The following is a 144,179-nucleotide window of genomic DNA, read 5'->3' on the forward strand; positions in this document are numbered from 1 at the left end:
CTGAGTTTGGATTCAAGCAACCATAACCTCCCAATTTATGTTGAATTTTACGTGCGGATGGGAAGAGACCCACATATGAGGGAATGGTAAAATATAGAATAGTTGTTGATCCACATCCTTATGACTTACACTTTTTTCTGTTCTTGTTACAAATTACAATGACTTCTGCTTTTTCCTTTTTCTTTTTCCAGTTACAATGACTAATGCTTTTTTTTTTTTTCAGTTGCAATGAATTATGCTTTTGAGAACAATGGTAAACGAACAAAACATATCAAGTTTATTGCAAACTCTAATCAGCCTGCATAGCTTCTTAATAATACTAGAAAATAACGTACAATCATACGTTAAGCATGACAGATAATGGCAGCAGTACCAGTTGCTTGTTGAAAGAAAATCAATGAAGAAATGATCAAAGAGAAATTACCTGTAGCTTCAGTTTGGGACAGCCAGACAGTAAATCCGGCATAAAGATGGCGCCATTTACCAGCCCTTCTAGCAGCTCCCTGCTGCCCTCCTAATGTTGCAACTACTGCTCGAACATGACTGCAATACCAACAAAGCTCATTGTTTTCAACCCCCCCTCCAACCAAATCCCCCCCCCCTAAAAAAAAAAAAGGAAAATTAAATTCTATTGACATATAGTACCTACTTAAACTTTGTAATATAGCACTTTCTGCTTCTGCTACAGAGTCAGAACCTTCAGCAAGCAGCCCTAAAATTGATTAAACTTGTTAATAATAGGTGATAGTTTTTGTACAATATCAACTTATTTCAAGTCTTGTTTCATTCCAATCAAACAAATACAGGGCAACTAATAGCAATTAGATCATTTTTTTCGAATAGAGTGCTGGGTAAAGTAAACATCCACAAGTAGATCATAGGACGTGATTAACGGATAAATGAGGTAAATACAAATATTATTGAAGGCAGGTATTAATAACAGTGAGGAAGACAAAATCATATGTAAATATGAAGACAGCATAGAGATCTGATGCAGAAAACACAGGTTGGATAGGAACAGAAGCAATTTTCCAACTTATTCATAAAAAACTTAGAGGATAATGAAAACAACACCAAAAAATCAAAATTCACTTTTAACGTTGTTTTGTTATAACCCTATGTCAGACAGTCAATTTATAATTCATAAGAATTCATAAGTACAGGAAAGAACTCAATCATATAGTAGAAAATTAAAAGGATTATTCCTGTTTTAGTGAAAAGAAAATCAAAGGTTGTAGACACATTTGGTTTGCACCAGAGGGGTCTAATACAGAATAATGAAAACTTTTGTTTCAGTTACAAGGGAGACCAAAGGGGAGGGGAGATTCAAACTAAGACATTGCATGGGGAGGGGGGTTTAAATGCTCTCAACCACCAGAGGTACAAGTGCCCACCACAATAATGTAAACTCATTGTTGCATAAATTGTTTACACATTTGTACTACGTTAATGCTTGGTTAGCCATCACCCTCATCATTCACAACAGAATTGTTTTCTACTACAGTTATGAACTTATATTGCACATAACCTAAAATTTTGGTGATTCATTTAGTGCACACCCCGGGAAGAAAGATGACAAGGATGGTACTGACATTGGTCACAGAGTCACAGCTAGTTCAGGTTTCAATAATGTGCACGTCATGACTCATGAGCTTGTAGATCAAAGGAAGAAAGGATAGTGAGTTGAGGTTTGACAAATGAACCAAAAAAATACTCACATGAATCAATGCTCTGCTTGGCAAATGTTTCCAGCAACTCCTTCGTACTCAGTGGTGTATATCTAAAACCAAATGAACCAAAGAAAACTACTGAATATAGGAAGACTCAGAAAATCAAACCAAGGAAAATTTATAGATATTTGAATATGGGGACAGAGCCTACAGTCATGCAATTGAATCTTGCTTCCCACTATAAACAGCTACCCTCACTAGCAGCTAGTTAAATAGTTATTCAGATGTAACTACAAAATGGTAACAGAATCATTATAACTACATGTGAAATTTGGGGAAGCTTGAAATTAACAATTAGATGTATCCCAATCTTTTCTTCAAAATAGTTTTGAACAAAAAGCCATACCCAAGACCAACTGCAAGTTCTTGAGCCACTTTCTGGTTGATTTCAGTTGAATCCCCAACAATGTAAATTGATGCTCCTTTCAGAAGTTGCATAGATCCCAGTGTCAGAGACTCCCAGGACTCCATAATATCAGGCCATTTCAATTCTGGATCCTGCTTTTTCAAGTTTATAACTAGCTCATCATCATCTATATACCTGCGCAAAACAAGAATTACCCATCTAAACAAGTGATCTACATTGTTATATAATTTCATGTGCTTTAAGTTTCACAAACCATATTGTTTCAGCAGGCTTTATTTTATCAAACAGATGATTAGTTTCCATATGTGTGATAAGAGACCCAGAGTGCTGTACTTTTATTGTCAATGAGGTGCCATTTGCATCCACAAAAATATCTCTACTGCTTTGGATATTTTGACCCCCAAGCTGTAATCTCAATTCCACCTCAGAAGAACCATCAAGAAACTGTAATGAGGTAAAATAAAATCCAACTGGTGTAAGAACAACAAAAAAACATAAGTCACTCAAGGAAAAGGGATCATTAATCTATGTAAGAATTTTGCTTGAGTTCTTATTAGAGTCTATCAACATATGTTCAAATAGAAGTTGCAAAGGAACTCATATTCTTGTGAGTAATTTGCAAAGGGAACTCATTTTCAGCAATTGTAATTCAACCATCTCCAGACTCAGCACTGAAGCAAAAACCTAGGATGAAAAATTATAATTTTTTAATCAAAAATTCAAAAACAGCAGAAAACTCCTCTTTTTTTTCCTTCTTTGAAAAAAAAAAGTTGTCACAGAAGCAAGGGAGAGGGTACCTCGTAGTTCTTGCTGGGGACGGGGATGGTGGAGAGACTCTGGGAGGAGACTTTGGGACTATAAGAGGTCTTTAGGTGGCGGCCATTTCCGAACAAAAGGCGAGGACTTGGGAAATAAAGGTCGGTGAGTGAGAATGAGATACAACTCCATTTGGGTTTGCAGAGTTTCTGGAGGGAAGAGAGCTGTGAGGTGTTGATTGGATTTTGCGAGAAACTGAAACCAGAGCAAGTGATGGTAGAAATTGTTGTATCCACCATTTCGGTTTTGGTTAAAGGAAAACAGAGAACTTGGATAAGAAAGTGGTGCTGTGAGTGAAGGTTGAGATATGCCTGCTATGCAAGAAAATGGGGTTTTTTATTTTATTTTATTTATTTTTCATAAGAGAGAAATTTTGCAACAAAACTATATCGGTCTTCAGACAAAAATAAATAAATTTATAATAAAACTCATGGCAACGTCTACGGTAATTTTTTTTTTTTTTTTAAAGGGTTCGTGGATTTCTTTTTTTTCTTTTTTCTTTTTTCTTTTTTTTTTTCCTTTTTTTCCCAATCGTTGGAAGGGGGAGGAGGGATATCAGTTAAATTGGTTCTCTACAAATTTTTGCCAATATCAAGTGTGGAATTTTAATGATAACATGACTCTCTTTCCTTGCTCGTCAAACTATTTTTGTGCCTGAACTTCAAACCCCAAAAAATCTCTTCTACTGAACTTAGTCCTTTGCAAGTGGTGAAGCTGTTGAAATTGGTGTTGCAGCTTAGACCATCTCCAATCATGTTGAGGCTAAACTCAAATTTTCATTCTTTAAAATACAACTATTCATGTACTTTTAGGACTCAAATTAATTTTTTCCTCCAACCTTATTTAAATTGTTTAAAAATTGTTAACCATTTTTTTTTTCTGTTGTTAATTTTTCTTTAAAAAATCCAAAATTCAAAACATAATATAATTTCAGTTTTTAAGTACAACAAAAGAAAAAAAATGCACATCAACTTAAATTTTTTTCCAACAAAACAGAGCCACTTTAATTTGCAACTTTAATATTTAAAAAAAAAAAATTGAAAGAATCAACAAGTACAAATGGTGAGCTGCCACTTGTCATGCGGAAGCAAAGGGAGAGCAGCAACTTTCTACCACACGAGGCCCACTCCATTTTCCCTCTTCAAGTGGGCTGTGCAGCATGGGTTAGGGTCCACAAAAAATTTTCAGTCCAGTCAAAACCAGAATAGAATTTCGCCCAAAATTCCACCCATCTCAAATTTCCACCCCTTAAAATATATAGTTTGGAGATAGATTTTGGGTTCAAAACTCAAAATTTGAGTTTCCACCCCTTGAGTTAGAGATGACCTTAAGGTGAAGTTTTCTATCTCCTCCATTGGTTGGCAAATGTTTCCCAAGGTATAAAGCACTGGATATCATTGCTTGGGGAATTATTGTCTATCGCTTTGCGATAATTCTAAATTATTACCAAATCGATAGACAATAATCTCTAAATCAAGAGACAAGCATTGCCAAACTGATATTGAGTAATTGCCAAAGCGATAGACAATATTGCAAATTGATAAAAACTTATAATCACCCATTATTCGTTATTCACTAAATATTGTTTCGTGAATGCAGGTTCATAGTAGAGATTGTTCATTAATTGAAATTATAATATGGTTGTTGAGACCCATTGTCGCGAGAAGTCCAAGAATGTTTAAAGCTCAGTATAACATATAATGTTGGTCTTGCGTTAATCCAAGCTGTATTTTGGGAATTTATCCATAAAATAAATATAGAAATAGTGTACATGTCATACCAAGAAAATAATACATTATCCTATGCTAAACCACCCGACAAGCGTAAGCGAGCTCAAACCACATACATGCACGGGGCTTGTTAAGCGGATTGTTGTGTGGATGGTTACAAGGATCGATGAGGCCCATCAAAAGATTCAAGAAATTGAGATTTTGGGCTGCTTGGGAGTGTCAAAACCCAAGCCCATTTCTATTGAGTTGTGGGTAAATAGAGAACCCATCTTCCTCAGCGTTTATGACCCAATCTCCAATTTTCTATCTTACAGAACCAAAAAACCACGGTCAGACTTATTCCCGTTCTTACTTCTGCAATTACTACCCATTATGTGCATCTAATTATTATCAATAAAAAAGGTAAAATAAATAAAGTTAATTCCATTATGTTGTTTGGTGCAAAACTGAACAAGACTGAACTCAAAGCCTAGTCAGTTCAAGCCAACCCAATCCAATGCTTTAAAGATCATCCCAACGAGTCCAAGCCAGCCCACCAAACAGGACCTATAATCTTTATTTGTCATTTAGCTCTTCATAGCATTAGTTTCTAATCAACAATGTTGTGCAAAAGAAATAAGGCTGACAAGTGAAAAGAAAAGGATAGTTCAAAATATCTCAAGTGCCCTGTTAGCATTTGGGCTGCCTTAGTTTTATCATATATAGGTAGCTTTTGTACACCATTTAGCTATATGAGAGAAATAATTCATGCCTGAGGCAGTGCAGTTTTTAAGTTAATTATAGTTCAACGTGATTAAACTTGCTTGCAGGCCCAAATAGTATCCTCATAGGCCCATGCTTGTAGGCCCAAGAGAAGAGTCAGCTAGGAAGCTCTATAAATGGGAGAAGGCAGACAGTCAAAAGTTCACAACAAAGGCAGAAGAACACTTTACTATTTCTTATTCTCTCTAAAAACAGGCTCTTAATTCGCTTCCACTAATAGAAAGAATTAAATAGCGAGATTTAATTCATAAATAAAAATTAGATTTGTTCTATTTATCATGTATATCGTGAGTGTAACATGATAACAGATAAACTAACTGAATTGGATTCATATATTGAGTTGGGCTTGTCAACTTTTCATGACCCTCCTGACAGTATTAGGTCATTTCTTAGTGAAGATTTACTTGAAATCTGTAGGTTTCGAATCATTATTTAGTTTCTTTTTTAGGCATTAATCCTGTTTCTTCACTCAAAAAAAAAAAAAAGGAGATTTAAATACGCGTATGAATAACAATAATTTTTCTTTCGTTAGGTTTCGGATGAAATCATACTTATATGGTGTCAAACAATTGTATGGTCCAAGTTAAATTACATAGGATTCTTCATAGTTTCCAATTTCAATAGTCAATGGTGGCCCCTTGTGGTCTCATCTTCTCAGCTACCAGCTACCAGCGACCAGCGACCAGCGACCAGCGACCATGCATGCATGCATGCACAGATTAAATTTTAAACAGCATACGTCACATCGTGGCATTGAAAAGCAAGCAATTATGAATGAATGATTCAATACAGGCTTTGGGCTAAAGATAAAATAAACTCTGAGTCAGTGTCAGAAACAAAGAAATATAAGGGGAAGAGAGAAAGAAACATCACAGGTAACGTTTTCTGACAGTCGGCTTCACTCATAACCCCTGGCTTTTAAGAATATTACAATCTCCACATCCCTCTCTCTCTCTCTCTCTCTCTCTCTCTCTCTTGTCAACTTCATTGACCTCCCAACAAAATTTCCAACTCCCACTTTTGCTTTGCATTTTGAACAAATATATTTAATTATAAATTTAATCTACAACCGTGTATATAATAATGATAATAATAATCTCCTCGTACTAATTGGCCTGCCACTCACTCACAATTGTTGCATTATTTTTTGACTGCTGATCATATTCCTGACATTATATCATACTCTTTTTTGGTGTTTAAACTGTGGACTACGATCGTTGGGCTTCCTTTTGTAATTCTTTCTCTTTCTTCCTTCAAAAAAAAAAAAAAAAAATTATGTCTGAGAGAGAGAGAGAGACTTTGTACGTTTGTATGGTAACAAACATGTAATCTTAAGAAAGAACCTTCTATAGCTAGCAAACATGTAAACATAATGAGTGAGCCAATCTAAAGAGAGAATGACACATTTTAGGAAAAATGTCGGCATTCTGATTTCAAACGCCTTATAAATAATTACTTATCAAAATCATTATTCACACCTTATGTTTCTCTTAAAAGGTTATTTCAACAACAAAAAATTAACCAAATTAGAAATGTTTAGTAATGAAATTGTGCACACAAACAAATTTTGAATGACTCAATGATTGAGCCGTCGTCTCTCTAAATACTTTCTTGAAGGGTATTGACCATTTTGATCCTTCGGTACATGCAAGAAAGCATAGTTTTGGAACTCAGAGATCATTCACATTTCACTTATTTCTCAATCAACACACTTAAACATTTGATCACTAGGAAAATAGGTTTAAATTTCAGCGGATAGGAAACATCAAAGGTTAACCAAACCCTACACCTTTTACTTTGCTCTTTTTCTTCTCGTGTTGTTTCAAACATTAAAATAAAAAAATAAAAGAAAAATGGTAGAGGGAGTTGCTGGGGCAGCCTGGAGGCCCAAAGCAAGTAAGCCCATATAGTTAGTGCCCATTTTAAATTATGCTGTAGGATATTTTCATCACCTTAGTTTTGCTTTGCTTGTGAAATGCGGTCTAAAATAAACATCAGAGTAAGACAGTGGGTCCCTGTGACCCAATATTTTGTTTACAAACCTTATGATGTATTCTGTTTTTTCTGGACACTTCTCGCCTCCCCTCTCCTTCTCTCCAACACCACGACAGGACGAAGTTGGAGATCATCTTGAAATAAAGAAGATCGTGGTAACAAAAAGTCCTCACCCGAAAGAGCTAACAAAAAGTTGAGAATTTTAGGGTTTTTACGAGTATATATTTACCTATAAAAATTTTTAGCTAGAGCGCGCTAGGCTGGTTAAACTGGATCAGACTTTGAGTCTATTGTTTGGTGCTATACTTAACTTTGGACTGGACTGGACTAGACCTCAAAATATTTTTTTAATTCTTTTTTTTTTTTTTGCACTTATTAAAAAAATGCACATAATTAAAATTGAGAAAGCCCTATCACATACTACTTCTAAAATAGCTAAAAACATATCCAAATTTAACAAAGCAATTAAATACCTATTTGATTTTGCCCATCAAAATACAACAAGTCCAAAATATAACAAAGTAAATACTCAAAACTACATCTCAACCACGAGATCTATGATCTCTAAGCAATGTCGTCACATACTCGTACCCATCATCACCCTCATCTAATGTCTTCAACACATGCACTTTTGCCGATTCAATAAATAAATTAAGTAAAGAGATTCTATATGAAACAGAAAATTCCATCTTTTTTAACTCATCTCCAACAAATTTATGATCATCATCTGCATTCTGCTTTTTTAGGCTCTCAACCAACCTTTGCATTTTGGCGTCGGAGTTCTCCATCATACTCTCAAATGCATTGGCAATTCTTCCCAAACCATCAACCATTTTATTTCCTTGATGATGATGATTTGGATTGAGCATGAGTTTGATCATTATTATGGCTCCCATCCAACTGTACAACAGGAATGTTACTCTCAGATGCTTGATCATTAAGGGGTTGTCACCTCAATGCAACAAGCAGATCCTCTTCCAAGTAGTGATCAAAGTCCCAATCAAACCTTACAATTAGGTCAAGTTGAACTAACTCCCTAATTTGAGTAGCAATTACAGAGTTTTGCCCTGCTTCTAACAAACCTGCAAATGCCCCAATAGGAATACAAGTTAAATGAGCATAGAGTTAAATCATCACTTCATTGACCAACCTTCATTTAGAAAGCCTGATAACCGCTCAGGTAAATGCATAAAAGTCTATTTATGCAGCAATGAAACATGCACATATTAGTGATTTTTACAGCAATAAATCAAAAGAATGATAGCAATTTGAAAGGTCCACCAACAATGAGTAATTTTTGCAGCAATGAAACACATGCACATATTATTCTAATTGATCTATTTTTGCACAGGACCAAATTCCCTTTTCAGGTATTGAATATATGCATAATTTATCATTATTTAAAACTCTAGACAGTTTTTTTTGTTTAATATGGGTTATATGATTAGCTTGAAAACTTCAAAGTAAACAAACAAATTCATATGAAGCCCCTCAAATAGTTAAATTCATTATAAATCTGAGTCTGATTTCTATCAACAAAGAAAAATAGAGACATATGCGGAGTTTAGCAGAAGAGCTTTGAACAATGAGAACATGGCACCACTTCATAGATATAGTAGTTTTTTTTTTTTTTTTGTTGCATCACAAAATAAAATAGAAATTCCCAAACAATGAAATTCCCAAAACTGAAAAACCAATTACTCAATATATAAAACAGCCATAGAGTTTTCAAACCAAAAATAACAAACTTGCCTAAATAGCAGTAGCATAATTTTTTATTTCAACTACATATAGTATTATTGTAATAGAAATTTGCATAAACAAAGTATGCAAACGCTACTAACACACACCCCAAAACCCCAAATCAAAGACCCTAGAAAACCCAAATCAAAACCCAAAAAGATAATGCAGAATATTAGCATAATGAACAAAAAAAAATACTCATTTGAGTTTGAATTTTGAAGGCAAAACTTCTACACAAGCTGGTTTTTGTCAGCCCACCAAACATTAGACGAATAGAAGAGATGTAGAGAGGAAAGACATAGAGAGATGAAATCACAAGGAGGCGGAGGTTACGAAGAGAAAAGACGTAGAGAGACGAAGAGATGAGACGTGAGAAGGCGGAGGCTTCGAAACCTGTGGCTCCGCTTGGGTTTACAAAACCCTCATACAATGGTTCTTATCTGGAGCAAAAAAAAAGTCTCAACCAGTCCGATATGTATTTAAATTCACTAAACAACGGTTAGGACTATAGTCTATTTTAATTAGAAAAGTCCAGTCTAATTTGGCCAACCAAATAGGGCCTGAGTGTATTGTCTAGAAAAAATGAACGAAAATAATGAAACTAGGTTATGAGTACATGAAATTAGTTATGGAGCTAGTCAGGTACTAGGGGGTTTGCATTGCAGAATATAGATTTTAAAATACAGGATGTAGATATCGAGTAGGACAGGGGTATATTTGTATTCACATAATAGTTTTCTTTTTACTCGATGTTTTAAAGAAAAAGAAGGAAATGAGAAGCATAGATTTCAGGCTAAAGCAAATAAGGGGTTCTTTTTCAATAATTTTTTTCTTTTTGGGTCTTTCATTCTTTTGGCAAAGCAATGTACATTGTACTATGTCAGCAATATCAGTCAAAGCTCTTTACAACATTCAATGAAATTGTCAAAATACAAGGTTCAATTTTATAGAAATTTTCTCCAAGGATTATAAAGAGTTTATAAATCAAATTAAATCTTTTGGTAGCTCTTGCTCTAATGACATCTTTGATATGGATGATGAAAAATGTCCCAAATTCAAATACACTTTCTCCGGTATGGATATATATATATATATCAAATACCAGAGGGTATGTATTGATTGAAAGAAAGAGAAGTTTTGATTCAGAAATGAGGAGATATATTTAAATAAGCGATATTAAAAAATAAAGAAATCGAACCTGTAATCTCAAGTGCTGCAGTAAACTTTCTTTACCACTCAAGTTACAACTAGTTTTGATTGAGAGAGATGTTTATTTCTTCTTCTAATTACTGGTAAATTAATTAAGAGGGACAGGAAGAAGAAGAGCGAGAGGTTTTTATGGGAGAAAAATAGGGTAAGTAGCCCGCCTTGAAAGCCGGGCAGACAAAGACGGGACTGCCTTCAATGCGCAGGAGGAGAGGGCAGGTATGGTCGCCATCACTTCACCCCTTCTCTCTCCTGCCCGACGTGCCCGTCAGATGTGAAAGGACAACAAAGCTGCAGCTGCTGCTTCTGCTTCTGCTTCTGCCAACCCCTCTGCTGCTAAAACGACAGTGCGTTCAGCGAGGGGTCAATCATAAAGCAATAGATTGCAAAATGATTTTGCCTCGGCCTCCGCACCCCGCTTGACTCTCATTGGCTCTGACACTGCCTGTGTGTCTTTGCTGTATCCCTAGCCCCATCTTGCCACCACGGACCACCCATGACACGTCACGTCGTTGGGCACGTGCGAAGGATTTTAAAAGCATAATGCTTGAGTTTATTTTTATGCTTTTTGTTGTCCGTCCAAAATAAAATAGAATAAATAAAAAATAAATAAATATTCTGCTGTCCAAAAAAGAATTACACCATCTTATTCGCCCGCGCGGGAATTTCGGCTTGCAATGCGTTGTAAACGTATAAATAATGGTTTTGTGTGCTTCTCAGTCTTCTGTTAGTTGCTTCTCATTTCTTTGTTTTTCTCGATTGACTCTCTTTATTCTGCTAAATTCGTAGCGTCCATGCATGTGACAGTCCTTCTCTTTTCATAGATTTGTTTTTTGTTTTTGTTTTTGTGTTTATATATTTCTTTCTTTTTTTCACACAAGAATAAATAAATTAATAATATATATTCAAAAATAGGCAATAATTCACATGCTTCTGTTTTTACTTACGCATACATAAAGAAGTTAATAGAAGTTGAAATCTGGCATTCACAATTCAGCCACAAATTCAAGATAGGGTACATTAACAGTATCTAGAAAAATATGATTTTCCTCCGATCACAACCACAAAAGGGGCAATACAAATATATTGTATAAAGCTAGCTACGCTTGGTTAAGCCAGATATTACCAATAGAAAACTTAAAACTAAAAGCTCTTTGAAAGAGAGACTCCAAATGCGCACAATAAACACACATTCTGTTGATGAAACTTAAATTGACTAAGAACCAAGGATGTATCCAATATTTTAAGTGGATTGGGTTGGATTTACCTTCTAAACTAACTTGATGGCATGAGCTAATTTTATTGATAAAGAAAATGTTACACGCAGTTAGAGGGGACATAATGAGTCGTACCTCCTTAAAGTGCATCTTGCACATACGATAAAAACTAGTTAAAAAAAGAAAATAATAAATAAATATGCAATGCATCATACAAAATAAATTTTATTTAAGTTGCCTCCTTTAAGGCTTCAAAGAGTTAAAATTACTAATTATTAATTTATTATCGATATTATCAGCTAATTCTTTTTCAATGTGAAGTATCATACAATCAACAAGAAACTCATTCTCTATCTTGTTTTGAAGGCCATTTTTGATAAGTCTCATATATGAAAATGCGTGTTCTATTGTTGCTACTTGATGATGCATTATTCTTTTTTCTTTTTTTTTTAAATGCAAAATATTCTTTGTTCCCTTAGAATTTCAATGATGATCCGATATTGTATAAAGAATAACCTAAGAATGATATATAGAACATGTAAGCAACTAGGTGTGAAACAATCTCTAGTAAGATAAAACAATAATGGATATATATATACATATACAGGGAGCTTCGATTGAGGGATTTCTCAAATAAATTTATTTGAGGGACACCTTTGTAGGGCCCACTCCGTATTGTATTTCACTAATCCAAACCATCTATTTTATAGATACTCATTCAAAGATCATCTCCACAAAAAATCATTTGAATTTGATATCATTTGACAACTCAATTGAATTATTGAAATTTTAGTACTTTATTGAAGCACCGTATTCATTGATTTTGTAGAATACAATTGGATATCGAAACGGTTTCCGATTTGTCTAATTTTTTGTAAGGATGATCTATGAATATAGACTTAAAACATAGATGGTTTGAATCGTTAAAAAAAAGGGACCCCTTTTGGGGTTTTTGAGAGATTTCTCAATAGAAGGGAACTGATACATACATATATATTAACTTATTCCTAATTTTTTTTAATAAAAAATTTCATATAATTTTAACAAATTCCTAGTAACTTAGTGAAGAAAATTACCAAAACAAACAAAAAGAGAGGAACTTCGCTTACTGATTTGCTGAATCGGTGTGCCTCTCTCGCAGCAGTCCACTTTGGTGGCTGCTTTGTTCCTCACTTCTTTTTTATATAGGTTTTTGTCTCTCACGTAGTTATGTTCTGCTTTTTTTTCTTTCCCAATCACGTAGGTGTTCTTTTATGTTGTAGGTATTGGGTCAGCTGGGTTATGTTTATCTGACTAAGTAGCTTTTTTTTTTTTTTTTTGTAAAGATTACATCACATCTAAAAAAAACGAATAACTATTCGCTAAAAACAAGAGTGAACTAATATCTACAATAGATTCTCTAAATTTTTTTAGACAAAATTTAGAGAGAAACAAAAAAACACGACTCACCCGTACACCTATCCACTTCATAAAATAGAGAGACTTTTTAAAAACTCCTAAATCTGAAAGAGATCCCTGATTAAAATATTTGATTTTGAGAACTTGGTGCAGCAGCGAGTTAATTAGGTAGTGTAATTTATCTCAATTCGTTGACACAACGTTGTTTCTGACAAAATTAAGCTACCAGTAGTTCTAGAGTCAAGTAGTGATCAAGAGTTCTCAAGATAAAGAGAGTCGAAAACCAAGCATATGTTGAAATTTTCTAGTCAAAAGCAAGCAAACTGGAAGCAGCCTCATAACTCCTCGTAGTTAACCAAACTTAGCTTGAATTTCAATGTCACAACAAGCCTACAAAATTCAAAAACATACTAATTAAGAGCAACCAAAATAATAACACATCCACAAGCCTCCATTGTCAGACTCGAGCTAGAGTAACCCAAAATTGCTCAAAATTGCCAAAACAAGTCAAACTCAAGCCAATGTGATACAATATGCAAATTCCAAGTCCTTACATGCAAAAACAATTATTTAAGCATCCTTATTTTATATCCTTAGTGGAAATCTCTTCTTGTCTAGCCATCATTATCTGAGGCAAGCTGCTGTAAGAAATCTATTACTTTGTGCTGCCAAGCTATTAGAAGAGACGTCGAAAATATCCTCTTTAAAACTCTTGTGCTTCAATCTCCCATGCCACAAGGTGTTAGCGAGATTCTAGCTTAATTAGGATATTTATTTCCTAGTTTATTAGAATTATATTTCTTTCATTTTTGTACAGATATTGTGTAATTAAATTTTTATCTTGTTTCCTAGTTTGACCCTACTAGGGTTACATCCTTGTACTATAAAAACCTTCTTTTGAAGAATGAAATACAACCTGAAAAATATTCTATCCATATTATTTGACTTGGCATCATAGCCAACTTTTCGGGTGACCTGTGTGTTGTGCCCACCCGTGTTCTATCCCTATATTTTTTTTTCTACCTGTGCCGTGTGTGCCCTCTTGGGTTTATGTGTTGTGTTGTGTTGTGGTGTTCGTGCCATTCTTATCTTCGTGCATCTACTGTATTTGTGCCTTTGCTGTGTTCTGTTGTGTACTCTGCTGTGTTCATGCCTGTCTTCTTGCATCTGCCGTATTTGTGCCTCTTATGTGTTCCATTGTATACTCTGCTGTAATCTGTTGAGTTTCTACTGCAAGCATGAGTGATCATTCCATTGTTGGTGCTGTTGCTACTACCTCTGCAAATTTGTGTGTTTCTGATTCTATTCCAGGTACTGACTCTAATACTTGGATAATTGACACTAGTGCTTATGATCATATGATTTATGATGCTAAATTTTTTGAGGAGTTGTCTAGTAACACCCATGACCCATACATAACTAGTGTTAATGGCTTGCCCTCTCCAATTACTGGTGAGGGCACAATCTCTCTCACTCCTACTTTGTTATTGTCTCGTGCGTTACTAGTTTCCAGTATCCATTGTAACTTGTTATATGTTGGTCGATTACTTGATACATTTAATTCTTCTGCTACTTTCTATCCTACGCATTGCTCTTTTCAGGATCTCAAGACTCATGAGACGATTGGGCATAGTAAACGGATATGGGGGTTATATTATTTGACATTGCCTTCTGCACTAGTTCATGATCGTGTCGTTAATACTGTTCAAAGTTGCAGTGTCAAAGACAAACAACAAATTCGGTTATGGCATTGTCGCTTGGGACACCCGTCATTTGGCTACCTTAAGCGTCTGTTTCCATTTTTATTCTGCTCTTGTGATGAGTCTAGTTTTAAGTGTGAGATATGTATTTTGGCCAAGAGTCATTGCACTGTGTTTCCTTTGAGTGATAGTAAAGTTGCAAAGCCTTTTGATTTAGTGCATTCTGATGTATGTGGTCCAGCTCGAGTTACTTTGAACGAATTTCGTTGGTTCATCACATTTATTGATGATTGTACCCGACTCACTTGGGTTTTCTTGCTGAAAAATAAACATGATGTTGCTTCCATCCTTCCAGAGTTATGTACTATGGTGTCTACTCAATTTCATGCTCAGGTCAAAGTATTCTGAACTGATAACGGAGGCGAATATGTGAATAACACTTTGGCATCTTGCTTCCGTGCTCAAGGTATTATTCACCAAACGACAGCCCCATTAACTCCTCAGCAGAATGGTTTGTCTAAACGCAAGAATCGTCAGTTACTTGAAGTTGCTCGCTCCCTTATATTGGACATGTTTGTTCCCCATCATCTTTGGGGGTATGTTGTTTTATCTGCTGCCTATTTGATTAATCGTACTCCTAGCCGGATCCTTGATTTCAAGACTCCACATGATGTGTTTGGTGACCATGTTTCTCCTGTCTCAGTCTCCAAGTTGCCCCCTAAAGTTTTTGGGTGTGTTGCCTATGTTCATGTCTACTCTCATCAATGGAGTAAACTTGATCCTTGTGCTCTGTGATGTGCCTTTATTGGTTACTCTTCTACTCAGAAAGGTTATAAGTGCTATCATCCACCTACCCAGAAGGTGCATGTTACTTTGGACGTGACTTTCCATGAAGAAGTGCCCTATTATGTCTCTCCCTCCTCTCCAATTCAGGGGGAAAGAAGGAGTGAATTGGAGAGTCTTGGATTGGAGAATGATGTGTTTGAAGATACTGCTCTCAGGAAGGAAACGACCTGTCGTACTGAAGCAAGTGACCGGTGGCATATATCTGAAGATGAAACTTGTGGTCCTTGTGAAGAAACGACTAATCGCCCTTTGGAACTCGACCAGTCGCCCATATATGAAGATGAAGCAGGAGCTTTTGATGTCGAAACTACCATTCATACTGAAGCAAGTCACCAGTCGCCAGTATCTGAAAATAATGACAGTGATTCTTGTATTGATGAGTTCGATGCAATACCCCCCTCTGCCCTACCAGTGCCCCAATCTACTGGTGATAGTGAATCAAGTGAGGTAATTTCTAATAATCTATATGTGTCAACTTATCAGTTACCCCTACGAACCACTCGTGGAAAACTTAAAATACAATATTCTCCTTATATACATGCCAAGTCTAAATATCTCATTAGCCATTATGTGTCAACTCATCATTTGTCTAAGTCATATGCATCATATTTGTGTCAATTATCTAGTGTATGTGTGCCAACTAAGCTGCAGGATGCTTTATCTAACCCCAAATGGATGGATGCCATGAATGTTGAAATGGATGCCTTGAACAAGAATAAAACATGGGATTTAGTTCCTTTGCTACGAGAAAAAAAGCTGTTAGATGCAGATGAGTGTTTACTTTGAAGCATAAAGCTGATTGTCCCATTAACCGTTACAAGGCTAGATTGGTAGCAAAGGGTTATACTCAGACCTGTGGAGTGGATTATTTGGAGACCTTTGCTCCAGTGGCAAAGCTCAATACTGTGCGTGTACTATTATCCCTGGCTGCTAACCATGACTGGCCCTTATTACAATTCGATGTCAAAAATGCGTTTCTACATGGTAACCTCAAGAAGGAGATTTACATGGATCTCCCACCTAGTATTCCTGTAACCTCTAAGGAGGGTGTTGTGTGTAAGCTACGGAAGTCTTTATATGAATTGAAGCAGTCTCCAAGAGCGTGGTTTGGGAGATTTGTAGTGTCTATGAAGAAATTTGGGTATGTGCAGAGTAACTCAGACCATACTTTGTTTTTAAAGCGTCACAAAGGTAAATTGACAGCTTTAATTATTTATGTTGATGATATGATTGTGGCTGGACATGATCAAGCAGAAATGCAAAATCTTCAGAAGTATATGGCTTCTGAGTTTGAGATGAAGTCATTGGATGATTTGAAGTACTTTCTTGGGATTGAAGTTGCCAGATCTAAACATGGTATCTTCTGTCTCAAAGAAAGTATATTTTGGATTTACTTGCAGAGATTGGAATGTTTGATTGTAAACCAATTGATACCCATAGTGAACATAATCATAAATTGGGGTTGTATCCTGATCAAGTCCCTACAGATAAAGAGCGTTATCAACGACTTGTGGGAAAATTGATTTATTTATCTCATACACGTCCTGATATTGCATATGTAGTGAGTGTAGCGAGTCAGTTTATGCATTCTCCTAGTGAAGATCATATGGGTGCTGTGATGCGCATCTTGAGGTATATATCTGAAAGTAACTCCTGGAAAGGGGTTAATGTTTTGCAAGTATGGTCATACAGATGTGGAAGGGTATACGGATGCTGATTGGGTTGGTTCAATCACTGATAGACGTTCTTCGTTTAGATATTTCACATTTGTTGGTGGTAATCTTGTTACTTTGAGGAGTAAAAAGCAAAAAGTAGTGTCTAGGTCTAGTGCCGAGGTCAAGTACGTTGGGATGGCTCAAGGTGTGTGCAAGTTACTATGGTTGAGAAGATTGTTGAGAGATCTTGGGTTTGGACATCAGAAATCCATGGATTTGTATTGTGATAATAAAGCTGCAATTGCAATTGCAATTGCACATAACCCTGTGCAACATGATCGTACAAAGCACGTGGAGGTTGATCGACATTTTGTTAAAGAGAAGGTGGATGCTGGAATGATTTCTTTTCTGTTTATATCATCCAAGTATCAATTGTTAGATCTTCTTACGAAAGCTGTGTCTACTACGGTCTTTCTCAACTCGCTTGACAAGTTGGGCATGCGTGACATCTTTGCTCCAACTTGAGGGGGAGTGTTAGCGAGATCCTAGCTTAATTAGGATATTTATTTCCTAGTTTATTAGGATTATATTTCTTTCCTTTTTGTACAGATATTGTGTAATTAGGTTTTTATCTTGTTTCATAGTTTGACCTTACTAGGGTTACATCCTTGTACTATAAATACCTTCTTTTGAAGAATGAAATACAACCTGAAAAATATTCTACTCATATTGTTTGATTCAAGGTTCATACCAAGCCTCATTATTAACTATTACTATTGCTATCCATAAACATCAAGATGTATTGTTGGCGTGAGTCAAAACTCAGTTAGAGCAGGAAATTTTTTTCTTATTTAATAGGGAATCCTATTTTCCTATTTTAGGATGTATTTATTTTATTCCTTGTATGATAAGTCCAACTTGTACATTTTTATATTCACTTCCACATAGAAGAATACATAACAAATAATTCAATCCCATATTTCCTTTTAATTTGGTATGAGGGCGGGTTTCGACCAGGGATGGATCTAGGATTTTAAAATGGATTGGGCTAAATTTACCTTACAAAGAAACTTGACGGCATGGGTGAATTTTATTGATAACAAAAAAAATAATACACCTAGTTAGGGAGGACGTAATGAGCAATATACCCCTCAAAATGTATCTAATACACACGATAGAAGCTAGTAAAAAAAAAAAACATGCAATGCAAATACAAAAGAAAACTATTTAAGTTGCACCATTCGAGTCTTTAAAGAACTAAAATCATTAATGATTCATTCAGTATCGATATTATTAGCTAATTTTTTTATTATTTTTTTGGTTGTGTGTAAAATACTACATCACATTTTTAAAAAAATTGAAAAAAAATCCATTTGGGCTATAGCCCATATAACCCCCAACATAGATTTCGACTTGTCTCTAGAAAATAAAAAGGAAAAACACAAAAACTCACAAACCCTAGCCGCTGTGATTATCACTCGGCCAAACCAAATCCTAATTTTTTGCCGCCATCTATTCCAGTTGGTAGCGATCCCAAAATAAAACAAAACACAACCCTTCACAGATATACCTAGATCATCATGCCAGGAGGTTCCACTAATAAAATCCTTTTGGTGAGATACATGAGTCCTAGTTGTATGAACTCCACTGTAAGGCCACACTCATCAAGCAAGATGGGCGTGATCTGCAATTGAGGTTGAGTACAGGAGTGTGGCTCAAGGAGTGTGTGAGCTTCTCTGGTTAAGAAGTTTACTCACTGAACTTGGGTTTCCACCGCAGTAGGGATGGCAAAAATCCCCACATGGGCGGGTCCCCATCGAGTCCCCGACCCTAATGGGGAGAGATTTCGGGGCCAAACGGGTATCGGGTACGGGGATCCCCGAATTTGAAAAATCCCCTACGCGTATGGGTAGGGGATGATATTGGTGTCCCCATCCCCTAATCTGACTCGAAAATATATATGTTTTTTTACATATATAATTATAACATTTATGTTTAACCATAAGTTAACCTCCCTCTCCTAATTCTTCCTAATCTTTTTTGGAATTTCATATTGATGTGATTTTGAATAGTTGAGTTGAACTTTATAGTTAATTTGGATGTATTGAATGATAATTTAATATGAAATTTAATATTAAAATGTATGATAAATGTTTTTTATGCAAACAAATTCGGGAATTCTAGGCAGGTATGGGGAATAGTCCCCCGAAGGGAACGGGGATGGGGATTCCCCGAAACCTATTAAACGGGGATGGGTTCGGGGACGGGGGCGGGGATGGAGAGCGGGGACGGGAATGGTATTGTCATACTTGGCCCCTACCCGACCCGTTGCCATCCCTACACCACAGGAAATTATAGATATCTATTGTGATAATCATGCAGCTCGAGAAATTACAAACAATCCGATTCAACATGACAGAACTAAACACGTTGAAGTAGATCGACACTTTATCAAAGAAAAACTTATTGAGAAGTTAATTGATATCCCATTATCTTAGCTAATTGGCCTAATTTTGGTTTACAAAACACATGTTGTGTCTTATTAAAATACTAACGCATAGGTATATTAATAGCACTCCTCATTTTGATTGATTATTATGACTACCATAAAATAAAATAGTATACACAAGTGCCATAACCACTCCAAAATTATATGTGGGATCATACCTTTGCAAAATATGAGCCCATTAACATGTATTTAGTGATTTTTTTCCTTTTACTTTTTTTAGGAGAAATTCGAAGTTGAAATCATCCCCCTTCTAAATAAAAGAGGAAAAGTAAAAACCCATATGTGTTACTTGGTGACCACTTTCAGAGAAGCTTCCGTTTGGGGATAAAAATGACATCAAAATTACAAATTGCAACCATTCTTTTTGAAAGTAACGATGGCAGTCTGAACTTTATCCATGATAAAACTTAAAGTTCAATGACAAAAGTAATCATCATGCGAATGATTCTTGCCACCAAACAAGGTAGGAATTTGGCATTATCTCATTCTCACACAAACACACGATGATATTAATTAGGAAAAAGAAGAACCCTAATGTCATCTCTCATCTGAGATAAAAATGACAACCAAGAAAAAAACTTTGCCTGAAATTCTCCTTTTCCATTTTCCTTCCTTTGTGTTTGTATTTTTTTTGGTACTTTTGATGTCTTGGTTTCACGAACTTTTATATAGTTTATATTCTGAAATTCTTTATTTTCCCTTTGTCCGTAAAGTGTAAAGCATGTGACAGTGGTGGTGCATAAGAATGAAAAGAGAACCCAACACCTTTGGTAAAAATATGAAAGAAAATATATTTCATATATAAATGTAAAGTGCTCCATTACAATTACCAAGGATCACTTCATACTTTAAGATAGTTAAAGGTCACTCTCTCTCTCTCTCTCTCACTCTCTTCTCTCTCTTCTCTCTCTCTCTCTCTCATCAGTGCAAAAAACATACAAAATCAATTAGCTAGATGTCCTTGATATATTTACGTGGGAATATAATATGTTTGATTGGGATCTCACAGATTGATAGGAAGGACATGCTTTTTTTCCACCCCTTCTCCTTTTGTTGCTTTCTGTCTTTCTTGTCTCCTTGTCTTTCTTTAGCTCTCCTTTTACTTTTCTTTTTCTTTTGTTTCTTTTTCCTTTCTTTTTCCTCTGATTTCCTCAGCGGGTACCTGATTCTCATCTCCATCGCAGCCCCCATTCATTCAGAGACATAATATAATGAATTAAAAATGATTAAAAACTGAACAGGGTCAATTAATTTATTTCCCCTATTCAATTTCAAAGTGGCCTGCCCAAAGTGAACTCCAAATTGGGCTTCCTGGGGCTTCTTGTCCCTGCAGAAATGTTTGTTGTTGAGGAGCTTACATCTGATATTCTCTCATAACTCAAGCCTTTTGGATCCATCATGTCTTCCTTCTGAAACAAAAGATATACGCATATCTATTATATGATATGCCTATAAATACACTTAAAACAAAACACCATGCAGAAGAAGCCTAACAAGTGTGTGTGCATTGTGGGTGAGAGTGGGAATCAAAGGACATTTGACTCACTGAGGGAATATTTATCAAGGAAAAAAAGAAACTTTGAAATAGTACACTAGAAAGCCTGCACAACTGTGCATTATTCTCTCCATAGCTACCTAGCTAACGTCTCCAATTGTGTGTATATATATATATATATATATATTATGCAATGCATGGTCAACCTATGGGCTTGGTGAGTCAAATGAGTTAGGTTTTGGGTCTAGGGGTAGTAATGAGATGAGAGGGATTGTTAATTTTATATATTCAGAAAGAGGCTTTCTTCTTTTTTTTCCCTTTTGCCCTAGTGAAAAAGAGATTTATACATATATATATATATATATATGCGCCAATCTACAAAGAATAACAAACAAGCTTTTACATATCACAATAACTCTTTTTCATCTGGGACATGTGAGAATGACAGAATTAACCCTTCAAGTTTTTAAGGGAACCAGCTTTTGAAAAGCCTTTCCCTTTTCTCCCTCTCTCTCTACTCTTTGTAATGTGCACGACTTTATGGAGAAAGATGGAAACAAAATAACCTTTGTTTTCTTCAGTTATTCCCATGATATATATATATATATATGTATATATGTATATGTATGTATGTTTTGGAAATAACTGAATTTAAATAGTAATTAATGAATAAATTGGTACCTCCTGATCATCAAGAGATGGTATATTTGCAGGCGTAGAAGAATCCTTTGTGTTTGCATGCAACCAAGCTTCTCTGCTACAAACAAACAGATTGAGAGAATATTTTCTATCAGTGGAAGCCATGCATGCAGATGAAAAAGCAAACTGGGAAAAGATTCAAAGAAAGCAATCTTTACGACTCTCTTGTTTATAGAGAACTAGCTAGCTTAGCTACTCTCTCTCTCTCTCTCTCTCTCTCTCTCTCTCTCTCAGCTCGCACTTTAGTCTTTAAATTTTGTGCTGATTGAAATAAAGCAGAATTCCCATGTGAGAGGCATTTGTTAAACACAAGAAAGAATGAGCATATAGCCAGCAATTCACAGACTACAAGGAAGTTCCAAAGATTTATTTCTACTAATTAAAGTGTCCATCATTTCATAATGGGTTTTTGGTTTATCTTTGAGACTAAGTTTTCCAACTGTGTAGGCCCCATGCAATAGGAGCCCCACAAAATCCAAAGGAAAGAGATATCTCCATCTTTGAGGTGGATTTTGTCAAAAATTTCTTTTTTACTTGCTTTTCACCACCTGCCCACTTGATGAAACAGCTTATAATTACCCCATCATCATCATTTCTAGATTTATTCTTTTTGTGATTTCTCGCATGCAAAAGTAAAAAAAAAATATGAGGGCCTCATGGGCCATGCATGTACATGTAATGTCTTCAAAATCACACTTCTCCCAACCTAGACAAGCTCAAATTTACCACAAGAACATTCCAATTCTCAATCAATACCATATAATATGTATGATTAGCTACAAAAGAACAAAGCTTAGACAAGACAACAAAAAGAAGTCAAATTATTGCATGATGAACTGGCATTTTTCTTAAAGTTTTCATCCTCCTCTCCCCTTCCTTTTGTCTCTTTTGTATTATTCGAAGAGACTAATTAAGATTAGTTAAGCAGCAGGTTAATTAGTGTTTACCTTGAAGAGTTGCTCCAGAGGCCATAGTATTCTTTATTATCTTGAACCTGAGGAGTGGATCTTGATCCCTGCTGCTGAGCTGGTGAGAGCTGATCACAAGACCTTCTTGGGTTCTGAAGGTCAAGCATTATGTCTTCAGTGGTGTCCCCAGATGAAGCATTTTCGTACACATCAGATTGTCCTGTCCAATAAAATAAACTAAAATTTTATTAATTAACAAATTAACCCCTAACCATAATGCTTTGTTGCACATTTTTCATTTCTAACTAGGATTTCAAATAAATCAGAAAATTAAAAAAACTGTAAAAAAAAAAAAAAAAAGTGGAGGGCATTATTATATTAACCTGAAGAGGGCGCTGCTTTATCGGTGGTTTTCACCGTCCGATACATCTGCACACATTAACATTTTGATGCATATATTAGAATGGATAATAGAGCATTAGCATTACACTAATAATTTGACCAGTTAAACAGAGAGAGAGAGAGAGAGAGAGAGAGAGAGAGTGTGAAGATTACAAAAAATTTGCAGTTTGTTTTTGTTATAGACATGTCTGAAAACATAGTGCAAGTACATACAGAGAGACATTTATATTGTATTATTCTTGTATTCAATGCGTGCATGTTTGCATAGGGATGTGAGCATGGATGCATCATGCCATGCATATATATTGCATACATAACCATGGGTGGGGTTATAGATAATGAAGGTAACCATGGTTAGAATTGAACCCATGATCTGATGAAGATATCATTGAGAAATGATGATGTTTGTGTACTTGTTTAATATTATATATAGATAGATGGAGTGTTTAAAGCTTGTCTGGGATCGGCTTGGCTATAGCTACGACGACTTATTTTGAATTCCTTGGGCTTTGTCTTACTCGATTTCTGAAATCGATGCATCTCACTGCTCTCTCTCTCTCTCTCTATAGCTAGATAGTAGGGGGAGAGAGAGAGCATTGATTTTTTCTTTAACTTGGGGTGGTTCATTCCTCCAAGCAAAAAGCTGTTCATTATGAGCTTGCAGAAGCAGAAGCAGAACCATCAGATCTATCTATCTATCGATCGCAAGTAGAAAAACAAGCTACTTGCTAAGGATTTCTGAGTCGCATCTGCAGCAAAACAACACCATTGGAGTTTGGAACATATAAATATTTATATATATAATAAAAACCTACATAGCTCCTTCCTCGTGTACAAATATTAACTAATGCAGGCTGTAAAAATTGTAAATTTCGTACTTCATTTTTACTTAAGCTCCGTCAGTAAATATTAGTGCCTCAACTTCAACACCCAAATTAATTAAGATGAGAAGAAAAGATGGGGAAATTGCAGGAAAGCCAAACAAACATGCATGCTAGGCTAGCTGATTCTCAGAGAGAAGAGAATGGCAAAAACATAGCTACAAGAAGAACACACATCTAATAACTTAAAGAAAAATACTATTAGCTCACCTGTAAATGAGATTTGACATGTGCCAAGGTGAGATCTTTGACATCCATAAGCTCAAGAACTGACTTTGGTGTAGCCCCTAATGTATATAAAACCCACAACATTATTATTAATTAAACAGAAAAAATAGGAAAAGGCATTAACAGGAGAATAGATGAGAACAAGTCAACTTATTTTCCATTTTCTTGGTTTTTTTTTCCTGTATGTTGTTGAAGACAACCAATAAAGAAAGGATAATTGAACAAGAAAACGAAAACAAGTGAGAGGAGTGAGAGAGTAGAGCTTGTTCTTACTTTCATGGCCACCCAAAAGCTCAACGGCGTGAACAAAGCGAGCGTGAAGAGTGGTAGTCCAGCGCATCCGAGGGGCTCTCATGCTGCGCTTTGCCGGAAAGCGGGACAAGAACCTGGATCGGAGAAGACCCCCTTGAGCCTGAAATAGTGGGCTTGAAGAGCTTGTAATTGTGGAGGTGGAAGTACAGGAATTACTGTCCAAAGGCTTTTGGGAAGAAAATGGGAACAAATTAGGGGGAGGAGGGTTTTGGTACACTGGAATTCCCCTAATGGGCCTCAAGAACCCAAGATGATCTGATTGTGACTGTGATTGCAATTGTAATTGTTGGTCATGAACATTTAATAGTGGGTGATGATTTACTTGGGGGACTGAGAACTGGTTTTGCTCAAAACCCTGGAAAACATTACCATTTTGGTTGAGGTGGTGGATTATATGGTTAGAGCTAATATTGGACTGATGATGCTGGTGGTGGTGATGATGGAGACCATGAGCATAAACCCTTGGATTTGAGACCTCGAGCTCGAAACCGGTATCGGGTTTTGCCATTGAGGAGGAGAAGGAGGTTCTGGAGTCCAAGGCTCTCCTCCAGAACCCCAAATCCACCTCCTCTTGCTCTTCTCTACTACTTCTCCTCCAACTACTTGATGATGTGGGTTTGCTGTTTGGAGGGCTAATTTGAAGAGATAAGTCTGGCTGTGCAGGGAACAGCTCCATGATCTTCCTCTCTGCTTGCTCTTTCCTTATATATATTCCCCTCTACCTTGTTTATATTGTAAGAACTTTTCTTCTTCCCTTGTGCTTGTGCTTGTGGTGGAGGAGCTTCCCAAGTGTGTTTTATTTGTATCTGAGCTTCCTTGGTGATCTGAAGAAGGGATGAAGGTTATGGATTTTAAGGCGTTGGAGATTAATTTCTGGGTATTTTGTGCAGATGGATTTTGATCAATTTGTGGGAGTAGTTGCAGAGAGATTTGAGATTGAGATGAGAGAGAGAAACAAAGAGGAGAGAAGAAATGACAAGGTATGAAGTGAATGGTTGTTTCTTTTGTGTGAAGTATATGTGAGAAAATGACACTTGAGAGAGAGAGAGAGAGAGAGAGAGAGAGAGAGAGAGAGAGAGAGAGAGCAGAGAAGGTGTGTTTTTTCTTTTGTGGACGTGGGGGGTAGGGTACTAGGGTGAGAAAGTAAGATAAAGAGAAGAGATAGAAAAATAGTAAATAAAGTTGGGGACATTTTTTCTTTCTAATCACTTGATTCCTTCTAATTACACCCTCTCTTTTTTTTTTCTTTTTCTTTTTGAACAGCAGGTATGAATATTTAATTTGCAAAATTAATTTTTACACGGATTTGTGGTATTTTATATAATTATATACAAAAAGTACAATTATATGCCTTTTCTTTAGAGGAAAAAGGAAAAAAAAGGAAACCCAAAAATTTGAGTGTAAATGAACTTTAACGTGTGCATATGCCCCTCACCAACTCATCCGTCGTAACCTTTTCTAACCCACACACGCAACACACAGGAGAGTCTTTCAACACAACCCTTTGGTTTTGTGCTCCTTTTTACAAACCCTAAATTAAACACTTCGGTCAAAGAACATTTTCTTTTCTTGATTGAATTGAACACACGCACACACACATGATTGAACACTAATTTCCACATCCATCCTAGGGTTTAGTTAATCGTCTCCAATTCCACCCCACTCATGATGTAACTTTAATTTCCACTAACGGTATGTTCTTCTTTTAGAGTTAAACTCAACATTCCTATTTAATTTTTTCTTTTAATTAAATCAAATCCGGAGATTAAAAAAATTTTAATTCAAAGGTACATGGTTTTGTGGCAGTTTGTTGTAAGGACGGTCCTTCCTTATATGTGAGGGGCAGTGGGGCAAGTCAAATTTACCGCTCCATCTTTAGAAGGTAGAGAGAGAAATGGGAAGGGGTAGTTATGTCTTTTCCAATCATCCAAAGTACTCTCTTGCACCCTGGTCACCAACCACGTGTACCACAGACAATGTTAGGGCCGGGATTAAAAAGGAACAATGGTCAATTTCTAGACAGATCAAAATTTACCCACACCTTGTGTTTATTTGCCCGGTGACATTCTGTGTGACACCATAACAGCAGGGCATGTCTGGCGTACAAAGTTTACCAATGTGCCAACAATTCTCTTTTTCTTTTTTCTTTTTTTGGAAAACGAAAAAGAAAAATAGAGACAAAATTTTAGGACTTGGATTTCAATTTGAGAGCTGATCAATCTCAGAAGAAATATTACTATCAATTGAATGAAAGTCCTGATTTAAAATGTTAAATAAATTTATAGTGCTACTACATGTGTGGTCGTCAGACCTGTCACTTGAATAGCTTGTTGTGATATTATGTTAGAATGTGAACGCTAAATTCAAAATCAATTGAAAATGAGTGAGAAGGTTCAAAAGAATTTAAGCATTCAAGTAATGTGGGATACTCTCAACATCATCCAATTTTTTAGGGGGCAAAATTTAGCTTTGATTGATTATATTACTAGGAGGTGCAATATTGACAAAGTATGAAAAATGGTTTTTCGGAATAATCATTTTCTCAAGATAATTTTTGGCGGCTTTTATTCCTTATACATCAAATAAGAAAACTTGATTTTATGGGATTTTAGTATGAAGTATATATTGACTTAATGAGCCATCATTTTTAGCCTAAATCGTATTTTGCATTAAAACCGAATTTTCATATTTTGATTTGGTGGGAATTTGATTTTCTAGTATTTTTATTTGAATCCAAATAGGGAGTACTTCTTTATTTACATTGTAAATTTAAGTAAATGCAGTAATATAAAAATAAATAAAAGTAAAAGGACAAAGACATTTACTTAAATGTTGAAAATGGAAATAAGGTAATTTGTACACCAGTTAAGCAAATGGACAATTTGAAGTACCTACAATTATTTTTCCGACGAAGGGAGATGCAATGCACCTCCTTGCACCTTAATAGGTCCGCCACTGCATGACAACCTCTCAAGTGACAAAGTCCCACATCGAAATAATAACCCAAAATACCTCTCACTTTTGATCTATGAATAGGGCACTCACCTCAATACACCATGTAATAGTAAACAAAGTTAGGGGAAGGATAATTCATAAAAATAAGTAAATTTGTTTTAAGTTCTATTTCATAAACAATTCTTTGGACTAATTTCATTTAGGTAAAAAATATTTTCAATATTAATAATCACTTGAATTATTGTTTTTCATTTAGTTTTAATTAGGTCAAAGTTAAAAAGTTAAAATATGGTTGACTTCTGATCTAAAATTAATAAAACATGTACGATTATTGATTAGACTTAGAAAAGAAACTATGATAATTGCATTTCAAAAAATTTTTAAAAAAAAGTAATTTACATAAATTAAATTTCCTATATATTGTTTATCCTATTTTCTCCTCCTCTCCTCTAATTATATATATATATATATATTTTAAAAATCAAGAAAGTAGGAAGTACACGCCCATATTTATTGTTTTTTTTAGGACCTTTCCTAGTAAAAAGGCGATAGTATACTAAACTCACACACAGTTGTTAAAAGGTTTATTTGGACCCAAATTACAATATTAGAAAGAAGAAAAAAATAAAAAATAAAAAATAGCACAATGACTAGAACTCTATTCTTGGACAAAAAGTGGCTAGTTGTTGCACAAAAGGTTGAAAGCTTATTAACAAAGACACATAATTCAGTTGCTTGTAAGAAACAAAGGTATAATATTTTATTTTATTTTTTTCCTCTTTTCTTTTTTCCCCTTTTGATGAAAAAAGTAGAATCAATTATCTTGGGCATATTGAAAGATGATGCAAAGCTTTTAATACCTTTAACCACTGCCTATAAACATCGGTATGTGTTACCTTTTCTTATATGCAACTTTGGTTTTGGTTAAGTCACCCATCCATGGCTCTGGCTCTGCTTCTGGGTACACAAATTAGGGTCCCCACCCTTTTCATTAAAACCCTCTTTTCTTTTTCTTTTTTCTTTTTTTTTTCCTTATCTTTTCATTCGGCAAGTACCTCTTCTTTCACTAACACTGTCAAACTCTCAACCAACCAACACCTTCACGAGCCAATGACCCATAAAGCCCAATAAGGACTTGGGGTCCATAGAGTATTAATTATAAATTTATAATACTGAGAAAAAGAAAAAGAAAAAAAAAAGAAAAAGAAAAGTACGGTATTCAATTGTTTTTATTTTATTTTTTATAGTAGGAGATAAATTGAAACCATTTTGGTGTTATTAAAACACGAAATATTCAAAAATTTGTAGCTCAAATGATTACTATTACACCCACCTAACATTCTGTGTTTAAATTCTCATCCTCTAATATCGCTTGTATTTAAAAAACCAAAACAAAATAAAATGATTTTGGTTCTTATACTATAGTTGGGCTGAAGTAAATCATCCCAACCCGTTGCTTGTTGGGTTGGCTTGCAAGGGCTAGGTTTTCCAATCCCCAAGCCCTAGGGCTGGTGTTTGGTTGACACCTTGCCTATAATTTTGTGTGCCCTAGAAAGTTGAGTTCATGTATGAACTCAAGGTTGTTCATGAGAGAGACCACAAAACCCTACCTTGAGATCAACAACAACAAAGAATTTTTAAATTTGAAATAGTTTAGGAATTAATCTTTCGAATTTCTCAACTTTCCAAGTCAAATGTGTCCAAGCTAGAAGTGGTAGCATGCACTGGCAATATTGCATAGAAGAAGAATTTGTTTTTCCTAGGGTTCCTGACAGACAGTATTTATTAAACACATAATAAATTGTTAATTGGTATATTAATTAATTTATAATCCAAAATTACGAACATTTTTGCGGCGACCAACACGGAACAGCCTAGAAGACTGACAATTTGTTCTCTTCTCTGTCGGAAATCGATGAACCTTCATGATTATATCATTAATTAAGACGCATGGGGGGATTATTGATTGTTATTAGTTTAATTAATCAATTAATTAATTAAGCATTTGGATTTTGGATCGATCAATGTCAACCATTCCTCGGAAATTGAGATTAGGGTTTTGAAACGTACATGTTTTTATGGAATTTATATATTTATTAGGTAGATTTGTGTTGTGTGGAAGCATCTATATCAATACCGAGAATTTTCACACACCCTTTTACTAGTCTTTGTTTCAGCTTTCCCAGACTTTTGGCCATATCAAAGATGTCAAGGACGAATCTTACATTAATACCTTCTCATTACAACCAATTATTTTATCTTTACTTCTTTAATTATTACTTTATAGATATATAGTTAATCATGGACACTGTTCTCTTTCCTCAATATTGTAGTAATTTAAAAAAAATTTAAAATTTTCATTACCTTTTAATGAGGAGATCAGTCAAACAACCTCGAGCACACGTGAAGCTCTGCAATGCAAATATCACGTGCAATGTTTTTTTAAAGAAGTGTAAGTGAACAAAAGAAGAGTGAGAACATATAATTTTTAATAAAGGGAGTGTAAGTAGACAAAAGATGAGTGAGAAAATCATCTCCCTTTTTTAATTAGTTGATGATGATCTCAGTTTTGAACTCCTTTTCTTTTCCTTCTCTATCTGTGGATTATTGTGAGATCAACTTCATATTTTTGTGGCTCACGTAGTTAGAAATATTTTGCACATAAGATTTTGTGTTTGATTCTCTTTCTCTTATTATATCATCCAGAGCATGTTTCCTTATTAGAAATGAGGGAAGTCATGAATCAAGATATATATATATATATATATATATATATATATAAAGCAAGAGGTAGAGAATGGTGAAATATTCAAAATACCAGAAAATGTCATTCGTTAATCCAAACATTAAGAATTAAAATTATTAATTAAATAAGGATAATATGTAAATTCACATTTTTTTTCATATTAAAAAAATTAGTTAATGAATCCTATTTTTATGGAACAGAACTACCCATAATTATTTTTAATTCTAAAATAAATTAAAATTTTTATTTATAAATAAAATAAATAAATAAAAAAGCCTCTCGCAGGCGTAGAAGCATGTGTGGAGAGGCTAGTCTAGGAATATGGGAATTCCTAAGGAATCATAATTGGACCAATTACTCCCCTAGTTGATAATTTAATTCATGGTTTTGAGAGTATTAGATTACGGATTTTAACACGGAATTCATGTAAATTTTAATTATGATGTGTTAATAAATGCATGAAAAATCAAGAATAAAAAAATATCAATAGTAGAGGACATGCTATTCTATCAAAAAAATATATCCACATAAATTCTATTAGAATTCGAAATAGTGCACAAAACACCCCAAAAAATGACTTCTTCTCAACGAGGAGGATGTTAGTATAAGTATAGTAAATTAGTTATTTAGGACCATGCTACATGGAAGGAATGCTGCCTTGATAGTTGCAATCTCTCTCTTCAGTGAGTTAATTGACATTAAGCCTTAATTGTAAAGGAACTTGATGGTATGTGCATGCAAGACTTTCTCCACACAAGAGTAAACTCTTTGCATACAAAAATAAACTTGGAGGCATTGGGGTTTGGCTTGTAATCATTGATTCTCCTTTTCTTTCTGAGTCTTAATATTCATGGTCAAAAGCTAGCACAAAAACTATTAGACCCTTCCTTTTCAAACGAAAAAAAGAAACGTTAGACTATAGTTAATTACGTGAATCTAGCTACTAAAAGCTTCACATATATATAAAAGCCTAAAAGGAAGATCGATGTCTTAAGACCAGTAAAGCTAAAGACCAAATAGTTAACTTTTTTTTGGGTATTATAGGCCATTCTTCACTTCTATTCATAAGTGCTTTTGTTAGAAGCGCTTTTATTAGAAGAATGTTGTAGTTTTTGTTAAAAATTCTTGGAGTGCTTTCTAAAGAAATACTTAGCTCCATAAAATTTTTTTATGAACTGTAAGCACTTCAAAATTGTTCTAACAAATGCAATCGAAAGCAGATTTAGTTGTCATAAAGTGCTTTTAACCTTTTAAAATACCCCCAAACAACCAGTAGCACGAAAAATAATATTTTGAGTACTTATTTATAGGGTTAGTCCTTGGACTAGGTCCCAAATTCAAGAATGCAATCCGAATGCGCTTGCATAAAACAGTAAAAGTCGATGTCTACAGAGGCCTAACAAAAAAATGACGATCCAAAATCTCTTATGTTAGGTCAGATCTTTCAAAGGCCTAACAACATGGCATATGTTGATGTAGATGTAACTCAATGGAGACTAATGCAGCGGAACCAACAAATTTTCGTGATTTTGTAGATTGTGCTATCAATTCTATCATTTATCACGACTTTTCAATAATATCATATCTATAATCTTTGACAATTTTTAATCCCTAACACAACAAAATATTAGTCCTCCTTCATTAATTAGTACACATTTTTTAAGTCATAATATTTGTCAGTTCCCAATATACTAATTAAAATTTTTTCATATTTTTATCACAATTCTCATAATTTCTATCCCCTTTTTGTATATTGATAATTTGTCGGTGCTTCTGAATGTTTTGATAATAAAAATCACTAATATGTAAGACCTTGGCTCCAACCAAATAAAAGCTCCCCAAAATATATGAAAAGTTGGATTTAAGAAAGGGGAAATTATATATATGAAAAGCAAAAGGACATCCTGGATCCACAAATTTGACTTGGGGAGAATTGAGAGATCACGTGTTAACAATAATTGTGCCCAGAATGTGAATTGATTGTGATGTATGTGACTTTCCAATCAAATGATTGATTTAATTATGGACAATTAGCTCACTCCAATACATTGCTTTCTCGCAAGTCTCAACCACATGTTTTTTCTTTTCTTGTTGGGGTAAAATTTTCAACTATATGTTTTTTGTATTTTCTAGTCCGGGTAAATCTTATCATTGTTTAACTAATGTGCATTATAGTTACCATGAGGAGAGAAATATTTTTACTCACTATTTTAATTCAAAATATATATTTATTATCCTTTTCAATACTTGACACGTGTTTATAAATATAAATTAACCCAATATTGCATGATGACAATATTTCTGGTATTTGTTTGTACCAGGGTTTGGGCCTCATTTATACCACATGTAATAATATAAAGGTGAGCATGTCTTTGTGTGATTGCTATGGGTATCGTGGAGGTTTGGGTTCTCATATTCTTGCGTGTGATTGTTGTTTTAAGGCCTCACCCATTTTTGGCACAATAATTAATCTTGAAAAGTACATAAAATAAATAATTTTTTTTGACAAAGAAAGATGAATTATTAGAATGTGAGCGTTTACTTCAAAATAAATTGACAATGAGTGAAGATATCTAAGATTATTTAAACTATTAATGCAAGACTTTTTCACTTTCAATATAGGATAACAGTCTCAACACATCGCCTTACACGTGTAGTCACTCAAAATTAACACCACAACATTGGCTCAATGTTGGGCCCAAAACATAAATAGTTTGCTATGATACAATGTTATAACGTGAGCATTTAATCTAAAATCAATTAACAATCATCAAAGAAGTCCAAGATTGTCAACGATCCTGTTCTTAGTGACCAAATGTCAACAACAGATTCTTCTCCTTGTTTTTACCTAAATTAGACTCACTGTATGAGTACTAATATGTACTCTGTACAAATTGAAATATACAAGGAAACACGTTTTCTACAAAGATCAATTGAACTAATAATGCAAAGATTCCATTTTTGACGTGAAAGCACTCTCAACATAACAAAAATTGCATATTGCATTAGGTTTCAATATAAGTAAATGTTTACTGCACCATTACAAGTAAAAAAAGCATAATCAATCAATTGCATTGCAGAGGAGCCTTTTGACGAATGCATGGCCTTTTGAGTGGTGCATATATGCACACGCGAGACTAATTCTCATTCTCTCACATGTGGGGTCATTGAACCATAACATGTGGACAACATTTAGATGATTATTGAGCATAAAATATGAATAGTTTGCTATGATACAATGATCATGTGAGAATTTAACATAAAACTAATTGGTAATCACCAAAGAAGTTCAAGATCAATTAAACCAGGTATATTTACTCAAATGGTCTCCAAACTTATATTCTAGTTGCATTTTGGTCTTTGAAATAAAAAGCTTTTAATCTCTCCCTCTGTTCAGCTTTTAATATTTTCCTCTCTTTCTCTTTGTGTGTGCGGGATGGGTTGTGATATGGAACAAACGATACATATATATACAGTTAGTTTTAGTGGGACAAACATGATCAGTGAGTCAGATTTCTATGCACTTTAAGTATTTTATGGAGAGGTTGATTTGATGGAGGTTTCTGTGGTGTTGAAACCAGTCAAATCTCTATAAGATTGCTAATTTAGGCATAAGGGTAATTAATGAGTGTACTTTTAAAAAAATTTGAGGACCATTTGAATAAATAACCCATTAAACTAATAACGCAAGGATTCCATTTTTGACGTGAAAGCACTGTGGCTAACATGAACATATTGCATTAGGTTTCAAAATAAGTAAGCATATAGTTAATCAATTGCATTGCCAATGTGCCTATTGATGACGAATGCATGGTCTTTTGAGTGGTGCATAGATATATCTGCACACGCAAGTTGTTCTTCCTTTATCAATATAGCTGTTATGTAGTGTCAAAGCAAATATTTGTTGAAATAAGCTGAGTTATTTTTTATATTAAATTATTATCCATAGGCTTTTAGGTAGTACTTGATTGGGACATAAAGTTTGTTTGTACCAAACATGAGAAAGCCATCTTGCACCATCACATGATTCACCTTCATTACCCTCACAAATAACCTTCTGTCTTCATTGTTCCATCGATCTCAAAATCTCAAGCTCGTTTGTCCTTGTTAATCCAAGTGCTTTTCAGAAAGCATTTGGGAGTGCTCCCTGAAGCATGTTTTTCAGAAAGTGCTTTTACGACTCATAAACATTTTAAATTTTTTGTCAAATGATGTCAAAAATATTTCAGATGCACTCTCAAACATACCGTTGTTTTTGCGTAAATTTTAGTTTTCTTTTTAAAATTTTCAAGTTATATGTTATTACCTGAATATGTGAAATATTTTCTTCAACTTGATGATCTTTTCAACACTATTAAAGCATCAGCATATGTTTTCCACTTTTTTAAAAAGATGACACAAGCGATTTTATTGACAAATGGACTAAAACAAATACGTTTATATCAAGCTTTTGGACAGCATGATTGCAACAGTAGTACATATTTATTTCAGTAGAAGCGAATCTGGTGAAGGAGATGGTCTTTACTGCATATGATTGAATATTTGTAGCTCTCAGCATCTCTCTTCAGGATTATGTCTCTATCTCTTTTCCGCTAATACAGGTTTGAATTTGGTGGCCACAATATATATATATATATATATATATTTTGTGTGTGTTTGAGTCCTTTCTTTAATTCCACCAATTACAGGAAAAAACATGTCAATTCAAGCCCAAAAAAAAAAGAAAAAAAAAAAGAAAAAGATTCTCTTCTTTCAAGTTATATCTAGGCAATCTGATAGAGAAATCTCCATCAACAAAAGATGTCTCTCAGCATTGTTTCGACAAAGTAGCAACATTCTTGACCATATTATGGGATTAAAATCTAAAGTGTATATAGTGGAAGACTTGGATAATATTCCATTTATTTTATGGACCAAATTGAAAAAGGATAGGCTGGCAGGTGGTTTTGCGTAATTTGAAGCAAATATTCTTAAGAAAATAAGCACATATCTATCTACAAGAATGAATATCTCCATTCAAGCCCACATAATTGGAAGACTTAAAGTAGCAATTGCCTGTTTTCCTGCATGTGTCCCAGCTACCTAGCTACCTAGCTATAGCCTATAGCTAGCCTATAGGGTTAATATGGGAAATATCATCCTGTTTTTTTATAGTCGACCTAATGCAAAATAACAAAAAGAGGAAACATTCTGAATCTTTTCCAACGACTTAGAGCAAAGGGAAAATTAGATAAGTGCCCTACATATCTAGACAGACTGTTGAGTGAAAGGCATATCTAAGATTTTGAAAAGAACCCATTCACCTATTTTTGCTTTAATTGTTCTACATGTTCTATATTTTCTTGTTTCACTTTCCACCATTCCACACACATATTCTCTTCAAATAAAGTTGAAAATGATTTATAGGGGAGAAATGGTCCCACAAAACTTTTGAGCATCCAATAATCAAACTTGAATATGGTGCCTTTGTCAAGGTGGTCAATGTACATATTCCAAAACAATGGAGGTTTCCCACCTAATAGGAGCACTCATCGATTAATGTATTTGGTATATATCAACTCAACCGAATTTATTTTGTTCTTAGGAGCCTTCCTTCCTATTATTAAAAAAAAAAAAAAAAAAACAAAGCCCACATGAAAAATGGGGTCCAGTCCAGTAAAAAACGGCCTTGACTTGTAGATTAAAGGTCTCAAGTTTGAACTCCCATGACATCTTGGCTGTTTGTCTGTGAGAAACCCCCTTTCTATAATTTAGACTATCGCTTATACTAAAAAAAAAAAATTCATTTTAGCTATAAGTATCCTTCTCTACATTTTGTCTTGCACATTAATAAAATTTTAATTACCTTTTATTCTTGTAATGAGGAGCTCAGTCAGACGTGTTAATCTAGATAGTTATATAACCAAATACACATATCTGCAATGGCAGATCTAAGAATTTTCTTTCTTAGAGGCAAGAAAACATTACTAGTAATGAGAAGAGAATAATGAGAAGAGTGAATCCAGCAAACAAAAAGAATAACATAAATAGAGGGTTAGAGGTTGCCCCTCCTGCCTTGCCTCAGTCTTCTTTGAGTTTGCCTCCATCGAACAAAAAATTTCATGGAAACTTGGCACATTTGATAGGTAACAACATTATTGAGTGAAGGCAGCCTTCACTCAACCCTTAACGGATATGCCAGTGCATACTTGGATCAGCCATTTGAATCGAAGTAGCTATAAAAGCTCTTCTCCCTTGATATATATATATATATATATATATATATATATATATATTGGACGTGGTGAATCTTAATGAGTTGGTGTGTATTGGTCTCGAAGGGAGCCATTTATTTATATGCATCCCTCAAGATGTCTTGCCTATCAAGAAACATCTAGAGGTACCATAATGCAATAGGATATCGAATCCCAATTCATATAGAAGTAGGAACCCTAGCTCTTGTATATGACTTGAAACACTTGTACTAGGCAGCTAGTTGGATGGTGTATGAGCTGGATCCTTATCGAAACCTAGATAACTTCTAAGATGATTAGAAGACCATTTTAGTTGGTTGAGTTCAATTCTAAGTCTTACATTCTCCGATTTGTTCACATAATCATCAAGGTTTTGACATTGATCTCTTTATGGCCATGCACTACTACAAAAATTGCAATAGACGATGGGAATCCACCTTCGTATAGAGGTTTTTAATCCGCCGTGAAATTGACTGCCATCTTTTGATGCATAAAACCACGACGGTAAATTACCGACATTGTTACAACATACTACGTCATCTCTAAACAAAAACCGACGTCAACTTAATATAAAAATAGCAAAAAGGCCAACTTCGACAAGCTTAGATGACGCTTTTAGAAACCTTGCGCCATCTAAAGCAAATAACATGTCACAACTTACCCATGTACCGATGTAACACAGAGTAACCACGACCCTAAATATTAGCTTCCCGTTGTAAGGAATATCTTCCACGACGGTACATTAAAATAAATCGCCGGGGTTAATAAATATTCCACGACGCTAAACCGATGTGCAAAAAAGTAGTAACGTCTGTAAATGTGGAAAGAAAGTAGTTATTACCATATGACAATGCTATTGTTTCACAACCGACGTCTAATTAGTATAAAAATAGCAAAAAAGGCAACTTGGATAAGCTTTGACAACACTTTTTGGAACGTCGTGTCGTTTGAATGAGATAACATGTCATAATTTATTCCTCCCACCGTAACATAGAGTAACCACGACACTAAATATTACGTAATAGTCATTCAAAACGACATGCACAGTGATTATTTAAAATAAATTGCCATGGTTAATCAGATTCCACGACACTTATGGTCCTAACTGATGTGTAAATGTTGTAGTAACGATTTTAAATATAGAAAGAACGTACTTATTACTATCTACTACGACCCTAGTATTTACCTGGGCGTTGTTGTTACTTAACTTACCATGACGTGGTATGAATATAGACATGGTTCCTATGGTACACGGTGTTTGTAACACCAATATCATCATGTGTATTTTGAGAGACGACTGTAAGTGTCATTTTACCAACGTTCAGAAGAACTCTCACGACATATACTTAAATTGAGAAGCCTTTTGTGGTTCTTTTAGACCACGGTAAATATTTATGGGAGGTCACAGTGATTTGTTAAATATGTTGGTTTGTGCCATTTACCGCGTGTTATTAATTTTGAAATGTTGCTTCTATGAACAACGCCGACATGAATTTTGAGTAGTAACGACTTAACGTGACCGTCGATGTTGGTTATTATTATTTTTTTCAGGATGGCCTAATTGTTATGTAATATCAATTTTAATTAACCGACGTATTTTTTTAATTTCAAATGCCGGTTTTTATTTATGTACAGTCTTTTACATCGTCCATTCCATGTCGTTTGTTAAAAGACGATGTTGGGTATGATTTGACGTCAGTTTTTGCAATTTATTAATTGAACCGTCGTATTTTACATCTTGAACCCAGTATTTTTAATACTGGAATTGTCGTGCCCAAAACCTTCATAATGAAAAAGTGATAAAAATAATGCCAAACATTACAATTTATTACAAAATTAATATCATACAGAGCCATTAATTAACGTCATATAATTAACAGCATAACTAATGTCATACATTACAACCATCAATCAATCCATATATTTTCACATCCATCTCTAATATTTTCACACCCAAACTCACCCACAAGGTTATCCAAACTCACCGGTCAGTTCTTGAGTTCTTGAAAGCTCTTCTCACATCCATCGCTCCACTAAAATTTAGCATTCTTCTAAGCCTGCTGAGTAAGTGGTTTTGCAATTTTAGAAAACCCTTTAACGAAACAACTGTAGTAACTAGCCAGTCCTAAGAAACTTCTTACCTCCCCCACGCTAGTGGGGGTTGACCAATTAACCATAGCTTTGACCTTACCAGGGTGTACAACGATCCCTTGGCCATAAATTATATCCCCCAAGAGTGCCACCTGACTAAGCCAGAGTTCACACTTCTTAAACTTCGCAAATAGTTTCTCATTTCTTAAAATTTCAAAAACATCTCTTACATGCTTCTCGTGTTCCTCTTGAGTCTTGGAGTAAACCAAAATGTCATCAATGAACACAATGACGAACTTATCCAAGTATTCCTTAAACGCTTGATTCATGAGGTCCATAAAAGCTATTGGCGCATTCGTCAAACCAAACGGCATCACTAAAAATTCATAATGTCTGTACTGCGTGCAAAACGCAGTTTTAGGAACATCCTCCATTCTAATTTTCAACTGATGGTAACCCAATCTAAGATCAATCTTTGAGAAAACACTAGCTCCTTGTAGCTGATCGAATAGATCTTCTATCATCGGAAGTGGATATGTGTTCTTTATAGTGATTCGGTTGAGTTCTCAGTAGTTGATACACAACCTCATTGTCTCATCCTTCTTCTTAACAAATAACACTAGTGCTCCCTATAGTGAGATACTTGGTCAGATAAATCTCTTATCCAAAAAGTCTTGTAACTGTTATTTTAATACTTTAAGCTCCATTGGTGCCAATCGATAAGGGTTTTTCGATATAAGAGCCGTGCTTGGTAAAAGTTCAGTTGCGAACTCAATTGTCATTTGGGAACACATCTGCATAGTCCTTGACTACCTGAATATCCTGCATCTGACTCTTTTCCTTATTGGCCTCAAACACGCTGGCTAAGAAGCCCACACACCCTTTCTGCAACAACTTCTTTTGCATGCAATGATGATATCACCCTTGGTAGTGATTGCACTCTAGCACCAACAAAACAAAACTCAACTTTATTGGGTGGTTGGAAAGCAACCTCCTTCTCAAAACACTTCACTATGGCGCGGTGAGTGGACAACCAATCTATTCCTAGAATAACATCAATATCATACTATCCATGATCACCAAATCCGCTCCAAGTTCCCTATTTTCTATAGTTATTGCACACCCCTTTAGCACCTCCTTGCAATTCAACACCTCCCCGGAAGGGATGGCCACAGAAAAATTTGTTTCTAACTTAATAGGTATACCACTAATTTTTCTAGCAAATCTAGAGGATACAAAAGAATGTGTAGCTCCGAAATCAAATAAGGTAAAAACAAGTTTTCTAGATATTAGGATTGTAACTACCACCACAGCTGCTGCATCGTCCGCCTCGTTCATAATTAGGGCATAAACTCTTCCTCATACCCTTCGGTCCTTCTGTGTTTCCCCTTGATCTTCTTTAGCATTTGGGTAGTTTTGTATGAAATTTCCAGTCTTTCCATACTTGAAGCATGCCCCAGTCTTCTTATGGAAGGTTCCCCCATGGTTTTTACCACACGTGTCACAGATTGGGACGTCTCTCTTCTCTGTGCCATAAAATTTTGGCTTCTTGCCTCATTTATTCTGATTATCACACCCCTTCCTGTTATCCTTGTTTCATGGTCTCTTCAGTGCAAAGTTTGTCCCTTGACCTTCATTTCAGCAACTGCGATAGGCTTCTCTGTCTTGTCTAGAATTTATGCCCTTATCAGGATAGAGCCATAAGTTGGGAGCTCTAGAATTTCAATAGCTCTTCTTATTTCAGCCCTTAAGCCTCTCTCAAACCTCCTAGCCTTACATTATTCAGTGTCCACCAAGTAAGGCACAAATCTCATCAACTCTTCAAATTTTTGCTCGTACTCTAATATCGTCATTGACCCCTGAGTGAGTTGGATAAACTTATATTTCTTGTCCGTTCTCAAGGGTGCATGGAAATATTTGTAGTAGAATATCTCCTTGAATCGATCCCACCTCATGGGATTTTTGGCGATGTCATATGCACGACGAGCCGATTCCCACTAGTGCCTTGCCCCTTTCTTAAGCATAAAGGTTACACAAGTCACCTTTTGTGCAACCGGGCAGTCAATGTAGGTAAAAATACTCTTCAACTCGCTGATCCATTCCTCACCCTCGAAAACCAGGGGCAAATTCTTCCTAAACTGTTCCACCACTCTGTTCGACCCTCCAATCCCTCTATGCATGGTATTCCCCAATGAAGTCTTCATGCGGAAAAAGTCCTGAATGTTATTCGGGACTCCTTCCTGGCTGTTTTCTCCACGACTGCCCCTACTACTTCCAGCCATAACTATGTCCTTTTAGATACAAAGGAGACGTCTTAATTTAAGTAATGGGGAAACATAGGAGCAAAGAAACATCATTTTCCAGTACTAACTTAATACAATCCAACACACAAAATACCAGTGGCCAATTCAAAACTTAGATTCGTACACGTCAATCAAACTATAAGTGACTATCTAGTCGTCCCTCTCACTTCACGCTGTCATAAAGATACTGTTCTCCTTAACGGGGAACAGATCAAGTACTATTATCTGTCCACTAGTGGGGGTATCGAAAGTCTCAACAAGTGATTTAGCAAGAGGCGAAGGTTTCATAGCCTTCAATAGGAGATTCTTGTGTCGAAGTTGCTGATTAATGTTTCGCCATATCCTAAAAACGCGTAACCCGAGCTTCACAGCATACCTAAGACTCTCCCTTGTAGCCGCACACTCCATCTTAGTCCTCCATAAAGACGACGCCGTCGTTGCAACTCAAACTTTTCTCTTTGCAACTCATCTTCCTTCTGTTTCTTAATTACCTCCCTAATTAACTAGAATTCCATTCGTGATTGGTTGACACGAATGGTACCTATTAAACGCCGGATGCTTCCCATGTTCCTATGCTTTCAGAGTTATACTATAAGATGCAAACAATTTAAACATAGGGTTTAAGAGCAATCAAACAAAGTACAAGGAATTCAAGATAGCGAACAAGTACACACCTATGACTTGGCAGTGAACTGGTCCCATCTACTTTCACAAATCCTACAGTCTAAAGAGCTAATAGTCCCTTAGAACATTGCTCTGATACCAACTGTAACACCCCCTTACGTACTCCGAAAGGTGCTACTTATTCTGCCTAATAATAAATAGATATGTCAATTGAATTATAATTGAAACCAACTGTCATTAATTCCTTAAAGAAACTCAAGGGTCACCAAACGAAATCTTAGCTCAAAATGAAATAAGTAAATCTAGTGGAAGAAAAGCAAATTTTCAAAGAAGGTTATGTGTCAACCACTTATTTTTGTTTTTTATCAACTAAGTCTAGAGAACGGAAACCCTATGGGACCATGACCAAGGACTACTGCCGCTAAGCCTTCTATTACTCCTCAATAACTTCGGTACCTGGAACCACAATAAACTACTAGTGAGATAAACTCAGTAAGTAGCTAGAACATTCTTCGAACAAGCTCAAACAATTACAAATATACAAGATATATATACTGAGAGCTTCCATTGAGGGATCTCTCAAATTAGCTTATTTAAGGGACACTTTTGTAGGGCCCACTTGACATTGTATTTCACTAATCCAAACTATCTACGTTTTAGATAATCATTCAAAGATCATCTCTACAAAAAATCTCTTGAATCCGATATTGTTTGACCATCAATTGTGTTATTGAAATTTTAGTACTTTTTTGAAGTACTGTATTCATTGATTTTGTAGGACACAATTGGACATCGAAACGATTTCCGATTTATCTAATTTTTTACAAGGATGATCTATGAATGTTGATTTAAAAAATAGATGATTTGGATCGTTGAAAAAAAATATTTGTATGGGACACTAAAGGTTGTCCCTCAAATAAAATTATTTGAGAGATCCCTCAATAGAAGAGGATTGTATATATATATATATATATATATATATATTTATAAATATACAAATACATAGCCTTATAATCATATGCTTGTATGCCTAGCATGAGAATGAATGCATGGTCTTAATTATCAAAATTGAACTAGAATGATCCTTTAGTACTAAAGGCCCATCAAAAACTTATATTGACAGAAAAAGGGGCATTGTCGTCACTTGTCAGCAACACCCACAATGTGAGCCTTATAACATACTTGTCACCTGTCGATGACACCCACAATGTGAGCCTTATAACAGACAACATGTCACCTGTCGGTAACAACCACATTGTGAACCTTATAACTTATTGAGTGTCACCTATCGGTGACACCCACATTGTGAGCCTTAAACTTGTTGTGTACCTCCACGCACGAGGCCTCATGGTTGAATGGTGTATTAAGACTTGTATATGACTTAATCATACCTACTTATCATGGTGTATACACACTTACAACAAACTTAGGTAGCAACCATGTTACTTGCAAACATACAAACCTCGCAATCAAATGATATAATCACATATACAGTTACTTATTTACAGACGTATAGGCACACATTCATATATATATATATATATATACACACACAAGGCTCCATACTCTCTCTCCCTTTTATACAAGGCTCCGGCCACCCGGTTTACACCTTACATATGTATATATATATCTCCAACTACTCTGGGGGCAGGTCACTCTCCTGGAAGGCTCTAAACAAGGCTACTTCTAGCCTATCAAGCGCCATGACTCTACCGAATATGTCAAGAAATGTGATTGTTGCCAGCGATACAAGCCGATCCCTAACCTGCCTACCGAAGTCTACTATTTGCAAAACAGCCCATGGCCATTCATGCAATAGGCCATTGACCTAGTGGGTCCCTTGCCACCGGCACCCGCCAAGAAAGACATGATGATTGTCGCCACTGACTACTTCACTACATGGATCGAGGCCGAAGCTCTATCCTCTACCAAAGAAGCTAATGTGGAGCGATTTATCTGGAGAAACATCATCTATCGATTTGGCTGCCCACAGTCGTTGGTTATCGACAATAGCTCACAATTCATTGACAAGCAGATCACTGCCTTCTTTGCAAAATATAAGATCAAGCAACACCTGCCCACCCCGAGGTATCCACAAGGAAATAGACAGACTGAGACATCCAACAAAGTCATATTGGACTGCTTGAAGAAAAGGCTAGAAGGCGTCAAAGGAAAATAGGTGGATGAGCTCCTTAGAATACTATGGGCTTATCACACACCACTAAACAAAGATCGACTGGCGAAACCCCATTCTCCCTCGCCTATGGGACAGAAGCGATCATCACTCCTCATATCACTGTCCCCTCCATAAGCCTTGAGGTGGGCAATGTTGATTAGAACTCCGAGCAGATGAGGCTCAACCTTGACTTACTTAAGGGCGAGCGTGAGAAGACTATTATCTGGGTCGCCTCCTATCAGCAGCAGTTGAAGTCTTACTACGACAGAATAGCCAAGATCAGACAGTTTCAACCAGGCGATCTCGTGCTAAGAAAGGCTTTCATCACTGCACTGAGACAAGGGTCAAAAAAGATGAATCCTAACTGAGAGGGCCCTTATGTGATCAGCCGGTTCGGGGGCAGAGGAAGCTACACACTGGACATCATAAATGGGAAGGAAATTCCACGACAATGAAATGCTTACCATTTCTGAAAATATTATCCGTGGCGCTTCCTCCCGTCTGCTCAATCCCAAGTGGATGACTGAGCCCTGCACATTTATGAAGAAGAGAAGCAACTGCTAGAAGTTACAGGTGTTTGTGCCCAGTTATTTCCATTTTCGAATAAAGCACTGTAATCTTATGAATATCAATATATGTTCAGTTTCTCATTCTAGAATGTCTCATCTGCCCACAAAAAACAAACAAAAAAGTTGCCCATGAGAAGCGTCCTAATGAAGACGTAGGGCGACGACCAGAAGCGTCCTTCAAGAGACGCAGCCCGCAAAGAAAAGTCTTAAGGGAGATATAGGGTGCGCCAGGAATTTCCCAAAATGAGGTCTCCATGCTTTCTGAAGAAGTATCCAGGTTCCTATCCGTTTCCTAAAGGAGGTAAGATAGTCACACAGTTGCCCATAAAGAGCGTCCTAAAGGAGACGCAGGGCAACGATCAGAAGAGTCTTATGGGAGAAGTAGCCCTCAAAGAAGCGTCCTCAGGGAGACGCAGGGTGGGCTAGAAATTTCCTAAGGGAGGTCTCCATGCTTCCTGAGGGAGGTATCCAGGTTCCTATCCATTTCCTAAAGGGGCAGGATAGTCATGCAGTTGCCCATAGGCAGCGTCTTTCGGAAGACGCGGGGCAGCAACCAAAGCGTCCTACGGGATGTGCAGAACATGCCCGGAGTCCCTTACGGGGGACCTTGGAACTTGTCAACTTCATAAGGGAAAACATCCTACGGGATATGCAGAACACGCCGGAGTCCCTCAAGCGGGAACCTGGCACTTATAAATCTACAAAGGGAAATGTGCAATCAAAATACAAGTTGGTTACTCAAGCAGTTCACAAGTCAATATGAAATTTAGAATTGAGAAAAAGATAACTGAAATTTTCATAGCAAGCTGACCAACTATCCAAGTTCAACAAAAGTAAGATGGTCGAATAAGACCAATTATTCTAAACAAGAAAGCAAACTACAAAAGCTGAAAACAAATAAAGAAGTCTTCATCTACTCCGAGATACCAGCAGGGGGCCCTTGATCTGCAGCCTCTTCGACATCCACCTGATCATCCATGCCTTCAATAGCTCCACCTGCCTACTTCACGACATCTGCCATCATCTCATCAACTGCGTCCTCCTCTGCTCCATCATCTCTAGCTGCCTGCTCTTCAGTTCCTCCTTGCATAGGGAATAAGTCAGGGCAGAGCGCTCGATGTCTACATCTTCGATTGCATAAAAGGGAGCATCATCCACATAGTGCAGGTAACCCAACTTGTACACATCTTTGGTGGCTTTAGACTCGAATTTTTCAGCAGACTTGTGGAAGACACGAAATCTAGCTAGGAGCTTGTCATAATTAAGGGAGATGTTAGCATTCTTGCACTCAAGACGGAAGAAGACATCTTTTCAACTAGCCAAGTCAGCAGCAGAAGAGCTGAGCTTGAAATCCTTCTCCGCAAGGGAGCTTTTCAGCTCCAATATCATCGCCCTCAAATCAGACCTTTTCTTCATAACGGGTCTGCTCGGTAGAAAGCTTGCTAGCCAGTTTAGCATTCTTCTTCTCCAGCTCGCTGAGCTGAGCAGAAGAGAGGGCAACAACAGACGAGTTCCAGATAGTCTCAGCAGCAAAAAACTACTCTTTTTTGAAGCAGATGAAATGTTGCTTCCCTTTATTTTTTCAAGGGAAGACTTGTGAAGGTATCAAGATCGCCAGCTTGACAGATATGGTCAACCAGGTTGAAGCAGGTAAATGGGCTTGACATGAAGTTCATCTTTATCAGATCAGACATGTTTGCATCCCCTGCAGGATTGGACTTGTACACCTTGGGATCAGCCACTGACATTGCAGAAGAACCCTTCACCCGGGTAGATGACTCTCTCACTTTCTTAGCCACTGTCATCCTCACCTCCGAAGGAATCAACGATGCTGAATTGACTCCACCCTTGCATAGGGAATAAGTCAGGGCAGAGCGCTCGATGTCTACATCTTCGATTGCATAAAAGGGAGCATCATCCACATAGTGCAGGTAACCCAACTTGTACACATCTTTGGTGGCTTTAGACTCGGATTTTTCAGCAGACTTGTGGAAGACACGAAATCTAGCTAGGAGCTTGTCATAATTAAGGGAGATGTTAGCATTCTTGCACTCAAGACGGAAGAAGACATCTTTTCAACTAGCCAAGTCAGCAGCAGAAGAGCTGAGCTTGAAATCCTTCTCCGCAAGGGAGCTTTTCAGCTCCAATATCATCGCCCTCAAATCAGACCTCTTCTTCATAACGGGTCTGCTCGGTAGAAAGCTTGCTAGCCAGTTTAGCATTCTTCTTCTCCAGCTCGCTGAGCTGAGCAGAAGAGAGGGCAACAACAGACGAGTTCCGGATAGTCTCAGCAGCAAAAAACTACTCTTTTTTGAAGCAGATGAAATGTTGCTTCCCTTTATTTTTCCAAGGGAAGACTTGTGAAGGTATCAAGATCGCCAGCTTGACAGATATGGTCAACCAGGTTGAAGCAGGTAAATGGGCTTGACATGAAGTTCATCTTTATCAGATCAGACATGTTTGCATCCCCTGCAAGATTGGACTTGTACACCTTGGGATCAGCCGCTGACATTGCAGAAGAACCCTTCACCCGGGTAGATGACTCTCTCACTTTCTTAGCCACTGTCATCCTCACCTCCGAAGGAATCAACGATGCTGAATTGACTCCACGCTTGACTACTTGTGACTTAACAGCTGGATCACAATGGTTGGGCAAATGAGCAGACCTCCCAGTGTAATCTCCATCCCTTGACAGCTGCAGACGACTCTTTACTTCGGAAAGGAATACCAACATTTCTTTGCCTCTTAGCAGGTGAACTAGTTCGCGAGAAGGCCACTTCCCAGAGTAGATCACGGCTTCCAAGCTTGTCAGCAGAAGGCTTGAGTGGGACGTTCCGAGTGTTTCGCATACCGCCAACCTTCTTGTTGTCTACGCTGACAGAGGTGCTTAACCCTAGCAGATGAAGGGGGAGCAGCTCATACTTTTGTATTCTCAGCAGAAGGGAGCCTTGGTTTCTTCCTTAACGGAGATACATCTTTCGCCCGCGAAGCCACAACTCCATTACTTGAAGACTTGACATCGACCTTCCTCTTTGAGGAGAGATTCAGCAGAACACTCATCTTGTTCTTCAGGCATATCATCAAAGTCTAAAAAGTTCTGCTTCCCTCTCTCAACATCCTAAGCAGGGGGCAGACCATCAACCTCATCCCGATACTCGCTCAGCTGACGTGGCCTGCAACGCATGAGGCCCAGCATGCTCTAGCCCGGACCTGCGACGATAGGTAGCAGCTGGTCCACCTGTGCGCATCTACTCCACCACAGCTGCTGCCCACTGCCAACTGTCACCTGTCACGATGACAACTAGTTGAGCTTCCCCCAGCTGGCCCTTGACGCAAAAAAGAAGAAAAGACGAAGAAAACGAAACATATGTGCTCGACTTACCTTGGAATGTACGATGACTTCTCTCTTCGACAAGCAGTACAAATTCTCCAAGATCTCTCTCAAGCTGGAAAGTAAAGAAGTTAAGTTTGCGATGTGAAGAGAAGCCATGCATTTACACAGTTTGGGCATCTTAGGTCAAGAAGGAATTACAAGCCCATTCCTACTGGAACCCAACTCCAAGAAAAGGCAAAAGCCCATTCCAACTGGGTGTTCAGAAAATTAGCAAGTCAAAAACCTCCTTCGAGTAGGAGCCCCAATCCAAGAAAGAAGCCCGATTACAGCTGGACAGCCCAACAAGCAATCCACATCTCCTATATGCCACCACGTGCCATGCAGAAGCTGGGGGGCATTTCTGAGAACCAAATTAAATCAAAACCATAGGTCAAATATTTCCTTCTATTTGGGGATTATTTGACCTAATTGAGAGTTAATTTAATCGGGAGTTACCCAATTAAATTGGGAGTTACCTAATTAAATTAGGATTGATTTGACTCCTACCATAATTAGGGATTTGATTTAAATCAAATCCCTAATTAATCCAAGCTCGCCAAATCGGGGAGGAATAATTCCTTTCCATCTATGGAATTATTCCTCTGAAACCCTAGCCTCTGAGGCCCCTATAAATAGATGGCTACACACAAGGGTTGAGGTGCGTCTAAATTCCTATTGAAACTCTGCAGAAATTATCCCTCACAAATCCTAGTCACCATACTCTCTCTCCCTTTTATACAAGGCTCCAGCCACCACTCATGGCTCCAGCCACTCGGTTTACACCTTATATATATATATATATATATATCTCCGTACCCTATTTAGCTATTGTTTTCTCTACGAATCAATTGAACTAACTTAGGCATCGGAGGTCCTTTAGCCCATACCCCCCAGGTGTGGTCCTCTTATTTCGATCTATTTTGCAGGGAGAAAGAGGTAGCGAAGAAGAAAGGAGAATCTTTCAATCGAATATTCTCGTGGAAAGAAATCGCTCCCACAGAATCAACGTCACAGGACCAACTTAGAAAATTGTATACTTGTCCAAATTCGAACATCTTTAAATTTATAGAAAGCTGGGGATGTCTAGTTTCTTAATATCAAAAGTTCAGAAGAAGAAACAATTGTTAACTTCTCAAACCCTCCTCTCTAAGCTTCAGTCGTCAGTCTGCCTCCAGAAAATCCTTTTTCCCTTTTCCGAACTCCCTTTCCTTTTTGGATGTTTTTTCTCTGTAACCAACTTAGGTAAATCCTATAATGTTCATTTGTAAATGTGTCACCTAATAGGCCAGCCCTAAGCCTAGCACTAAAACCCTAGTTGGCCTCTTAAAACGTATCGGAGGGCCAATCTACTCACACTAACCTTCTTGGCCTTTCGTAAATCAAAGTATCTTGGGCCTAAAAACTTAGAATAAGGTTAAGTTAACCATTATACTCAGCCTTATTCACCAATGTATCATAATATAACATAAATTATAAGGAGGAAATTGAATTAAACATGTCGGGCTTACAGCAGAATTCCCCATATTTCCTGAACAATCTGTTCACTACTTTCTGCACTAGGTGGTTCAATAAGCCTGAGCCAAGTTTGAGTGCACCAACAAAACCTGTGGTTTACCTGTGCAATCGAGTCAACCAGAGGCACAAAAACAAAAAGAGAGAGAGAGAGAGGAAAAAAAAAAAAAGTACCGTGCACATCAAATATCATGATTTATAAATCCCAATTTTCATTATGAAACACACATAACTTCCTCCTCAATCAATTAAACTTAAATGGAAGAAATATCTTTTTGAATTTGTGCTTGCAAAACATCATGCAAGTTGTTTTGTACCCCAGCTAATTTCAATACCGCACACTTGCCTGGATTTTCATATAGGTAAATTTCTAGCAACGACAGAACACGAAGCTTAAACAGCATGAGGTGGTGATGTGCAGTGTCAGCCCCAGCTACATTCTTTTTCGCTTTGCATATCTGGGCTGGATCAGCATTCATTTGGAACACTATCATCATCCCATCCTCCATCAGAATCATCAGAAGCTTCAGGAATTTCTTTGATAACTTCCTCAACTGCATCAATAGCCTCAGAGTCATCCGACTGTTCATCACTCTCACCTGTTTCACATGTCTCAGCATCAATGGCCTCATCTTCTTCAATGTTAATAAAATCATCGTCATTGTCGTCGTCAATAATGTTGTCCCTATCAGCCTCTTATGTCTAGTAGGGGTGGCATTTTAAACCGAAAAACCGCAAAAACCAACCGATATTTTACCGCAATAAAACCGCAATCGCGGCAAACCGAACCGCAATCGCGGTATTAAGAACCGAACCGCATTTACGGTTGCGGTTGCGGTATTTGATTTTCAAAATTTGCGGTTACCGCAAACCGCAAAGTATAGCCGCACGGCTATACTCTATGAATAATTAAGTAAAATTGTAAACCCTTCTCTTCTCTTGAATTGGTGGAAAGGGAACCAAACAAGATATCCTATTCTTTCACAAGTTGCCAAGGATATCTTTGCAATTCCAAGTTCTACGGTTGCTAGTGAAAATGCTTTTAGCCTAGGCAAGAGGATTGTGGATCCTTTTAGAAGCTCTTTGCATCCTAAAATGGTAGAGGCATTAGTGTGTACTAGTGATTGGCTTAGAGCGGACGAATTTTCCTTTTACAAGGAACCAACAGATGATGAGGTTGAATTCTACAAGGAAATGGAAGATATGACAACTTGTAAGTAATTAGTTTATTTATGCTAATGTTATTTATGCTTCTTCTTATAATAAAATGTACTAAACTATGTTGTTTTATTTGTAGATAGCATTGGTGCTCAAACAACACAAAGGGGTTCTTCAAATCCACTCACCACCAACACTTGAGTTTGTAACATTGGTGTATTGCATTTTTCCTTTTAGTTTGTAACTTTAATTAACTGTTAATTGGATTTTTCTTTTTGGTTGTAACTTTAATTCATTTTGCTTTTGGTTTGTAAATTTAAAGGATTTGGAATTGGAATGCTTGAGAAGTTTAACTTTAATTGGAATGTTTGGAATTGTAACTTTAATTTTCTTAGGTTGTAAATGCTTGAGAATTGGAATCGATTGTGAATTTATATATGCTTGAGAAATTGAGGTTGTGTATTTATTTATTTGGGTTGTAAATTTATATTTTTGTGAATGCTTGAGAATTTGCGGTTTTAAACCGCAAATTCGCGGTAACCGACCGCATTTTTGCGGTTTACCGCAATGCGGTAAACCGCAAAACGCGGTCGGTTTGCGGTTTCAAAAATCACCAAACCGCAAATAGTCGGTTGGTTTGCGGTTTGAGTAAAAATTCGCGGTTACCGAACCGCAACCACCCCTAATGTCTAGCATGTTTCAAGTTCTTCTTAATGACCATCAACATCCGCAACAGACCATCAGCCGTGATATCATCGCAGAAGTATTTAAAAACCTACCACAAATGCCAGATAAAGTCATGTAAATTTTAGCTTGAAATAGCTTTGCTTGGAAAAGTGACACTTTTGATAAGTGCCCACATCTATGTATAGACAGACACAGGAGAAATCTAAAATAGATACATTGGCAGTTCATCGAAGTATCTTTATCTAATAATGTTGCTCCAGCATGAAATCTACTAATCTAGCATCAGCTGAGTGAACTAAAAAGCCCAACTAATTAAAGTACAGAATTAGAAGGAAAAACAACAGTCAAGTATCAGTGGCAGTGCATGATTATTAATCAGAGAAGAATTGCCAACCTAGATATTAAAAAATTTCACAACATTGTAACATCAAATCAATGACAATGATCATAGAAGTGGGCTTGCATTTCAGGCATAGCTGTTTGGGCCAAAATTCTGTACGCCAGCCTATTTTTGTCGAGAGGCCTATGAACCGAACATTTAGGCTTTCGTCTACAAGAATCAAAAGGAAAGAACCAAAACACTAGAGAAGCCAGACCTTTTTCAACAAATTACAAAAATAGCCATGATCTGAAATAAATAAAATACCACTATTGACAATGAAAAAAAACTGATACACACAGTTTTGATAAAAGCCCAGCTTCTGAGAAAATCTCACAACTTGGTCTCTATCCCAAAAAGGCAAAAACAACAGATCTTTTTCTCAAGAAAACTCCCACGTGACTTCCTGATTATTGAAAAGTCAAAATTTTCAACTATCACAGAGGAGTTGATAGGAAGTTAATGAAGGCATGTCTTACAGGAGGACTTCTCCATTTTTGCAGCCAAAGGAAGAAGATCAAAATTCCTTTATATATATATGTAGAGAGAGAGAGAGAGAGAGAGAGAGAGAGAGAGAGAGAGACTCTACAACAAAGCAGGTGACCTTTCCAAGAGATAAGTAGGGAGCAAGGGAGTTGTTCAATAGGAAAAGCAAACTGACCAGCATGGTAGATTGTGTTCTTTCTCTTTGCAAGGAACAAACAAAGAACAAAGAGAGTTGGTCTTTCTTTCAGAAAAGCAAGGAAAAGACCTCCATGAAAGTTGATTGTTGATGGCTCTTCTCTGCCAAAATAAATAGCTTCCTTACTTTATGATATTGAAAAGAGAAAAGATCTTTTAAAGATTTGCCTCTCATTTTTAAAGATTAAAAAACCCTCCACTCCAGCATTTCCTATAAATATGAGAGGAGGTGAACAGATCAAAGGATATCCAAAAAATCAACAAGACAAAAACTCTCGAAGTCATAACTGACAAACTCAAAATGATCAATTGATCTCAAAAGCCTTCAAACACTGAAGTGACCAAAGCTCATCGAGCCACAAGAAACAAATCAGTTAGAATTCAAATCTCTGTTTTCGGTTCAGTTCAGAGAAACAGTTTTACAAAGTGAGATTTCTCTCGTTACAAATTTGGTTCAGCACAAAGCCAAGTCAAGTAGAGTCAGGGTTTTTCACAAATATGAAAACCTCAACAAATTTACAGAAAGCCTTGGTCAAGCAAAACAAGCACCATAGCGCAGCTCCAGCTCAGTGACCATCAAGCTAGCCACTTCTATCCCCTCCAGACTGGAAAGGCCTCAGTTCTGCCCGTTCAACAAGCCTTCCATGGCTCGAAATAAATTGAAGCTCTGCCAAACTCAAACGTTGTTATCGATTTCCAGCTGAAACTCATCAGTTGAAGGTGTTGACGATCCAATCCATCACAGACACAGCCAATCCAACCCATTTCAGAAACAACTACTCAGGCAGAAGTCGAAGTCCAACGCTCTGTTGTCTTTTCTGGAGTTGGCTTTTCCTCTTTTTGAGTCTTGTAATAGGCAGTTTTGCCTAAACAGTTCATTTTCTTTTCATATATTCTGGCAAGAACTACCAATTTTGTAATGTGAAAAATTGTGAAGTCCTTACCATTCTGAGGCAAGAAAAGAATTTACTTGGGAGATATTCCTCACCCAAATTCACAATTGCTTGTTTAAAAGTCAGTAACTTGGGGTGCAAGTTATCTATTTTTTAAAAGTCTGCTACGGTCTTGAACTACTAGTAGTGGCACGCTCACGCACAAAAGAAAGTTGACTTGTTGACCACCAATGATTGTCAAGCCAATGGGGAACTTTACCCTACCATCATAGGATTAAAATCAAAACGAGTGAACAATAGCATAAATGTAAAATCATTTAAAAGCCACAAGCCCAAAATCACACCAGCTCAATAGAAGTTCGCATAGGAGCTGACGACTGTGGCAGCAATGAAAGCAATGTATCCACAAGAACATCCATTGTTACTGCAGGTGCATCATCACCATCTAAACCATCTTCTCCAGGAGAATCAAGGAGATCAGGGAAAGGTTTCTTACAGCATATAATAAGCTCAGAGACTGCGTGTAAGTATTCCCTTGGTCAAAGGAGCATTTGCAAAAGCAACTGGATGAGCATCTTAATGCATGCAAGTTGCAACCTATTTGCATCACCACTAAGCCCACAATTCCTTTCCTGCCATCGAAGAATTTAAGAATTTGTATGTCATGTCAAAGAGCATACAAAAGCAGATATAACAACCAAGCAACCGAAAGACTGAACTAAAAGTAATTAATAGGCTTTCATCTGAAACTTCAGTTCAAAGTAGTTCAACAGAACATGTCTTAGAAGGCTAGAAGACACAATTTACAAGACCACAGAACAAGGGATCAGTAAGTTGTCTTACATCAGAATCAAACCTACCCTAAAATGAATGAAATTGTTTTGCCTTTATTAGGAAAATAAACCATTGGAAACACCCTCCCCTGATTCTAAACCTCACTCATTTCAAAGTTTTTTGTTAAATTGTGGTCTGATTCACTTCATCCAATCTAAAATTTGAAACAGACCTTGAAATTCAAAATGGATTGGGATGCTCATAAACCTGAAAAAGACCACAGAAAGTACCTCTCTTGAAAGTGAAGTTTCCATTGCTTGCAATTTTTTCAGTGTCTTATTCCTCCGTTTCCAAATGCCGAAAGAGAGAAATTGAAGGAATATTGCACAAAGTGCTAAGAAACCGGATAAAGTACGAGCCAACATCATTTGGCTCAAGGAAATTTGGCAAAGCACGAGGCCCCTCTCCTTTCTGAGCATTTGCCAACAATAACTGGAGCTACTCAATACAAATCCTGCAAAGAGCACTCAAGGCGGCTGCTTTCGGACACCTAAATTTCTCTTGTAAGTCAAAGGATGTCAGTTCAGTGCGAAGAGATGCAGTGAACAATCCCTGAACTGCTAGAAACTTCAAAATTTATTTTTGAACCCGAAACTTTGCTCCTATATCCAGCTTCAAAATTTTCAACATACCGGGGAGGGATTCCACAATCCATGTTATTAAAAAAAATAATAATAAATATCAGAATTTCCCATGGTTCCATGTGAATCCTTGTCTTCAACAGAACCTATTCTAAATTGTCATCTGTTTGTTTGGCTCTAATCTGAAGGTTCCTCAGAAGCATGACTTTCATCCACAAACATGTTCAGCATGCAACCAGATTCAGTTCTGAAATCTGCCATTAAATCCTTGACTGTTTTTGTTAGTATAATGCAATCAAATTTATCATTGCTGTGCTTCTGTAAAGCCACAATGACAGAGACCCTTCTCACATCATTGTTCCCAACCCAATCAGATAAATTTTTAAGAAAATGTTGCACCACTTTATAGAGCCAAGAATCCTTCGTAGAAAGTACATCAATCATGCACTGAACAAGTTTGGCAGACAGACTAATCGGAATAAAAGATGCATGCAGGCAAGGAAGGAGAAGAAGCAGAACATCAAAGGCCAAGTGTTTGCGGTCATGAGATGATGGGAGAAGGGATCCCTCAATAATCACCTCGCAGAAGCACTGGAAGTTCTTTGCAATCTCTTCGACAGAAAAGCTAGAATTCCAATTCTTTTTATGCTTCGTTAAGGAATTTGAAACAGACATTGCATCTTCAGCCTGCAAAACTCTATCAGGTAAAAGAATGTTTACCAGAACAGGCCACACATTGTGTACACGAGGCTGACAAAAAGTTAATTCCTGCCATTTAAAAAAAAACAATGATCAGGACTTGTTTTTGTTAAAAGTTATAATTTCCCCAATAGTGATATCTACACCATGCACGTGTATGGATCACAGCAACAAAACCCACACCACCTTCAAGCAATTAGGAAGAGAAGCCAGATGGTCAGCAGAAAAATTTTTGTCGGGACTGAATGGATCTGGCAAAAGTTTCCCAAATCTTGCACTGTCAGCAGAAACTTTTTCTCTGATTTTCAGAGCCAGAAGCAATGCATCAGGATTTCCAACTTCAATAGCTCCTTCAAAACACTCATGAAGTCCATGGTTCAGCAAGACTTCTGAGTGCAACTGCAAAAATAGAATACGCAAAACTAAAAGTATTAGGACATGATGATGACTTAATGACCTATCTATTTAAAATCCAATCTAATCTGTTAAAAAAATTAAACGGAAGGAGCCAAAACTAAGCAATGGAAACAGAACCAAGAACGCCATATCTCTGCACATAAAAAGACACATTCCAGAAGGATAAAAGCTTCAATCCCTCAACATGGTGGCATGATACAAGTGCAACAATTTTTCACAGGCAATTTTGCATACAGAGATTTATTTCTCTCTGGCTATATATTTTTTTTTGGGTGAGATAGGGGCCAAAAAGGCCAGAACAAAAAGAACTAAACAGCCACTACTCTAGGCTCTCTCTGACTATATTTGAATAAAGAATGGTTTCATTTTTCTGGGAAGCCTTCTAGTTCTTATCATTTACAAGAGTTGAACTTTATTAAGCTACAAGCATAAAAGTCCAGTTAGAGAGGACAAAGAACAGAGATTCACAATCAAGCTGTACAACGTAGACTTCATAACATAGAACACACCAGTTGAAACCAGTGCTGCAGATGCTGTCTAAATTCTACATTATTAACCAATCCTCGTACCAAAGCATGATTTATAGTCAAGTACCAAATTTTGGGTACAAAATTGTCTTGAGAAGGTGTTGTACAAAGGAAGGCCATATTTAGAAGTACATAATCACAAGAAATACAATTTATTTTACAGTTAATATTATCAGTGGTGAATATTTTAATAAAACAACGTAGGTGCTGTTATAAATAATGCAACTAACATATGAAGTCTGCAATTGTGAGTGAAAGCAAATGAGGACGACCTTCAACACCAATAATGATAAGAAATAAAAAAGACACAATTTTAATTGCTTCTTCTCTCTTCTAAAATAATTGGATATCAAGAAACAGTAGATTAGTCTACGAACATGTGCCATAAACAACATGGCACTCAGTGATTAAGTGCCCAAGTCCAAGAGGAAATAATCAAGATAATCACATTTAACGAGCATTATTCGGAAAACAATAATTCATTTTTAATTATGTATTGTATGAATAAATTGTACAATTATATATGGCTGTTCTTTTATGATTTTTGATGTATCATGATTAAGTAAAAATTTATTTTATAAATAATATATAAATGATGAGTTTTAATAAAAATAAGACCTTCCGCCTTTATATATATAGATAAAAAAAAATTGAGCGTAATTAAAAGTCCGTTGAATACGACCTTAATAAACCTGAATACGACGTTATAGAGTAATGTTGAATCATACAACACGATTAACTAAATGAGTAGGGTCCCGTAGTTGCATTCGCCATTCAAATCTCACTATCTACTGCATATGGTTCAACCCAATTACATCTAGTAATAAATCTTCATTGTCTTTCGGAAGAGCCATTTGAACAAATCAAATTTGTTGCTTCTCTAGATTTTGTTTCACTTTTAGGACAATATTTTTTAAAGGACCGTGAAGAAAAAACTAAAAACCCCAAGTTCTATTTAATTATGATGAATTTTTTATTTTTTATATTTGTATAATTATTACAAGCTTTAAACAGTTTATAAAATATGGAATAAATCATATATTACAATGATCGTTTAAAAAAAAATAAGGTTTATCATGCAAGATTTTTCTAAAGCACCTAAGAAAATGTACTTAATTATTTTTACGCCATCGCAGAATAGAAACAATACTAGTCTCTCCAATCACGAGTCTTTTGCCTCCACACACATCTCGAGTTACAACTAATTGTTCAAAACTAAAGAGAATTGGAAATCTGTCATGTCCATAAACAGTGATTAGAGAGGTGAATGAACACAATCATTTTCTTTTTAAAGTCTATTTAAAACAACAGAACTGACCAAAAAAAGAATAACGAAGAAAAGTCTTTTCTGTTTGGTTGATGAGAAAAGTAATGGTTCAGGCAACTAATAAATCTTCATTGTCTTTCGAAAAAACCATTGAACAAATCAAATTTGTCTGCTTCACTAGCAAATACCAATTATTTTTTTTTGGCTTTCATCCGGCAAATAACTTCTTTTGTTTTGCCTTCATCTAGCAAATAACATGTTGAATGTGATGGTATAAGGCTTCAAGTTCCAAGTACTTGGCTAGACCTGCTGTAGCCAACACAAATAGAAGTGAAAGATGTCGCGTTTATATACAACTCTACAACAGGAGCCAAGAATAATAAATTTGCCGAATACTTTGTTGTCTTTTTTCTTTGTAGGATGTCATTACGAAAAAAAGAAAATTAATGGGTTCCTTATGGTTACATGTCCATGGTTTCGAGTCAGGATTTCTTGTGTGTAGAGACCTCTCACAAAATATCTATATAAAAATTTTGAACTCATAATACATGCAAAAATTAACCAGGAGGATGAAAATATTATATATATATATGTATCACATAATTGTTGGACCTCCTACAACTTGCTTAATTTATTTCTCTTCTCTCCTGAGAACTTATTTCTCGATTGTTGTGGGAAGTTTGAATGAAATTCAATGACTTTTGTCCTACATTGGTATAAAGAAGAAAAAGTGAGGTCTTTATAAATGTGGTAGCCCCACACAAGGTAATTGGAAGTTGGGCCAAGTGGAAGACAATTGGGCTTCAAATTCAACTTGGGCATTGAATATGTAATATTTAATATTTAATTATCAAAAAGATTAATTATTTAGTTTCGAATTAATAATTTTTTTTAAATTAATTCAGATTAGTTTAATTAATTTCACTGGGGGGACCCTATTTTGTTTTCATTTTTATTTTTAATAATAAATAGTATAACATATTGCCGTTTAGTAATCGTGTTATACACATACATACGTATTTTTCAACAATACTTCCATTTTTCGTACACAAGGAAAACATACAATACACGTGTGTGCGGATTTTTCATGTTTAATACACGTGTTTTTACAAAATTGTCAACAATACACACAATTTTACATATTATTGAATAAAAATAATATATATCGAAATATTATATAGTGGCCGAACTTTATGATCATTCATATGCTTGGTAGTAAGGTAAGTTAGCCTAAGGAAAAAGAAGAAATCGATTCATACCCACTCTTGAATATGATAAATTTCAAGAGTATAGTCGGCCGGCTATACTTTATTTTTTGACCTTTTTGTTTTTACGAAACAGTAGTCATGCTAATTTTCTTTTAATAAATAGTATAGCAGCACGGCTATACTGGATTTTTTGAAAGTTTCTTTGAAAAATAGTACAGCCGCACGGCTATACTATTAAAATACTTTGGAAGTTGGGCCACGCTAAGTAATTGGAAGTTGGCCCACACAAGGCATTTAGAAGTTGGACCAAAGGGAAGCCGATTGAGCTTCAAATTCAACTTGGGCATTGAATATATAATATTTAATATTTAATCATAAAAAAGAAAGATAGCCTTGGACCTTGGAGCACTTGAGCATTTAAGATTTAAATTCATTATTTAGTTTTGAATTAATAAATTTTTTTCTTTTTTAATTAATTCAGATAGTTTAATTAATTTCACCGAGGGCCTATTTTGTTTTTATCTTTATTTTTAATAATAAATAGTATAGGAATGGTACTTACTAAAATAGTTAAACCTAACACAAACCCTTGTCTTGCGCACTGCAAAAGCAATACAAACCATGCATATAACAAAATTTAGTCAAACAAGTTGCATTAGAAATTAGCCTCTCAATTTTATTTCAATAAAATGAAAATTGCGAACATAAACTTATAAAGACATGCATTCGTATTTAAAATCATGCACCATTGCAGGATGTTCGAAGATGAAATAAATTCAACAAAATTTATGGATTACAAGTAGTATCTGTTGACGAGTCCTTACTTAGTTAAGATTTTGGTTCCTTACTATGTTAGAATTTTGGTTAATTACCCATTTATCTAGTCCTATTATAATTGAGATTTATTTCTTATTGTAATTTATATTTATTTCCTATTAGATATATTTCATATTTTATTTAGGATTAACACCTCTTTGTACTTGTATAAATACTTCAATATTGGAGAAGAATAATAATATGAGTGAATCTGAGCAGATCTGAATATTTACCCTACTTTGTTTGACATGGTATCAGAGCCAGGTTCCTAACCTGTGATAACCTATGCCAAATTAAGAGTCGTTGGCACTCCTCATTCCTAACTAGGGGTGGGCACGGTTCGGTTTGGACCGGTTTTTGTCTCAAATTAGAACCGATCCGGTACTATTCATCTGGTTTCTAAAAGAGCCGTTAAGTCTAAATAAAATTAAAAATTAAAAACAAATAATATAAAATAATAAAACAGCCACTGAACCTCAGCAACCACCTATGGCCCAACCCACCTCACAACACTGGCGGTAACCCTGTCCTTCTTCACCAACAGCCAGCCTCTCCTCCTTTCTCTCCCTCTCTTTCTCTCTTTTCCCTCTTGTGTCCTCTATCTCTTTGCCCAACTTCATGCTCAATTGAAATTTTTTTTTTCAATTACAAGGAGGCCGAAGCCAAGACTAAATAAGAAGAAAAAACTAACAAATCACAGCCCTCTCAAGGGCCCTTCCTAGCACATCGTCCAATAAGATGTTCGAAATAGAAGTCAACTCAAAATTATGAAGCCCAAAAGTTAATTCATAACCCAAATTAGCAAGATGGTCAGCAGTTCTGTTTTGCTCCCTGTAAACATGAGAAATCTTGCAACTCCAATCACGGTTTAGCAGCGACTTGCAATCTTCAATTAGACATAAAAGGGGGTGGGATTGGTCAGACACCTTGGCCATAAGAGAAACAACATATAAAAAGTCACATTCAACATCAAGGGACCTAATACCCCTATTCCAAGCCATTTGCAACCCTTTAAGGAGACTCCATAACTCACCCTTAGCAATATTTCCAATTCCAATATTAACAGAAAACCCACATATCCAAGAACCATGTGAGTCCCTCAATAGACCACCTGTTGTGATCTTCCAAGAAGTAGTTTTGTAGCTTCCATCTGCATTCAATTTGGATATGGCAGCAGTAGGAGGGCTCCAATGAATTTGAATAACCTCTCTGGCAAGCTTACCATTAACCATCTTATTAATATCAAACCATTCCTTAGCAAATTGGAGAATAATGTGATGAGGATTGGGAGGAGGCTCATAGTCAGGGTTGAAAGTTGAAATACAACGCCATTTCCAGCAGTGCCAAATAGTAGCAGTAAACACAAGAACCCATGGTAAGCTGTGGGAAGCCTTAACCAATCTGCAAAATCAAAAGAGAAGGTGTGAGACATAGCAAGGGGAATATAGGTGTGACTCCATACCTTAAGGGCATGTTTGCAGCCTCTAAGAATATGCTCCATAGTCTCAGGAAAAGAAATGCATCATTTACAGTTAGGGTCTGTAGTTAATTTCCTTTTTTCCCTTTGGATATTGGTAAGAATCTTGCCATGACCAATTAGCCAGATGAAGGTTTTAATTTTTGGGGGAAGACGTAGCTTCCAAACGAAATCCCAACGCCAAGACACAAAATCTGCATCATCAAAGGAGGATAAGTAAGTAGACTTAACAGAGAAAGTATCAGTTTCGACAAACCCCATATGCATTTATCTTTCCTTTGAGAATCAAGGCCAGTATGGATGCTGCAAATTCTTTCCACAATCCCACTAGGTAAAACCTGCTCTAGCGAGTCATGATTCCACCCTTGTTCTGACATAAAATCATGCACTGTCCACAGATGAGGCTACAGGGAGCCACTAGACAATATTGGAATTCTGTGGAGGAGCAACTATCAATTTGGACAGCCGCTTGTCACTCTATGGGACGAGATGAAATTGAAGCTTCGCGAACAATATGATCCCACCTTTTATCTCCAGCAATTGTTTGATCAATTATGGACCATTTCCCAAGGAAGTTCGACCGTTACTGAATTCCATGCTCGTTTTATTAAACAGAAAGTACATGCGGGGATTCGTGAAGAACCAGGAATCATTGTGTCTTGCTTTATCCAAGGTCTTCATGACGATATTAAACATGAAGCCTGTCGGTTTGATCCTCATTGTTTGGAAGATGCATATTGCCACGCATTGGAAGATGAAACATATTTGCGGCCTCAACATTCGGGGTATGATTTGGCCAGCCTGCAACCACAACCAAACTCTTCCCACTACAGGTATGCAGATGGGGTTTAGGGTATTTGTTAGTCTCCTAGATTCTCTAATCCAAAATTTATTGCCATGTTAAAGAATGAGAAGGTTTTTCCGAGAGAGCTAAGAACTGATTTGTTTTAAGGTATTTTTAGTTATTATTTGTGCCCACCAATTGGAAGTGTCAGTTAGACAAATCCAACCAAGTTTAGTTAACATAGCATGATCGAACAAGGAAGGTGATCTCATCCCAAGACCCCCCATGTCTTTAGGGAGGCAGACATCCTTCCAAGCAACAGGGGAAATCCTAGAGCCATTACCCCCCAAAAAGGAAAGCATCTACAACTAGATGTCATTTCTTTAGTAACTTCTGTAGGACAGTGAAAGCAAGGTAAGTCTGCCAGCCCCAGAAAGGGTTTGAGCTTTCCAACTAGCAAATTTGACCTTAATCCTATCAATCCTTAATTTAGCATTAATAGTGCATTTGGATGAGGAGATTTAAAAGTACAAAGGATTTCATAAATGACAGAATTTAAAATGACAGAAATTAATGTTCTAGAATTTGTAAAGTTTCTTGTTTGGGTGACGGATTTAAAACACGGAATTTAACCTTTATTTATAAAGTTATTTTTTTTAAAAGCTCAATCACTCTTGGGATTTAAAAATAACGACTTTTATGGTGCGTTTGGATACTGGAAATACTCTCCAGATTCCGACAAAACTCAGAATTTCTATCTCTACATGCACCTAAGTCGGTTTTTTGTAAAAAACATTTACGAATTTAGAATTCCGCATGGAAAAAAACATGGAATTTGGAGATCATACAATACCAAGTTTAAATTCTATCTAAAAGTCGTCATTTCTAAAATCCCAAGAGAGATTGAGTTTAAAAAAAAAAAAAGATAACTTTACAAATAAAGATTAAATTTCGTGTTTTAAATTAGTCACCCAAACAAGAAACTTTACAAATTCTAGAACATTAATTTCCGTCATTTTAAATTCCGTCATTTATGAAATCCTTTGTACTTTTAAATTTCCTCATCCAAACGCACTGTTAGATAGAATTTAAAGTTGGGATTTATGGTCTCCAAATTCCATGTTTTTTCCCACGCGGAATTTCTAAATTTCTATGTTTTTTTTATCCAAACACGGGAATTGGTTCATGTCAATTTAGAAATTCTGAGTTTTGTCAAAATCCCAAGTTTATTTCCCTCATCCAAACGCACCATAAGAGGATCCTTCTAGAAGACAATATTATTCATGCCTAAATATCATCCCAAAGTGGTTGTTTTGCATTTGCAAAATATTACACAGGGAGGTTCTAGCATTGGCAGGCACATTTTGAGAAAAGAAGACATTAGACCTGTGCAAATTAATATGAAGACCAATGGCATTAGAGAAACACTCAAGAAGCTGATTTATATTCCTAGCTGCCACAGGATTGGCTTTTGGAAAAATTAAGCAGTGGTTAGCAAAAACCAGATTAGAAATACGCTCACCTCTAAGGGAGGAAAAAGGAACATTAGTGTTAGTATTGTTGGCAAGACAATTAAAATTCCTTATGAAAGGCTCCATGCAAAACACTAGCAAGTAATCTATCAAAGCACTAGCAAGTGTCTTATTTTTATGTTTACATGAAACATATATAAACCTAGTATAAATAACCAGAAAATAAAATTAAATATACTATCTGTAATATGCATTTACTATTGCAAAAACATATTACCTAAGAACAAAACAATGGAAAATATGTTAAAGCTTGTAATAAAGAACTATACAAACTATCTCACAAGTCAACTTCGCAAGCTCCAAGATTCTTCATTGCAATAAGATGTGGTGGCCATAAACCTATTGTTTTGATTATTTGAGGTCCAGATATCAGTTGTAATAACAGTTCAAATTTGATTTGTCTCCAATAACTTCTTTGTTCGGTCATCTCATACTCAAATTTTTGGAAGATGCCACTCTTATTTGTGTTTCAGCAAACCATCTTAAATAAGAGTTGTAAAAGTTATTGATTAGCTTCTAAACATAACATGTTCAATCATGAACAACGAATACTCATGCAAAAAATTGATTTGGGTTTTGAATATTATATATAAATAATATTTAATATTTAATTGTCAAATTTAAATTAATTTTTTAGTTTCGAATTAATAATTTTTTTATTAATTTGAATTAGTTTAATTAACTATTTTCTAACAGTTATGACTCTTTTGATAAGGTTTCAGAGGTTTATTTAAATCAAACAAAGCCTCATTCATTTGACACAGAAAAAACATTCCACATGCATTTCACATTGTCTGAGAGGAAAACAAACAAAGTTCACCATATTCTAAGTCCTAGTGCTAGGGCTTAGAATATAGATAGTTAAATCCTGGGAGGCAGTCACCTGTAGAACTTCAAGCACCGAGAATGGGTGAAATTACTGTCTTTAAGACATTGCATCAAATCTGCAAGCCTCTATCTCGAATCCAAGTCAGTTTCAATTTACTAAGGCAACATCTGGAAAAGTGTTTCACAATTTACTGGACAAGTCGACGACATTTATGTACCAACTTAAGAAGGAGTGCTGGCATGGCTTGCGAACCCGCGTTGACTTTCCTTGCGGACTCGCGTTGGCTTTCCTTGCACACCAAGAATTCCTATATTAATGTAATTGATTTACTTTAATTACTGATTTCCAACTGTAAAGAGAATTAAAAGTTATTACTTTCCTTGACCTGCAAGGTTTTATTATACTATAAATATAACATTCCACAAACAATATTCTCTCATAATTTCCCTTATTTTAGCAAAGTTGACATCACATTGTTTCTACAGGAGACCAAATTTGTTTTATTTATTATTATTATAATTTGCCAATCGATGGGAAGGAGGAGGGGTGATTACAAACTCTTATGCTAGGGGTGGGTTTCGAACCTCAAACATGGTATGAGGCCAAACACTCTTATGGGACGAGATGAAATTGAAGCTTCGCGAACAATATGTTCCCATTCCCACCTTTTATCTCTAGCAATTATTTTATCAATTATGGACCATTTCCCAAGGAAGTTCGACCGTTACTGAATTCCATGCTCGTTTTATTAAACAGAAAGTACATGCGGGTATTCGTGAAGAACCAGGAATCATTGTGTCTTGCTTTATCCAAGGTCTTCATGACGATATTAAACATGAAGCCTGTCGGTTTGATCCTCATTGTTTGGAAGATCAGCAACTTCCTCGTTAAAACTCCGATTTTTGACCCACTATTTGTCTACAAACTCTTATCGATAAGCTCTACGCAACGGCGCAACTCATTTCCCCAAAATCCTTCCCAAATTAAAGGTGACCAAAATGAACCTACCTCCCAAGGCAAAAGTGTAAATTCTACAAATTAATTAAATAATAATTAATTTGGGTCGGAATAGGGTGGGGTGGACCATGGGCAACGCCACCGAGAAAGAGTACAGAGAGAGATAGAGATAAAGACGGCCACAGAGAGAGAGAGAGAGAGAGAGAGAGAGAGAGAGAGAGAGAGAGAGAGAGAGAGAGAGAGAGAGAGAGGTGGGTGGTTGTTTTTTTTTTTGGGTTACTTTTTGGTTTTTTTATTCTTTTATAGTTTTTAATTAATTTTAATAATAAAGAAAGTTTTGCATTAATTTTTAATCATATATTTTTATTTTTTAGTTGTCAAAAGTCTTATTACCCCCACAAATGTAGCATGTGCTGCTCATATGACTAAATTTAACAGAAAATGTAACGGTAGGACTAATGGGCCGATTAATAAAGAGTTGGTGGACCATTTGAACAAATAATTTAGTTAAGGGACCAAAATACAATTCGGGTATAAGTTTGAGGACCATTTAAGTAAATAACCCTTTTCTATTTTATAATGATTATGAAACATGTATAGATATAAGTGGATAGATAATTTGTTATGACATTATTTTATTTTCATTATGCGATTGGAAAGAAATTTTTTTTTGATGTCGTTACATTTGATGTGAGTAGAAAGCGATAGAATCTGGTGAGAGTTGACACTTTTGTTTATTATGCTCCTTTCCAAGGGAGGAGGATGAGTTACTCATGAGTACCAAGTAGTTAGACTTATTGCAAAGTTTTGTGAGGTTAGTGGTGTTGGCATTAACGCTGCACGAATTTTCAACCGCTCCAGATTATACTGTCATGTATAGGATGACGAATATATTATTGGCACAAAGAGTAGGTCAATATATTCATCTATTCCTCCTACTCTTGCCTCTAAATCAAGGGTGTCTTTAACTTGACTCATACTGTTCGAAATGCAAACATCCTATTCTCGTGGATGTTTGTTTGTTTTTGTTTTTTTGCAAACAAAAGATTTTAATGGTATGGATGTTATGAATGTATGGTTATTTTAGAATGACATATTTGAAAGTGGCTATTACAAACTAAGTGTTTTATAGAAGGGTAATTTTAGCCAATTTCGCAAAAAAATAAATATACTAGCATGTAAACAAAAACATCACAAAGAAATATAGAGCTCCCTATTGGTCGCTAGATACATTTTAGAGCCCAAAACATTCTACTGAAGTTTTAAACATCCACCATATTTATAGCCTCATCTAGAGCCCAGCATTGAGCTTGCCTTTACTTCAGTAGGCTGGGGTAGGCAGAGCCCACTATCTATTACCATTGGAGATGGATTTTTGAGGTGGGGTGATAAGTTTTGCAAATGTGTGTGTAGGGTTTAACCCCATTTAGAGCTGCATTAGGGATGGCTTAAGTTCAACAATTTTTTTAAAACAAGCGATTGGGAGAGGGGGGTTTAAATAAATATTTATTGGATACTTGGGTGTTTCGAATTTCTACCTACATGGATGGAGATGAAAGAGCTCAACCAACTGAGATATACCCCAGTAACTTAGTGCAACAATTTTTAGGCCGAAGACAATCACATATCTTATTGGTTTGTACATGTAATGAAATCAATGTTGAGGGTGATGCATTCGCAATGCCCCAGCCTAAATTATGGGAAAAAGATTAGTACCTAGATATAGTCCCATCCCATACCTTTTCTCAGTCCACACCTTCACATATCCAAAAAGAAAAAAAAATGAAATCCAGTCGAATTTAATTTTTGGATATCTGTAATTGGCTTATGAAAAATTGAATTAAGGAGAAATTTGACTGAGGAGAAGTTGGAATCCGGATTTCTATAAATAAAAAAAAGATGAATTCTTCATGTAATACTTTTTTAGGAATTAGAATACCATATCATACCAAAGAGTCTAATTTCTTCAAAATTAAAATTAAAATTCTTGATTTTATGTGCACCCTTATTTTGATTCCCATTAAGTATTAGTAAACATGCCGTTGTTGCTGGTTTTGGTTGGGAGCTTGGCATAAAATTGATCTTTTGGAAATGTCGAGAAAAACAGAACCCAAAAAAAAAAAAAGGAAAGAAAAAAAAACTGTTTGAGATAAAGTTTCCGCTTGGGATAACTAATTTGAAAGTAAAGCCCACCCCATTTTCGAACATTGATCCGTGGCTGCAATGGCCTCTGTGCTCCTTCCCTACATCACCTCCATCTATCTCCCTCTCAAACCCCACCAAATCCTCAAGCTCCATCTCTCACTTTTCCCTCACTCTCCAAACCCCGCAAGAACCCTCTTCCTCGGACCCCTCTCTCGCTGCTGCTCTTCCTCCTCCGCCGTTCCCCAAACTCCACATCCTCCAAACAGCATCAATGGAGATCTTGGGCCTTACTTGTCCTGCTCTATGCCTCATCAGAGCCTTAAAGTTGCCGTCTTGCTTAGCGGCGGCGTCGATAGCAGTGTCGCCCTCCGCCTCCTCCATGCCGCCGGTCACTCCTGCACCGCCTTTTACCTCAAAATTTGGTTCCAAGTATGCTGACATGAAACCTATTTTGACAGTTTTAGAAGAATTGGGAAAACTTTTCTTTTGGGTATTGCAGAAATATAGCAAAACGTGAACTTGTTGGGTTATTAGTTGGAATCATTTAATATTATGGAGGTTTAGATTCAGCTGAGTCTGATTCAATGTTCAAATTTGGACTGAAGTTCGAAACTTCTTTCAAATGGGCTTTCTTTATTTTGACGAGTCATTAGTTAGCTCCAATATGTTTCCCGCGAGTTATTTGGATTATTTTGATTTGGTAGGACGCTAGTGTCTTTATATATTTCTTATTCACTTCTTTGTTAATGTTGTCGTGTGTGTGTTTTAGTCCCAAGAAGGAAAGAAAAGCTGCTTCTGATGTATGGTTTTGTGTAGGAAGACTTTGAGAACTTTTGGTCAGAATGCCCATGGGAAGAAGATTTGAAGTATGCAAAAGCTGTCTGCAATCAGGTCACTTTATTTCTACACTACAAACATAAGCGGTGTGAAAAGAATTTGATTTATAATCTTTTTTTCCTTCATTCTGAGTGTTCTCATTTTTGGGATTCTATGGTTCTCGAACAGAGCACACACACAAAACAAATGAACCCACCTTCATTCTGGTTCTTGAATTTATCTATCCTCATTTGCCATCCATCTGCTTTACATACATGAGTCGATACATAGATGTTTTTGACGGAAGCCTTACACTACTATTTGTGATAGAAGAGGTTTATCTTGGTGTTCTTGGTATAGGTTAGGCAAAGGGGGTGCTTTACAACTGAAACGAAATGATATTGGTTTACAGGTTGATGTCCCACTAGAAGTCGTGCATTTGACGAATGAATATTGGAAGAATGTGGTATGCATTACTTTTCCTGTGTTTCAATTGTAGATTATGTTCTTATAGTTGTCACATCTCTATGTAGTCTTTTAGTTATATGCTTGATAATCAAGTTCAGTGCATCTCACAATGTGAGTTTAAAACTTTAAATAAATAATTATATTTTTGGGCAGCCTTCGTCCTCAGCTGCCTTTTTGTTGGGTAACTGGAAGAAACTAGTCTTTATTCTTCAATTAATTCATGAAAAAAAAAATTCATGTTTCAGGTGTCCTACATTATCGAAGAGTATCGATGTGGTAGAACTCCTAATCCAGACGTTCTTTGCAATACAAGAATAAAGTTTGGTATGCAGTGAGTTGAACTTGAAATTCAGTTGTGACTATAATGATTAGGAATCCAAATATAGTTCTTCGTTCCTTAAGCTTACGTAACGTTTCAGGTGCATTCATGGATGCCATCAGCTGTATGAAGTTTGACTATGTGGCATCTGGACATTATGCAAATGTTGTCCACCCATCTGCAGGTGAAATGGACGAGGATTCAGTTTTAGAACTATCACAAGATATGGTACCTATATTCGATACAATTTGACAACTTTTATTCTTTTCATTTTGGATTATCAATCTTGGCTTGTTAAACTTGTTAAGTTTGAGGTTAATTCATTAGGTATTCAAATAGGGTCTTCTGCTGTGTAGACATATATGTAAGTTTTGTTGTCATTATACGTCCTCAGGTATATGTTGCTCTGTGATTATAAACCTTGAAACATTATGGAATTCAAAGTTTGCATCTCGGCATTGCTTCTCTTTGCGTGCTATTTGCTATATGCAGATTGCTTGCTGAATAATGTCTAACTTTTGAAATTTTAGGTGAAGGATCAGACATACTTCCTTTCACATCTTTCTCAGGCTCAGCTTAAGCAATTAATATTCCCACTTGGTTGTCTGTCAAAGGTGAGTGGTACTAGTTTTAATGATATGCAACACTTCACTAGATACTTATTTTAGCTAGTTGTAAAATATAAACATCTATTAAATGTTGAATATTTAGTGAATCACAAACTTCAGCTGGGAATAAAGCATGTATTGTGTACAAAAAATTGTAAAGGCTCACTGTAACAGTATTAACTTCTCCAATAATAAAATTGGAAACGAAGTGATGTTTTTAACTTGTTGATGTCAAACTTTTCCACCTTCATACATATGTAATCCTTTTAATTTATTTTTTTTATTTTTTTGGCCATCCTGTAAACTCTTGCATGTAGTTCTATTACCCTGACCCCTTTCTCTTATTTCTGTGGATATTTCTATAGGATGAAGTTCGCAAGCTTGCAACGAAGTTTGATCTGCTTAACAAACAGAGAAAGGATTCACAAGGAATATGCTTTCTTGGGAAGGTATGTTTTGTGGAGCTCCCAACATACTTACCCATTTTCCAGAAGATAATTTCATCCGTTGAATGGCACAACTATCTATATGGATGCCAACATTCATATGGTCAAACTTGGAGTAGTAGTGTTGATTGATTCTTTATGGGTTTACTTGAGCGGTCTTTTTTAAATCCCTAACATAATTCCCTCAGTTTTTTATTTTACTTTTTGGTTATAGTTAAAGTTCAGTGAATTTATTGCAAGACACATAGGGGAGAAGGAAGGTATCATATTGGAAGCTGAGACAGGAGATTTCCTAGGAACACATCGGGGGTTTTGGTTCTACACTATTGGTCAACGACAAGGTCTACGCCTTCCGGGAGGACCCTGGTATGCTGTCTCACTGTTAATTGTTGGACCACTTCTAAGGTTTTCTGATGGTACTTGCTCTGTTATCGTTTTAATCTTAAATCTGGTCAATGGGGAAGCAATAGTTGCGCTGTTACAGTTATATATATATATATATTTTTTTTTTTTTTTTTTTTTTTTTGGGTGTGTGGTCATATTATCCAGTAGTTTTTAATTGCTATATGGTTCTAAACTGAACACCAGTGTTGTATTGTATATTATATTTAGGATGAGAATGGCTTGTATCTCATTATTTCCCCGTCCTATAGCTACATAAATCCTGTAGGATCCTCCTACATGATGTGTTTGTGGATACTTCTGAAATGATGATTGTGCCGACATGGCATTTAGGGTCATGAACTTGTCAGGTCAGCTTGACCTGTCAAAACCAGTTCACAAGCTGGTCCACACTCGGTCTTGTGGACCATCAACCTGTCAGTGGGCAGGGTTGGGTCCACTAACTACCTAAATCTAGGGACCATGCCCTAGCAGCTTACTGGCCAATTGGTGCCCTACCAGCTACGGGTAGGCTTGACCTTTACCCAATTACTGTCTTTAATAAATAAATAAAATTATATTTAAATTATTTAAATTAGAGTATTTAACTTCATTTATTGATAAAAATAGCAAATAATATTTTTGTAAAGTTAAAATGTCAGAATGTTTCCATTTTAAGCAGAGACATGTTTTGTGAAGTTAAAATGCATTGCAAGCAATGGTTTGCAACATTGTTTTTACTATTTCATGAAATTGCAGAATGTTTGTATGATTACAATTTTACATATTTCTCTAATCAAAATTATTTTCTTACATATTTCTACTGTAGAAACTTCACCATGTATGAAAAGGTTGAGAGACATGTGGACATATCTATGCTGTATCTTACTTTATGGAGAATCGTTGTATTAATGTGTGGGTCGTCTTGAACTAATATAAACAACATTTTTCAGCTTTAATGTGTGTCGTCTCCTCTTGTGCAGGTATGTTGTTGAGAAGGATATAAAAAACAATGTAGTGTTTGTGTCAAGAAATTACTTTTCAGTTGACAAAAGAAGGCGCCTGTTTCGTGTTGGCTCCTTGAAATGGTTAAATGGTTTTCCCCAAAACCAGATCAGTCAGCTACAGTGCAAGGTACAAGGATTTAAAATTGATCTGTTACTCCTGTTATAGATTTTTTTGTATATTAGTTTTCAGAATGCAATGCTATTATTTTTCTGACGACTGTTCTGAGTAAAATTGGTCTTAAATAAGCCTTATGTATAATTGCCTTATTAGTCTTTATTTTACAATTAGGAAAGGTTGCACTGTCGGGACCCTTACATACTTTGTACATCATATTTTTTTATTTTTTTATTTTTTCAAAAAAAGCCTCATTATCCTTGAACTCGAACTCTCAGTATTATTGAGTGATGCTACATGTACCACATACATACTGACCACATTCTAGACCACAAGTGGGTCCACCTCTACTAGAGATGTGGTCCACAATGTGGACATTTAATGTGGTATAAATATTTTTTATTCAGGTATTATCTGTCTCACTGAAGAGAAAAAAGAAATATTATCTGTACAAATGAATGTATGAAATAAATGGTTGTAGGCTAGAGTTTTTACACGTTTTTTTGTTTCATTTCGTTTTTTTTTAAAAAAAAAAAATTTATAACTTTTGGTTGATCTTGTCCTTTCTTTTCTTTTGAGTTTTGAGAAACAGAGTTTCATGTCTCTGGCAGTCTCATAAGTAATGACTCTCTTGACCATGACATAGAAAACTTCCCACTCGTATAAGTTGTTTTCTTTTTCTCTTTCACTTGGTATCAAAGTCAGAACTTCCGCTTGGAAGCATTTACAACAAATTGGACCGACATTCATCACATAAGGTCTTAAATCAAGTTGTATTAACTAGATGTGGACTAATGTGTCAAGGCTGGTTGATAAGTCTTGCAAGGATGGGTGATACAAGGAAAGCTTTGAATCATGTTATATGGTTTGTGGTTTTACTGTTTAGAATCCTAGTGAAAAGAAGCTGAAATGTTTCAAACCTTTCAGGTTAGACATGGGCCTGGTTTTCGTAATTGTAGCTTAATAATGGAACCTGGTGCATATGGTCATGAAGATGTTGCAGTTGTCCATTTATCTGAAGATGATCAAGGCCTGGCAGCTGGGCAGTTTGCGGCCTTCTACCAGGGAAGAACTTGCTTGGGCTCCGGTGTAATTTTGGAGTCTTGGGATGATCAAGGTTTTCCTGTATGTGCAAGAGCTCTTGAAATTGCAAGAATGGAAGATAAATCCCTTCTTGGTAAACCCGTTAAGATAAAAGTAAAACCAGAGAATCCAATAACGGAGTCTGATCAGGTAGATGGCATGGAACTTTGTCGAGGACTGAAACATTCTGGAATTTCTGCTGCCAAACAACGCATGCAGGTATCTCAAGGAGAAGCAATAACCCGATTCCCTGTAAATTGGCTACAGAAGTTTCGAGAGAAGTGGTTGCGCATATTCTAGCAATTTTAATCTCACAATGCAGACAGTTTTGAGGCATATGGCGGGGAAAAAACAAATCCTACAAATGAGAATTAGAGATAGCTCTTTGCTCTTTCCGGTGATCCTCTCTGTTCCATTCATGTATAGTAGTGGAGTGTGTGTTGTAAAATTTGTTTGCCAGAGTATGCGGTGGTCATATAAGTCTTGGCCCTTGGGGCAATTATTTTTTCAAGCATTTTCTCAGGGTGCATAGTTTTATTATCATAGGAAGGTTGCATTTGCGCCACTTGGCTGCTGATTTTCCATGCATCTTACTCATATTTATATACTAGATTCTGATTTCTTAATCAAAGCTGCTTGAATTTTCTGAGTTTCCACAATGATTGAAAACATGTGCTTTTGTGATTCGGACAACCAATAGCCACGAGTTGTCAAAAAAAAAAAAGTATGGTGAAAAATAAATAAATAATAGAATTAAAGGCAATATCCAGTGGAATATAAGGAATGGACCGTCTCTTGAAAACAAATGAACACAATAATATCCAGCAGGACTACTTGAATGGAATTGTTTCAAATTTCAACCAAGGGAAAGTGGTAACTAATTTCGATTCGTTTAGTTTTATCAGATTTCAAAATCAAGTCAGTTTCTATTTCCAAGGTGATTTGAGGGCTAGACACCTATGATCGGATGAGTGGGAAGGGGGCATGGGTTTTAGGAGCCTGAGGGAGGATTCTAATGGAACCTAATGCGTTCTGGTGCCAAAGCTCAAAAAGTACTTTGACAAAAAACAGGTTTTAAATAGTTGATTGAGTTGATTTAAAAAATGAAGTAGAATAAGACAGCCCGTCAGTAACAGTTCATTGAGTTGGTTAGAGCAACTCCACCCATTTGCCCTTAGCCATGGCAAGGGGGGAGCTAGGGCAGCCACTAGAAAAACTCGGGCTGGGGGGGGTTTGGGCAAAAAACGGAGTCCAGCAGCAAAAGTCCAGCCCGGGCGAGAGTGGGGGCCACCAAAACGGGCAGGCCCGAAGGCGAATTCGGCCCGAGCTCGGGCCCGAAGGCTGGGACAAAATAGCTGACGCCAGCATGGTGTCAGCCCTGAAATTTTGAATTTTTTTTTACCGTTGGCACGTGCATTGCACGCGCCAACGTTTAAAAAAAATTCACATCAGCGCTACAGTGCCGCCAACGGCTCTTTGACACATGGTGGCCTCTGGTCGCTCCGATTGGAATTTTTTCTTCAATCCAACGGCAGCCAATTTTTTTGCCAAAAAAAATTGAAAAAAAATCGAATTTTTTTTAAAAAAATACACAAAAATTACAGAATTTTTTGTGTATAAATACCAACCAATACTCTTCACTTTTAACACCAACTCCTCATATATTTTCTTCTCCTTCTACTATTGTTCACTTTCTCCTCAAATTTTATTCACTTTCTATTCAATATTTTTTCACTTTGAAGTTGTAATTTTTTTTCTTGCATATTATGGGTTCTTCTAATGAAAATGGAGGGGCATGGAGCATGATGGAAGATGTTAGCTTGTGTGAGGCTTGGGTCCAAGTTAGTCATTGTCCCGTAACGGGCAATGAGATTAAATTTTCTCATATGTGGAAAAAAATTCATCAAGCATTTTGTGAAAGGGCAATTGGTTCTACACGTACAGAAATGACATTATCCAATAGGTGGAAAGTTCTTAATAAAGAGTTGGGGAAATGGAGAAATGCCTTAGCAAAAGCGATTGACAACCATCGAAGCGGAGAAAATCTTAGCAATGAGGTAAATTATTTGTCATTTTTCTTCTATTAATTTCTATGTCATATTAATTTTTATTTAAATGTTTCTTGCAATTTATATATTTTGTTAATATGTCTCTAGTTTTTTTTAATACATGTTGCATTTTTTTATTATTTCTTTAATTTCCATTAGTTTTTTTTTACATGTTGCATTGCCAATATTTTAAAAATTCTCTTGCATTTCCATTTTATTTTTTTTATAGATTATACAAGCACAAATGTGGTTTGGTGCTACTGGCCAAGGGAAAAAAAGTTTCAACCATACCCATTGTTGGGAGGTGGTAAAGACTTGTAAGAGATTCCAAATTATTCCAACCGGTCCGACGGTAGTCTTGAACGAGACTCCACTTCATGAGACTCCGGCATCGGATTCACCTATGGATTCCCCGATGAATCTAGACTCACCAATTGAAAATGAGCCAAGGCCTATTGGGAGGAAGGCGGCGAAGGCGAAGAGAGGGAGTAATTCTAGCAAGAATGCATCTCAATTTTTGGAGGAACTTTCAAAGCACCAAGCCATGAGAATTGAAATGGACTTGAAACAACAAGAGCACGATATGGCTATTCAAGTAGAATATGCAAAAGAAAGGGAGTATGTACGCGAACAAAACATTGAAAAAAAAGATCGGGAAACCATGGCCATGGATACAAGCCATATGTCCCCTGAAACAAAACAATATTGGAAGTTAGAACGAAGGGATGTTATGAGACGAAGCCTTTTTCGTGACGATGGACCTAGCAACACGGATTGGTTAAATGATGGAAACCATTAAAATAGTTTGTTTGCCTTTCATGTCTTAGTTTACTTGCCTTTGATTTCATTGTATTTTTTGTTTTCTTTAATTCATGTACCTTTGATTTCATTGTATTTTTTGTTTTGTTTAATTCATGTATTTTATTTTATTATTAGTTGTATTGCTTTTCTTTTAGTCAATAAAGAAAATATTCAACAAAAATCCTTTTTATTCAAAACATTCCATACATAAAAAACAAACCACAACCAAAGCATAAAAAATAAACAACCCACAACCAAAGCATAAAACATAAACAACCCACAACCAAAGCATAAAAAATAAACAACCCACAACCAAAGCATAAAACATAAACAACCCACTCACAACAAAAAATAAACAACATACAACATAAACATAATAAAATAAAAACAACTTCTTCACTTCACTTTATTCACCTTCATTTCCTTCATTGCCTTTCACCGCCCATAAATGCTCCATCAAGTCAACTTGACGGTGTTCATGAATATACGACGATTGCATCTCCGTGTAGCGATCAATCATACGAGGCATGAAACTATCGTCTCTAACCAACGGTTCATGCTGCACTGCTTCTCCATTTGGCCCCACTGGTTTTTCATAAATTCGTGTTAGGGCCGTGTCCATGGGATTTGGTTCATACACGTCATCAGCATCGTAATCATATTCATCTTCCACAATCATGTTATGGAGGATGATACAAGTCATCATTATACTCCTAAGCACCTCCTCGTCAAATAGACGTGCCGCGCCCCTGATAATAGCCCACCGAGCTTGAAGGATACCAAAGCACCTCTCAACATCTTTTCTGTACCCCTCTTGATAGCGAGCAAAAAAATTTTCCTTATGGGATCGGGGATGTGGAATTGTTTTCACAAATGTTGTCCACCTCGGGTATATGCCATCAGCTAGATAATACCCGTTCTGGTAGATGGTATTGTTAATTTCATATGTGATATTTGGGGCTTCACCTCTCAAAACATCATTGAACACCGGGGATTGACCTAGGACATTCAAATCGTTTTGAGATCCGGCAACTCCGAAGAAGGCGTGCCAAACCCATGTATCAAAACCAGCAACTGCTTCCAGGATGATACTTTTCTGCCCTTTTCTATTTCCGTAGTCCCCTTGCCAAGCAGTTGGACAATTTTTTCACTACCAGTGCATGCAGTCAATGCTACCAATCATGCCAGGGAATCCTCGAGACTCAGCTTTTTGGAGAAGCCTTTGTAGGTCCCTGGGCGTAGGTCTGCGGAGGTAGTCTCTGGTGTACAGAGTTTCCACTGCATCACAAAATCGCACCAAGCTCTCCAAAATAGTGGACTTCCCCATCCGAGCAATCTCATCCACCTGATCAGCAGATGACCCATACGCCAACATTCGTATCACAGCTGTGAACTTCTGCTCTGGAAGAAGTCCCAAATTTCCAGCACAATTTCTCTTTTGAACAAAATATTCATCATAATTGCAAATATCATGCATGATTTTATTGAACAAATGGGGTTGCATTCTATATCTCCCTCGAAAATGAACATCAGAGTACAGAGATTGTGGGATAAAATAATCTTCCATAAGATTCTTACCCCGGGAATGTCTATGTCTGTCCACATTTGGGCGACGGCCTTCTCGTGAACCACGGCGAGCCTGCTTTTCTTCCTCCAGCAAAGCAACTGCTATGCCAAGTTGCTCATCTAGTTCTCTCTGCGCCCTTTTGCTTGCAGCTCGTCTACGCATTCTTTCTCTAGTTTCTCGCTCTTGCCTCTCCAAAACCTCTTCCATGTCTGCCATTGAGAATGGAGAATGAAATCTAAAATTTGAGAAATTGAAATGTAGAGAAGAACTGGTGTGGGAGGTATGAGCTGAACCTCTGATTTTATAGAAAAATGTACACAGATAGATATGACACGCGGCGCAATCTTAGAGGGTGAAAATCTTATCTGAAATTTGAAATTCAAATGAAATTTCAAATTTCAAATTTATCTGAAATTTGAATTCCGAAATGTATCTGAAATTTGACATTTTGAATTTATCTGAAATTTGAATTTTGAAATGTATCTGAAATTTGAAACCGAAAATCTTATCCGATATGAATAGTATTGACACGTAGGAACCCAAAAATCTTATCCGAAAATATTATCCAAATTAATTGTTTAAGTAAACAAAATTGTGAAAAAAAACCAAAAAATGAATAGTAATTGCCATGGCAAGCCCCAACTGCTGGAAACACATTTTGCTGGAGGGGGCTAGGGCAGCCACTATTCACGTGAATAGTGCCTGCCCTAGGGCTAATCTTGCCATGGCAAGAGTCAACTGGTGGAAGTGCTCTTAGCCATGGCAAGGGGGGAGCTAGGGCAGCCACTATTCACGTGAATAGTGGTTGCCCTTGCAAATAGTATTTTGTGTTTCCACCCATTGCTACCGCTAAGGGCAATTACTATTTATTTTTTTATTTTTTCACAACTTTTTTTTACTTAAATAATTAATTTGGATAATATTTTCGGATAAGATTTTTGGGTTCCTACGTGTCAATACTATTCATATCGGATAAGATTTTATTTTATTAGTTGTATTGGTTGGTATTTATAGAAAAAAAAAGTATGAGGATTTGATGTTAAAAGTGAAGAGTATTGGTTGGTATTTATAGACACGGGCGGACCCATAATTTTTTTAGCGGAGGTGCAATATTGGCTAAGTATGAAAAATAGTTTTTCGGAATAATCATTTTCTCAAGATAATGTTTGGCAGCTTTTATTCCTTACACATCAAATAAGAAAACTTGATTTTATGGGATTTTAATATGAAGTATATGTTGACTTAATGAGCCATCATTTTTAGCCTAAATCTTATTTTGCACTAAAACCGATTTTTCATATTTTGATTTGGTGGGAATTTGATTTTCTAGTATTTTTATTTGAATCCAAATGGGGGGTACTTCCTTATTTACATTGTAAACTTAAGTAAATGGAGTAATATAAAAATAAATGAAAATAAATGAAAGTAAAAGGACAAAAATAAATAAGGTATAGAGAGGAAAATGTTGAGTATAAAGAGTGAATAATGGTAGAAGTAGAAGAAAATGTATGAGGATTGGTGTTGAAAGTGAAGGGTATTGATAGGTATTTATAGAAGAAAAAATCTGACTTTTTAAAAAAAAATTTATATAAAAAAATTCAATTTTTTTTAAAAAAAATTTAATACTGGGCGATGACGTCACGCTGACGCAAGCCGTGACGTCATCAGCCTGGGTTTCGAACGCGGGCTGAACTGGCCCTCGGGCCAACCCGAGTTGGTGGGTCCCACACGCAACCCGGGCCTAGGCTCCCCGCTGGAACGAATTTTTTTTTCGCCCCCCCCCCCCCCCCCCCAGCCTTGGGCTCGGTCTCCCCGGTGGAACCGCTCTTAGAACATGAACATGAACTAATATATCAAACTGAGCATTCTGGGAAGAGGAATAGAAATCTTGAAAATACTTTAGAACTCATGCACGAAAAAAGAATAGACTTTCGAGAATGTTAAATAGTAAATTATTCTTTTAAATGATTGAAGAAAAACAAAGTCTGACTTTTGGGCAGAGAAATAAAGAGAGGTGTGCTAGAAAATTTCCGTTAGGGCCTCTTCCTTTTCTTTAAAGCTCGTTATGATTAAATCTTAACGGGGAGTCTTTGTGATATTTTTGTTTCATTTGAACAAAAACCTAGACCTTTGTCATAGGCACCAGGTCTCCAACTTAACATAGTTTTGTACGGAGAGATCCAAATCGCCAGCCTCTGGTTGGAAAATTAGAGGGACTTAACTCCTACAGAATAATAAAATAAAGTGCAGTGCCACAATACTCTTCCCAGCCTCAATTACACCCACTATATCCATTGCTTATGAATGTGAAGCACATCTGATTGCATCTTCTCTTGCATTTATCATGTCTATCTCTGAGAAAATTGAGACAATCCCAACCAAACTAACGTCATGACATTATGCTAAACCTGACTAAGCTTGCTGAGTAAAGGATGATGTTCTCAGCCACATCGGACGGCCTAAGATGGCCCGTCCATGAACGGAGAGGTAAGCTGCATTTAACCTATCAATCAACCAGAGAAGCAAACAAGTCAAATGCCTGTACATGAGTGCATTAAGTATGATATTTTCCTCTTTACACCAAAGCTGCCAAGAGAGTCTGAAATTACAATTCACAACTTTTGATCTTTGAAAGTAGGGAGTATTTGTTATCTTGCCTTATCAGAACTATTAATGTGAGACTCAAAATAAAAATTGTGTTGAGAAAAAGACAAGTCATACAAAATGTCTTTGTATTTCACCCAGAAGTATGTTTGTTTGTCATGTGAGGCCATTTTTACATTCTATAAATATTTCCATAATGGTTGAACATTTGACCTTTTATTAACTCATTCAACTTTAGATTTACTAAATGTAATTCATTTTAAAGTATGCTACATTAACTGAAAAGGTGAAAAGATATACTTATCAACATCGGGTGTAGCCAAGGGATCATCCAACTCCTCCCTCTGTTCCACGGAGGGTACAGTACCTCCCATAGCTGCAAGATCTTGAACTCCTTCAACCTGAAAACAAAGCACGAAAAAATATATTCAAATAAAAGCTAACAAGTTACAATCCTTAAACTACCACATCCTTCACTTTCTCAAGGCATTCGGAAGTAGTCATTACAAACTACAAAGTCTAATCAATCTCCATAATACATGCAGGAAACATATTACAGAGCTGAATTGTATATCTGAGAGAGCCGAAAATTCTATAATAAAAATAAATGGAAAAGTTCAGGTAAATTGTAGGCATGTAAGGTTTTATTTATCTATATAAAAAATTGCTCTTCCGTCCTCTTTACTGATATTTTTTATTTTTTATTTATAAAGAAGAAAAGAAAATAAGATTGCAAGCCATTGATAACTAGTTGTGACTCACACACACAATGAGAAGGGAAGGGTAAAAATTCCAAAAAAGAGAATAAATAAAATGGAAACTCTTATAGCTCATCCTCTTAGCTTTCTGATGACGATATGTATTTCATCTGATCTCGACTCTGAATTTTGAACTAAGACACAAGGTTATCCATCATAATATAGAATTTATAAAGCCTGCCTGTTGAGGATATTGGCCATAACCAGCATATGCACCGTATGCATATAATGATGGATCCTGGGTAGCCCCATAAGCATAGGCATCGTAGCCTTGTCCATAACCATAATATGCAGCCCATTGGCTTGGATCTACTTGCTGAGCAAAGCTACCAGGTACATCCTACAATAAGACAGTTTGTCAGGTTAGGCATCCAACTATAAATGTATCTTTTATGCATCTGTGAGTGTATGAAACAAACTTTCCAGCACAGTATTAGGTAGGCATATGGTTATCTCCACTACATATAAAAGTGCAAATGTCATAAATATCCTACTCACTGAAAACATTTCTCTTATTTCTCTTTCCTCCATCCCCACCCCTCTGACAAAAAGAGGGAGAGAAAACTCACATGTTATTTATTTATGGTATTCTCAACTTCACGAGTAGAGTTCAAAATTACCTAAAATATTTGTTCAGAGTCCTAAGACCCATTTAATAAAAATCTGTTAAGTCATGCCTTAATTTAATAATCCTCAGATCTTTAAAAGTTAAGAATAAACTCTATTAATATCGTCAATCAAAGATGTTGATCGCATATTAAGTTGTCCAACATAACTTGTGGTTTTTCCAACTTATTTTACACCATCAAGGTTTTTATATCTAACGCATGAAAAATAAAATTCTACATTTTGTAGAGCAACAGTTATATAATAAAATACACTTGAAATACTACCCTATACATTTTTTGTATTTATATAACAAGAAAAAAAATTAATAGAGGAAAAGTACAAAGTAATGAAGCGAGAACCAGCAATCCACCTCCATGTTATGCTAATAGAACAATATATCTCATACAACACAAGAAATCAGTAAAAAACAACACTCTTCCCATCCCTAAACAGAGAGCTTCAAAGAATTCTTTGAAAACGGGTGATATCAAAGGCAATGATATTGAAGAATGCACTATTCTCCTCAAAAGTATTTTGAACTCTTCTTCTTTCTCTTAAAAAACAGTTATACTCTCTTTCACTCCAGACGATTCATAGCAAAGCTTTCCCTGCACATCTCCATAAGATTTAACCCCCTTCATATGATGGGCGCCAATCAGTTTTAAATCTATCTTATATACATAAGCACAAATGTGTTAAGTACCCTAATTTAAATTATGTCACTTTAGATAAAGTTTTTCCCTTTTTTGCCCTTCTTTTAATTTCACCACTGTATCCCTCCCTCCCCTCTATACTCCTATTTTTCAAAAATTATATTAATTTACTTCTATTACTGTTCTTGTCTTCATAATTAAAGTATATTTTGAAATCAATAACTTCAATTTTTAGTTAAGAAAAACATAGATCCGTAATTATCTAACTAAAAAATTTCTCACCTTAAGTAACACTTTCTATTCATGGTAAAATCAAATAATTCATCAAAGTTGAGAAGTTCGACTTTAAAGTGATACATAGCATTTAATTTTTTTTCCTTTTTTCCATAGATTAGTATTAAAACCCTAAGTATTAAAACAATAGCAATGATACTTGCTTGAAGTTATGTGTTTTTTCTATCCATTTTGTGCATATTATACTTTCCATACTCTAGTTATTAAATATTCTAGTACAAGAGTTTGTTTTGTATACAACGCAACTCTCGATTCATTAGGTAAGTAAGGCTAAGCATCTTACGTATCAACCATGAGCATCTAAATTCTAGGCAAAGTTGTAGTAATGCATATACAAACAATATGTTTTATCAGGATAACCATTAGTAAGCTCTTAGTTAAGAACCTCCAATCTCTCGCTGTTCCTTCTTACTATTAAGACGAAATATTAACTTTCAAGTAAAAGGATATATGGCTCCTCTCTATTTAACAAATCAAATGGAGCGGAAAGTCAAACTTGCAAGCACAGCTAAAGCCGCCTCAATACAAGGGAGCCTTGCATGTCAGATCATGCAGATTTAACAAAGACCTCTCCATTTCCATGGAAAGTGGAGAGCAGCCTATTCCCAAATCAAAAGCATTGCATCTCAATTTTTCAAACACTTCATCCATTCACATATTCCTGTCTTTTAAAATGGAAACCATCTCTTAGAAGGAAAATGTGAAGCAAAAACATCATTATGGTTGAAGACAAACTAGCATTATATATAGACAAGTCATCTAAAAGAGCAATCACCTGTTTAGCTGTTGGGCTCCTGCCCCAAGAAATGCGGACTACTTGTTGACCAATCATCATTCCCTGCATCCTTTGGATAGCTTCTTCAGCAGATGCCCTATATGGACAGAAGTGAAACCAATAAACAACTAAAGAGAAAAGTAGCATTGTCTTTCTTTGGGGGAAGGAGAAAATGCCTGACAAAGATAAATCAAGCTTTAGTCCCTTCTACATTGCAACATTTTCTCGCCTCCTTCCTTCATACTTATGCAACACCTATTTTCTTTAAGCAAAGGATAATGTAACAAGGGCTAACCTAAATAAGCCAACATTCTAATTCCACTTACCCATGTTTTGCGAAATTAGTGGGGGGGAGAGAGAGAGAGAACAATGCACAGAACTTTCTTCTTATATAAAAAAATAGATGGATGAAATACTATTACCAAAAAGAAAATGGGACAATCAAGTGATGCCTTAAATGCTAAACAAACCTTGTCCCAAACTGTACAAAACCACATCCTTTGCCCACAGGAATCTTGACATAGGGAATTTCTCCAAACTGCATAAAACTTTGCTTCAGTTCCTCCTCCGTGACATTAGGATCCAAGTTACCAACAAAAATCTGCATTAGACATAACCATATGAATAGCAACAATAAAACATTAGACACAAAACCCAAAAAAAAAGTTCTTAAAAAAACAAATACAATTAAGAATGTCAGACTTACTGTAGTGTTGTTTGCATCATAATCTGCTGGAAGCACGGGAACTGCTGGCGTAGTGTATGCTGGATTAGGATATACTGCTGCCAGAAAAATCCACAGGTAAGTGCATCTTTGAGTCAGGGTAAATAGACTTTTTCAAGAGAGCATTATCAAGATAATATAAAGAATACTGGAAGCATAATAAGTGAAAAGAAAAGGAGCAAGTCTTTCTGGCCACAACTTGAACATATCTGTATATTGATTCATAAAATGATATTACCTTACCTTTTGTTGCACCATATTGCTGCTGAAAACCGGTGGTTTTCTTTGGTGTTGCAGCACTGATACGCATCTGCCTAGTTGAGCAATAAACACCATTCATTTCTGTCATAGCACGGTTCCTTTCTGTCTCATCTGCAAACTTGACAAACCCATATCCCTTTGAGCGTCCAGTGTTTGGATCAGTCACAACCTTGGCACCTCTAACCGAAGAATATTGAGTTCGAAAGGTTTCTTGCAGCATAAAATCTGTAACATCAGGGGCTAAATCCCCTACGAAAATAGAGTGCTCAGGGCCAGCATCAGGGCGTCTTTCCCCAATACCAAACGAAGCCCAGTTCAATCTAAAATTTTGTTCAGTTCCAGGCATTAGTGTCCCATTGTAAGCATGCAGAACCCTTTCCGCTGCAGCATGAGAAACAAATTCCACAAACCCATAACCCTCTGGCTGGCCAGTGATTTTATTACGTATTATCTTTATTGAAATCACCTGAATAAAGTAATCATCCAAAAGTAAATAATAGAATCTCTTATCACCAGGAATCTCTTTTCTGCACACTGCTATAGAACTGCATACTTGGTTTAAAATAAATAAGACATACATAAAACTCTTTGGATGAAACACATATACTTTTATTAAACCATAGAAGAATAATTAGAACAAAAGATGGATAAGATGTCCATCTATGCTGACAAGCCATAATTTTATTTTATTTTTCCTTTTTTGTTCTCACAGAAAATCTACTTCCTTCAGCTTCTCATGAAAGACTATTATTTCTTTCTTCCAAACAAATCCCAAGAGAATCCAAAACCACACACTACCAATGGGTATCGCCCAGTTATTTGTCCCAACACTGAAATAAACCTCAAACAGCAAAGAATAAATTCTTGGCCAAGCCCACATCACTTGCAGCAACCTAATCCAAACTTATTAAGTCAGAAACAAAATATGATCAGCACTAACCCCCTTGAGTTAGCTCAAGTTGTGAGAGTGGATAGGGAAATGGGCTAGGATTACGCTAGGTCAAGGGTTCGATTATGGTACAGCGCTCTTGGGATCACTTTGCAAAGCACTACAGTGGAGCCAAACAAGTATAATGTCTCCTTTTTGGAGCATATCACAAGTATTAATTCTTCATGAACCACAAACCAAACAAAAATTATATACTTCAGTAGGTACACCAGTATTTCAAATTATTTCATATGGCTCTGCAATGGGATCAACTGGTTTGTCTAATATAGGGTTTGCAAGAAGAAAAAAAACATCATAAATGGCCTAAAACCTTTTTTGGGATCATTCAGATATCATTAAGCCTCAACAATAGACCTCAAAATTTTGGAAAAAAGGAAGCAAGAGCAGTAATTAGTAATTACTGCATTATAATTCACAGATAACGGACCAAAGATTGGAAAGATGAGTCAACATTCCATCTTCCTGAAGGAAAACCAATGCAAGTAAAAACAAACAGAACTTACTTGCCCCAATTGGTTATAGTTTTTTATTTTTTATTTTTTGGTTAAACAATTGGTTGTAGTTAAAGATTACGCAAGCATGGAAAAGAGGACATAACAATCAAACAAAACCCATATGTGAGGCAGGAATGCATTCAACACAAGTTAATCAGCTGCAAGATTGAAAATGGTCTACCCTATGACATTTTATTTGCCTATGAATGTTGCACATTGTTATTTCTCTTCTCACTCGTCTAAGTCATATTTCACACAGTGTTTACACTCAAAATTCCATATATTAAGACCTAACACAAAGCAAAGACATATCTAGTTTCCAGAAGATTATGTGAAGATTATGCCAGCAACAAAGAAGAAGGCTCCAGCTAGAATAGATGGTAAATTATCTTGGCATCATGAACTAGGGATAGAATCTCACAGCCATCAGGGTTTATGGGATGGGAGAGGGCCACATCCCATTTGAAACCCATAGGTTCAAATCACCTCCAATGGGGCAAAAAGTTTAATATCAGAATAACTGCCTCGCTCCCTTCTATAAATAACCATGAGTTTAATCTCATAAATTTGAATGGAACAGTAGAAATCATATTTGCAAGCTTTGCTCGGCCTTTTCAAGAATGGACTATCAACCATCTAGTTATTCACAGGGCTCCAACCACGTATGACTTGATTAAAAGTGAGACACGACTCATCCACATTAACTGTTTATGTTGTTTGGTTACAATGGAAGGGAATTGAACCATTGACCTAGCCTAATCCTAACCCATTTCCTCACCCACCCCTCGCTACTTGAGCTAACAAAACAGTATTACTCAGCACTAAAGTTCATAAATTTGTGTTGCCTGTAGACTGCTCAATGCCTTGCCCACACCATACCTATTAATTATCCCAAAATACGTATTCACAAAATCCTTGCATTATCAATAACCATAATTCAAATAACCTAACAAACAATTTTAAAATCAAAGACTAGTCTTACATCAGTAGAGTCTATATACATATATGCATACATATCCAAATTCAAACGACACACTACAATAAGCAAAACCAAATTCAAGAAATACCTATTTTTATTAAAACTGAATTCCGATTATAAACTCTAAAATTCCCAGCAAAACCCTAATAGATATTATATCTACTGTGAGAGAGAGAGAGAGAGAGAGAGAGAGAGAGAGAGAGAGAGAGATAGACCTCGCCGGTGTGTGCAAAGCAGGTAGTGAGGTAGTTTTCGTCGACCCAATACTGTAAATCCCCAATCCAAAGGGTTCTGACCTCTTCCACTGAAGTTGGTTGATGATGATGATGCTGATAACCTTGAGCCTGAGACATCATACTACTCGGCGGTTGAGGCTGAGCGCTCATCATTTTCTTCTTTGTTTATCAAACTCTCTTCTTTGTTTTCTTTGCAGGCTGCGAGCTTCTACGTCTCTATGACTCTATCTATGTATCATATGCTAGAGCTCTGCTGCTTTTCTACCGGGAGGCGGAAACCGGGACAAGGACGCAGGAATATAACAACTTCAAGGACACCCTTTGCCTGAATTAATCACGGAAATATGAATATCGGTTGAAACATGTTTAAATTATCGCTAAACTTTTTTTATGAAAATTAAGAGAGAAAAAAAAATTGAAATTGTGAATGAAAATATAATAAATGCTTTGAAGTAAAGTATAGGATGAGAGTATGTTTGAAGAGTTTAATCGTTAATATTTAGAGCCCAATTTCATAATTGTTAGTTTTATTTTTATTTTTTTTAACTTTTAAATATAGCAAAAAATTCATTTGAACATACTCAAATGCCCTTAAAATTTAAGACCCAAGAGTTTCTATCCCAAATCCAGTTCATGTTTAGGGATGGCAAAAAACCTTGTCGTGTTGGGGCCTTATTGGGTCCCTGACCCTAACGGGAGGAGATTTCAAGGAAAAATCGAGGGCAGGTACGGCTCGTACTGGATCACCAAATTTTAAAAATCCTCGGTTGGGTACAAGTAGGGCTAGCAATGGGTCGTGTCGTGTCGGGATAATAAACGTGTCAAAAATGCTCAACCCGAACTCAACCCATTTAATAAACGTGTCGTGTTGGGTTCAAGTCTTCTTTTATCGTGCAGGTTTCGAATCGTGTAACGGGTTCATAAATAATAACATGCATATTACGAAACTCACAACTGAAAAAATTTAAATTTAAAAAAAAAACAGAGAGAGTAGAGAAAATATAAGTAAAAAAAGATAGAGAGAGAAGGAAAAGAAAGAAAAAAATAGAGAGAGAGAGAGAGAGAGAGAGAGAGAATTGAAGGAAAGAAAGAAAGAAAAAAGAGAGATGAGATAAAACTAAAGAGAAGGTAAAGAAAGAAAGAAAAAAGGAGACCATAAAAAAAAAGGGAGAAGAGAGACGAAAAAGAAAGGAAAACACAAAAGAAAAAGAAACATTATAAATATCAAAAGGCATACCATAAAATCACAAAGTTGTTTGTAGCATGGTGGATAAGATGTTTGAAAGAAATAAGGGTGGTAAGGGTTTGAAACCCCTTGTGTGTGGTGCTGAAGTCTCCATTTCTCTTCATTTTTTAGCTGGTTAGCGTGTATTACACGGGTTGACATGACCCGTTTAATAAACAGGTTAGACATGTATTATAGCAGGTTGACCCGAAACCCACCCGTTTATTAAACGGGTCAAAACGGGTTGACCTGAAATTGACCTTTTTTTCTCGTGCGGGTTTCGAGTCGTGTCCGAAATTGCCACCCCTAGGTACAAGGCGGAGATGGTACTGTTATCCTCATTCCCAAACCCGGCCCAATAAGTAATATATTTATGTTTATGTAATATACATATAATATAACTATGTATTGTTATAATTTAATATTTATTTAGTTTTTTCAAATTGAATTGAGATGATTGTGAGTAAGTTGAATTTTATAGGTCAATCAAATGTGGTTGATAGTTTAAGGTGAAATTAGTATTATAATGTAGGATAAGTATTTTTTTTATGCAAAAAAAACTCGGGAATTTGGGGTAGGTTTGGGGAAAATCCCCCCGACGGGGAAGGGAACTCTCCAAAAATTCTTATCACCATACCCGGCCTCAAACTGGTTTGTTACCATCCCTATTCGCGTTCTTCTTATCCCCCACAAACACAAAGATTGGGGTTCAGTAGCCACTATCCTTCTCCTCCTACCCTTCTATCCCTTCCTTTTGGCTTGCTTAATGACGAAGTTGTGATAGGGTTGCTGAGGTGGATCTATGTCTGATTTGTGCCAATCTGTTCATCTTCATCCTCCCTTGATTTTGGTGTGGGCCTAATCCGAGTGACTAAGAGCTTTAATTTTTCTTTAGGTTTTAAGGTAATTTTCTCGGTCTCTCCTTAGGAGAGTTTTTGTGTCATTATTTATGTTGGTATGTGTTCAATCTCTCCAAGCCGTGTCTTGGCGCGGTTTTTGGCTTTTCTTGAAAAAAAAAGTCACTAGAGTAAAGTCATGTGATTGTGATTTTTTGCTAGATTTGTGATTGGGGAAGTACCACAGCCATGATTATTTTTTGTACCCCACTGACATGAGGCATACAGTAGCCATGATTATCTTTCATACCTCATTAAAACATGCATCCTTTGAGTCTAAGTATGGGTTCAAGTGATTGGTTACCCTATGTGGCTTTTGTGAGCCAGCCTTTCGACTTATATCAATGATGTTTCTATCAGTTGGGAAAAAAAAGAGATTGATCATGACTTGTTTTTCTTCAAAATTTCATTATGTTTTTGTTTGACTTCTGTAGATCTAATATTTTCCTCTTCCTCAACGAAAGCTTGGAAATTGAACCCATGTCGATAACAAAAGAACAAAGTCCTAACCCAACCGTATTTGCCTTCTATTGGTCTTATTTATTTATTATCAATTCTTTCTTTTTTTTTTAAAGTGATATGTGAATCAAAGAAAATTTAACAATGTTTAAATATTTTTCCTAAAATCCTAGCCGCTCTCTCCCTCTGTAAATCCTAAAGGAAAACTCCATAGAGGGGGGAGGAGGAAGAAAGCTTTACTGCCCCCTCCTCCCCATCTTCTCTTCTCGTCTTTTCCTTTTAAGTTAGTGAATAAGTCCACTAGGGTGTTTTGAATAAAAAGTCTCTTGTGGTGGTTTCTTCTGAGCCATGGTTAGATTGAAGTTCCCCATCACCACTTTTAGTCTATGTTCTCAATCAAATCATGCTCCCAAAACCCGCTCCCTAATGCCGCTCATATTCTCTAAATTTGATTCTACATTGTCTTTGACGGAGGTTGCTGCAAATCGCCCAATTGTTCTTTGGCAAGATTGTTGTTTTCATTTATTTGTTCGCTCTTATGAGCAGGTAGATTGCTGAAAATCATATTTTTCCTAGATCTGTTATAAATGCAGTGGTATGTGTGGCCGTGACGGCGCTTCTTTAGGTGGTGGTGATAGGGTTCGTCTAGGCTCATGGGTTGTTTTAGAGTTTTGGTTATGTTGGGTTTGTGGGCTTTATTTGGGGTTATGGTTAATTGTGGTGATGTGGGCTAGTAGTTTTAGTGCGACTATTGTTCGTGTTAGTTTTGCTTGTATCATATTAGTTTGTTGCCCTCTTGGGATTGGTATTTTAGTTGTCTTGTTGATGTCTTCGATTGAACTGTTAAAGCTTATCTAATGAAGTTTCTATTTGATTAAAATAAAAAATAAAAAACAAAAAAACAATGTTTAATTTTCTCAATTGCATGGAATTCGCAGTGTTATTGGTTTTAATTTCTTCACATCTTTTTTTGCCACTCACCCCCCCTTTTTTTTTACACCCCCTTTTTTAAGGAGGGGGGGGGGGGCAAAAAAAGGGGGGGGGAGAATCCCCCCCCCTTTTTTTTTTTATTTTAAAGTTTCTTGTCTCTAATTTTTTGCGAAAAAAATGTTTTTTTTTGCCTTTTCCTTTTTTGGGGGTTAAAAAAAAAATTTTTTTTTTTTCCCCCCCCCCCCCCCCCCCCCCCCCCCCCCCCCCCCCAAAAAAAAAAAAAGGGAAGCTACATAACAAAGGAAGGCTTGATAGAAATACACACAAAATGAAACTTTGAATGTCAAGTCCATCATAAGTCTTTCCGGTTTGGAGTTGTGGGTATGCTTGGCGCTGGTGGTGAGAGTAACCAATCTCCCCCTAAACTTTTAGGGTAGCAAAAAAAAAAAAAAGTCAAATCCATCAAAATTGAAACGATTGTCCTTTTAATGAATCAAACCATAATTCTGTAAATTCTTGAAACAAACCATAGGTATTGACTAGATATTCTTGAAAGTAAAAGTCACATACCAAAATTTCCTAAGAGCAAGCCCAATTAAGGCTCTAAATGGGGCTGCACCACCCTTGGGCTTTAAAAGGTAGCACCTGGGTTCAGAAAGTCATCCCTAATAGAAGTAAGAGCATCTACAATCATGCTCTCTATTTTTCAGTTAAAATTTAGCTAAAAATACTAGAAAACTATTTTAGGAGCTCTCTATAAAATTTCAACTCCAACCATACTCCCTAGTCTAAAGAGTCATAAATATTTTTAATAAATTTTAATTCAATTTTTGAATAAAGTGTAGACACAAAAACAATAATAAAAAATAGTTGGCATTAAATAAATGCTTAAAATAATATTACATATATAAGCATTTAATTATAGGGAGTCACTAGGAATACTTTCTCTCTCCTCATATTTAGGAGCTCCTAGAGGTCTCCCTATTTTAGGAGCTGGATAGAGAGCATGGTTGGAGGTGAGTTTTTTCAATTTCTCCCTAAATTTTAGCTAAGGAGGTAGTTTAGGGATCCTATTGTGGATACTTTAAGTTGGGTCTTTAAAAAATCAACACTTCAGAAAGTCTGCTTTCCTTGACTGATCCAATGGCTGACCTTAGGGGTGGGCATCGGGATCGAAAATCAGAACACCGAACTGAACCGGTGAAAAAAAACAGGAAAAAAAATCGGTTGACCAAAAAAGTCAACAAATCAGACCCAACCGGTTTCGATTCCGGTTTTACACCGCACCGGACTGAACCAGACCAGTCATAAATATTTTTTTTTATTTTTACAAAATTTTAAAATCTAATGTCATATTTTAAATTTTATAATAACTATTTTTCCAAGTTCAACTTCAAAAAAATTCTAAATGTATGAATTGGATTATTTGTTAATTTTTTGAGCCAAAAAAATAAGTTATTTAAAATAATAATAAATTAATAATCCGGTTCAAAATCGAAATTGGATCAAACCGAACCGGTTAAATAGTTTCGATTTCAGTTTCGATTTGAAGTGAGAACCGAACTGAACCAGACCGCGTCCACCCCTAGCTGACCTGTGTTTTTTTACTTTCCTTGGCAGCCCCCTTTTTGCTTCTATTTTTTTTATAGGCTGCCAAGTGTTGATGCTGTTATTTTTTGTTTTTTTTTTTGTAATTTTTTTTTTCTGTTTGTTGTTTCCTTGTGTCTGCTTTCAATTTATATTATTTTTCAGAATCTCATCCAAATTTTACTTTTTTTTTTATTGAAATATTCATTAAGAAAAATTAACATAACACAAACATCCATAAACACAAAATAAGTTTCCAACAAAAAAATTTAGCATGTAAATTATAAAATTAAAACATTTAGAGCTCCAAATATAGAGCCTTCATTGTGGAAAGATTCTTTTACAACTCAAAAGATTCCACTGAAGCTCTAAATGGGGCTCCATCCATCATTTGTAGAGCCTACCATTGGGCTCGCCCTAAAATTAGAACTCACTGTCGAGGGCAAAAATTAAACCCAAAAGAAAACTCACCCATGCCTCCCAAGAGCAAAAATGCCTTGGTTCTTAGCTATTTGTGTGAATTCTGCCCTCATTTCATATGACACACTATGGAATTTCAATATTCCCAGAAATCCAAGCCTTGTGCAACCCAATCAATTCATTCAGCCCATTCTGATTTTTAATTTAGACCACAAGGACAGTCTTGAATATTTCAAAGAGTTGGCAACGAAGGCAGGTCGCAGCCTTGTGGATCATATATACATCTGAATCCTATTATCCAACAAGTTTTTGGGCTTTGGAAAATTCATTTGAATAAAACAAACCCATATATGTTGTTTCGCAAAAATAGCTTAAGATATGCTTTACACCGTTCCAGAGGACGATCAATTCGACTATCATCGCCGGGGCTCTTTCCGAAACAGTGAGGAATTGACCCCAAGCAAGGACCCCTTAAATCTCATTGAAACTTGATAAACCAGAGGCATATGAATCAGAAGAAACCACATTTTTAGTATTGCTAAGAATTTGGTCATAAAAGGAGGCGTGAAGAAGAACAAAGAACGTGAGAGAAAACAAAAACCCAAAGACTGCTGTCGATTTGCATTGGAACCCCAAATCTGAGAGGTACAACCATGAACAATAACTAAAATACAAGCACACAGAGAGAGAGAGAGAGAGAGAGAGAGAGAGAGAGAGAGAGAGAGAGAGAGAGAGAGAGGCATTTTCTCTGCATTTTATTCAACTAGTTGTCAAGGTTACAAAAAAGAATAAAGAACCTGTAATAATAATAAAAGGAAGCAGCGAGAGAATAGTTGTAGTGAGAGAAGATGAGTGGGAATACCCACTTCACTCACAAGAATTGAACCAACTGGCTGACTGATTAACAAAAACAAATTTACATGGAAATTCCACTAACCCAATCTCTACTCTGTTTAAGCTTTTGCAGGAAAGAAGGTTCTCCTGCCAAAGATGGAAAAATACCCCGGCCCGAGAACCTCAAGAATCACCAACTGTGCAAATTGCCCCAATTTCAGGGCCTGCACAAAGAATGTGAATTTTTTTATCCTAGGTTAATAATTTGTTGTCACTGCTCCCAGAATCAAATCTTTAGCTTTACCCGTGTTGTTAGATCCCCGTTAGAGAAGATGAAATTGTAGTTAGCAAGGTCAAGGTCAGGTTCTATGATCATGCTCTCTCTACAGGGTAGGCAGGCCAACCAGATAGTTGGCTCTTCCTCCTCCTAGCAATCTAATCTTTAACTTAACCTGCTGCTGCTCTCTGACCCTAGGAATGACGGGCCTTTGACTTTAAGGTGCTTCGGACCAATCTCTATTGGCGGTGGTCCCCTCCGTCTCTTTCCCGACTCAAGCTGGTGGTATCTATCCTTTCTGTGGTGTTCTCGCTGTCTACTAACCGATTCTTCATTGGCCAACTTCTTAAACTTGATAGAGATGGGAACTGTACTTCCTCTAGGGACGACGGTACTTCCTCTGGAAAACCTGCCCTCCATAGGAGCACTCTCAGAAACTCCTTTGTAAGTACTAGTTGTAAGAAACCTAGTTGATTCACCAGTGCTGCAAGAATACTGTGGGACCGATGGCCCACATCTTTCAGCTTGCAGTTTCTTCAGTCGCTTAAAACCCTGCTTTTTTCCAGTAATTGAAAACCATAAGTTGTGAAGTCGCACAGCACAAACAGAAATCAAAGAATCATGATAACTAATCGCATGCATCAGAAATTAGAAGTACATGTCTCCATGAACTTTACCTGGTTCTCAGAATGCTTTGATGACGAGATATCATTTACACTTCTTTTGTCCACCTTCAATGATGAGCGGCGCTTAACCCTAAAGATCTCAGAATCAGAATCATCACTGCCTTGATCCACAACAGGCCTAACCTCTGATCCATTACAATTTCTTGGGCGCGCACTAGAACATTCATTGTATGATGGAGAGGACTGAGAAGACTCATACGTACTGCGCGCTAATTCTTCAGAAAGCCTTTTAGAATTTAGAGCTCCTGTGTTAGTGTTAGCATTTCCCTGTACCTGCCAGGAAACATATGAACACTACATTACACTTTAGTTACTCAGAAAATTGCTTTTCAATCCACTAAAAGTTGTCTTAAACCTACTGCAGAGCAAATTTACTTAGTGAACGAACATTATGCACTAGAATACAAAAAGGAAGCCACATTAAGCAAACACAGCAATATCTTACATTATTGGGTGCTGATAAGCTCTCACGAGGCTCTAAAAGAGAACAAAGAGTTGATGCAGCACATGAAAGGGAACCATCTGACACTGCAGGACTTGAACATTTTGCACCGCAACTCAACATGGGCTGACCATGAGAACCAGGTTCTGGCTCTTGTGACCGATAATGAGTTGTGCCAGTAAGTTTAGGATTCAACTCAAATTTTATCTCACAATAAGGAGAGTATCCTTTCTCTTCAGTGCTCTGAAACGAGATTAACGGATACGAATAATAGTCATCGCCATTTTCACCAAGCCCTTTTATCTCCTCTAACATACCATCTTCCATTTCAAACTTTCTGGCTGCAGCTTCCAGTTCTGTTATCTCCTCTCTTAAAAAGAGAATAGGGTTGCTTCCACATGAGAAGTCAAGAGACTTTGCCTCTGTATTGAACAACAAAATCCCAATTAGCAACTACATGATTTAAGTTAAAAGAGTCTGCTTAACTATCCATATGAATTTTAAACTATGCTCGTGAAACATATATTTTATTTTAAATAATATATATGTATGTATCACTATGAATGGGACAATTCAAGGACATTCCATACAAGTCTGAGATGAGTAGTTCAAGACTTCACAAAGTTTATTCACATAGAAGAAGGCATACCATGTCGAAGGCACACAGGATGCATGTAACAGTTGCAATTAATGTAAGCTACATAGCAATCGCGCTTGCACAGGCTGCAGAGAACGGTTCCGTAGGAGTTTGGTAAAACACCAGTGCATGCGCCTGACTTCATTAAAGACCAACGAGCACGATGCTGAAAGCGCATCAATCTAACAAAAGAAGTCTTAATGCATTGATGGGAGACCAAATCAGCAGATGAATATTCAGAATCTTCAAGTTCTAAACTTGTGTACAGAAGCATGGCTTCTTTACACAGAAGTTCTTCGTGAGGAAGCAGGGGCATCCTGTTAAGAAGCGCATAACGACGGCTAGCAATGGCACCTAAAGGGAACCAATCACCAATTGCAAAGTTGACTGCCTCACCACAGTTGAAACCTATATTTACAATGTAAAAAGGTATTATATCCACATTTCTCTAAAGCAAAGAAAAATAAGACAGACAAAGAGGGATAGTAATATGAAGGGGAAAAGTAAAATAGAAAGCCTACCATGACTGAATCCAGCATGGTATGCTCTAGGGAAAGTAACGACAAACTCTCCTGGCTTTTGCACAGCCTTGTAGACAGGGACATCGTGTTCCAACAAAATATTTGGAGGAAACAAAGTTGTTTTCCCCAATAATACATCAAAAGCTCCATCCTCTCCATCGGTTGATATGATATCATGCGTGTACACATGCTCCTTGACTACCTTTTCAAATTGCAGAGCAGCTTGACCAGGAATTCCATACCAGGTTTTGGATGCACCACAATGATGATAATTAATACTGCCATACGAAATAAAAGTTATAAGAATATAATTAACAATAATTCTTAGAATATGAAAGGGAACACATTCTTGCCCTATTGAGATTCAAAAGTGACATATACCTGTACAAATAATGATCCTCCACGTGCCAAGCAAACATACTAAATATCATTCCAATGTATAGCATGGGATCAGTTACGCCCTGTTATAAACCAAACATAAGTAACCAAGGGATACAGGCTATAAATAATGCAAAAGAGCTTACAGAAGTAGTCTCATTACCGGAATTGCAGTTTCCAGAAGACGCAAAATGGAATTGGGTAACCTTGAAAGATTCTGAAATCACGAAAGTGGGTGAATCAGTTAACATGCATGTCACCACATACAGTGAACAAATGAGAATATTACTCTTAAGAGAAAAAAAAAATAAGAGGTTAAAAAAAAGAGAGAAAAAATGGAGCACAAGTAAACTCAATCTGTACAAAGTCAGAACGATCCTTCAATTTGAAGGAGGAAAAACACTCTTTCTCTTAATAATAATAACAGCCTCAAAGGCATTTTGGCAACAGTACTCTTATGCCTTCCTGTTTACAGTTAGGGTTGGATTGGGCCATGTTGAGATGCACACCACTAATGTGTACTTTTTTTCGTGTCGTGTACTCGACATCACTTTAGGCGCATTAGAAACTGAACATGGAATGACTCTGAGATATATCAACCACCTACAGAACAGATAAAAAGAGAGAAAGATTGGCAGAATGAACACCTTTAAATTCCATTTGCTACTTCCAAGCGGATCACTGCGAGAAGACGAAAAGGCACTGCCATCTACATCACATGCATATTCAACAGTTTCTGTCTTTCCACAAGCAATTTCTTGCCAAAATTCTTTTTCCATGTACGTGGCAGGAAGAGAACCAGAACTACAATATCGACGAGCAAAAACTTTGTTCGCCATTTTCTCGAAATCACGGAATGTATAATTTCTGTAAAATTAAACGCCTTCAAAAAACTGAAGACATGATAAAGTAATGAATAAAAATTTTCAATTAGTGGAAATTCTCACCTTCCACTCATGAAAAATGTGACCTTGTCATCATTGTCCCACTCAGCAAGACGAAGAGGCTGTACTCTAGTTGTGAACTTGAAACCTGCTTTCTCCCTCATCAATACAACCCCAGCTGGAGTAGAAGCACTCAAAGGGGATATAATCTTGCATATACCTGAACATTACATTGCAGGTTAGAAAGGGAAAAGTTGGTCATATTCCGCTCATTGAGAAAAAAATAATCACGATATTTCTCCAAAAGATACTGTATTACATGAAACAGGAAAGAGATTAGTAACATTATTCAATAACATATGGCGATGGCAAAGAAAACTTTTGCATATAATGACTGGTTTAGGGTTTTTTGCACAAAGTCAATATTACATGAACTGACTACAGACGGGACTACTTTTCTAGGATAAATAAATCAGTTGTATCAATCCAAAAAGCACTAAAAAAGAACACTAAATCTTTAGTCGGCTAGCATTAGATGGGTCTCAGTAGGTCCATAATAACATCTTTCTCTTTTGCATCATTAACAGAAAACAAACACTTGCATTTGGTTTAAGGATGTCAAAATGTTCATACACAGGTGGTGAGCTGCACAAACTCATGTGCATGTCTATACCAGCCACCAAACACGTATCAAAATCACAAATGTAATACACAGTCAATCAATTCAAATGTTTGAGGACAATAGTAAGAAAAGAAAACATACACAGTCAATCAGTTCAAATAGCATACCATATTTTGAAGCTTCCGGAGCTATCTTCTGTAAATAAACCAAAGGATCCTCAAACTCCTCCTTTGCTGGATAGTATACAGGACACTCAGGAATTTTCTCAGTCCAGTCTAGATCACCTGTTTCAAACTTATCCACCCTACGCTTCGAAAAAAGATCTTTTCCATGCGAAGCACCACTGGACAGAGAAACTGGGTCGGAACCTCCCTGTAATCTAATACCACAGGAAGCTGAAGCTTTTAAAGCATCCCCTCCGCTTCGAGCCATCATATTAGTTAACTTTACAGGCTCGGTACCAGTTTCCGATCTCATACGCTGAAGCCTTCTACGCTTCAGAATTTCTAATCCATTTTTGGCCTCTTTGGACAAACAAACCCTTCCTTCCACCTGTTAAACAAACAGCTAGGTCATGTACTTGAATTACAAAATATGAAATGTGAAACGAATTCAGTTCATGCATGCATAAGTTCATACAACACCACTCTTTCCTAGAAGTCATGATCCAAAAATTATTCAACAAACTCAGCCACATAAAAGTTCAACACGGTATGGTCAGATTATGTGCTTATATCTGTAATGTTTCGTTTGATGAATTTTCATAATAAAAACAGAAAAACCAAAACTGCCTGCCTCAAAATTCTCTTATCAGTGCCTACCCACAACCTTTGCTACATCGAAGAAAACTATGATGTCAATCTATTGAAACCCTATAGAACGAGAAACAAAGACAGTCTACTACATTAGCAAAAGATACATGATATACAATGAACCCATGCAAACATAAGCCTAAACTAATATTTATATAACAGCCGACGAATTGCATGCCATGCTCCGCTTAATCAGTTCTGAATTTAACCATCCTTATAAGGCACTGAACATAAAACTACAATCACTTTATGTAAATCACATGATCAACAACATTTGAAAACGCATGTCATAATCACGGTTGCAATTTAAGACGATCCATGTAAAAAGTTTCAAACTTAGAAACAATACATATAGGAAAAGGAAAAACAGAGGGAAAGCTAAAGACCCCAATAGACATTATCAAAAAATTTCCTAAAGAAACTCCTTAATATCTTCAAACCCCAACAATAATATGCAGTCAAACTGTTGAACTCTCTGTTAAGTTCATCATTAGCGAAACCCAAATATTACAGCAGCATTAAAAACTGAACTGAAAAACAAATAAAAATCTAGAAACAAAAAAGTAATAATAAACACCCCCGAAAATCGCAACCCCTCCAGAAACTATAATTACTAGCAAAACTGAATTGAAATTTTCCGTAGAAAAAATCAATGAAAATTTCCGTAGAAAAAATCAATGAAAATTTAGTAAAAAACTCTACTCCTAAAAGGCATTCCAGCCATTCATGCGTATCGTGAATCACACGAATGCAGAAGGCAATTTTTTTGACATCAATTTTTAGAAAATAGAAGAGAGAAAATAAATAAATATAAGCATTGCAGAAAAAGTGAGAGCAATGTACAAGATCTGAACGCTGAAACAGAATAATAGAAAATTTAAAAAAAAAGTCAGAACATAAAAGAAAATAAAATAAGAATGTTAAGAGAACAAAGCAAAACACACCATCTCATTCCGAAGACGCTCTTTGTACGCCTCCGTCTTTGTTCACCGCAACACACAAAGGATAAGAAACAAAAACCGCAGAAACCGAATCCAAATCGGAGAACCAAACCCTAGATCACAATCCCAGCCACGGCCAATCAACAGCAAGCCTCGAACGAGAACCAGGCAACCCACATTCTCACCAAACGTGCAAAACGGCAACGTAAAGCTTCGAAATCAGAGATCCAAAGCCTCCAACCACCGAGTCAACGAAAAAACAGGAACAAGTTCGAAGACAGTCGATGAGAGAGGAAGACACAGCGGTTTTCCGGCAGAAGATGGATGCTACTCGCCGGAGGCAAAGCGGTTTTCCGGCGACGTAGGAAGCTTCCCGGCAAAAAGCAGGGAGAGAGAAATAGTGAAAGAGAAGAGAGAGAGAAAGAGAAAGAAAGAGAGGGTGGGCTAAAGAAAGAAACCGAAAAAGGTCTTCGAGGAGGATAATTTATAGTTTTATAGCCGTAAAATATTAAACGCTTTTATTGAGTCTCGTCTGTTCTCACTAGGAAACTGGATTGGTTAAGGAAATAAATATAAAAAGGGAAATTAATTACAAGTTAATTTTTTTTAATTTTTTCTCAAATTTGTTTTTGAAAAAATAATTGAAGCATATTAAATATTTTAATGAGAAAATAGAAAGTTTGTGTGAACCAAAGTGGTGGTTGTTAGGTGGTTCAACCAAACGCTAGCCGGCCAAAACGCGTTTTTACTTCTCTTCGCGCGTTTCGCTGGATCTGGAAGCCTTCCGTTTTTCTTTTTATCACGACAGTACCCCGGAAAGAACTTCGGTTGGGGTAAAAAAAGGAGGGAATAAATGCTTTAGAGGAAGGGTATTTTAGTCTATTCGGAGAACGGTGTTATCGAAGAGTTCTGGTTGCTGTTTGGGTCAGAGAAAAAGAGAGTTACAGGAAAGACGAAATTATCACGTGTGTAAAAGCCTGAGTCTCAACAAGTACCAGAAGGCGGAAATTTGACCGTTGATTGGGTTACGAGGTCTTGATTTGGACGGCTCAGATTTGACAAGAATACAGAGTCTGAAATTCCCGTATGCATGTACTTGATCGTTGAAACTTCCTCGTTGCACAAGACCAATTACACCTACCTTCCAGTTAGTTAGCCTTTTTGGCGCTAAAAGACATTTTAGTCCTCGGTTGGTTGCCCACTTTCCACGGAAGGTGAGGGTCGGTTTCGACATTGCGCGGGCCTTTCCACAAGGGAGGCACCAAGACACTTCCGTGTAAGTGGATTAACTACCCTCATGCGTGACCAAACGTAGTTCCGAACAACAAGATGGACTCGACACGTGGCGGTACGATTTGAGCCCAAAAAGACACGTGGACGTGGATAAGACTGCGGTTTCTGGCTGTTTGTATATTACTGTGGGTGGTGCCAGAGCTGGAATAGCTGGCAGTTAGTGCAGGTTTCACGCGCCCAGATGACCGGTCCCAGTTTTTCCCGTTTTCGTTCTCTCACGAGAAGAGAACCTTATTTATGCTCTCTCAGAAAAATTAGAAAAATCAACTAGTCTTTAGTTGATTTTTATTTTAGGTTCCACTCGCATGAATTGTTAAGTTCGATTACTAGTTCTAGCTAATCTCATTGTGGGGAATAGCATTATTACATTTCGTTAACTCATATGCAAATCTCGTTCACATGTAACTTTTCTCATTTGTATATTTTTATACCAAATTCCTGATATGTATTCACCCGTAGTAAAAATATTTTACAAATATTCTATTGTTTGGCAACAACAAAAAAAAACTAGAAAAACCATGGACGGTTTCCGGTCACTCTCTGGGCTAGTTTTTCTCTCTCCTAATGCTATTGGTTACTTGCGCCTTGAGCTTTTGTTACGCGGAGGTTGGCCTAATGATTAGTTTTCCACAGTCAGCGAAAACGAAGCCTTTGAATAAGAAAATTAATTTAAATTATATTTCTTATTTTATATATTTATTTACACATGGACTCAAGGCGTAGGTCTTGGTCTTAATGGCGGCTCGGCTGTTACACTATGTCAAAGACTTGGAAACGTGTCAAACAGGTCATCGGCTCAGCTTGGCTTGACCACAAGCCACGTAAGTGACAAAAAAGTCCTTTTCAAAAAAGAATATTTCAAGGAAATGCCGCAGTTAATGACCCTATCGAATCACGGATTTTACTCAACCTGTTTTTACTACTTTGCGTGTGTAGTGGTGGTGGACGACTCGCTTTTGAACAGCTCACTTTTGTATTGGGTGAGGGTATATTTGGAATTTCGCTGCGATTGTTGTGTGAAGAAACGGCAGCGTTTTGGGTGGGGTAATGATTCTGGTTGTGTTGAAATGACGAAAATGCCCTGGTGATGGATGGATGTATGGATAGTGGGAATTCAGTTGAGGAGCTTTCAAGTCTTTTCCTTGAGATTTCTTTCAGGGTATGCGTAATGCGTAATGCGTAATGCGTATCATATTCATTCATGTTATTGTTTGGAGTACAAATAGTCTTTTTCCATGGACCACCATCAATGAAAAGTAAGAAACCAGCCAGCCTTTGTCCTTAAGTAAAAAATTTAAAGAACTAAAAGGGGAAAAGAGATCCAGAATCTTCATTTGTTTCAACCATTTATATTCCCCTCCTTCAAAATCCTGTCCATATACAAAGCTCATGTTGATTATGATTCCAAAATTCAAGTTTTTTAGGGCAACAATAATGCTAAAAAGTATTGTGTAGTATTGAAATACGGTCACATAATATCAATTCACGTGTTATAATATGAATGAACAATAAGATTGATATTTTTCATTTTTTGGATACAATATCAATAAATACTTACTCATATTATAACACATGGACTGGTTATAATATGTGGTTGTATTCTTATAACAACGGAGTTAGCTAATGTAGTGTAGTCACAAAATGTGATGATTTTTTTAGTACTATTAATTCGTCTTAAGCAAAGAGAGAACTCTAAGGAAAGAAACCCCAGCCGCCACCTGACTTGGGGGTCGATGGCCTCTCTCCCCTCTCCTTCCCTCTCTTTTCCCTTAAATTATGCTTTATAATTTTATTTTATGGTGTGAAAACAACCACTGTAAAACATTGTCGTCACTGTACTAGACTACTAGTTGCTTGTCCTAAGCATTCACATCCTTTTGGGTTTGATACCACATTTATTTACCATAAATGGATTTGCATGAACAAGTAGCCAAGCAGGGAAGGGGAAAAAAAGAAGTGGCAAGTTGACCAAAAACGGGTTAACAACTTAACATCTAAGTATCCCTAAGAAAAGGCACAAATGCCCAAAAGCGGCAAGCTTGGAAGTTAAATGGGTTTTTGCCGTTTTAGAATTTCAAGTCCAACCTGGTCAGAGAGAAGAAAAAGGGGAAGTCTTCAGCATTGAAGTAGACCCACATTAACATATTCCAAAAGGTTTGTGAATTAATGAGTGATTTTCAACAGTGACGAGAAAAAAAAACAAACAAATAATTTATATTGATGTGGATGTTTAAAATTCCCTTTTTTTTGCCCTTTTTTTTGCCAAATGTTAAAAATTCCATTTGGATACTCAGCCAAGTAGGGCCACTCTAATTGATTCGTGGACCTGTTTTGTTATCATGGCACATGGATCGTTGACTACGATTAATTAATTACAAGGCTAATTAGGCATATCATAGCTTCCAAGAGTTTTACTTACTAAAAAAGAAAGCTTCCAACAGTTTTGGTAACTATAGGGTAGGTTTAGAGATGGCAATGGGATGAATAGGAGATGGATATGTTATTCTCATTCTCATTCTCATTCATAGGATTAAGTTTTCTTTTTCTATTTCCGCCTCCATACTAGTAATATTGAAATTATGAATTCCTCGTCCTCGTCTTCGTGGGAATGAATTGTTGAAAATTATTAGTTTAAAACAAAACTAAGAAACATGAAAACCGCTTTACATCTTTCGGACAGCCTGAAGAAAATCATAGGGCCATATTGGCTAAACTTATAGTCCTGCACTGGCTAAATCTGAACCCAACGCAACATGACATCTTTCCCTTTTTAGAGCTCCAAATTATATTGAAGGGAGGCAACTTCTTGTGTACGTGGGCCAAAATACGATGACTATATCATGGCGACGACATCGTTTCACAGCGACTACTTCCACATCACAAAATAAACTAACAATCTTAATGAAAAAGAGAGAGAAGGAGAAAAGAAGGGATGACAAGATACCAAAGAGGGGAGGAGCTAAGACTTTTTCTTAGGGTTTTCTCTTTTTTGTAATAAAAAAGTAAGTTAGAATAAGGAATTTTTCTTAGGGTTTTCTCTTTTTTGTAATAAAAAAGTAAGTTAGAATAAGGAATAAAAAGAACAAAAGTTTTGTCCTAGACTTACATTTTTTATGTTATTTAATTCAATATAAAATATAATATGCAGAATATAAAATTTGGTGGGAGTGATGGACACAGCTGTCACGTAACAAAATATTCATATAAAAAATAAATAATATATACATATATATTTTAAACGGGGTAGATTTAGGTTGGGGATTAAAATACCATCCCTGCTTCACCCCAAAGATCATACCCGAAAATTTCCCCATACCTAATTTATATTCTTCATTCATACCCGACTCAATAGGATTGAAGCCCCTCGAAGACCCTAACCCGTATAGAAAATTTTCATCCCTAGATTGCCATCCCTTTTTCGAACATGTTGTGAGCATGCAAGGGTCGCACTCCATGAGGTCGACGGAGGACCTCAACAACCAATTTTCCGATGTCCATGAGGTCACCCAACCCCGTTTGTCCCTTAATAGATTTGCACTAACCGATTTAGTTCAGTAAGTTTGATCGATTTTTCGGTAGAAATGCCAAACCCTAGTACTTACTCCCAATTTATAATTAAATATCACTCTTTTGTTCGAAAAAGTAAACATAGATAAATTAATAAAGATAAAAGGGGATTGACAAAAAAAAAATCACTATTTAATAACTGATGTAAAAATATGTTACATCAACTTTCGACAAAAATAAAACTAGAATGACACAACAACAAAAATTTGGTACTTTTCATTTTTCCCTAGTGGCTGAAATCTTAATCCCAAAGGAGAAATTTAACCAATTAGGAAATACTTGTTCCATAAAGATTTATGCCAAAAGAAACCATGTCCTTGTGCTCTTTCTTATTCGCTTCTGTCACATTCTTAGTGGCTGACTCCTTAAGGAATCTTATTTTCAATAGCTAATCCACTTTGATTAAGCCAAAGCTCACAGCTTAAGCAAAAGTCATTTAACTATGCAATCATGCAGAGGAAGCAGCCTCATCATCATCACACAAAAACTATCCTCACCAACTAGCAACAAGCCAACGACACCACCACCATTGGGAATCTCATGGATAGTCGGTAACCCATATAAAAATAAATATTATTTTAATTAATTAATTATTATTTTAGAAATTAAACACCCTTTACATGATTTAACTAATCCCTAGCACATTATACCTAGGTGGCCCAACCATCCACTAACAAGAATTGCTAAATTAAGAAATGAAAGGGAATTTGTTTAATTAAAGTTGGTGATCTCCCATTAACCTGTTGCATCACAAGGTTAGTCTAGTCTTAATCAACCACACACACAAAGCGCATGTCTCGGGGGTAGTAGGACAAGGTCACATTGGAAAAAGGTTGTGTCAATGAGTTGTCACTTGTTGCCATGGTAATCAATGACGAGAGATCCTATGATATTAGCTTTTCTTTTTCTTCTGGTTGGGAAGGAATCAAACAATTCACCTATCTTAATCCGAATTCATGATTTACTCACGACTTTAAACTACCTCGAGAGATAATGACAAAGAAAAAAATAACAGTAAAGTTGAATTGAAACTAGCTTGTGTTGCTAGTTAAAAGTAAACTTAATGCGATAGAGAACTAAGTGCATATTGAGGAGGAATTTCCCTAAAAGCTTTGAAATAATTGAAATAAAAACATTCAAGGATTATGAAATATGCTTATGTTAGTGTTTGAAATTTGGAACAAGTTTTGGGTTTGGATGTAGTACCAAACAATAATTATCCTAGAACTTAAGTTTTGTAATCCTTCATGTCTCATACGCCCAAAATATTTTTCTCCTTTTAGTTATTGGTTTAGTGGTATTTCGCTCCATTTTTTTGAAAGATGTCTCAAATTCAAAAATTCATTCTAAGATGAAAAGAAAAAATTAGATCAAATCATTTGTAGAAATTTGTTCAAATCAAGGCAATGTTACTTTGATTTCATATATCTTTTTTGTTACTCTTTTTTAAGGTTTAATTACTATCATGCCCTTTAAAAATATGGTTAAATCTCTCATTTCTCCGGAGTCACAATGATCAAATCTCACTTGCTCAAATCTCATAAAAGATACTTGAGTTTAAAAAAGAAGGAAAAAGCCTAAATTACATATGAATTGAGACAAAAGTTTTGCTCAAATAGGACCTATCTAATGTTGGTGTAGGTATCCATATAAGTCATGGTGTGTAAGTCTAACATCAAAGAATACAACAATAATCTACATTTTAAATATAGCTCGTCCACTTCTAATTGCACCGAGGCCTTTTAAGTTAAAACCACACATTTAGAGGTCCATAGGCCATTGACATGATCAAGGAGGCGACTCAAACAAAAATCCTTGACCGGTAGAGAAATGTGGAGCGGGCTAGTAGAGTAAGGGCTAGTGTAGCAAGGGCGAAGGCTCAAGGAAATCCTAGGCTTAGGTGGAGCAAAGGCTCCTAGCAAGGCTCAAGAAAATCCTTGTCGTAAAAGGTGGAGTTGCGGCAACCGTGTCATCCTTAAAAAGTGTAACTGTTATAATGGGCCGGTTACCTTGACTTGGATCTCGCCAAAGTGGAGATTGTTGATGTGTAAGTCCCACATCGGAGAATACACCAATAATCTACATTTCAAATATAACTGGTCTAATTGCACATAGGTCCTTTAAGTTAAAACCTCAAACCTAAAGATCCATTGGGTATTTTTTCTCTTAGGTGATTAAGATGAGGACAATATCAGTGCATGATTTGGACATAGTAAACTTCTATGGGACCCGTTGGTACAACAACAAAAACTTATTCTCCTTGCCCTTTGTTCCTTTTTTATTATTTTCTTAAAATCTATATTTCGGGTGTTCCTTTTGTTCGATTATTTAGACGAAGAGTTATATCCCTTTCACACCCATTTCATGACCAAGTTCATATGCACACATAAATTTGGGGGCTTGGGGGCCCTTAATCATTGGCTTGAATTCGAGGCAATGAAGGATAAAGTTGTTGCCTGCCTATCATTTGGTCAAAGGAGAGGATGAAGCTGAGAGAATAATATACAGTACAACAACTAAGTACAATCTCTCATACAAAAGCCAATAACAAAATCCGCTTTGAAAATGACAAACAGAACCAAGAGTTTGATTATGTAAAAGGATTAGGCTCTGCATTTAGTCAGCCATTAACTGACTATATAAATGAATTAAAAACATACGTATTAATTAGTGAGCATTGTTAATGATTATTGACCTAGTCCATGTGCTAAGATTCCTTATTGTCTTACCTCTCCCTTAGGATTATACCATGTGTTAAAAAGTTAAACACATAATTAGTCTATGCTTTAATTATTTCTTATAAGAAAGAAAAATAATTTAATAATTGGAAATCCATTTAAATGTTCACCGATTATAGGGGTGTACAAGATCCAATCCAATCCGCTCAAACTGACTGATCAAATCCAATCCAACCCCATTTCAATTAGTTTCGATGATTTGGCGGATTAAATTGGATCCGTAATTTTCAAAATCAACACGATTGGATCGAATGACATATTTGCTCATGAGAATCTAATCAAATCTAATTTAGTTAGTTTTATGCTTATTTTGCTCTTATAGGTATTTGTAGTTGAAAAGGTTATAAATATTTTAAATCATTTAATGGAGTTATGTTTAATGTATTATATAATCTAAACAATTTTCTCTAGTATTTCATTTATATTTTATGTTTACGTCTATTAATATTTCATTAATCTTTTTTCATTATTAAAATCGATCATCCAATTCAATCCAATATCAATTGGATCATATCGAATTAGATTTAAACATCTAATATGATTGGATTGGATTGAAAAAATCGTAGTCTAATCTATATTTAATCGAATACGCATTGACTAAATTGTATTGGTTTCGAATTGACGCACAATCATAACCGATTATATTTCTCTCCTAAACTAATCCAAACTAATTATCTTTCTCAGGAGGTCCTCGTTAAGTAAGTCAGGCACATTTTTTGTGAAGCTAATTTTGCAGCAGTTGCTATAACAACTCTCGGCCCGCAATTTCTTTTCTTCCAGGAGTTTCCACGAGAGAGAAAGATTTGTTAAGCAATGTATTACCGATGCCAATTAACTCAATGAATTAGTTTTGGAGAAAAACAAGTGGTGGACATGAAACCCAAGAATAAGGTAAGTTTAGAATTTAAGAATTTAACCTTTTTATGAACTAGAAAAAGTTCATAGCTAATTAAAAAATGTATTAAATAACAAATTTTAAGTATCAATCCATCTCCTTGTCGGTGAGAAACTATTGTTTGAGAATGTTTTTATAGAAAACACTTGTGCTCATAAGCGTTTTTCTATGAAGAAGCATTTGGAAATGATTCCAAAAGAAGCACTATTAGGTGCTTTTCTAGAAAGAACTTTTGTAACCCAGAAACATTTATAAGTTTATCTGCCAAATGTTATTAGAAGTACTTTTAGTTGTCATGAAGTGTTTTTATCTCTTTCACAAACGAGCAGAACAGACCTTAAATCACATGAAAATAATGCAAACTAAATAGAAAGAAAAACACAACCGTCAATGTGGGCCAAGGAAGTGGTCTTCTCAGGCCGACAGTAGTAGCACAAAATCAACATAATCGCAACTGGCATGATACATTAGATGGAAATCATACAAGCGACGGACAGAGCAATCTTCAAAGGTTGAACCTTCTTTAATATTATTGATTTGAAACTTTGAAGCCCAAATTTAAATATTTCAAAAATCTAAGAGAACATTTATGATAAAATAAAAATAAAAATAAAAAGAGTTAATTTTTCTACTTTTTTTTTTTTTGTTGTTTTTGTTTTAATACTTTTATAATTACCATTAAAAACCTAAAAAAATACCCTTGTATTTTGTTTTACGACTACTTTTTGAAGACTGCATTTCCAACACATTCCAAGAAATTTGTCAAAGTACCTTTATGAATTTACGTGACAGAAGAAAAAGAAAGAAAATTTGGAATTCAGAATTGTCAAGCAACACCACATTTCGTTTTCAACATGGACTGCGACGTATCTGGTCAAAGGTTGTATACCATAAAGACATATGTATAAGATTAAGAAAATGTTTTGAGGTACGAATTGGACTGAGTAAAAGACATGCTCCAACAAAGATAGCCGACACGTAGAAAGCTTGCTTTGCCTAAACTAGTCTTCTTCTCTGACCTTAACACACACCTGTTATTAACTCAGTTTTCACAAAAGCAATCCAAGAGGCAAAGACTTGAATCAGTCTTCTTGGAAAATGGAAACTCCTTCCTTCACTCCAATCCAATCCAATCATACAATTTCCACCACCGCCGGATTAAGTGAGCCCACTGGATCTTTATACTTTTACTACTTTCTGAATTTGACCATTTTTATTTTATTTATATTCAACCTCGTGGTATTTATTTTTATTTAATTAAAAAAAGTCTCACGTTCGGTGTACATTGTATATGACTATAACAAAAACAGTATATATTTATGATGAATTCGATACTTAATTGTGACTAACCTATTATAATGGTGCAGCTTTATTATAGATATATTTGACCCGTGGTAAAAATGAAATAAGCTTCTCCTAATCATGTGATATGACCTTGTCAAGGTTCTAAGTTTTGTTTTGTAGCTAATAGGTCAACATTATCGTTATTATAATGTAAATAAGCATGATTCTTTACATGTTTTTCACCTACCAAAATTCATAAATTCCAATACGTGGAAGTATGAAAGGGGGAGGTTTTTTATATTATGTTTTCAGCTCATGGGTCAATTATTGATGTTCCTTATTTCATCCTCCATTAAAACCTAGAGAGAGAGAGAGAGAGAGAGAGAGAGAGAGAGAGATTATGGTAATGGAAGCCACCACGTAACACGCCTAAAAGGAAAAGGGGCATGACCAACTTTACCACTTCCAATCACAAAACTCATTCTTTGGGTCCAAATTTTAGGCTGTGAAAGAAAGAAAGAAAGAAAGCCACCATCTTAAAGTTTTGGGTGTATATTGCCACATGGGCACTTGTTTTATTTTCTAGTGAACTACCTCCATTTGTCACTTTGTCGGCTCAATTTATTTGCAATATGTTCATACATATATGATCATGCACTAAGTTATTATTTCTAGACACATGTCCAAACTTTTGGGCCTAAAAAACTATATCTTTGTCCATTTATGGGTGACCACACCTATTCTTTACAAAATTCGTCACTATTAAATGAACTTCTTACATTTAAAGTAAAAACTATTAAAATAAATAAACTTTCTCTTATTATTGTGTAAATATAACAACTAGTTTTGGACCACACAGAAAGAAAGAAAAGAGTTGGGCCTCTTAAAAAAAATAAAAAAAAAGAATTATTAGACTCTACCTACTTTTTGGGTCTAAAATTCTGGTAGTATAATTTCTATTTTTTTCCTATATGGGCCAATTTTAAATATTTTGTGTCCACACTTCATTGGGTCTTGGGTTGTCGACCTGCCTACCTTGGGCCAGGCCTGGACTAAATAATTGTCTAAATGGAGTGTGAGAGTAGACTCATTTTATAGTGCAGGCTTTATATATGATTATTTGGTGAGATTTTATTTTTTAATTGTTGAATTAGGCTAATTAATTTGATCTAATAATTAAGAGATGGAACTTCATTTAAGCGTCATATATAAGGCCCTCATTACAGAATTTCGCGTGGAAAGTAATTCTTTGTTTTTCTTATTTTAGTTACAAAAAGTTGAAATGAAAACATATTCAGCTTTGCAAAGGAGAAAAAAAATAAGAAGAAGAAAACTGGAAATTTGACCACAACTATTTTTCTTAATCATCTAATCTAAGGGTAAGGGTAAGGGATAATGTTTTGCAAAAAGAGAAGTCCAAATTGAATATCAAATCAAATATGTAGAAGTCCAAATTGGAAGTGATTGATTTTGATTTGGACTAGTGCAACAAAAAGGATGAGGTGTATGTAAAGTGGTGGTCTTTGCCAATAATATCATTATCATTCAATGCTTTAATATTTATTCAAAAATTCATTTTAGCATGACATATTATACAAAAACTCATAACTTAAAATTAGTCACTTGTCATTTTCTAATTAGTTTTTAGTGTGTTAAAATTTTATAAGAACCAATTAAAAAATAACAAGTGGTTAATTTTGGATTTTTCATTCCAGATAAGCTCTATAAGGACTTTTATATATTATGTCATACTAAAATGAGTTCATTAGTGAAATCTTCTTAAATAACTATCAAAGCTTGATGAAAGAAAAAAAAAGAAAGAAGAGCCGACTTCTTTATCTGACCATTCACTCTTAACTTCAAAATGAAATGAAAACATATGTTAAAACCCAATATATATTTTAATGTTGGACAACTTGTGGATCAATTCATGTAGCAGCTCGATAAGTAGAAGCCCAAGAACACATGCTTTTACTAATTACAAGCAACCATTAGCTCAACCAAGTACACATTTTTTTCCCATCTTCAATCAAATATGATCATTCACTCTTAAGCTTCCCTTGTTAACTCTAAAGCGGCAATATATTCTACTGCGGTTTTGGAGCCCACTGTAGTGCAGGTTAGCGTAGGCCTTTTCAACTAACCATTAGGTCATTCATAATGAAGATGTATCTAAAAGTGAATTTTTTGTTACCAACATCAGACTCCAAATCTATGTCACTTTACGCTTTTAATTGCAACTATGATATGTTTCTCCATTGAATAGGAACATGTTCTTAGTTTTCTTAGACATTTAATGACACACTTCATAGTTAATAAGATCATATTGATTGATATCGATAACAGTGGCAGAATCATGAATTTTTTGACAGGTAGGCTAGCTAAATTTTTTAGCTAAAATAAAAGTACATATTAAATCATATAAACCACGCTAATTCATAGCTATGACTAATTTTCAATAAGCTTCAGCATAAAACAAATACATATTAAATGCAACAACAAAAAATTTATATGATCAAAATGAATATATGTTCAATAACATAAATAAAAGTGTATTTATTCAAGTTGTGCCCTATGATTCTTGAGAGAATTGAAATCTTTTGTTATTGCATCTGAATCGATACTATCAACAATTTCTTTTTCAATGTAGACAATCATAGAATCTACTAGAAACTCATTCTCCATCCTATTGCGAAGAGCTGTTTTAACAAGTTTCATAGCTGAAAAAGCTCGTTCAGTAGTTGCCATAGACACAGGGAGAGTTAGCACACGACAGATCAACCTATCAATCAAATGATGTATTTGTGACCTTTTCGTTTCAACTAATCCTCGACATAATTCAAAAAGAGTAGACACTTTTTGAAGAACATGATGATGAGGTACATATGCCTTGTCAAGTTTCAACTCGCATCTCAAAATATGTAACTCTTTTGGAGTGAAATCTTTAGGATAAAATCTCTCATAGCATTCACGATGTCTTGAAACTTATGTTGCAGTTCTTGACAAATGATATATGTGAGTACCATAATTTCCTACAATAGATGCAAGATGAATACAAATTCGAATTGCGTAATCGCATTGTAGGCACTAGTGGCCTCCCTACATAAGGAACTTGTGGATCCATCCTTTTTTATCCTAACAAGGAGATATTAACATCATCAAATTAGGTGATTTGGATCCCAATCAAATCCCTAATAGACTAAATCTATGCAATTTGGGGAAAGAATAAACTCCTTCATAATAAGAGTTTTATTCTCTACGAAACCCTAGCCTCCGAAGCTCCTATAAATAGATGACTTCATTCATAATTCAAGGTACTTCTAAACCTACTTCTAAAACCCTAGAAAAATACCCAAATGCTCTCTCCCCTCTCTATCCTAGCCGGCGGCAACCCCATTGCCGCCGCCCATATTACTCTCATCTCTCCATATTTTCTCCACACGGCTCCAGCCACCACACATGGATCCGGCCACCCAGTTTGCAACCTAGAGAAATCTCCGTACCCCTTTTAGCTATTGTTTCACCTAGATTCAATCGAACTAACTTTGGCATTGGAGGGCCTTTGGCCAACACCCCCTTCTGGGTGTGGTCTATTTACTCTGGTCTTTTTTTTTTTTAATAGAAATCGAGGAAGATCAAAGGTTGAAGAATCTCAAAGCGAATATTCTCCCATGAGGATTTTTGCACAAACAACAATGTCAAAAACACGTTCTCATAGAAAACCATCATTATCAACAAATCTTAAAACACATTTGATATATCTTGTGATTCATTAACAAGGATACAAAAAGCATCATGCCCAACTTCTTCATGCATTTTTTTCTCTCACTTTGTTAGCAAGAATATTTAAAACCTCATTTTGAATCTCGGGTAAGGTATATTTGCATTTCCTAGCGCATTCTCTAAACAACTCCGGCCATCTCATCATTAAACTTTGCTGTATGCTTTATTATTGTTTGTACCAAAATTTGCACATTTTAGTCAAATTCTTTATTTTAGCCAAAATACATGGTTTGGAGGCCAAATCATGAAATATATAGTTTTGCCCAACATTATACAAAAGTTGGAGATCAATTGTAGCAGTGTGAGACAAAAGCATCATGGTTAGCATGGAAATGATTTGATATTTCTTTGTGAGAGAATATTAAAATGAAGAAAAGATGATGGTTTTGGAGAAAGCATGTGAAGTGCCATACTAAAGGAGGAGGTGAAGTAGAAAAAAGGCAAGGGAATGATAAAAGAATGATTAAACAAAGGGAAAAGAAATAATATAAAAGTGAAGTAAAAAAAATTAATATAGGGTAAGGGTAGAATAGGAAAGAGAAAGAATATAAAAAAATTAATTAAAAAGTATTAAAAAGCAAAAGGGAGTGGGAAAATCAGCTATATATATACACACACACACACGACCTCTTCTATTGAGGGATCTCTCAAATAATTTTATTTGAGGGACACCTTTTAGGGTTTAGGGGTCCCCTGTAAATTTTTTTTCAACAATCCAAACAATCTATTTTTTAAGTATACATTCATAGATCATCCTTGCAAAAATTTAGACAAATCGGAAACCATTTCGACATCCAATTATGTCCTACAAAATCAATGAATGCAGTGCTTCAAGAAAGTACTAAAAATTTCAATAACTTAATTGAGTGGTCAAATGATATCAGATTCAAGTAATTTTTTTTGTAGAGATAATCTTTGAATGATTATCTGAAAAATAAACGGTTTGGATTAGTGAAATACAATGCAGAGTGCGCCATACAAGGGTGTCCCTCAATGGAAACTCTATGTATATATAGGGTTAGGATCAGGAGACACAAAAAACCCCACATTTATACACACATTTTCAACCTTTAGATGAAATCAATTTCGATGGTTAAGATTGCATTTGAAAAGCCACCAATCCCCTCTCAACTATATAATTAATATGCCTTGAAAATAACCCATTCTCTCTCCTCTCTCCTCGCAAATTTCAAACCAGAAATCTTTGGTTTAATGTGTTACCAAAATAAATATATAAAGAAAAACACTTCTCATTTCCATGTAAGCTGGAGGAGGACGATGAACATCATGGATTTCTTTCTTCAAAGGATGAGTTTTCATACCCCTTTTTTTTTTTGACCTGCCAAAAAAAGCTAGCTAACTATAAATCATTTGAGAAAGTCTCAATCTACTGATGTAGCTATTACCCAAATTTACACCAAGATAAAGTCTTTTTTCTAATATGGCTTTCAAGATAAGGATAACATCTTCAATTTTTGACCAAAAAAAAAAAAACATCTTCAATTTAATTTTTCTTTTTCTTTTCTTTTTGATGTCGAAAAGAAACTTATATTACAGTTGCTATAATTTTTTAAAGCCTAGGTATCTACAATAAGACCAAAGCAATTTGAATTCCAGGTTCATTGAGTCTTTTTAAGAATATATAAAGAAATATGAGGAATGAAAGTAAGAAATGGGATTATGTTACAGAGCCTTGTTAATGATTAGGAAGCTTTGTGGTGAACCGAAGCCATATGAAGAAAGAAATCCATGGCATCGTCCTCCTCCAGCTCAATGCTGAGAAATGGTTTTATTTATATATTATTTATTTGGAGAACAAATTAAACCAAAGGGTAAATGAATAAACCACCAATAATATGGAGAGGAAGCAATTGTTGGGAGAAATGAGCAGGAAAGGAGTACATCGAAGAGGCAAAGAGACGAGGAAACAAAATTGAAGAATACAATAATGCTTAGCATGCAGGACGTGAGAAATATGGAGGAGAAGAACCATAAAACTCAAAACGGTTAAATATTGGGAAAGAGATAGTAAAAGAGAATTAAAAGTTTACGTTTTTCAAGATTAGTGAAGAGAGAGGAGAGTATGAAATAGTCTAACTTTTTATTATGTTAATAATTAAGTTTAAATGCAGTAGCCATATTTAATCTTAGCCATTAAAATTGATTAATCTAAAGATTGAAAATGTATGGATAAATGTGTGGTTTTTTGTACGTCCCCATCCATATATATACATAAATTCTCTTATGTGGACATACGATCGTTATTATCATACAAACTTTACGTATTTTCTATTACCTCTCAGTGTTTTTCTCCATGTTTACAATGACATCCGCACCATAATAACATGCAGACATTCGGATGAGAGAATAACTAACAAGCTGGGGAAGGGGGTTTACACACATATTCATTGGATGTTGGGGGTTTCGAACCTCTGCTCAAATGAATGGAGGTGGAAGAACTCAACTAACTGAGCTATACCCAACTAACCTATGTGTATATTATTTTCCTCACACATGTTGTATGAGTTGGTTATTGTAAATAGCCAATCGTGTGTATTGTATCATAAAACAATCATAATATCATGGTAGAACATAGTTCGTCCATATCCATAACATGGTGACCTCTCTATATTAAGTACATACAATTCTCCCAACCCATATCTATGTAGGATGTAGCACATAGGTAGTGGCGGATTTGTGCAGGCGCAAGGAGGTGTACTTGCGCCTCCGCTCGCTGGAAAACTTCATAAGAGCTGCAGGAGTTTCACCTCTGCTCATACTCGAGAAGCACGTAAGGTGTTCGATGAAATGTATAAAGGGCCTGGCCACTGCTTTGCTGGCTGCTCTGCGCTTCTTTTTTTCAACAAAGCCTTGCCAAAATGACATCGTTTTGGACCAGGCTTTTTAAAACGTGCTGCTTTTATTTTATTTATATAAAATAAAAATTTTATTTTTTTATTTTTAATTTTAACTTGGCCAAAATGACGTCGTTTTGGTCTAGAGTTCAAAAAAAAAAAGGAAAAAAAAAAAGGAAAACTGCTGGGCCATTTCGTGGGCTTTTAAAATGGCTTCTACAATTTCTTACTTAATTGGGTTTTAATTGGGAGTTCTCTTTATTTAATTGAGTTTTAATAGAGCTTGCACAATTCCTTATTTAAGTGGGATTGAGAATTCTCTTTATAAAAGACCAATTTAACATCACCCAATCTCATTAGCGTGCATCACAAGAATCCTGCGTTTTTTTTTCCTTCTTGAGTACGCCAATCCAAAGTAAATCAGATGCATATATATTTTTTCTTGAGCAAACTCCAATTTTGTTTATTCTTTTTTTTTTTCTTTCCTTTTTAATATATATTTTTTCTTATTTAGCTTTCTCTGTATTAGTAAGATCAGTAGCAAACTCGAGAAGGAAGAGGCTACGTGACACTATATTCGAGGTATAATTAATTTTTATTTGTTTATTTAATTGATAATTTGATATTGATTTGTTTATTTAATTGATAAATTATAGTCAATTAGTCATAGTTATAGATATAAAACTGTCACGACACGATCAGAGAATAAAGAAATTCTCGAATCAGGGTGCGTGGATAAAAAGAAATAAATAAAAAGACTGAAAAAAATTGATTAAAATACATTACCATTATATATATGAAAAAAAATTATAATAATCTTACAAGTGTACAAGATATAAATAAAAGTTTATCACTCTAAACTAATCCAACTTCTTTGGTTTCGACTTTGTCTTGCTCACTAATAGATCTGAAAAAAAATAAAATAGGTGAGGGATGAGTAAACCATCGCTCAGTGAGTAGATTATATAATATGCCCGTCAAGCAATGCTATTTTATACACTCTAGAAAAATATAATAAAAAGATACACAATCCAAATCATATCACATCATTACTTCATATCTTGGTTATCCTTCACAAATTGTACCCAGTATGTAACCCCTATAGGCCTCACCGCCCTATGTCCTCGTCTGGTACATTTATCCTTTGGATACCCCGTCCCTGAAGTTCTCATGTTCCATGAATAACACATACTTCACAAAAACTCCAAATAATATATACTGTGTGAAATATTGCACAAATTAGACATGCTTGACTTGAAAATAGAGAGAGATTTGTATATAGAATATACCCATAATTTTCACATTTATCACAAAATACGAACTTTTAGAACATATTACATAACCCACTCACCATGATAAGTATGAAATATTGCAAGACAAACACACAGGTTCTTCATCGTGTTTCCTTTTTCTTCATTCTCTCTCTCTCTCTCTCTCTCTCTCTCTCTCTTACTACTTCATGGTAGAAATCTATCTTAAAGGATTGGAATGAATGTTTGAAGTAAGGAAGCATGATACTTATAGGAGAGGTTATGGATGCACCCAAATAATTTTTATATATACAATATTTTAAACCACCAAAAGATAAGATAGAAAAGGGAATAATGTGAGTCATTCCCCTTTGGCCAATGAAATCACAACACCACCACCAAAAGATAAGGTAGAAAGGTAAGGAATAATGTGAGTCATCCACCTTTGGCCAATGATATCACAACATCACTTGTTACTAGCATGTAAGGTGGCATGGCAATGATGATTTGATTAAAACCAATTCTAAGTCTCTATACATGGATAACAAGAATGGTGTCATCTTTCAACTAAAGGAATAATCTCATACTAGGCTTAAGATTTAATAACATATAAATCTTCACAATAAAGATTTAAATAAGAAAAGTTCATATTAATAAATAATTAATATTTGGTATGAATAATTATTTAATATATATATATATATATATTTACAGGTTCTCACAAAAACCCTTATTTTGTTTTAATTATATAGTTATGGAATGGTACTTTAAGAGAAAGAATTTAAATCCTCCAAATAATCCGGGTAGTTCAAATCATCCTTCAAATAATCCGGTTAGTTCCAACCCTCCTTAAAATAATCTGGCTAGTTCCAACCTTTCTTCAAATAATCCGGCTAGTTCAAAACATGTTTTAAATAATCCAGCTAGTTCACATCCTCCCTTGAATAATTCGGGTAGTCCGAAATGATCGGAGGTCACTGAGTTGGATGAACTATTGGCTAATCTTCTGCAGATCCTGGACTTAGACCTCCAATAACTTATTATAATCCCAATTAACTTTTAAAAATTGCATCTCTACTAAAAATTTTTCAAATCCGCCGCTGCACATAGGTGAAATCTAGAAAAGAGCAAGAAAGAATTCATATTGGTCAATGAATTCAAATAGTGGGAACAACGGAACCCAAGTGGGAACAACGGAACCCAAATTGGTCAATGAATTCATAGTGGAACAATAGAACCCAAATTGGCCAATGAATCCATACTTGGGCTTGTAATCCCAAATTGGTAAGCCTCATCTCTTGGGTCGACCCCAATTTAACCTAGGCCTTGTTTACTTGGAGTTTGTTTTTTTGGTTGCCATATTTGGCTTCTATGCATGACCTTTGTTTACATAATTGTAGCTTAACTTGCCATCAATTGGTATGAGAGAAATTCTCATGCAACGGGAATATATAACTTTTTGCTATTTTCGATCAATAACGCAATGACATATAAGATAATTTTTTTACATATTATTGTGTTATTGCCCGAAGATAGCAAAATAATACTATCTCCATTACATGTAAGTTTTTTTTTCTTTTTCTGTGGTGGTGGTAGGACCTATTACAATCACTAATTAATATAAGCAAAGAAAGATTGTATGGCCATGTGATATTGATGCATCAGGAGGAATGGATATAATTTATAAATTATATAAACAGTAATTTTTTAACACGTTAAATTATCTCACGCACTTTTTTATTATGAGCAATAGAGGGACGTGTGGAATATGAGATTTGATTTGAAGTACCAAAATCATGCCTCGCCCTCCAACTCTGCGGCTCTGCTTGAGTGGTGGGAGACAAATTTTCAAGACTTAATGGCGGGCCCACAATCAGTCAGATAAATGGACGGCGACGATTCTCCAGTCCATTCTACCTAGATCTCTGCTCAATTCGGTCCACCTATTTCCACCCCCTGACTTTACCGTGCCAGTAAAATAGTAAAAGCAGTAAAAACCCCATTACAATTTACAATACAAGGCGTCGCGTGTTTTGCACGTGATCAGAAGTCACGTAGGGTAGGTGGCAAGAAAGGCGTTTGACTTTGGGATGAGGCTGTCTGGGAGAAACGCCTGCTCGTCCATCAACAGAGTGACACGTGTACCGAAACAGCCGACGAGACTTAATTGGCGTTGATCGGTTTCTGTCAAACCGCATTTACCACGCACAGTAAATCAATAAATTACAGGATTTATGGCGAAGTGTTATGAAAATCCAAAAACCTAGAGAGATGAAGAGACTCTGAAGTCTGAACCCAGCTGAGCAAACCAAACCAGAGCAAAGCAAAAGGCCAGAGCTCTTGCTTTGTTTTAATATTTTTTTTTTTCCAAATAACACCGACAATTCTTCAACTTTGCATGCCATGCTGGTGATCCTTCTCTCTCTCTCTCTCTCACTTCTTTTTCTTTAGTTCTTTTGAGGTCTTATTTAATTTTTTTTGTTCTGATTTAATGAATTTTTTTTCGTTTATTTCTTCTTGGAAGTATTTTTTTTCCCTTTTTTCTACAAGCTTTGAATTTATTCTGTTGTTTTTTACTTCAAAGAGTTTTGTTAATTACTTGGGTACATTCTAATTTCAGCATTATTTTAATTTATTACTTGTTGTTTTTCACTTCAAAGAGTTAAAGATTTCATAATCTTCTGGGTTTTGAGTACTCTTCCAGTGCATGTTGTTTGAGCTAGGGTTAAAGATTTCTTGGGTTGAAAATAGTTTCTGAATCCTGATATTGTTTTTTTTTTTGGTGATACCAAATTTGATGCAGTTTCTGGGTCAAGTGAAGTAGTGAAGTGAAGAGGCAAAGCCTATATCTGACAAACTTTGACATATCTATTTTCCACAAGTCCATTTATCTCTTTTAAAAAGTTGTATTTTTGGAAGCAAGCGAAAATGTATGGGGATTGCCAAGTAATGTCAACCATGGGAGGTGGGAACGTAGTCACCTCGGAAACCCTCTTTTCATCTCCGATCCAAAACCCTAACTTCAACTTCATGCCTTCCCAGCTCCCTTTCCAACCTTTCTCTTCCATCATCAATCCTGTAAGCTACTATTTTTTCTTCTTCTTCTTCTTCTTCTTTTCTCTAAGTATTTTTGTATTTAATGGGAAAATGAACAGAAAGAAGAAAACGGGCTGCTGATGAGAGGCAAGGAGGAGATGATGGAGAGTGGTTCTGGAAGTGAGCAAGTTGAAGAAAAGTCTGGAAACGAGCAAGAGGCTGATCAACTTCAACAGCCCCCTAAGAAGAAACGCTATCATCGCCACACTGCTCATCAGATCCAAGAAATGGAGAAGTATATATCATCTCTCTCTCTCTCTCTCTCTCTCTCTCTCTCTCTCTCTCTCTCTCTCTCTCTCTGTGTTAACAAACGTGTTAATTTGTGTTTAACAACACGTTTTTATATAAACACATACAGTTTGTTTAAGGAGTGTCCTCACCCAGACGACAAGCAGAGGCAAAAACTGAGCCAGGAGCTGGGACTGAAGCCACGCCAGGTCAAGTTTTGGTTCCAAAACCGACGAACTCAAATGAAGGTAAAGTAAGGAGCTGGGCTGGGGGGGGGGGGGGGGTTTGTCAACGGTTCACACTGCGCACCCTTTGATTCAACACACGAGTCCCGAGGAACCGCGTTCGTCATTTAAACACTTCAAAACCCTAATAAACGCCTTAACGTTGTTAACTTTTGAAGGATCAAGAAGAATCTCATTTATTCTGGATCGGCTCTTTGCTTAGTTTTAGGCTTTAATTTATGATGAAGTCTGCACCTCATTAATATGCACAATAAACCCTTTACCTACACACGTGCTTCCCAAAGCTTAATTGGACTCTTGCTCAGCAATAAAAGCTTTGCCCTTTAGGGTTGTGGCAGAATAGGATTATGGTGCTAGCACCTTAAGGCTTGGCTATCTTTGGGCTTAAGTTTGACTAATTGTTTTTGTGGTGGTTTTATTTTGTCTAGGCACAACAAGACCGGTCGGATAATGTGATGCTTAGAGCAGAAAATGATAGCCTGAAGAACGAGAATTACCGGCTACAGACGGCGCTGCGCAATATTATATGCCCTAATTGTGGAGGACCATCTATGATTGCGGACATTGGCTTGGATGAACAACAACTTCGACTTGAGAATGCTCGACTCAGAGAAGAGGTACTATTAATTCAGCAATGCTGTATTTAATTGTCACAAAATTTGGAAAATTTGGGTGATTTCTTTCTTTTCCTTTCTGGTGAACAGAACATTGGAGATTTCATTTGTCTGAATTCATTGCATTTTCTTTTTCTTTTGCGTTAAATTCCAAATAAATTGAATTGTTGTTCTTGCCGTTTCTTTTGTGTGCATGGAAAGGAAATATTATCATTGAGTAAGTAAATTTAAATCCTCAGAATTTATATTATGTAAACTCCTTAAAATAAGGTCTATTTGGAGAGAAGATTTTGGTCATAAAAAAGCAATGGAATTCTTTGGATCTTAAAAAACAATATCATTATTTAAATACATGAATCTCTAGCTTTATTTGTGCATGCTTGAGTAGTTGAATTAGTAGCTGCTTTTAGGGGTTATTAAGACATTAATCTTTTTCACAGTTGGAACGAGTTTGTTGTCTGAGTTCACGATATACTACTGGCCGGCAAATCCAAACAATGGCACCTGGAGATCCTCTCATGTCAGCATCCAGTTTGGATTTGGATATGAACATCTATTCAAGGCATTTCCAAGACCCAATGACTTCTTGTGGGGACATGATCCCCATGCCTTTGTTGCCACCAGAAGTGCCTTCCCACTACAATGAGGGTGGTGTATTGTTAGATGAGGAAAAGTCTCTTGCAGTGGAGCTTGCCGCTTCATCGGTGGATGAACTTGTTAAGATGTGCCAGGCTGGTGAGCCTCTTTGGATCCGGAACAGTGAAATTGGGAAGGAAGTGCTTAATGTTAAAGAATATACCCGGATGTTCCCACCGTGGCCTTTGAACCTCAAGCACCACTCAAGTGATCAGTTTAGGACAGAAGCTACTCGTGATAGTGCTGTGGTTATCATGAATAGCATCAATCTTGTAGATTGCTTCCTTGATGCTGTAAGTGCCCTTGTTTTTAATTCGTAACTTTTTTTTATTAAGAACCTTAGAAGAGGATATACTAATTAGTTGCCAAAGTACTATAATATCTTTTACTTTCAGCTCTCTTAATCAACTATTACCAACCTTCTAACTTCTCTGGTTATCTGTTTTTTCAATTTTAACTTTACAGAATAAGTGGATGGAGCTGTTTCCTTCTATTGTTTCTAGAGCCAAAACTGTTCAAGTTATTCAAGCAGACCCCTCTGGTCAAGCAAATGGTTCTCTTCAGCTGGTAGGTATCTCAAATGTGCCTCAAATTCACAAATGATGAAAATTTTGATCAACAAAATGAGGCACAAATTCATAAGTTGTATTAGGAAATTAAATTTCTTTTATATACTAGGATGCTCAATCAATATCAAACATTGGGTACTTGTTACTTTGTGCAGATGTATGCCGAATTGCAAATTCTTTCTCCTCTGGTGCCAACTAGAGAAGCACATTTTCTACGTTATTGTCAACAAAATGCGGAGGAGGGATGTTGGGCAATTGTAGATTTTCCCATAGATAGCTTCCATGACAACCTCCAGTCGTCGTTTCCCCGATACAAGAGATTGCCCTCCGGCTGCCTTATCCAAGACATGCCCAATGGATACTCAAAAGTGTGTTCTGCTGCTTTCACTCAATTTATGTACTCTGAGTTTTTCTATTTCCCTAATTATATATCTTGAAATATATTATACATGTATCTCTTATATTATTTTACTGGCTTTTGAACAGATTACATGGGTAGAACATGCAGAGATAGAGGAGAAGCCTGTCCACCAAATATTGAGCCACTATATCTACAGTGGGATGGCTTTCGGGGCGCAACGCTGGCTTGCAATCTTACAAAGGCAGTGTGAAAGGGTTGCAAGTCTCATGGCCAGAAATATATCAGACCTTGGAGGTTAAATAAATAAATTATGTTCCTTATTATAATAAAGTGATGTTCATAGATTAATTAGAATGTATTATTCTTACATGGGATTTATATATATGCAATATGCAGTGATACCTTCCCCAGAAGCACGAAAGAATTTGATGAAACTGTCACAGAGAATGATAAGAACATTTTGTGTAAACATGAGCACCTCCAATGGGCAGTCATGGACGGCTCTATCTGATTCCCCAGACGACACTGTTAGAATAACCACAAGGAAGGTCACAGACCCTGGTCAACCCATTGGTGTTATTCTCAGTGCTGTGTCCACAACCTGGCTCCCATATTCTCACTACCGTGTCTTCGAACTCCTACGGGACGAACATCGCAGAGCTCAGGTATGGCGTTTGCTAGCTAGGTTAATTAATTTGTGTGCTGATTAGTATTATATGATGACCATCTTAATTGGTCATCCATATTGATGAACTCTACATGATTATTCTCAATCCTTAGAGGTGTAAGCTTGATATATATTGTTGACTCATTCTCTGACACCTTAAACTTTTAAGACTATTTGTTCGTCATGATATTAGAGCGTTTCTTTTCAAGGGCCGTGAGTCTGGCTCTCTTTCCCACTTCTTGTTGGTTTTGCACGATATAGGATGTAGGTTACACCTATATGTTTGTCTCTCTTTTCCTCTAGATCACCATGCACTGAGAAAATTAATCTAAACAATAGTTCAACTTCACAATTTGGCAGATGTATGTTATGCTATGAAACATGTGACTGGAATATTTGGGTATATAAAGGCACAAATTATGATGTGGTAACAACTGATTGTAAATGTGTTTAAATTTAGCAGCTTGATGTTCTTTCCAATGGGAATTCCTTGCACGAAGTGGCTCACATTGCCAATGGCTCTCATCCTGGCAATTGCATTTCTCTTCTTCGCATAAACGTAAGCATTCCCTTTGAAATTTTCTTACACCAATTTATTTATTAAATTTCCATATCCTGCCAAAGTAATACTTCATTCACATCTTTGAAATTTGATTCTGAATTCCAGGTAGCTAGCAACTCAGCACAGAACGTAGAGCTAATGCTACAAGAGAGCTGCACCGACGAGTCGGGCAGCCTTGTGGTGTACACAACCATGGACGTGGACGGCATCCAATTGGCAATGAGTGGAGAGGACCCTTCCTGCATTCCCCTCCTTCCTCTCGGCTTTGTCATTGTCCCACTGCACCCTATGGAATCTACCGGTCCAACACCCAATCACCTCACCTCATCATCGCCAGATCATCGTCAAGAAGACAGCACTGCCACCACCACCACGACCAGCAATGTTATCAACTCAGGTTGTCTGCTGACTGTGGGACTCCAAGTCCTTGCCAGCACAAGTCCTTCCGCAAAACTCAACCTCTCCAGCGTCACCGCCATTAACAACCATCTCTGCAACTCGGTGCAGCAGATTATCTCCGCTCTCAGTAGCGGCAGCGACACGTGCATTGCCGCTGCTACAACTGAGAATGGCAGCGTTGGTGGCGGCGCCTCTTGCTCCGACCCAACTGCTTCCAGCCCCAGGCAATAGCTTGGATGGCCGGGACATTGAGCTACGTGCTAAATTACCCAAAAACAACCTGTCCTCTCTCCCAGCAGTTTGGCTTTTCAGTACTAAATTTAGGGTTTGTGTCCGGGAGTTTTATTTCTACTGCAAACCAAAAAAAAAAAAAAAAAATCATCCAGCATTCCTTTTACAGCTATTTACTGATTCAGTAAGTAGTACCATAAGGAATGCAGCATGATTTTTTTTTTGCTTGTTGATTTGTTAAATTTCTAATATCTTAGTAATGGGAGGGGTAGGGATGTCAAAGGAAGTTAATAGGTGTGCCAGTGGTTTCTTGGTAAATAAAGGAAAGATGGTGGAGCTAGCTAGAGGAGCTGGTAGCTAGTAGCTGGTAGTTGGTAGGTAAGTGGAGGTGGAGGGAGTTAAGAGGGAGTCAAGAGCGCACCACAGAAGAAGACCCTTTGGTTTTGCGGTGAGGTTCAGAAATTAAAGAGAATGGGCCTCACCAGCCTCTGCAAGGGGTGGTGGTTCGGGTATTGACTTCTCCTTGTCTTTTGCCTTGTTTTTATTTTTTTGGACGGACTTGTGTGTTGGCTTTTGGGTTTATGATAAGGATTCAACGCTTCTGAATTTTTTCAATTACGAAATTTGCATCTTCTGAATTTTTTAATTATAAGCTATCGTAGATTAAACAAACAAAAAGTGTACAGAAGAAGGAAAAAAAACTGCATCAATTGGGATTTTAAAAGATTATTTTAGGATAAATAAGTTTTGTGGTATTCAATTAAGATTTTTAAATTATCTAAACAAATCTTGTGATATTCATTAAGACTATTAGGATTTTTAAAAGAGAGTGTTCAAATCTAGTGGTATTCAATTTAAACTTTAAACAAGTAACAAAAAATCTTATAGTATTCAAAAACTTGCAAATTTCAAAGTATTTTTTTAAATGTGAAATGGTGCGAGACTTTTTAGTAGGAAGTATAAATACTAAGAGCATCTTCAACCGAAATACCAATTCCAACGTGTCAAGTTTTAACCCAAAAAAAGACATTTTAAGCCTTCCAACCGTGATACCAAATCCTAGTTGAATTGATGTACTTCACTTTTGCTGTCAAAATTGACGCCAACATGTTGAGACGTCTTTTTGTTTTTTAAATTATTTTAATGCTGAGCCCATTTCCTTCTCTCCTCTTCCATGTACAGTTCTTAACCCTATTTAATATTTTACTCTTAAATATCTAGCCCACCTGCCTTTAAAAATAATAAAATAAAATGTATATTTGACATCTTGGTTGGATAAAGAGTTTTACAATATGTCAAATTGCCACATCAGCCATCAGATTTAAATTTGATGTTTGGTATTTGACATCTCCCTTGGAGATGCTCTAAGAGCATTCACAATCATACTCTCTATTTTTTAGTTAAATTTTAGCTAAAAACATATAAAAGTTATTTTAGGAGCTCTCTATAAAATTTAAACTTCAATTATGCTCTCTAGTTTAAGGAGTCATAAATGCTATAACTCTTTTTTGATTGGTCCATCTCTATTAAAAATTAAAATAAACAATAGTTAGCATTAAATAAAGGTTTGAAATACTTATTAAATAAAGCAGCATTAAATTATAGGGAGTCACTAGGAGTTTTTTCTCTCTCCTCAGATTTACGAGCTCCTAGAGGTCTCCTTATTTTATGAGGTGGATAGGGAGCATTGTCGGAGTTGTATTTTTACAATTCCTCCCTAAAATTTGTCTAAGGAGGTGGTTTAGGGAGCCCATTGTGAATGCTGTATTTTTATATTAAAACAAAAAAAAGAATAAAAATTTATATCTTTAAAATAACAATAAAAGAAAATCAAATAAAAAACCAAAAAAAAAATAAATTCAAGTTTTGGGGTAGAAATCGAGATAGAGAGGGAGAGAGAGAGAGTTTAATTTTAATTTTTTATTCATATTTTAATCAATTTAATACAAACAAAAAAAACCATTTTGACACCGCATTTAACTAAAAGTTAACAAAATTGATGGCAATATCATTTGTCATAACAAAACTGAAGTTGAAGGACCACAGGAACGATTTTGGAAATTGAGGGACTCAAATACAAATCGAATTAGGGACTAATAAAATAATTAACCCTAATTGTTCTCTAGCGTTCGAAATCTTTTATTTTATATATATCAAATGTTGCCTTGTTACTGATGATAATAGTGACTCAAAACACAAATCTTCTTGCTTTGTTTTAAATTTTTCTTTTATTGTTAACAATTTTAATGTTGTTAGTATTGATTTTGTGATTGGCATTTTCTAGAGACAAATTAGACTAAGTATAGATGGTAAATTAGTTGTGATGGTGGCTGTCAAAATTCCAAGATATGCTCTGAAGGCTTACATGTCAACCAACGATCACTAAGGCAAATTCCTCATTCAATCATGCATCCTGATTGTGGTATTTCAAGCATTATTTCAAACTCACAATTTGATTAACATTTTGATTAAGAAGACTTTTTATTTTAAGAAAGATTAATTTATTTTATAAATTGCTTTTCAGTTTTGAACATTAAAAGTCTTCATTGATTGGAAATCAATTAGTCTGTTTTTGGAAAATTAATATGTTGATTAGGAAGTAATTGATCTTGTTTCTAGTTTTGAAAACCATTATAAAAAGCAAGGCTTGGTTTTCATTCGTTCAACAACTTTCAACGACTAGAGAGTATTTCTTGAGTTTTCATATATACAAAAGAAAAGTTGTTGTGCTTTATTTTCCAGAAGGATAAATCATCAAGAGTAAGATTATCTTGGTGATTTATCTTCGTATTCATATTGCATTCATTTGCATGTTCGGTGACTCATACGGTTGAGGGCACTAAGACCGTTGTGGCGGTTTTTCTCCGGTGAGCTTGAATCGATCGTGACCAGTATCAGATTCAACATAAAGAGAGTTGAAAGAACTCCGGCGAGTTTGAAGCAATCGTGATCAGTATTACGTTCAACATAAGGAGTGTTGAAAGATCATCCCGCGAGAAGTTGAGTTATGAAGAAGTTGTACGTTGTCTAGAGTGTTTAGGACAAGTTTGTATACTTATTGTAATCATCGTTCTATAGTGGATTTGCCTTGGACTATCAGGTCCCGTGAATTTTCCCCAGATGTGGGGTTTTACCACGTAAAATAACTTCTGTGTTTTTATATGCTTTTATGTTCTGTACTGTAGAGGATTGATACATCATATCAATCCCTTTGGTGTGTTTTTATATATTACTGTATTACTCTTGACTATTCAAAATACAGACTTTACTTTTTAGTGTTTTAAGCCATCTTATAGGTATTTTCTGTTCTCAATATATTGATGTCATGTCATTAAGCAAGGACTTCAGGAAGCAAAGAATACAAACGGTCGATATTTACTTGCTGGAGCCTACTTGCTATCATTGCAATTTGTAAGTACAATCAATTACAAATTCATGGGTTTTCTTTTTCTTTGTGCTTGTGCTGCCTTTTTTTTTTCTTTTTTCTTTTGGGGTACAGTACTTTTGCTGGTTTGTTCTTTGTGCTTTTGAGTTGGTTGAGTTGTTCTTTGTGCTTTTGACCGAACCATGAATAAATAAGTGCGATTTTTATATACAATTCTTCATTTGCTTTTGTTGTTTTTTTTAGAGTGCGATTTTTATAAATAATTTGTCCAATGAACCAAAATTGCACTCTACTAAAAAAAACAGCAAAAGCAAATGAAGAATTATATATAAAAATAGCACGCACTTATTCAAAAGCACAAAGAACAAACCAGCAAAAGTAGTGTACCAAAAAAAAAAAAAAAAAAAAAGCTGCAAAAGCACAAAGAAAAAGAAAACCCATGAATTTGTGATTGATTGTACTTACAAATTGCAATGGTAGCAAGTAGGCTCCAGCAAGTAAACATCGGCTGCTTGTATTCTTTGCTTCCCCAAGTCTTTGCTTAATGACATGACATCAATATCGAGAAGATTAAAATTGTTGGCAATAAAAGAAAAATTCAAATAAAGCAAGAAGATTTGTGTTTTGAGTATAAGAAGACTTGAAACACTACCCATTTTATCTCGACGTTTGGTCAGCTCCCAACCCTCCATACCACACACACGCACACACAAATAAACCAGTTTCTAATTTCTTCCTCAATTGCAGAAACACTAACCCCAACTTGCTTCCTCTGTCTGCTTCCACTGCTGTTGGGCTCTTGGCCTCGTCCCACCAAAGCTACCGTCACCTATTAGTGTGAAATATCTCAAATTTCAAGTAAGTTTTAAACCCTAAGTCCCAATTAATGATAATGTATGATGTTTTTAATTTAATTGAAATTAGTATGCATAGAACTAATGATTTGTTGATATTGATTTGATTTATTGGAACATTGATGATTATTTGTGTCGTTATTATATGAGTTTGTTTTGAGGCAAGGTATTTCTTTTTCGTCTAATTTTTGTTGTTGTAATTTTTACATCTTGACTTCTCATAGTAAAATCTTGGATTCACCACTCTATTTATATATTAAGAAAATAATTGAAAGTACTTATGTTTATAAAAGATGAGCGGTTCTGAGATTTTACGCGTCTTATGCAAAATTAGCAATGAAACATCCTACAACAAAGACTTCAACAAATATATTAGAATTCAACCATATATATTGATATACCATTATTTACCTCTATTTGTCTTGATCTTATGAGAATGATCTCATTGATTTAGAGATTTTCTTCAAGAAAGGGAACTAAAACTTTGAGAATTTAAGAGAGAGAAATGGTGAAAATTGCAAAAGAAGACTACATGGTTTATGCCGGCCAGGTCAAAAAATAAATAAATTTGTACGCTGTGTAAAGGTTGGACTATGTTGGACTATTTTCACTGCACCTGGTCTGGAACGTTTCTTTTCGGTTTGCAATGGCAAACCTTATCTACTAGTACAAAATTGGTCAAAGGACACTGTTTTCTTTTTGTGCTCTTTGAGTTTTAAAGCACAAATTAATAACCACGGTTTACAATTAAATATTTGTGCTTACATATTTTACTCTCGCACACCACCTTTTTCTTTGTTTTGGGTGCTCTTATTTTTTTTGATGCGGTTTTGGTTACTCTTATGCCCATGGTTTTTACCAGTTTTTTTAGTAGTGTAATATATATATATATATATATATATATATGGAAAAAAGTAGAGAATTGTAAAATATTTAAAAAAATTAAAAATGATCATTGGTTAGTTAAGCATTGAAACTTTTTATTAAATAAGAATAATATAATAATATAATATTTTTCATATTAAAAAATTTAAAAATAAAAACCAAAACAAGAACAAATTTAATTTCATGGGTCACAACTTCTCTTTTATTTTGTTGGATCCTCTTTCTTAATTCTTAAATAAATAAATAAATAAACTCAATTGGGACTAAACTCAATAAAATAACATTAATATACACTAGCCTCTCCGCATGTGCTTCCGCGCCTGCGAAAGGCTTTTTAAATAAATAAAAAATATTTTAGAATTAAAAAGATAATGGGTAGTTGTTTTCCATAAAAATAGAATCCATTATCTGATTTTTCTTTTAATTTTGTTTTTTTAATATGAAAAAGTGTGAATTTACCATATTATCCTCATTTAATTAATAATTTCAATTCTTAATATTTGCATTAGCCAATGACATTTTCTAATATTTTGAATGTTTCACCATTTTCTAGTATGGAAGGTGACCAAGGAAAATGCAGTAAATTTGATGGTGAGAGTAGGTCCATTATTATATACGATGCATCCACTGTTGAAGAATTGAAAAAGAACATAGAAGCGAAGCTTCTTACCCATTCACCCTTGCTTTCTTCGTGCTGCATTTTCAGAGTTCCCGAGGTGATTCGGAGACAAAAAGAACAGGCCTATGAACCTAACATTGTCTCCATCGGACCCTTCCACCACGGCAATAAAAAATTCCAACTCTTTGAAGGTGTGAAACGTTGGTATTTACAATGCCTTCTGTCCTTATGCAAGGATGTGAGTTTGGAGAGCTTGATCAAAGTCATCATGGAGTTGGCTAAAAGTGCCCGCGACTGTTATGTAGCAGACCCGTTGGATGGTGATCTCGATCAAAAATACTTTGTAGAAATGATGATACTTGACGGTTGCTTCCTACTAGAACTATTTCGGAAGGCACTTCTCTATGAGCCACAACATGAAAACGACCCCATTTTCAACGTGTCATGCATGCGGACATATTTGTGCCATGACCTTCTGTTGCTAGAAAATCAGCTACCTTGGTCTGTGCTGGAGTGTTTGTACAACCTGACTGCCAATAGCCTCAGCCAAAGAGGAGCCTCCCTCACTTCACTTGTGCTCAACTTTTTCAAGCAATCCGTTGTGGATAACCTGATGTTGAACCCTAGCTTCGAGCTACCATGTCAGATTTTGCACATACTTGATCTGATAAGAGCCGTGATCGTTTCTGGATTCAAGGAGACGGCGAGTGTGGAAGAGCAGCATAAAAAGAAGGGGCTAAATTTGACTCAAAGGATCCCAAATGCGACATCTCTTTCAGAGGCAGGCGTTCGGTTCGAAAAAAGCCAAAACAAGGAAGAGGGAAAGGGAGAGTGCATAATGAACATGGAGTTCAAAAATGGGGTTTTTACAATTCCACCGTTGGGAATTAATGAGAGGACAGAGCCTCTGTTCAGAAACCTTATCGCCTTTGAACAATGCCACCATAGTCGCCTGCACAAGATAACATCCTACGCAGTTTTGATGGATAACCTCATCGACTCCAGAGAGGATGTAGATTTTCTTTGTGACAAAGGAATATTGGCCAATTGGTTGAACCCAGACGATGCTGCCCAATTCTTCAACAAGCTTTATGATGACACCATTGTCATGAGGTATTACTACAGTGGTCTCTCTGACAATGTGAATAACTATTACAAGACTAAATGGCACAAGTTTATGGAAACATTGAGGCATGACTATTTTTCTACCCCATGGACAATCATCTCTTTCATCGCGGCCTTTATCCTCCTGATCCTCACCCTAGTGCAGACCTTATATACTATTCAGTGGCCTTAATTAATTTTTGCTCAATTTCCTTCAGTACTATTTACCAAACCTATATGTAATAATCTATTTTTGTGTGTCAGCTTTAGAAACTTGTGAACAGCAGCTGCTGGTAGCCTACTTAATATTTGTGTGTTCTATTCTATTCTATTCTAATCAAGGTAAAAACCCACTTATTTTCTAGTAAAGAAACCTTGCTATTATCTTGCCATACTTGTACCTACTTACACACCACGTTTGGTCAACACGTCATTGTGGTCATATGTTAACCCCCATAACCTTTGATCTTACGAGAAAGCATAATAGTGTAAACAGAGTAATGCTTCCATTTCCATACACAAGAAAAAAAAGTTGATTGAATTGAACTGAATTAATGGAAAAATGGATGCAAATGGAGATAGCACTCCAAATTCGTTGATGGGGGCAACAAAAGAATAGAAGGTGATGGATGATGGGTGTGGGTTTGGGTTCGGTTGCATTACACCCAAGAGGCGGATGCTCAGTAGACTTGGAGAATCTAAGAGCGTTCATGAGTGCAAAGTTATGATGCCCATACGTCTCAATGGTGATGTAATTTTGGCAAGGTTTTGTCGTTCCATGTTACAAGAACATATCTCATGTTTAATAAATTTAATTTTTTATTAAATAAAAACTAAAATTCGTAAGTTAATTTAAATTAAAAGGGAGGGAGATGTCTCACACCACACACACAAATGATGTTATCTGAGACCTCCTGTCTAAACTTTCAACTCTTTTGAACAAAGAAATATAACCAAAAGTGAGGCCTCATTTATTATATGGCATATCATACTAGGGAACATTTGTTTCATGTCGTCCGGCCTTCATTGACTCCTAACCAATTTGGGCCCCTTACATTTATTTTATGCCCTTCAACTTGTGAGCCCTAAATAGTGACTTGTGTCCACTTCCACTATTTTACTTGAAATTGTTGTAAAGAATGTGGTGGAGCCCACACTATTCATTTGAAGACTTGTTAGTGATGATGAAGGTATTGTAGACGTGGAGTTCACGTATTCGAAGAAATAATTGCACATCCATGGGAAGCCAAGAGGCTTTGCCTATAAATGGACTTTCTCCTTTCATTGCAAGAGGATGCTCAATAGACTTGGAGAATCCAAGAGCGTTGATGTGGTGATGTAATTTTGGCAAGGTTTTGTTGTTTCCTGTTACAAGAACATATCTCATGTTTAATAAAATTTATTTTTAATTAAATAAAAACAAAAATATGTAAGTTAATTTAAATTAGAAGAAAGAGAGATTTCTCTCACACAAATGATGTTATAAGAGACATGTCTAAACTTTTGACTCTTTTGAACAGGGAAATATAACCGAGGCCTCATTTATTATATGCAAGGTCTAAAATATCAATGGTATCGAAAATATCGGTAGTCCAAAAACACGAAAATTTCAATGGAAATATTGGGATATTATCGATATCGATAAAAATTAAATAAAAACCACGAAAATTGTAAGAAAAACTTGGAAATTTTTATTGAAACTTCGGAGGATGTTTATTTAGTCAATTATCTATTAGTTTATTACAAAAAAATTGGAAGAAAATGCATTGCATGATGGGTTTAACTGATTTAAGTTGATTATATAGCGAGCTGACAAACATTGTGAGTGTAGAAAATATGTAGTAATTAATAAAAGAATATTAAACACACCATAATCATTTATATATAATGATTTATTACAATATTTTACACTTTATACATTGCTTGGTAATATACATAAGTGACTTAGTATCACATAGAGTTTTCTTTTGTGTATTATCACAAAAACATAAGCAACATCGTGGCTAAGGCATTGGAGGAGTGAAATGGCAAAGGTTCGAATTCCCTTTGTGTTTTTTTTTCCTTTTTTCCATTACATTGATATTTTCGATATTTTCAATATTCTAACAATATTATAGCGATATTTTGACAAAATATTGCTGAAGTATGAGCGAAATTATCAACATCGATATTTTTCGATATTATCGATATTTATACGATATGTATATGTATACGTTCCGAAATATCCATGACCCGAAAAAACGATAATATCCTCGATATTTCGTCGATATTATCGATATTTTAGACTGATTATATGGCATATTATACTAAGGAACTTTCGTTTCATATCGTCCGGCCTTCATTGACTCTCAAACCAATATGGGCCCCTCATTTATTTTATGCCCTTCAACTTGTGAGCCCTAAACAGTGACTTGTGTCCACTTCCATCATTTTACTTGAAATTGTTGTAAAGAATGTGGTGGAGCCAACTAACTATTCATTTGAAGACTTATTGTTTTAGTGGGTAAAGTGATGATGCATGTAGAAGTGGAGTTCACATATTGGAAGAAATAATTGCACATCCACGGGAAGCCAAAAGGCTTTGCCCATAAATGGACTTCCTCTCTTCATTGTAATGTGACACACCATCAAAGAAGAGAAATGAGAGCCCAAACAGAGAGGAAAGAAGATAGAAAGGAGGGTGAGAGAAATGAGAGCAGAGAGAAATTATCCAAGAGAGAAATATCAGTGAGTCTGAGATATTGTAAACACTAAAGTTGTAACCCTATTATTTTATGTAGTGGAAAAGTTACAGTTACTACTCTCAAAGGACGTAGGCATGGTCGAACCTCGTTAAATATTGTGTCTCAATTACTTTACGTGCAGCTCAATATTCGTGTATATAGTGTTCATTTTACAACACGTTATCAGCACGAGAAGCTCTCATGTATAATTTTCTCTACTGCACTATTATTTATACTACTAACCATTGTGTTGAGGGAAGGAAGAAAAGCATTGGAGGAGATGTTGTCTGCTAGAGAGAGGAACCTACTGACTTTTACAAGAGAGAGATATATGAGCAAAGCCACCGAAAAATGTTGATGGTGAGAGTACGTCCATTTATAGGCCAAAAAATTAGCTGTTCACTCACAAGCCTTTGGCTTCACTCGAATGTTTGGTAGACAAGCATCATCATTTTTCTTCAATCAATTAGGTAGTGGGCTCTACCATTTTAGGCTCCATTCTTGACTTTATAACACTACCCATTTTATCTCAACATTTTGGTCAGCTCCCAATCCTCCACACCACACACGCGCGCGCGCACACACACACACACACAAATAGCCCCAGTTTCTAATTTCTTCCTCAATTGCAGAAACACTAACCCCCAACTTCCACCGTCTGCTTCCACTGTCGTCGGGCTCTTGGTGTCATCCCACCAAAGCTACCGCCGCTTATTAGTGTGAAATATCCCAAATTTCAAGTAAGTTTTAAACCCTAAGCTCCAATTAATCATAATGTATGATGTTTTTAATTTAATTGAAATTAGTATGTATAGAATTAATGATTTGTTGATATTGATTTGATTTATTCGAACATTGATGATTATTTGTGTCGTCATTGATTGATATGAGTTTGTTTTGAGACAAGGTATTTCTTTTTCCTCTAACTTTTGTTGTTGTAATTTTTACACCTTGACTTCTCATAGTAAAATCTTGGATTCATCACTCTATTTGTATATTAAGAAAATAATTGAAAGTACTTATGTTTATAAAAGATGGGCTGCTCTGAGATTTTACGCATCTTATGCAAAATTAGCAATGAAACATCCTAAAACAAAGACTTCAACAAATATATTAGAATTCAACCATATATATTGATATATCATTATTTACCTCTATTTGTCTTGATCTTATGAGAATGATCTGATTGATTTTGAGATTTTCTTCAAGAAAGGGAACTAAAACTTTGAGAATCTTAGAGAGAAAAATGGTGAAAGTTGCAAAAGAAGGCTACATGGTTTATGCCGGCCAGGTTAAAAAATAAATAAATTTGTACGCTGTATAAGGGTTGGACTATGTTGTATAAGTATATTTACTGCGTCTGGCGTGGAAAATTTCTTCGGTTTGCAATGGCAAACCTTATACAAAATTGGTCAAAGGACATTGTTTTCTTTTTGTGCTCTGTTAGTGATCTTTGACTTTTAAAGCACAAATTAATAACCACGTTTAACAATTAAATATTTGTGGTAACATGTTTTACTCTTGCACACCACTTTTTTTTTTTGGGTGCTCTTTTTTTTTTTTGATGCTGTTTTGGGTGCTCTTATGCCCGTGGTTTTTCCCCAGTTTTTAAGTAGTGTAATATATATAAATGAAAATAATGCTTAAATGAGAGTACGTAAATCAAAATAATGCTTAAATGAGAGTACTTACAAAAAATCTTGACTGAAAGATTTTATTGATAGAAAGTAGCACTCATTTAAGCATTATTTTATTGATAGATTTTATTGATGGACAATCTTGATTGAAAGGCAGTGAGAATCGTATTCCAGATTTTCTAACACTAGAATTTCTGCAGGGAAAGAAATGATAGGAAAAGAATCCGAATCAGTTAAACAAGGTAGTCAATCAGTTACCAGAAAACTTCCCCCTTCTATGAATCCAGTAAAAACAGAGCCTTCCCAAATCGTCCCCCATTCGGGATATTCTCCAATTCAAATTACCAATAGATTCACTAGTCTTGGTTCTACAGTCCCCAGCATTCGTCCCAATTATCAGTCAACCCTAATCTCCAATTATGATCCCTTCCAAGTCACAACCTCTTCTTCTTCTCAGCCATCAATTTCTTACATGAAAACTTCTCCCCATCACCCCCGCAGTAACAACGACCTCTTCATAATTGAACCTTGCTATAATAATCTCTCCAATCCAGTCTAAATAGCTAAAGCCTACTTTCCCCCCAACTATCACTTTGTTCCTCATCACCCAGAAAAGTCACTCAAATTCTACAGAGATATTCTTCTTGAAACCCAAACCCTAAAAATTAGACCAATCAAAGACAGAAATGATCCAAACATAATCCTTTATCATTCTATGTATATCCACAAAATTCTCAGCCAATCCGATTGGGGAAACCGCCCCTACTCTTTCAAAATTCTCAAATCAAACATCCAATACAGTTATTATGATTATATTGAAGCTTGGAATAACATATTCCTTCACCAAACTAAAGATTTCAGTCATTCATGGTTTGTCAACTTTGATAGTAAATTTAGAAGTCCTTTTCCCTCCTGGTTTTCTTCTTAGTCTACTTCCTAATTTTTGTCGCCAAATATAAAGTTTCTTGGATCCTCAAATGGTCTTATCAGGTTAACTGGGAAACAAGAACTCTTTCCGGACAAATTTCAGTCAAATGGTGGGATAGATTCAATTATGAAAGAGTCATTGGTCAAGTTTATACAAAATTTCCTCTAGTCTAAGTCGCACAACACAAGTCATCAATTTCTGAAGCCTCTCAGTCTTCCCTCCCAATTGAAGGAAGAACCAAATTATAAATGAAAGAATTAGCAAGGCAACTCATGATTCAAGCCTCCCAAATGAGTGATGATGAAGACGCCTCTCCAAAGTCACATGCCTCCCAAACCTCCTTCTCAAATCAGGAGCGTAATGCCAGCCAAAAGAAAAGCTCTTCTAGTCAAACAAAGTGGTGGGTAGACTACCAAGACAGTCAACATCCCTATGATCTCAATGAGGACTAAGCCCTCAAAAGTCTCAATCAGTCACTATTTGCTTTCCTAAAAGCAGACGCATGACTCTATAGTAACCCCACTCAGAGAAAATTATTCAATTCATATGATGAAATATAATTGTGCCGACACTACAGTAAGGCATCCAAGGCTACCGACACCTAAGTTTTAGGCCCTTTAAATATTGGCCTCTTGGCCGCTTTGGAAGAAGGCCGTTCTCTTCAGCAAGTGAATTTTCCAGTTTTCATAAGTCTTCTCTGAGCCCTCCCCTGAGAAACTATTGTAAAGTATTGAGTGTTACTAGTGTTACTATGTATGATACTACAAGCTATCAATAAAATCTTTCAATGAAGATTTTTTGTAAGTTTTATTGCATTAATTTTTGCATTAATTACTATTTTGTGTTTTGTGAGAAGAAGCATAGTTTAGCATTAATCATTTTCAGATATTGAAAGCAAAGCATATATCTACAATCATGGAAGGTGACAAAGGAAAATGTAGTGAAGTTGATTATGGACCCACTGTTGAAGAATTGAAAAAGAACACTTCTTATCCATTCACCCTTGCTTCCTTCGTGCTGCATCTTCAAAGTTCTTGAGGTCATTCGTAGACAAAAGAAATAGGCCTATGAACTTGACATTGTCTCCATCGGACCCTTCCACCATGCCAAGAAAAAATTCCAACTGTTTGAAGATGTGAAACGTTGGTATTTACAATTGCTTCTCTCCTCATCCAAGGATGTGAGTTTGGAGAGCTTGATCAAAGTCATCATGGAATTGGCTAAAAGCGCCCGTGACTGTTACTGGATTCAAGGAGACGTCACGTGTGGAAGAGCAACAGGAAAATAAAGGGCCAAAATTATTTCAACGGATCCCAAACGCGACATCTTTTTCTGAGACAGGCGTTCAGTTCGAAACAAGCCAAAACAAGAAAGAGGGAAAGGGAGAGTGCATAATGAACATAAAGTTCAAAAATGGGGGTTTTACAATTCCACTGTTGGTAATTGATGAGAGGACAGAGCCTCTGTTCAGGAACCTCATCGCCTTTGAACAATGCTACCATAGTTACATGCACAAGATAGCAAGCATCCTACGTAGTTTTGATGGCTAACTTCATCGACTCTAGAGAGGATATAGATTTTCTTTGTGAGAAAGGAATGTTGGCCAATTGGTTGAACCCGGAAGATGCTGCCCAATTCTTCAACAAGCTTTACAATAACACCATCGTCATGGGGTATTACTACAGTGATCTCTCCGATAATATGAATAACTATTACAATACTAAATGGCACAAGTTTATGGAAATATTGAGGCGTGACTATTTTTCTACCCTATGGACAATCGTCTCTGTCATCGCGGCCTTTATCCTCCTCGTCCTCACCCTAGTGCAGACCTTATATACTATTCAGTGGCCTTAATTAATATTTGCTTAATTTCCTTTAGTACTAATTACCAACGCGTAATAAGCTTGGATATCCCTATATGTAATAATCTGTTTTTGTGTGTGAGCTTTAGAAATTGTGAACAGCAGCTGCTGCTAGCCTACTTAATATTTGTGTGTTCTGTTCTGATCAAGGTAAAAACCCAGTTATTTTCTAGTATAGAAACCTTGCTATTCTCTTGCCAGACTTGTACCTACTTACACACCACGTTTGGTCAACACGTCGTTGTGGTCATATATTAACCCCATAACTTTTGCTTTTACGAGAAAAGTGTAAAAAAAGTAGTGCTTCCATTTCCATACATAAAAAGAAAAAGTTGATTGAATTGAACTGAATTAACGGACAAATGGATGCAAATGGAGATGGCACTCCAAATTCGTTGATGGGGCAACAGAAGAAGAGAAGGTGATGGATGATAAGGGAGAGTTTAGGTTCGGTGAGGCGGATGCTCAGTATACTTGGAGAATCCAAGAGCGTTGATGAGTGCAAAGTTATGATGGCCATACTATTGGCGAGTCCTTACTTAGTTAGGATTTTAGTTCCTTATTTTATTAGAATTTTGGTTACTTACCAATTATTATTTAGTCCTATTGTAATAGAGATCTACTTCCTATTGTAATATAGATATATTTTCTATTTTATTTAGGGTTAACACATCTTTGTACTTGTATAAATACCTCCATATTGGAGAAGAATAATAATATGAAGGTATCTTAGCATAACTGAATATTTACCCTACTTTGTTTGACATGGTATCAGAGCCAGGTTCCTAACCTGTGATAACCTCTGCCAAATTGAGAGTCGTTGGCACTCTTCATTCCTAATCCATCATGGGTCTGCATCTTGTATAGTCATCTTTTTTTGTTCATCCTCTCATATGTGTTTTCAGCGCACCTAGCCTTCACATGCTTCTTTGCTATTATTCCAAAAATTTTATTTTTCATCTTTATATGCTAGATGGTCTTTCTTGATGTCTCAGCTTCTCTATCTTTGAAACTTCATAACAAATCTTTTTACTCCGTGAGCCTTGTCACTGCTCACCGAGCCTTTCCTTTGACTGTTTTGCGGGTCTCTGTCTTCTTTGGCTGCTCTTTTGAGTTGCCTTTCCGCTTCTCAGTTTGAGCACCTTATCTTTGTCTTTGTCTCTGTTCATGATTTGCTGGGTTTCCTTCCTTACTATTCTCCTTTTCTGTAGTTTTTTTCTTCATGGGACAGCCGTATGCTACCACCTTCCCCTCTTGCATTTGTTACCGCCATGAGGCTGGCATGTTTGGGTCTCTTTACTATTATTTCAATTTCTCTTCTTTCAAATCTCGACCCTTTACCAGTGTCGGATTTGATGGGTAGATAGATGCAACTTTATTTGGATGCTGCAACTTTATTTTTCGTTGTTGCTTTCTCCAAATCTCGACTCTCATACATTATCGGATTTGAGGGGGAGTGACACCGTTGCTCATATATTCCGCTGCAATTTAGCTATCTATCTGCCATAGCTGATTCTTCTACATCTGAGCGTCAGCCAGCTTCTATTTCTTAAGTGCCAATTTTTTTATGGTTCCGACGACCCCTTTTCTTCAGGGGGAGAGGGAGAGTGAAGAGAAGTTGTCTCTGCAATAATGGAAGTATTTGTCATTGTTATTGCTGCTGACTACTATATCCTTTGTTGGTGTCAGCACTATTTCTCATACCTGTTAGGTCTCTTACTGGGGACAATGTTATTGCTCCTGCCTATTATGACTCTTGTTGGGGATAATGTTGATTACTGTTGATGATGCATGTTATGTCCATGCCTTGTTGCTCTTGCTAGTGCCAGTGCCTTGTATTTCTGTTGTTGGCACCAATATTGTTACTCCTGCCTTTGCTGGTGTGTTTCCGTTGTGGTCACGCCCGTTGACCTTACATTTGCTCTTGACTTACTTTGCCTTACCTTACCTTATTTTTTCGAGGTTTAGCTTTACCTTGCCTTACCCTATTTTTTAGGGTTTGGTTTCTACCTTATCTGCTGTCGTGCTCACAGGATTTCTGTGTTCTGCCTTACCTATTGCTGTGCTCACAGGGTTTCTGTGTTCTGCCTTACCTATTGTCGTGCTCACAGCCTTATCTACTGCCTTGCTCACAGGGTTTCTGTGTTCTGCCTTACCTATTACCGTGCTCACAGCCTTTTTGTGTTCTGCCTTATCTACTGTCGTGCTCACAGGGTTTCTGTGTTCTGCCTTACCTATTGTCGTGCTCTGTGTTCTGCTATGTGCCCTATTTTTTAGGGTTTGCTCTTGTGTTTCCGCTGCAAACTTTGCTTTAGTTTATCACTTGTTTCACTCGTGGTTGACGAAAAGACCTTCTCTACAATTGGTACTTCTCAAGTATGGTGTTATGTGACTCGCTTGTTAAGTTGGGCGTGCGAAATATCTTTGCCCAACTTGAGGGGGAGTGTTGGCAAGTCCTTACTTAGTTAGGATTTTGATTCCTTATTTTATTAGAATTTTGGTTACTTACCAATTATTATTTAGTCCTATTGTAATAGAGATTTACTTCCTATTGTAATTTAGATATATTTCCTATTTTATTTAGGGTTAACTCATCTTTGTACTTGTATAAATACCTCTATATTGGAGAAGAATAATAATATGAGTGTATCTTAGCATAACTAAATATTTGCCCTACTTTGTTTGACACATACATCCCAATGGTGATGTAATTTTGGCAAGGTTTTGTCGTTTCATGTTACAAGAACATATATCGTGTTTAATAAAGTTTATTTTTTATTAAATAAAAATTCAAATCTGTAAGTTAATTTAAATTAGAAGAAAGAGAGATTTCTCACACACAAATGATGTTATAAGAGACATGTCTAAACTTTCGACTCTCATACTAGGGAACTTTCATTTCATGTCGTCCGGCCTTCATTGACTCCCAACCAATATGGGCCCCTCATTTATTTTATGCCCTTCAACTTGTAGGCCCTAAACAGTGACTCGTGCCCACTTCCATCATTTTACTTGAAATTGTTGTAAAGAATGTGGTGGAGCCCACTAACTATTCATTTGAAGACTTGTTGTTTGAGTGGGTAAAGTGATGATGCCTGTAGAAGTGGAGTTCACATATTGGAAGAAATAATTGCACATCCACGGGAAGCCAAGAGGCTTTGCCTATAAATGGACTTCCTCCCTTCGTTGTAATGTGACATACCATCAAAGAAGAGAAATGAGAGCCCAGGCAGAGAGGAAGGAAGACAGAAAGGAGAGTGAGAGAAACGAGAGCAGAGAGAAATTCTCCAAGAGAGAAATATCAGTGAGTTTGAGATATTGTAAACACTAAAGTTGTAACCCAATTATTTTACATAGTGGAATAGTTACAACTACTGCTCTCAGAGGACGTAGGCATAGCCGAACCTCGTTAAATATTGTGTATCATTTACTTTACGTGCAGCTCAATATTCTCGTATATATCGTTCATTTTACAACACATTATCAGCACGAGAAGCTCTCATGCATAATTTTCTCTACTGCACTATTATTTATACTACTAACCATTGTGTTGATGGAAGGAAGAAAAGCATTGAAGGAGCTATGGTCTGGTAGAGAGAGGAACCTACTGACTTTTATAAGAGAGATATATGAGCAAAGCCACAGAAAAATGTTTCGATTTAAATTTTAATCCATATATGGACTTTTCTTTGTGATCAAACATTGAGCAAATAATGTTTGGGTGTTGTATTGGTAGATTTGGGTGTTGTGATTCATTTTTGCTTTGTCCATGCATGCGACTTTTATGCTGAAATTTCTCTAGTCTTTTATCTGGACCCTACGTGGTTACTATGCTTCCATATTTGTATTAGATACCCTCTATGGGTATTTTTCCTTATAGCTGATGGTCTTTGTACCTAATTTATAAATACAACTATCCAATGATGGTCCTGAGCCAAGGCAGAAAAGGTGATAGCCCTGTTCCCCATCTCAAGGGAGGACCCCAACACTTTTTTTAAATTTTTATATGAGGTCATATTTAAGTGCTTATATAAATAAATGTATGGAACTACACATTAATTAAAGGTTCAACATTTGTTGCAAACAAAGAAAGTCAAGAGAAAAACACAGAGTTAGGGTAATAGGCGATATGAGAGAGACTCTCTGGAGGGGAAAAGAGGATAAAGGAACTAGGACACGATTAGGACTCAAAAATTTGGGGATCTGGAAAACAAGAAAGAGAAAAAGGCATAGAAAGGAGAAGAGGAAGAGTCGAAAGATTCGATTGGAGGACCATCTCAAGAGGTGCAAAATATCTCAGGTCGGTCTTGACTTGCTCAAGGTTCTTCTTTCAAAAAGGATACAATCATGGAAACGTGTATGGAACTGCAAAATTCTTGGATGGAAAAGGACAGCAGGGCACAGAATTGTGGCGGTGAAGAACTCGATGGCATTGGTTGCTTCCCTCGAGAACGATTCAGATAGGTTCTATTGGGGAAGGATCCTAATCTCCTATTTTTATTATTGTGTAAAAGTGGTTAATTATTACTCTTGCATAATTAAGCTAATAGAAACTCAATCTAATGGCCAGGATTACACAGAGAACACCAATAGCCAGCTTTACATGATAAACCAGTTAAGTCATGAGGCGTGCTCTCCTACAATGTAGAGATTTCAAGATTTGGGGGAAGTTCCTTCTTTCTCACTTGCAAGCATTTGCATGCATTGGTGGTTGATTGTTTGGGTTAACCATTACTTGATGCATTCGTTCCTTATTTATACTGTTATGTGGAGATGTTTTGTTATATGCTTCAAACACTTCCTTTGTTCCTACGACCTCTGCTTTAAGCTGTGTTTCTGTGTCAATATGAATCCCCAACTTGCTGTTAGCTCTTCTCGAACTAGGTCTCGTAGCACCAGTCCTAGATCCCCCCTTGATACTAGGAGGACCCCTCATCGTGAACCTTCCAGAATTCACAAGGGCGTTTTACCTTCACCATGGAAAACAATGAAACTAGGGTGTCTACCACTGCGCTGGCTTCTAAGGTGCAGAGTCATTACGAAGCCTTCTGTCTTGTTGGGAAAGTTTTTGGCGTTCTTATTCCTGGGAGGGCCATTAAGAATAGACTGAAAAGTGACTGGAAAGACCTGCAAGAAGAAGTCTATGTCAATCACATTGGTAGAGATTGGTATAAGATTGAATTTGGAGCTGTGGAGGATGTAGAGTTTGTTCTTAAACACAGACCTTGGTTTGTCCAAGGTCAAATTTTTGCATTGCAAAGGTAGAGACCTGACTTCTCTCCTTTCCATGCAGCTGTTGAGTCCATTGTCTGTTGGGCGAGAATTCCTTTCTTGCCGTTACACTATAAGGATCATGAAGTTTTAAGTGATTTGGTCTCCATCCTTGGGACCCCGATTTGCATTGACCAAGCTTCCATGGTAGGAAAACAGAGTATGTTTGTTCGGGTTTGCTTGGAAGTGGATTTAACCAAGCCCTTGAAAAGGTGTCTCATTCTTGGAGATGAACCAAAAGAAACTCGTATTTATATCAGTTATGAGGCTCTGTTTGCGATCTGTTTTTATTGCAGCTAGAAAAAAGAGTCGGGTCATGATTGCCCTATCAAAATCTCTAACAAAAATTATCTCTAAGTGGAGAGACTAAACAATGAACCTAGTTTCTTCCTTAGGGATTTGGTGCTGGACGAGGATGTTCGTAGGAATCTGCAAGATGATGTAATCCTTGTGTTTCCTCAACCGATTACAGTTGACGATATCCACAAGAATGAGAATGGCGAAGAGGTTGAGGAAGACAATCTGCAGAATACTGAGAAAAAAGAGGTGGGCTGGACAGTGGTGTCGGGTTGCAAAGGGAAAGCTAAAGAAGCTATGTGGCGAGAGGGATTAGAATTACTGATGAGAGCTCTGCTCCAATTCCTAAAGTCTTTTTTAAGGATGACGGGCCTAGTAGGATGGATAAGGGTAAGATGGTGGTGTCGGATCCGAGCCTTTCTCTGGAGGAGCATAGCTCTTCTAATGCTAAGGCTTTTAAGAGCCCTAAGAAGAGAGCTAGAGAGCTCTTTGAAGAAGCACCGAAGGAGTTAGAACCTACTGTTGAAATTCTAGGGGTTTTTCACCCTTCTGACCGCGACGACTTCAACCCCAATCCATGAAGATTTTAGTCTGGAATAGCCGAGGCAGTGCCTGGCATGACTTTATTCTCCAAACTCTGTTTTATATCAGTACTCTTTGCTTAGATGTTTTGTGCATTTTAGATTCCAGAGCCTCTCGTGATCAGGCTGATCGCTTGGTCCAAAGGCTGGGTTTTAATT

The 144,179-nt window shown here is 36.2% G+C and overlaps 7 protein-coding genes, 2 long non-coding RNA genes and 2 pseudogenes across 15 annotated transcripts in view; 4 read left to right on the plus strand and 7 right to left on the minus strand.

Annotated features, from left to right (window-relative positions):
• LOC18777636 (probable inactive shikimate kinase like 2, chloroplastic) overlaps positions 1–3,343 on the minus strand; it is a 7,180-nt gene extending 3,837 nt beyond the window's left edge. Inside the window, exons 1-6 of the mRNA XM_007209160.2 lie at positions 2,895–3,343; positions 2,351–2,541; positions 2,077–2,271; positions 1,719–1,780; positions 646–712; positions 425–543 (exon numbers count right to left, since the gene is read on the minus strand). Coding sequence (XP_007209222.1) covers positions 425–543; positions 646–712; positions 1,719–1,780; positions 2,077–2,271; positions 2,351–2,541; positions 2,895–3,152 — 892 coding nt within the window. The 5' untranslated portion in view covers positions 3,153–3,343. The remainder of the gene's footprint in view (positions 1–424; positions 544–645; positions 713–1,718; positions 1,781–2,076; positions 2,272–2,350; positions 2,542–2,894) is intronic.
• Positions 7,735–9,708, minus strand: LOC109949135. Its single transcript, XR_002271619.1, has 2 exons — positions 9,477–9,708; positions 7,735–8,482 (listed from the first exon to the last, which is right to left on the minus strand). It is a non-coding gene; the product is annotated as an uncharacterized LOC109949135 (long non-coding RNA).
• LOC18776093 (probable transcription factor KAN2) lies at positions 20,375–26,090 on the minus strand. 4 transcript variants are annotated; one of them, XM_020564526.1, is made up of 6 exons: positions 24,561–26,090; positions 24,270–24,346; positions 23,160–23,205; positions 22,816–22,996; positions 21,851–21,926; positions 20,375–21,080 (listed from the first exon to the last, which is right to left on the minus strand). In XM_020564526.1, the coding sequence occupies exons 1-6, from the start codon at positions 25,273–25,275 to the stop codon at positions 20,946–20,948; spliced, it is 1,230 nt and encodes a 409-aa protein (XP_020420115.1). In that variant the 5' UTR covers positions 25,276–26,090; the 3' UTR covers positions 20,375–20,945. The 4 variants fall into 4 exon arrangements, with proteins under 4 accessions (XP_020420115.1, XP_020420116.1, XP_007209201.1 ...); XM_020564527.1 differs by having other exon boundaries at positions 21,851–21,923; positions 24,561–26,089; XM_007209139.2 differs by having other exon boundaries at positions 20,375–21,083; positions 24,561–26,084.
• Positions 49,088–59,948, minus strand: LOC109949186 (annotated as a pseudogene).
• On the plus strand, positions 66,787–72,949 carry LOC18776850 (tRNA-specific 2-thiouridylase MnmA). The gene is made up of 10 exons (XM_020564517.1): positions 66,787–67,481; positions 67,869–67,943; positions 68,281–68,334; positions 68,582–68,660; positions 68,756–68,883; positions 69,186–69,269; positions 69,629–69,712; positions 69,924–70,075; positions 71,074–71,224; positions 72,140–72,949. The coding sequence occupies exons 1-10, from the start codon at positions 67,131–67,133 to the stop codon at positions 72,593–72,595; spliced, it is 1,614 nt and encodes a 537-aa protein (XP_020420106.1). The 5' UTR covers positions 66,787–67,130; the 3' UTR covers positions 72,596–72,949.
• On the minus strand, positions 78,732–86,497 carry LOC18776719 (polyadenylate-binding protein RBP47B'). 2 transcript variants are annotated; one of them, XM_020564107.1, is made up of 8 exons: positions 86,027–86,497; positions 83,372–83,855; positions 83,111–83,187; positions 82,875–83,005; positions 82,405–82,501; positions 80,255–80,413; positions 79,616–79,716; positions 78,732–79,214 (listed from the first exon to the last, which is right to left on the minus strand). In XM_020564107.1, exons 1-8 carry the CDS (start codon positions 86,198–86,200, stop codon positions 79,124–79,126), a joined length of 1,314 nt encoding a protein of 437 aa, XP_020419696.1. In that variant the 5' UTR covers positions 86,201–86,497; the 3' UTR covers positions 78,732–79,123. The 2 variants fall into 2 exon arrangements, with proteins under 2 accessions (XP_020419696.1, XP_007209154.1); XM_007209092.2 differs by having other exon boundaries at positions 83,111–83,184; positions 86,027–86,496.
• LOC18776028 (lysine-specific demethylase JMJ706) lies at positions 92,295–99,223 on the minus strand. The gene is made up of 11 exons (XM_020564396.1): positions 98,602–99,223; positions 97,013–97,397; positions 96,287–96,443; positions 95,987–96,206; positions 95,503–95,556; positions 95,343–95,422; positions 94,962–95,239; positions 94,453–94,848; positions 93,807–94,225; positions 93,353–93,655; positions 92,295–93,227 (listed from the first exon to the last, which is right to left on the minus strand). Exons 1-11 carry the CDS (start codon positions 98,602–98,604, stop codon positions 92,841–92,843), a joined length of 2,682 nt encoding a protein of 893 aa, XP_020419985.1. The 5' UTR covers positions 98,605–99,223; the 3' UTR covers positions 92,295–92,840.
• On the minus strand, positions 115,929–116,497 carry LOC109949243. The gene is made up of 2 exons (XR_002271802.1): positions 116,365–116,497; positions 115,929–116,231 (listed from the first exon to the last, which is right to left on the minus strand). It is a non-coding gene; the product is annotated as an uncharacterized LOC109949243 (long non-coding RNA).
• LOC18777708 (homeobox-leucine zipper protein HDG5) lies at positions 118,439–124,500 on the plus strand. Of its 2 annotated transcripts, none has more exons than XM_020563335.1 (12): positions 118,439–118,672; positions 119,067–119,341; positions 119,419–119,594; positions 119,718–119,835; positions 120,261–120,449; positions 120,887–121,375; positions 121,548–121,649; positions 121,807–122,019; positions 122,138–122,306; positions 122,409–122,677; positions 123,140–123,238; positions 123,347–124,500. In XM_020563335.1, exons 2-12 carry the CDS (start codon positions 119,192–119,194, stop codon positions 123,869–123,871), a joined length of 2,499 nt encoding a protein of 832 aa, XP_020418924.1. In that variant the 5' UTR covers positions 118,439–118,672; positions 119,067–119,191; the 3' UTR covers positions 123,872–124,500. The 2 variants fall into 2 exon arrangements, with proteins under 2 accessions (XP_020418924.1, XP_007209851.1); XM_007209789.2 differs by having other exon boundaries at positions 123,143–123,238.
• On the plus strand, positions 127,207–130,979 carry LOC18776678 (UPF0481 protein At3g47200). Of its 2 annotated transcripts, XM_020563503.1 has the most exons (3): positions 127,207–127,928; positions 128,004–128,114; positions 129,549–130,979. In XM_020563503.1, exon 3 carries the CDS (start codon positions 129,550–129,552, stop codon positions 130,909–130,911), a length of 1,362 nt encoding a protein of 453 aa, XP_020419092.1. In that variant the 5' UTR covers positions 127,207–127,928; positions 128,004–128,114; position 129,549; the 3' UTR covers positions 130,912–130,979. The 2 variants fall into 2 exon arrangements, with proteins under 2 accessions (XP_020419092.1, XP_020419091.1); XM_020563502.1 differs by having other exon boundaries at positions 127,207–128,114.
• Positions 136,922–138,086, plus strand: LOC109949187 (annotated as a pseudogene).

The sequence above is a fragment of the Prunus persica genome, chromosome G5, assembly GCF_000346465.2.
Source record: "Prunus persica cultivar Lovell chromosome G5, Prunus_persica_NCBIv2, whole genome shotgun sequence".
Taxonomy (NCBI): domain Eukaryota; kingdom Viridiplantae; phylum Streptophyta; class Magnoliopsida; order Rosales; family Rosaceae; genus Prunus; species Prunus persica.

What these genes read in the sequence shown, in the direction of transcription:
- LOC18776093 (XM_007209139.2), bottom strand. Translation starts at nt 25,275, where the DNA reads ATGGAGCTGTTCCCTGCACAGCCAGACTTATCTCTTCAAATTAGCCCT. An exon ending in GCTTTTGGGTGGCCATGAAA is followed by an intron (nt 24,347 to 24,560) that starts GTAAGAACAAGC and finishes TATATACATTAG; the next exon opens with GGGCTACACCAAAGTCAGTT. An exon ending in CATCTCTTGATGATCAGGAG is followed by an intron (nt 21,084 to 21,850) that starts GTACCAATTTAT and finishes CTTTTGTTTCAG; the next exon opens with AAGGAAGACATGATGGATCC.
- LOC18776850 (XM_020564517.1), top strand. Translation starts at nt 67,131, where the DNA reads ATGGCCTCTGTGCTCCTTCCCTACATCACCTCCATCTATCTCCCTCTC. An exon ending in ATGAATATTGGAAGAATGTG is followed by an intron (nt 68,335 to 68,581) that starts GTATGCATTACT and finishes TTCATGTTTCAG; the next exon opens with GTGTCCTACATTATCGAAGA. An exon ending in GAATATGCTTTCTTGGGAAG is followed by an intron (nt 69,713 to 69,923) that starts GTATGTTTTGTG and finishes TTTTGGTTATAG; the next exon opens with TTAAAGTTCAGTGAATTTAT.
- LOC18776719 (XM_020564107.1), bottom strand. Translation starts at nt 86,200, where the DNA reads ATGATGAGCGCTCAGCCTCAACCGCCGAGTAGTATGATGTCTCAGGCT. An exon ending in ATGGCCAATATCCTCAACAG is followed by an intron (nt 79,717 to 80,254) that starts GCAGGCTTTATA and finishes CTTTGTTTTCAG; the next exon opens with GTTGAAGGAGTTCAAGATCT. An exon ending in GCTACACCCGATGTTGATAA is followed by an intron (nt 79,215 to 79,615) that starts GTATATCTTTTC and finishes GTTGATTGATAG; the next exon opens with GTTAAATGCAGCTTACCTCT.
- LOC18776028 (XM_020564396.1), bottom strand. An exon ending in ACATTTTTCATGAGTGGAAG is followed by an intron (nt 96,207 to 96,286) that starts GTGAGAATTTCC and finishes TTAATTTTACAG; the next exon opens with AAATTATACATTCCGTGATT. An exon ending in GCTTATCAGCACCCAATAAT is followed by an intron (nt 93,656 to 93,806) that starts GTAAGATATTGC and finishes AGTGTAATGTAG; the next exon opens with TGTTCATATGTTTCCTGGCA.
- LOC18777708 (XM_020563335.1), top strand. Translation starts at nt 119,192, where the DNA reads ATGTATGGGGATTGCCAAGTAATGTCAACCATGGGAGGTGGGAACGTA. An exon ending in ACCGACGAACTCAAATGAAG is followed by an intron (nt 119,836 to 120,260) that starts GTAAAGTAAGGA and finishes TATTTTGTCTAG; the next exon opens with GCACAACAAGACCGGTCGGA. An exon ending in TGCCCAATGGATACTCAAAA is followed by an intron (nt 122,020 to 122,137) that starts GTGTGTTCTGCT and finishes GCTTTTGAACAG; the next exon opens with ATTACATGGGTAGAACATGC.
- LOC18776678 (XM_020563502.1), top strand. Translation starts at nt 129,550, where the DNA reads ATGGAAGGTGACCAAGGAAAATGCAGTAAATTTGATGGTGAGAGTAGG.